The 144,179-nt window shown below is 34.6% G+C and overlaps 1 long non-coding RNA gene across 1 annotated transcript, besides 1 other annotated feature; it reads right to left on the bottom strand.

Annotated features, from left to right (window-relative positions):
* Positions 2,671-3,518: an enhancer, noted in NCBI's record as "OCT4-NANOG hESC enhancer chr13:54515475-54516322 (GRCh37/hg19 assembly coordinates)". NCBI's record gives its function as "activates a minimal SCP1, AML or CMV promoter by ChIP-STARR-seq in naive H9 embryonic stem cells {active_cell/tissue: H9 hESC(naive)}" and the evidence as "EXISTENCE:reporter gene assay evidence [ECO:0000049][PMID:30033119]".
* Positions 68,739-129,439, bottom strand: LINC00558 (long intergenic non-protein coding RNA 558). Its single transcript, NR_047488.1, has 6 exons — positions 129,365-129,439; positions 106,069-106,119; positions 104,048-104,175; positions 100,336-100,513; positions 74,331-74,393; positions 68,739-71,406 (listed from the first exon to the last, which is right to left on the bottom strand). It is a non-coding gene; the product is annotated as a long intergenic non-protein coding RNA 558 (long non-coding RNA).
* Between the last annotated feature and the right edge of the window lie 14,740 nt (positions 129,440-144,179).

The raw sequence follows: 144,179 nt of genomic DNA, 5'->3' as shown, positions 1-144,179 counted from the left end.
TGAAATACCGATGAAGAGCAGAGGAGTACTGGGGGAAAGGAAACTTGGCTTTAATTAAAATGGAGCCTTGGGAGTTAAAATGTAGCCATTTCCGAAAAGACAAATCCAATGGGTGAAGTTTCAATGAGGTATAATCACAAACTTTGGCTGAACAGCACACTAGGCAAATGCTTGAGTAGGCACAGATTTGTGGCTTACAGTTCCCCATCACACACAAAGTATATCAGCATCACATGAATTCCTGGCTTCACTGAAGTAGTCGCTTAAAAAAATGCATGTACTGTATTGACTGTGCTGTTGTTTCCTTTTCTTCTTTGATGAATTGGCCAACTCTGTTGACTATCACAAGCTACTATATAAAAGCATAATTGCTTACAGGTAAGAAGCGTCACTATTAGGATCATTTCAGGTGGGGGGAATCCCAGTGCAATACATGAAAATGGGGGTATTACTTTGCTTAATAAGTTAAAAATTGTAAATCATCTAAATGAATGTTGTGAAAGTCAATCATACAGAAAAGTATCATTAGTATGAGTAAATGACACATTGTACAGGAATAAAGTGGTGCAAGACACTGATACTTTTGAAAAAATGGAAAAATGGAATTTCTTTCACTTTTGATTTGAATGTACTCTTTTCTTGTACAATCAACCACAGCTATGTTTGTTCAGAGCAGTACCAAAAGCATCATGAATTCTAAAATCTCAGTTCACCTCTAGGTCTGCCATTTTCTGGTCCTGCAATAAAAGCTCTCTTAGTTTTAATGTATTCATTGCAAAAATAGAGATCTTCCTCTCTTAAACTTGCTATGAGGATTAAGTAAGAAAATGTGAGTAAAATGGTTTGAATATAAAAAGCCGCTTATTTCTATGTAAAATCCTCATTCACTACATAGAAAAATAGTCATTATAGGTATATTGGTTAAGGGAGGGCTGGCTCTAGAAGCATGTAATCTAAATATTGCAGTAGTATAACATAATATTTATTTCTTACTGATATATTAATCAAGAGTGGGTGCAGAGTTAACAGAACAGCTCTGCTACATACAACTATTCAGGATCCATACTCACAGCAGCTCTACTGTATTCAATTCCTGCTTCACCAGAAATTCAGGCATCCACACTACCTAAAGTGGAAGGAGTTGAAAAGCACAAAGATGCTATTTTGAAGGATATTTAATGGGCTAAGTTACTCTTACCCATTGTGAAGTGGAACACCTTTCGTATACACCTGGGAGTCTGCTGTATGCCCAAAGAAAAGAGGAATATGGTTTTGATGAACAGCTAGTTGTCTGCCACGTCAGAACCTTTCTGTCTACGTGAACCTTTCTGCCCATAAAATGAACATAACCAGTTCCTTCCCAAAGGAGACTAGCCAAAGTTCCATCTAGTACTTGTGTCCATATTCAATTCTAGAGTCTCTGAGTGATTCAGAACCTTCTTCATCAGATCTGTTCATGGTTCCTTTTTGCTTCCCCACCATGCGTAACTGATATGGTTTAGCTGTGTTCCCACCCAAATCTCATCTTGAATTGTAGCTTCCATAGTTCCCACATGTTGTAGGAGGGACCCAGTGGGAGATAACTGAATCATTGGGGTGGTTTCTCCCATACTGTTCTTGTGGTGGTGAATAAGTCTCACGAGATATGATGGTTTTATGAGCAGAAACCCCTTTTGCTTGGTTCTCATTCTCTCGTGCCGCCACCATGTAAGTTGTGGCTTTCACCTTCCTCCATGATTATGAAGCTTCCCCAGCCACGTGGAACTGTGGGTCCATTAAACCTCTTTTTCTTTATAAATTATCCAGTGTTGGCTATGTCTTTATATGCAGCATGAAAATGGGCTAATGCAGTAACATGTGTAAAACAATGGGTGAAATAAAGATAAGAGCAGTAAATACTCTCATTCTGAAAAAAGAAAATCAGGAAAACTTAATAATTAGTGGACACTTAACCACAAATGGACTCTTACAGGATTCACTGTACTGAAGCCCTTTCCTGGCAACAGGGCAGATTCCTTGTTTAGAATCAGTTCTACTTTTTGGTCCATTGGTCTCTCTCTCTCTCTCTTTCTGTCTCTTTTTCTCATTCTCTCTCAATTTATTCAACTATGACTACCCTGAAGTTGTCTGAGGTTTGGGAATGAAAGCAACATGTTTATTATTACTTATTCCTATGCTTGCTACAGAATTCAGTCCCCATTTTAAACTAAGAGTTCTTAAGGCACCTTTGTTCCTGAAAGCATTTTTCACTTTTCTCTCTTAGCATTTGGGGTCTACTAGTCAATGGTTTTCCCAATGATTTATGGCTCTTAGCCTCAAGAATGTTTCATTCTCTTGAATCTCTGAATGAAAACCAGCCAATTCTTGCCCAAATCTACCTTTTTAACAACACCCTGCCAAAAGTTACAAGTTGCCAATATGTGATGTGCACAATAACCTCCTGAGTTTTTCCAGCCTCCTTCCTAGAGTTACACTCTTGAGGAGAAGACTGACTTCCTAGTTATCTCTAGCACAATTTTACCAAGTATTATATTTTGTCACAGCATGATATCAGTCATTAGAATTTCAGCCTGATATCTCTATCTATCTATTATCTATCTATCTATGTACCTACCTACCTATCTATCTAAAATTAGAACTGTACCTTATTTTAAGTTGTCAGTATCATTACAATAGTCAGGGCTTGCTAACTTCTAACCTTCAGTAAACTCCAAAATTTTAGTGTCTTAATAACATTAGAAGTTTATTTCTTTGTACTTAACCGTCCTGGTGGGGATTGGAGGCAATAAGAAGCCTTCCTGGCTGTGTGGAGAGAGACAGAAGCAGTCTGGACTCAGCTTCTCTGAAACAAACAGTGTTTTAAGAACTGGGGCAAGGGAGAGATCACAGGCCATCTGCTTTTGCTAATTGGCTTTACTCAAAGGAAAAGTGAACTTTCTCTTATCTTCATCACAGGAGATAGTTAGTTTTACAACTTGGAGCAAGGTACCCAGCTATTTCTCTGGAAGGACTGGCATTAAGTTCCTATTCTCTCATAGAAACTGAGACAAAGTGGCTCTATTTATTTTGATGATTGCATTTCAAGGGGATGGCCCCCAGGTCCCTGAGAAAAACTGCAAGAAGCTATTAAAAAGATTTACATCTCAAAGGGACAGATAAATAATTTATAAGTTTTCTAAAGTAAATGCTTTAAGAAAAGGGAGGCCAGGAGCCTTAAGTTAAGAAAAAACCTGTATAAAATTTAGTCAAACTGAGGGTAACTTCAAGGCCCTGGTCGATAGCCAGTGAAACAGATTAACAGCCATTCTACCATCTTTAATATAAGACTTCTGAGGTCATCTTGGAAGGTCAACAGAAAAGGCAAACAGCCTTGTGATGAACAGAAAAGATAAAGAGCTCATGTGAGAGTGTTTTGTCATTTCCATTCACATGTTATTGAATACTTATATATCTATTTTTTTCTGTTTTTTTTTTTTCTTTCCAAGTTTAATTTTAGGTCCAGGAGTAAATGTGCAGGTATGTTACATGGATAAATTGTATGTCACGAAGGTTTTGTGTACAGCTAATTTTGTTACCCAGGTAATGAGCATAGTACCTGATAGGTAGTTTTTCAAACCTCACCCTCCACCTTCAAGTAAACTCTAGTATCGACTGTTCCCTCATTTGTGTCCATATATATTTAATGTTTAGCTCCCACTTATAAGTGAGAACATGCAGTATTTGGTTTTCTGTTCCTGAATTAATTTGCATAGGAAAATTGCCTCCAGCTCCATCCATGTTGCTGCAAAGAACATGATTTCATTATATGCATATTTAATTAGAGAGAATTTAGGAACTTCTCACACCTAACTGCAGAAGAGGCTGGAAATGTAGCAATCAAATGGGATTTCGATAGCTTTCTCTGCAACCATAAAGAAAATAATACAACAGTTAAAATGTAGACATATTTTAAAATCTTTCCTCTCTCATATGGAGCAGCAGCCAAGCAGAGGGAGGTAATGAGAATTTAAGCCAGTAAAGACTATTGAGTGAGAGTAAATTTAACCACAATCAACAGGGCATATCAAGACAGCATGAAACTTTATAGGCACTAGACTTCAGGAGGATATTGGAGAAAATCGTACATATTTAAGATTAAGTATTTAGCAAAAGAAACTGAGTTTAGGTAATTTATATATAAAGGGATACTATTTTAAACATATTAGGTAAATCTTTCCATTTATAAAATGTCTTGGAGGATACCCAGTTAGGAACAATTCACCAAATCAAAACAAAACTGGTTTTGGGAAGAAAACTCTTCCAGAGCCAGTGGGCAGAGGCCACAGGTTTCTGCTGCTTCTGCCAATACTGGACACAGAGAGCTACTTCTAGAGCTAATGCCACAACTAACTGTGGGTATTGGATATAGTTGCTGCTGCCTCAACCAAATGAAAATTTCATGTTTGCTTCTTTATGTCACTAATTCACAATTCAAAATGTGGAGTGGATGTACTTAATTGATGGAGAGGATCACAGTTTCATATCTAGAGAAATGATTATCTGGCAATTTTAAATTTCATGGAAGATGAATTCTGCCTGAATGTAAAGGATTTCACAAATATGACAAATGTGTCCAGGGACTGGCTTGTCAAAAAAAAAAAAAAAATTAAAAGAGAGACAGAATGGCAGTATCAGCGCCAGCCCATTAGTCTGGTTACATGATCAGTTAAAGATGGAAAAGCAAACTGTGTTTAGAGAAAATAATTTGTGTTTGATAAAATACTTAAGGAAATTGATGGGAATTTAATTTTTTTTTAAATACAGTTATTTTATTTAAAGGGTCAAACTAATTCAATCATCAAATTGACAATTGCCAATGTTAGTCTTCATTTGTTGAACAAATATGACACAGACACCATTTTAGAAAATCCAAGATGATTTATTTATCTGTAAGATGTAGAAGAATGTCAGCATAATCAAATCAGCAACCTTCTTTGAGTAAGAGAAGGTGTAAGTGTCAGGACTCTTGGAGCCTCTGGAGAGGGCACACAGGAGCACAGGATGACATATGAGTCAGTGAATGCCACCTTAGACTTTCTGGAAGCTCAAATGCTACTTTTCAGGTGTAGACTCCTATCCATAAAGATGGGTCAATTCTGGTCACAGCCTTGCCTGAATAATGGCCGAAGACCTCAGTCCTGTGTAGGTGCACTTCATCAGTCTCAGGGTTATGCAATGCTTGATATAATTACTGGGTACTGTAAACAGAAAATCTCAGCCTGAATAAACTTTCTGTCCATCACTTTCAAGCCCTGTGTTAAAATCAGAAGGGTGAGTTATACAGAACTCCCTGAGAGTCATCAAGTTACAGGAATTATTTCAACCATTTGGGCAGTGGAGGGGAAAGCAAGCTGGTAAGCAAATGAGCAGTTTTGATAAAGCAAGCATTTTAAATAACAAGATAAACCAAGGTAAGTCATGGACAAACTGATAATAAACATCTAAACACTAATAAAAGTAAGAATATTGTGCTTTTACACAGTGATTTATGTTTTTCAAAATATCTTTGCATAGAAAATTCCTACATAAAGCATTTAGTTAAATTGCAGTGCATATTGAGCCTAGAGAGATAAATTGATTTGTCCAAGTTGAAAAAATGAATATATTATTAGAACAAATATCAGAAATTGGGTCTTCTAATTCCTAACCTGGTGCAGAATGCACTATGGTACATGGTACTTGACATAGATTCTGAAAAATATTAGGATCACAAATCTCAGAAGAGTCATTAAAATTGCATTGAATGTATTTACTTTATGGTACAAAAACTGGGAATCCGATGGCCTTCATCTGTTAATTAGGACAGAGTTAGTACTGTATCATCCCCAAAATAACATTTGTTATTAAGTGGGTGGCACATTTAGGTTCAAAAAATGTCATTCATCTGAACAGAGTAGGTAGAAAACATATGCTTGGATGAAATTTAAAATTATATCAATTTGGATAGTTTTTAGCAAATATAAGATATCCTAATGAAAATTCTTTCTTGGTCAAACCACTATCTGGAAATTGACTAAAAAGCAAACCTCCCCCAAACAATTGCTAAGCAATTTTTCAAATATCAAAAAAAGATACTATAAAAAATAAGTTATTGTTCCATAGCTCATGATAATTAAGTTTATCTTGGGGCCCGCCCACTTCTCCATAAGCGCCCTTTCCCCTGCCTCCTAAATTGTAAATATTCTCAAGTAGCTCTAAACTAATCCAGTTTGGTATTGTTAACCCTAAAACATAAAATTCTAAAACATTACCTCTCCAGTAGTACTTGCATTTTAATAATTGGAGGCTATATAATAACTAAACAATGAGTTTCTAAATTTGCAATTTGAGACTAAGTGTCATGAAAAATACTTTTGCTTAATAGGTCATATCTTGCATCCCTCAAATTATATAGTCTAACAGCCACCTGCTACACATAAAGCTGTTTCAAATTTGGAAAACAAAGAGAAAGAGTGACCAAAGGGCAGAAATAGAAAAAGAAGATTTTAAGCTATAAAATACATTTGTAAATTTTTCATTTTGATAGATTTTTACATCTTTATTAAAAACTTTTGCAAAAAGAATACTATTTAATCCTCATATAGACCTGGGAAGGGAATACGAAAAGAAAGAAAACAGACATAATGCTAAGCAGGATATGTGGCAGCATCAGGTAAGAATCTACTTGGGAGGCATTCAAGAAGGAGGAATGGCTTGAACTCAGGAGGCAGAGCTTGCAGTGAGCCGAGATTGTGCCACTGCACTCCAGCCTGGGCGACAGAGCGAGACTCCGTCTCAAAAAAAAAAAAAAAAAAAAGAATCATTTTTCCTGTTTGATAGCTGATAATACTGAAACTCAGATTAATATTCAAGAAGTCCCTACTGGAAATTTATTACATATTTTATATTGAGTACTTTTACATATTTCGTCAGGGTAAACCTTCAGAAGAATATTTAATTTAGGTGTTAGTTTCCCTATTTTATAGCAGCAACAATTGAGGCAAAGGGACAAAGGACTTGATTTAAGAACATACCTGGAGTATTCCTTATTCATTTTCAGTAATCCTCTAGACACCTTCAGATACCATTTCATGGACCCAGAATCATGCAGTTTGCAAATGAGTTAATGAGGATTTTCAAATCTCCTGACACTATGACCAGTTCTCTTTCTATTACACTTTGTCAAAACAATGATAAACATCCGAGTGAAAAAGAGAGATTTAATTAGGCTGCTTGTCTGCAAGAGGCCAAATATCTGGACATTTTAAACCAACTGGATGGCTCAATGATTTTTAAATATTTTCCTTAAATATGGAAAGTGAGTTTATGTCTACTATATATAGAACTGTAACAACAGAACATGTATAACCAGAATAAACAGCAAGGAACCATGTTTATGTTGTTCCAGCTGAGTGCTGAAAAAGATCATATGACTAGGATCTAATATGTGATAATTTTAGCCAACATGTTTAATATGTAAATACACAAACTAAAGGTCACATAAACATGTATTAAGCAAAATTAGAATTAGTAAATAATATTATAAGCTCCAACTCCTACATCATTTGTCTACAATGTAATTTCCACGAAGAATAAAAGAGAAGCTCCTTCCTATGGACTGAGCCACAAGCACAAAGATGAATAAACAAGGGAAATAAGCAGAACTTCAATAAGTAATCCTTCTTAGTTCTCTCAAGGATTATTTTCTCATTTTATTTTAATGAGTCCTTAATCAAGATGTATTAATTTTCCCTGAAATGGTCCAAAAACTCAAGATTGAAATTAAAGCAATTTGAGATCAACTGGAGAATATTTTAAGGGTAGGGAATCTTAATAAATATGATTGATGAAATGATAAATGCTGTAGTAATTGAAGTAAAGTAGAATTTGAGACCAAGTTAAACAAAATATGCATTTAGGGCTTTCAAAAAACAAATCCTCCACACATGCTAAAGTGTAATTTTCAACACTTGGGTTTATGAGGCCTAATCACTGGGACTCTAGAAAGCCCTGCGTTTTCCCAAGGGATGCAATAAAACCCTCAAAGTATTCTTAAGGTTAAATTATTGTTAATAGTTACATAGGTTGCAACAATATGAAACCATAAAAAATTGGTGGTAGAATACAAATTCTATTACTTTGGAACAATACTAAATATATAACTGTCAATATAAATTATTATTGATGAAAAATATATTGGAAGTCCAAAAACTCTTGGGTACATCTAGCCAATATCAGGAATGTTATTTTCCATTTCATTTAGTATTTACAAGAAAACTGTATTGACTATTTAAAAATAATTTGTAGAACAATCTGTTTGCAATATATTATAATGTCAGAGGAAGTAGCTCCATTTTCAGGAAACACACTGCCTGAGAGTGCTAAGCTGCTGGGAAATGAAAGCTCTATTGAACATCACAATTAGGAAGAGTAACCTGGCAGAAAACACACCATAGACGTTCTGGGCTGTGACATCTGACAGACTGGTTGAAAATCCTCGGTATATCTCAGGTCCATAACTTCTTATCTAAAATTTTCCCAATAAAAAAGACAATTTTTTTTTCCAAAACACATTTGGTGAAGAAATGAAATCTGAACTGATGTGAGATTATGTATAGTTCTTACGTACCCCATATACTATAAATATTCATTTATTGATGTATTTAAATACAGAGTGTATCCAGACTATACTGGGAGTGTTCTATATTATAAAGTATATAAATCACATTAGCTTTTTGAAAGCTGAACCATTATGATGTGCTAAACATATTGATCTGCAAGATTTTGTAGTAAAGTCCTTTGAAATAAAGTCCTTTCTCAGTGTTTTTGTATTTATGAACACTCTGGCCTTGGACAAGCAGCTCTGTTTGCATTTGGCCCAGTTTCCCCACGTATAATTGGGACAATATGGGATATTGTAATACAGGATGTCAGGGAGTGGGGTAAAGGAGATTATATTAAGTGCATGAGACACACTATGTCCTCATTACATGGTAACAATTACAACTAATTGAGCACTAGACAGTATAGAGGCCAAGAGTCTTATTTTTTCTTCAAAGACAGAACTTGTTTCCTTGATTGATACAAACTATACTCCTTGAACATCTGAGTAGTTCTTGAACTACTTTAGTTGAAGAAGTAGGCAAGAGGTAAATAAACATTTATACTCTTATTACCATAATTAAATAAGAGAGACCAGTGCTAACATCTTTCTCAGAACTTTACAGTTGGGAATCTGAAACAAACCTGCATAGACCTGACAGGGACAGGAGACTAGAGGGGAAGAGGTCCCATTGATTACAGACCTATAGAAAGGGGGTGAGACAAGTATTTTGCCTTAAAAAACAACTATTATGTATCAGTAAAAAAGGAAAATACGTTACCAGTCACAGCTTGCCTACATCCCTGGACCTCTGATTCAAAATGAAGGAGTTTTAAAATGACACCATATTATCCCTTTCTTACCTATCTTTCTTTTTTGTTTATTAAGGCTCATTCAGTCTATAGGTTTCTGTTCAGAAGAAGTTATTATATGTTAAATACTTTATAAATTATTTTCAATTATGCTATGTGGAAATTGCTAACACAATGAGTAAATAAGAACTATACTTATTTAGAAATATTAAGGTGTCAGTATTAGAGAATACACGAAGTATTCCATTCAATAACTGAAGAAACAACTGTGCTCCTCAGAGATATGACAGATTTTTGCCTTGTGGAAAAAGCTTCAATGTCAAATCACAAAATTAGAGGTGACCCTTATAGATTTCTGGAAGTGTACTTACCAGATTTAACCTGCAATATCTCTAGTGTTACATATATTCAATGTTACTAGGTAGAATTTATAATGGAAAATACTGTTATTCTCTACCAGATTCAAAGTTACATAAGTTGGTGGTATAAAAATGATAAAGAGAGGCAGAACCTTTACATAGACTTGCTTCACTCTCCTTCCTATGCTTGGGAAAAATCTACTCTGCCTTACGATTTTATTTAAATAATTCCTAGATTACATTTTCCCCCATCATATGCAGGAATGTTTCTTATGCTAATTCCCATGCAGAGGTTAGAAAACATATAGACAAGAAAACAAACAAAAACAAGAAACTCAGCGTGTCATGTTGGGGTGACATGAATAGTAAAAGATACAGCTAATGAGAAGCATTGGCCACAAGTTATTATACTAAGGACAGTTACCAAGCTCAGGTGTATAGATTTTTCTCATCTGAAATGGGAAATCAACTAAGGATTTAAAGCAAAGCCATATTGAGTTAGAGCAGTAGTAGTGCAAAAGAGAAAGGCAAAGATTAATTTGGAAGACATTAGGAAAACAGAATCAATAGGAGCAAGGGCTGCCTGTATGCACAGAGGAAAGTTAAGACTTGTTCTAGATTCTAAGGTTGAATGCCTGGAAGAATGTTTATCTTCTTAGAAAACAATGTAGAAATGAAGAGTAGGTTTATTTAAAAATATGTTGTTAGGTTTTTTTTTCTTGTTGGATTTTAAATCATTAGAAATGACTAGGCTTCATTCAGTAGACTTTTAAAAAAATCACAAAGAATAATGGTTTTTAAATGACAGTTGATAAATCAGAAATCTCTAGGGACTACGTGACAAAAATACAGAGTCCTATGCCCCAACTTTGGAGATTCTAGTTTAGACATTAGGTGGGGGCCCTGGAAACTGGTATCAAAAACAAAACACAACAAAACAAATTTTCCAATGATTCTGATACTCAACCAGGTGTGGGAAACACAGCTAGAATGCCCCTGCCTTTGGCTAGTTAAGCATATTAAAATTGTAGAGAAATTTTTAATGAATAAGGATGATGAATGGCAAGAAATAAAATAAAAGCAAAGCTGTGAATGTCAGTAAAAGTTCAGGATGAGAGTATAATTTTGAGAGAAAAATAAATAGATTTATCTTGACACAGAGATCTAATTTAATTTTAAATTAATTTTTTATGTTCAATTTGGAAGAAAATATATTTACTTTTTCCTCTTAATTTTTTTTACTCATAAATGCTTGCTCTGTAAATAAACCTACACTTTTAATTTAAGATTGTGCCAAATAGCTGGAGGTAATTTTTCTTCCTTTCTTTTTTCTTTTTTTTTTTTTTTTTGCTGCTCCATAAACATGTTGGATCATGAAATTGCCATTTTAGTACATTTTATTTAATGTTTACTCAGTATAGTTTGTTAGGTGCTGACACTATAGTCATTTCATAGCAGATATAATATGGTTCTTTCATTTCTTGCCCATGCTCCAATTTAAATTGTCCTCATCCCCACCTTAGTAAGCTAACCAATCCTCCTGTTTGTGTTTATTCTAATTTTTTTCAGGCCTTGTGTTTTATGTATCTTTGCCATAAAAAGCTTTATAATTAATAACTTTACAATTAAAAAATGATATAAAATGGAATAAAACAACTTTTTAATTTCTTGGAACATAGATAAAATGTTAGAGAAAAGAAGGCAATTAGAAAAGTCATTAAGAACAAATTATATTCATTAAATCCCCTGGCATTATTCCAAATGGAAATTCTTTTGATAAGAGAAATCAATGTGATTATTATCCAAGAATGAAGAATATTGGGATTTATCCAAGGGTAGTATTAAGTATCACAATGAGTTTGTGTATAAAGAGCTTTAAGATGAAGAAATATTTTTTATGCCCACTAGCTGCATCCATTTAGATATCCAAATTTACCAATGTCTTTTGTTCTGTAAATTAACTAAGATCCTACCAGGCACCAACGTCATGGGCTGATGCATAAGAGTCTATGGGACAGGGAGCTTGGAAAGGCTCTCAGTTTTCAGTAGAAACTCTGACAGGATCATGACAGAAGCAGTTAAATGCATGAAAGTAGAAAATGACCCATACTCACCTCAGAGCTATTTCAAGCTTCCCAAGTATACATCCAAAATTACATCTATTGATCTTTATTTTCAGGGATTGAAGACACTGGTATTCAGGAACTCTTTAAAATGTCTACATTAACTGTAAACAACATCTGGACAGAAATTTTTTTCTGCATAGAGTTCTTAAAATGGACCACAAGGTCTTTTCACCTCTGACAATATGGGCAAGCAGACAGACACTGTATTACATGGTTGCCACTGGTCATTAGTTTTCCCAGTCAGGATGACCAAGATGACTGAGTCCAGTCTGAAGGCCAGGTCACAGTCAGGTCTAAATTTAGCATTCTCCATGGCTTTCCTATTAACCTCAGATCTGTAAGTTAACCCACAGCAGAGTGCCCAACTGAGCGTATAAGGCAAAGCCATGGCCATTCCCAGACTCAAAGTGAAGGCTTGGAGTCTATTATTTTTTGGCTGAGGGAGGGTCAAGAGTATCCCAAATTGAATCAGGAGAACAGAATAGTATGAGTTCACTAGTTAGACTACAGAATCAGATCTGATACCTGGCGGAGAAGAAAAGGCAAAGGTTCCTGCTGAGGGGAGAGTTTTTATGGTGAGGTGACAGAAAACTGCAGAAGAATGAGTGAGGGGAACATTCTCTTCAATTCTGTGAGGAGTTCGCCCCAGTTATCAGTGAGCTCTCCAAGAACGAGCCTTCTCACAGGAGTTGCATCAGTGGCAGTGGTAAAGGGCAGGGAAATTTTCCAAAAGTGTGAAGACAGCAGACCTGTAAAAGCCACCATAATGGAACAACATGAAGCAAGATTGTGTGTGATCACTTGTAGATCACCCCCAAGGATCTCTAGACAACCAGATAGTTTCGATGGGGTAAAGTGGTCTTACATAGCAAGACTGTTTGGGCATAAAAAATTACTGACATATTTCATTACTACCTACAGCAAATGAGGCCCAGGATCATTCAGATTACAGAATTTTACATATTTCATCTGATAGAATAATAATAATAAAAAATTTTCATGATAATTTTTTAAATACACATTTTGTTTTGAAATATTTTTGGTTTACAGAGATCGTGAAAGGCAGTACAGAGTTCCCACATGCTTGTCACGCAGTTTTCCCTACTGTTTATTTCTTACATAACCGTTATGTTTCTTGAAGAGAATAACAGGGTACATTAATATTAACTACACACTTTATCCAGATTTCATCAATTTTCCACCAACGTCCTTTTATTGTACGAGGAGCCAATCCACAGTAGCATAGTATTTAGCATGATTTTTTAAATTATAAAGTAATTCATTCAATAAACACATATTCTATATCTAAATAGTGTGAAAGACATAATCTATATCTTCAAAGATATTGCAGTTTAATAGGAAAAAAAGGCAACTGAAGTATATTATGATAAATGCTATAAAAGGAGCAGGCACAATGGACCATGGAAGCACACAGATAAAGCTAAGATAGTTGGTGGAGGTGACAGAAGGAGATAAGAGTTAGAAGGCAGTTGACTGAAGGTGGAAGAAACTGCTGTAGGTAGAGGAAACATATTTAGGCAAATAAATCTCTTTTTAAAATTATCAAACTCTGTATATTTACAGTTTTGTAAACCTGCTTTTTAATTTTTTTCATGAAACATCTTTTCCATTCTCTTCTAATTATGAACAATCATGAAATGTGGCATTGTTGGTTCTTGGTAAACTTATAGGCTTTAACATTTTCTAGCATAATTTATCTTATCCATTCTTAGTGTTAATGCAACCCTGTAGTACTGACTCTCAACTTCCTACTTGAATATATGTTTGTCTGTTCTTTTAATGTTAATATTTTATTAGAGCCATTTGGAATTGTGATTGTAAACTCAAGGAGGCAGTAACCTATTAATGTGTATGTCTCCAAGTGACTTAATCCCATATACTGATGGTTCTTTAATAAATGCTAAGTAACTATTTCCCCTTTGTTAGATTTGGAAAACAGGTGATTATTATGTGTGTGTATGTTTAAGGTTTATTTGCCTGGCGGGGGGGGTGGGTGGCAGGTGGGTGGAGAGAGAGAGAAAAAAGTTGTTTCTTCTTTTTCTTTTGAAGAAGTACTGGGCTGAAAATAATAAAATGGAAGATAGAATCTGATTTCCTGGAACTGTAATTGAATGTTGAATAGAACCATGAAATTTTTAGTTCAGTAAGGTGGAAGACTAACAATACCTTAATTTCTTCTAACTTCCTACTAAAATATCAGTGAAGATACACAGGTAATGTTTGTGAAGCTATAAGTTAAATTAGACCTAGAATGATGTAGGTGAACAAAAATACAGACATATAAACTTAGGCATACACTTCATGTCTTCAAATGTAGCCTCAAAATAACAAATCATTTACATGTATTTATTGAAGACTGCTAAGTAAACAGAGACCATAACATTTTTCATTTCTCTTTTCCTTTGCCTTCATATACCACAACTGTTCTAACTACTTTAAGAAATTAATTTTCTTAACCTAAAGAATTTCATTCAACAACTGTAAAGCATCCAATATTTTAACCTACTTGCAAGCTAAGATGTTAGCTTTCACAGTTTCGTGGATGCTGGCAGAGGATGTGAAACTTCCTCTGGATCAAAGATGAAGAATATTTTATTACTCACAGAAGTAACAATAGCCAGAGCATCAACATATTGTGCCAGTTTCCTGAGTTCCGATTCCAGAGAATTGATATGAAAAATGTGAGATTAAAGAAAGAAAACTGGATTATGTCATAAAAGAGGGACAGTTAACCTAGGGAACTAAAATATTTTATATGCAGATCTATTCTTGCTCTGGTTACAGACATTTATCTTTATTGTACTGGACACTAAGCAAACCTTCCTTTTGCTCCAGAGAGAGACAGAGAGAGAGACTATCTTTATCTACCAAGGCTAACCACTATCTAAGTATTATTTCAAAGGTAATCTGAAGCAAAAAAAAAAAAAATACAGTCAGTGACTAATTCACAAGTTCAAAACATGAGACACATGGGGAATGGTCTTCCTAATACATTAATCTTTGCTCTGTATGCCTCTTACTTTTCTCCCCTTCCTTTTTCCTATTAAATTTCAGGCACAGAAGCTCAGTCAGTACTCTATCTGGCAAGCCCAGGTTCTCTATGAAGAGCTCTGAAGATGAAAAAGTGTGAAATGTTCAAAGATATTTCCTTTTGTGAATGCGTATGTGTATGTATTCTGAAATACAAATTATATGTATATTTATGTCTTGGAACTCAACAATCGTAGAAAATTTGTGTCTGAAAAGCATCAAATCTATTAAAAAAGGATAAAATAATTGTGGGTTTTAAATAAATATAAACATCCTTAACTAAAAGTGTAACATAATTGTTTTTATTTAGAACCTCAGTTACATTTTCTCAGTAATTCGAGAGTTATATTTCATACTTTTCTTTTAAGCTTTTTAAGGTGGAAAATTTTAATCATATAGAAAATTACAGTCAGTGATACAATGAACCCACACCCAGCTTGAACAACTATCAATAGGGCCAAACGTGCTTCAGCTATATTCCAAGCTACTTCTTACACCCCAGATTACTTGTAAGAAACTTCAGATATCCTAATTATTTCTTCTCTATATATTTAAACTTGAGAATCACATGTCTATCTTGATCAATCTCTTTTATGAATTGATACACACTCTCATGTCTCTAGCAAGGAATTCAGTACTTAGAAATTTTTATTTCAAAAATAAGGCTTTTGGCGTGTTATTTCTTCATTTGATACTCTCTCTTATAGTTTTTCATTCTAAAATCTTAATTTTTTATTTCCTAATATAGATCTCAGGAAGACAGTAAAGCACACAAAAATATGTAAGAATGGCATTGATATTAACATCTAGTGCAATGAACATACCTTAGAAGAAAATGTAGAACTATCTATTTATGATATAAACACTGTATTTTCCCTACTGATGAAAGTATATTTTAGCAAAAATAAGGTCACATGGAGAATATATGAAAACCGACAAAATTAAAATGACATAATGAGAGTTATGAGTATAGAGTAATAAGGATATTTTGGCCTTGATTTGAGAATGGTTCTGTAGAAAAAAGCCATTTAGGAAATGATGTACAGTGGGTGCTGGGAGAAATAGTCTTTCATAGTCTCTCCCATGAACAAAGGAAAAATAGATTTTATCTATGATACTGTAATGAAAACAGAGAATTTGACATGCAAAGGAGGAAATTCTCAGGAGGACAGAACTAAATAAACATCTGAGAAGTTCAAGGAATTAGGCTATGTACCAAACACGTCTATTCTTGGTGAAAGTAATCTGTCAGGATCCAGGTGTGTAGTTGCGGGAGTGAAGTGAAAATGGAACTAAAAAATGTATTTGCAAATGCCCACCAGAACACATGGCTTCATTTTTAATAATTAAAAAATACTCAGGTCTTTTTAAACTATCACACACACACATAAGCCAATAATTATTCTATTTTGGGGAGGGGTGCTATTTCTATAGAATACAATAGAATATGTTAGGAATCTGTTGATGCCATCAGATGTATGCAGTTAAGTATGATCCTTAGGAGCCATATTGAATGAATTCACTGGCGAAAATACAAAACAAAAGAGAGAAATGCATGAAATGAAAGGAAATAAAACCATCAATGAAATAACTTACATTTCTCTCACCTGAAAGAAGATCAGATGTTGCAAAACTCAACTCCAATGATTGGTGGTACACAACTGGGTAGCTTATCTAGAAGGCAGTGGAACAGATGAAAGGAATGAAAACTGAGAGAGAACAAAAATGGGGACAGTTCTGGTGGACATGTAATGGTGTCTCAGACTACAAAATGTGTGTGTTTCCAAAGGAAAAATAAGAGAAAATGGAGTGTAAACAATTATCATTTATACAATTTAAAAAGGGGGGAAGCGCTCTCTTAAACTGAAATAATTCAAGTTTACAAGATAAAAGATTTTTATATATAAAAGCAAAACAAACAACAAAAATAGCTGGGCATAGAGGTGCATGACTACAATCCCAGCTACTTGGGAGGCTGAGGCTGGAAGATCCCTTGAGCCCAGGAGCTGGAGACCAGCATGGGGGAAAAAAAAAAAAAAAAGTAACCTGTTAAAATACGGCCTTGCATAGAGACATCAAAATCAATAGCAACAAAGCAAAAAATGGCAAATGGGATCTAATTAAACTTAAGAGCTTCTGCATAGCAAAAGAAACTATCAACAGAGTAAACAGACAAACTACAGACTGGGCAAAATTTTTCGCAAACTATTCATCTGACAAAGGTCTAATATCCAGCTTCTATAAGGAACTTAAATTTACAAGAAAAAAAACCTCATTAAAAAGTGGGCAAAGGACATGAACAGACACTTTTTCAAAAGACATACATGCAGCCAACATCACTGATGATTATAGAAATGCAAATCAAAAATACAATGAGATACCATTTCACACCAGTCAGAATGGCTACTATTAAAAAGTCAAAATATAACAAATGCTGATGAGGTTGCAGAGAAAGGGAATATTTATACACTGTTGGTGGGAGTGTAAATTAGTTCAACCATTGTGGAAAGCAGTATAGCAATTCCTCAAAGAGCTAAAAGCAGAACTACCATTTGACCCAACAATCTCATTACTGGTGATATAGATATACCCAGCGGAATGTAAATCATTCTACCGTAAAGACACATGCATGTGAATGTTCATTGCAGCACTATTCGCAATAGCACAGACATGGAATCAACCCAAATGCCTGTCAATGATAGACTGGGAAAAAAAATGTGGTCCATATACACCAGGGAATACCATGCAGTCATAAAAAGGAATGAGATAATGTCCTTTGCACAGACATGGATGGAGATGGAAGCCGTTATCCTTAGCAAACTAATGCAGGGACAGAAATCTGTATATCACATTCTCACTTATAAGTGGGAGCTAAATGATGAGAACTCATGAACACACAGAATGGACACTGGGGTCTACTTGAGGCTGGAGGGTGTGTGGAGGGAGAAGAGCAGAAAAGATAACTGTTGGGTACTGGGCTTAACACCTGTGATGAAATCATCTGTACACCAAACCCCCATGACACAAGTTCACCTATGTAACAAGCCTTTACATGTTCTCTGAAACTAAAACAAAAGTTTAAAAAAAAATAAAAACTCAAAATTTGGAAAAATATGTTCTGATAAAAAAAACAGAAAAATCAAATTAATGTAGGGAGAACTAAAATACTTTGCCCTACAATTATTTCCTATACGTTTTCAGAATTGCTTGATTGTTTTTACACTTTTTTCTTTAAAATATTATCAACATAAGTCATATAAACATATATTAAAAATTTACAGGGCCAGACGCGGTTGCTCACGCCTGTAATCCCAGTACTTTGGGAGGCCAAGGCAGGTGGATCACCTGAGGTCAGGAGTTCGAGACCAGCCTGGACAACATGGTGAAACCCCGTCTCTACTAAAGGTACAAAAATTAGCCGGGCCTGGTGGTGGGCGCCTGTAATCCCAGCTACTCGGGAGGCTGAGGTAGGAGAATTGCTTGAACCCGGGAGGCAGAGTTTGCAGTGAGCCAAGATTACACCATTGCACTCCAGCCTGGGGGACAAGAGCGAGACTTTGTCTCAGGAAAAAAAAAATTACAGTATGCATTAAGGGATAAAATGAAAGCTAATTTCCTGCATGACTACCTGGTCCCCTTATCCCTGACCTGAATGTAACCAATAACCAATAGATAGTTGTGTATCCCTCATTAAAAATTGTACATACCTCTGTATAAGATGATTAGATAGATCGAATTCATACTTTAATAAATGGTAACGTAGCATTTGCTATGCACCAAGCACTGTTCTAAACAGTTTAAAATGATCTCAGAAGCTATTATTTTCTATGGAATATTTAACGTCTTTTAAAAGTAAATTTACAAATGTATGTTATTAATTTGCTTCATATATTAGTCTATGTAGATTCATGTCATTCTTTTAACAGTTGTATAGTATTTCAGGTTCTTAGACTTTTTTCATCAATATTGTAACATAAAGTGCTATTTCTACCCAGCTTATTATCACACATGTAAAATCAAAAGAAAATCTTCTTAAATATGCAACTCAAAAACCCATAAATCACATAAATTCTTAATGAAATTACTAGTCTCCAGCCAAAAATAAGCATCTCAAAATCAAAAATGCAAGAATGCAATATGAAGGCAGCCATATGAACAAGAATAAAAATAGATATTGGGACAAAATACATTAATGGGACAAATTATTATATAAAATGATTACAAATAACTTAATGTTAAAAATTGGTTAAATTAACAAAGACCCCAAATGGACATAGGAATAAATATTCTGAAAAATTATTTATTTCGCAGAGAGGAAGAAATATCTGCTGTTTTAATTTCTGTAACTAATAGTGAAATATAACAATACTATGCTGTTTTGGTGACTATGGCCTTCTAGTCAGGTAATGTGATGCCTCTAGATTTGTTCGTTTTGCTTAGTCTTGCTTTGGCTATGTGAGCTCTTTTTTGATTCCCTATGAATTTCAGGATTGCCTTTTCTAGTTCTGTAAAGAATTATGGTGGTATTTTGATGGGAATTGCATTGAATTTGTAGATTGCTTATGGCAGTATGCTCATTTTCACAATATTGATTCTACCCATCCATGAGCATGGGATGTGTTTCCATTTTTTTGTGTCATCTATGATTTCTTTCAGCAGTGTTTTGTAATTTTCCTTGTAGAGGTCTTTCACCTCCTTGGTTAGATATATCCCTAAGTATTTTATTTTATTTTATTTTTTACAGCTATTGTAAAAGGCGTTCAGTTCTTGATTTGATTCTCAGCTTGATCGCTGTTGGTGGATAGCAGAGCTACTGATTTTTGTACATTAATTTTGTATCCTGAAACTTTGCTGAATTATTTATGAGTTCTAGGAGCTTTCTGGAGGAGTCTTTACAGTTTTCAAAGTAAACAATCATATAATCAGCAAGCAGAGACAGTTTGACTTCCTCTTTACAGATTTGGATGCCCTTTATTTCTTTCTCTTGTCTGATTGCTCTCTAGGACTTCCAGTACTATGTTGAAGAGAAGTGGTGGGAGTGGGCATCCTTGTTTTCTTCCAGTTCTCAGAGCGAATGCTTTCCTCATTCAGTACTATGTTGGCTGTGGGTTTGTCATAGATGGATTTTATTACACTGAGGTATGTCTCTTGTATGCCGATTTTGCTGAGGGTTTTAATCATAAAGGTATGCCATATTTTCTCAAATGCTTTTTCTGAGTCTATTGAGATGATCATGACCAATAATTCAAAAGCAAATGCAACAAAAACAATGATAAATTTGTGGGACTTAATTAAACTGAAAAGCTGCACAGCAAAAGAAACAATCAGCAGAGTAAACAGACAGCCCACAGAGTGGGAGAAAATCTTCACAATCTATACATGTGACAAAGAACTAAAACCAAGAATCTACAAGGAACTCAAACAAATTAGCAAGAAAAAAACAATCCCATCAAAAAGTGGGATAAGGACATGAATGGATAATTCTGAAAAGAAGATATACAAATGGCCAACAAACATATGAAAAAATGCTCAACATCACTAATGATCAGGGAAATGCAAATCCAAACTAGAATGTAATACCACCTTACTCCTGCAAGAATGGCAATAATCAAGAAATAATAGATGTAGGTGGGGATGTGGTAAAAAGGGAACACTTTTACACTGCTGGTAGGAATGTAAACTAGTACAACCACTATAGAAAAGAGTGTGGATATTTCCTTAAACAACGAAAAGTAGAACTATGATTTGATCCAGCAATCCAACTACTGGGTATCTACCCAGAGGAAAAAAAGTTATTATATGAAAAGCACATGCATGTTTATAGCAACACAATTTGCAATTACAAAAATATAGAATGAGCCCAAATGTCCATCAGTCTATGAGTGGATAAAGAAATTGTGGTGTGTGTATGTGTGTGTGTGTATATATATATATATACACACACACACATACACACACACACACACACACACACACATATAAACCATGCAATGCTATTCAGCCACAAAAAGGAATGAAATAATAGCATTCACGGCAAGCTGGATACAACTGGAGACCATTATTCTAAGTGAAGTAACTTAGGAATGGAAAACCAATCATTGTATATTCTCACACGTAAGTGGGAGCTAAGCTATGAGGATTCAGAGGCATAAGAATGATACAATAGACTATGGGGGACTCTAGGGGAAAGGGTGTTGAAGGGGGTGAGGGATAAAAGACTACAAATTGAATTCAGTGTATACTGCTTAGGTGATGAGTGCACCAAAATCTCACAAATCACCACTGAAGAACTTACTCATGTAACCAAACAATACCCATTACCCCAAAACCAATGGAAATAAAAAAGATAAAGAAATACAGTTTTAAGAATTCAGTTGAAATACTTGAAGTTAAAAATGAAGGAATTTTTTAAAAATAAATAAAATACATAACACTAAACCAGAAACACATGTTAAACAGAAAGCAAATGCAGAAGACGGATGTTTAAAAGAAGATGACAATACTAATGTTAAAATATTTTTAAAGGTATAGAAGCTATAATATGAAAGAGTTAATTTCTGTATTAAACTTTTGATCTTCCGAATTAAGCAGAAAAAGCTCATAATTATCATAAGACATGTACAGATACAAAATGATGCAAAAAATATAAAAATTAAAGTATGTACAAATCTACATCAGCCTAGTACAAGTAAAAAGGAAGCGAGAGTAACAATATTAATATCATTACAAAGTAGAATTTAAAATAAAAGTAAATATAAAAAACTTTTCTTAAATATATAATTCAAAGTGAAAATGAAATAATCATAAAATCGTATGACCTGAAAAACACAGTCAAAATGTATATTTAAAAACTATTCAAGCATAGTGACTAGAGTAACTAATAACATATTATATACTTAAAAAATTGCTTAGAGTGTAAATCTTAAATATTCTCACCACAGACACAGGAAGGAAAACCATGTGAGGTGATGGATATTTTAACTAGCTTGATTGTGGTAATCATTTCACAACATATACATATATCAAAATATTACATTGCATGTCATATATATATACATATATACAATTTTTATTTATCAATTATACCTCAATGAAACTGGAGAAAATAAAATAACTAGATAAAATTTTCAAATGTATGCAATGCCAAAAAGTTCACAAACTTAAAAGACAAAAGACTAGAATAATATTTATAATGTATGACAAGACTTCAATCCTCTAATAATAAAGGGCTTCTGTGCATCAATAATAAAATCACTATTTAATTTTTTTGATGATCAAGAACATGACCAAAACATATAAAAAGGGTTGTATTTTCTGTAGTAATTAAAAGAAACACAAATTCAAACAACAATGCAATTCATTTATTGTCTGTCACAAAAAGGTTAAAAAATGATAAAAGCCCAGTTTTTAGCAATAATACAGTGAAATAGACACGTTAATTAATTACCAATGAGTGTTTAAGTTGTTAGAACTTCTCTGAAAGGCAATTTAGGAATATGTATAAAGAGATAATGTTTGTGATTTTAATGAGTAATTCTGCATCTGGAAATTTCCCTTTAAAAATAATCATTCACATGCTCAAGAATATATGTGCATGAATATTCATCGAAGAGTTATTTATAAGAGCAAAAAAACAAGAAAATAAACTAAACATTGAGGATGTAAAAATATATTATATCTATACAATGAAATTTTATATTACCATTAATCCACATATGAATAGACACATTTATTGGTAAGAAAATATTTTATCATAATTTGTTAGGGGAAAAAGCAGGTTATAAAATAGCATGAATGAACTAATTGTTGTGACTACATAAGTATATCTGTGTTTCTAAACCAAAAATAATTGAAAAACATATGCAAAATATTATGCTTAATGAAGAGAAAGACAATCTGATGAAATATTTAATAGAGCACACATTTTCTGAATGAAATGCAGTAAAACTAAGATGTACAATAAACAGCTGACTTAGGCTGAGTGCTTATTGCTGTGTGTGTTCAGGAGCTGTTCTTGGCATACTTTACAAAACAGACAAATTTACCTTGATTATGATGGCAGTGGCCAGCCGTCCAGAGCTGCCACCGCCATCACACTGGCTGCAGTGGGGAGATGCGAGTGGTGGTGCCAAGAGCAGCTGTGGGAGTGGCGGAGTGGCTGTGGCGGCTGTGGGACCCCTGTGCCCCGCATCCCGTGTGCCCTGCGTCCTTGAGGTGGCTGACTGCACTGCTCCCATCCCTGCATGGCTGGGTGGAACCAGGTCCCAGGCCCAGACCCTCCATCACTCTGAACCCTGGCCACATGTTGCCTCTGTCACCCGCTGCCGCTGCAGGGAGGGTGCGGAGAGGAGGCAGACAGACCCGGAGCTACCCACTGTGGGTCTCCTCTGAGCTGTTGTAGCACTCGATAAAGTTCCTCTTCATCTTGCTCACCTGCAGTTGTGTGCATACCTCATTCCTCCTGGTCACAGAACAAAAACTTGGGACCTGCTGAATGGCAAGGATAAAAGAGCTGCAATACAAACAGAGCTGAAACATGCCCCTTGCTTGCCACATTGTGGGCCAAAAGCAAAAAAAGGCTGTGGCCCTTTGGGGAGCCAGGACCTGGGAGCCCCCTGAGCCAAGGTTGTGACTTCCTCTTTGGAACCCTGAAGTTCCTGGTATCTCCAGCTTCCAGGCGCCACTGCATTCCCTGGTGCCGACTGGGGAAGCTGCTTGAGGTGCACCTGGTCCAGCTGCAGCCTTGCAGAGAGTCGGCACCCATGCTGGCACCTGGAGCTGCCCGCCCCACGGCAGCAGCCGTTCTGTCTGACTGCACGGTGGCCAGACCCCATGCTTGCTTACATACCCCTTGTCACTCCACGCCTGACTCGCAGTCTCCCTTGCAGGCATGAGATCAAGGCTGTTAGTGTGAGCCGAGTGCAGCCTACCAGGCTGAATGAGTAGAATCAGCCCAGCAGAGAGGAGCTCTTAGAAAACTTGGGCAAAGGCATCACTGGCCACAGAGGATTCCATAACATTTAGGTGCTAGCAGACTCGTAGGGTAAGACAGACAATGAACAAAATAAGAAAAATACATAGTTTGTTAGATGGAGATTAGAACTACAAAGAAAAATGAAACAGGAAAGAGGAGCAGGGAGATACAGTTCTAAATAGAAAGATCAAAGAAGTTTTCACTGAGAAGATATTTGAAAACAAATATACCTGAAGGAGGTGGACGGTCATTTTAGGCAGCAAGAACGATAAATACATCGTGTTTGGGAAAAATGCAAATTACCAAAAGTAATTCACGCATAGTAAGAAAAATGGAATAAAACACTGATTATGGTAAAAACTGAGAGATCTCAAGAAATCAAGATTTTAAAAGATCTATGTTCAGACAACTAATAGTTAAAAGAAAGCACCAGCGTCATATAATTTTTAGATTTATTGTTAACTCCCAAGGAGCACTCTATACATGAAAAGTATATTTGTTGTTACAATATAAGTATTATAATAAAGGAAGGAGGAGTTATATCTCAGAAATAGTCCACACTGGCTTCCAGAAAAAAAAGCAATATTTTAGCCAAGACATAAAGTGTGGATAGAAGTTTCCAAAGCAGATAAGGTAGTAATGTCCATTCAGACAGAGGGTGTTGAAATGCATGAAGACATGGTGATATGAGAAAGCATGTATGTGTCTAATGTCACATGGCAGACGTTAAATATGGTGGATATCAGGTGAATGTTATTCTACATAACAAAATCTACTCAAGAATGGTAAAGGGGAGTTTTAAGCGAAGAATCATTTTCATGCCAACTATCAGTTTATAGTTTAGGAAGATCTACTGATGTTTGATTGATGAGGAGAGAAAATAAGGAAAAACTGTGAAAGAGGCTGCATAAGAGGCTATATAAGTGACTTTGGTGAGAGATGATAATATGACCTGAAGTAGCAACAAAATGGAAATCTTAGAAAAGGGAACTCTTATACGCTATTGATGAAAATGTAAATTAGTACAGCCATTACAGAAAATAGTATGGAGTTTTCTCAAAAAGCTAAAATTAGAACTATCATGTGATTCAGCAATCCTGCTACTGGGTATTTATCCGAAAGAAAGGAAATCAGTATATCAAACAGATAACTGCACCCCCATATTTATCATGGCACTATTCACAACAGCTAAGATATGGAATCAACATAAGTGTCCATGAACAGATGAATGGAAAAAGAAATATGTAAAAACAGAATAAGCATTCTCAGGTGTGCTTTGGGTTATTAGATATTACTCGTGGTTTATCTTTTCACCCACACTTATCATTTAATGGTCAATCTTTTCAAGAAGGACCAAAGCACTGTCTTCGAGTAATTGATCATGTTGTTCACATTCCCTTCAATCCTGAGCAAACTTGGCCCAGGATGTCCTTACACACTCGTTGGGAGAACATGTTTAAGATGTGTGGAAGCATTCTTCTCCAAATAGGGATATTGTGCAAGAAATGCAAGACTCTAACAAAGGGTAGAAATAGATAATCTCTAATGTCCCTTCCAAGTCTCTGATTATATGATAAGCTATCTGTCCTGTAAAACAATAAAAATTTTACTCTTGGGCATGGTTGAAAATATATCGACATATATCACTGTCATGATTTTACAGGAAATAGCAACTGCACAAGCTGTGACCAACTCAACATGCCAAGGGATTTAATATAATATATGACCAGACTCATCGGACTAGACTACTTTATTGCATTCCCCAATATCAGCGGGCTGGTTGTCAAGAGCTGAGGGTATGTTAAAGCTACTTTAAGCAGAAAGCAGTAAAATAGCAGAAATATGTTAAATATCTTTGTTGAAATGCCCTTTTCCCCTATTTTCCTCCTTTCTGCCCTCTAACATATGCCTGCACTCCCCAATGCTTCCTACCATTACAAGCCTATTTATTTGACCTTAATTTTTTAATACTTGCTAACACCTCTTTTAACTTTACTTTGTTGTAGAAACTTTTACTCCTACAATGCAAGGGTATTTTTTATTTCTTTTAATATAATTTTTGTATTTATCAATGACATTCATCCATGGTTTTAGGAAGTCAAAAGCAATACATGTATTTTACAATAAAATGTAGCAGTTCCTTCTCTTTCTGTTCCCAAGATGATCTACATTCCCCAAGTGTAACCACTTTCAGCTCCTTTGGCTGTTTCTTCTGGCATCTACTTTTATGTTTCTAAATAACATGTTTTTTGAGTTGTTTCTCATCGTTTCCATTTTAGGTATTATCTATTGACTTCCTACTATGGAATATGATGACTTTGCCATTTTTCCCTTCCTCTTCTCCATATACAAATGTCTATAGTTTATCCTTCAATATACTTATATCTGTGTTTATAATATCAGTGCTAGTATTTACTGCTGCCTTTTAAAATAATATTCTGCTTGCGTTGGAGGTACAAATTTTTTCATTATTGCATGTAATTATTTTTTCATATTAATCCCCAAACTCTCAGACATAGGCGTAAATCTTGTCTCAATAAACAGTAAAGCACATCAAGTGCCTCTAAGATTGAGTTCCAAACAGCTCTGTTTTCAGTCCTCTGCACCCTCCCTTTTAAAAATCACTGGTGCTTCTGATTCTTATGTTTTCTGGCATTTAGCAGTGTGAACCAGCTTGCTTTTAAGTCTCCCCTGCTTCCTACCCCATCTTCCACTTACCCAAACTGACTGGCTTTGTTTCTAGCTTCCAAAGTTTTGTTGTTGTCATCTCTCATTTCCTTTTTCCAAGCCCTTCTTGATTTAAGCTTTTTAAAATTCTATTTAAGTGAAAATCTTAAGATTTATGCTTTTTGAGTTTTTCTTTAATTGCAAATTTTCTACCCAGTACAGGGTATGCTTGGTTCATGCAATAATTGGCCATTTTCTCTGACAAGACCATGATTTGGCATCTTTCAATAACCCCCATTTTCTTACAGCAAAATTTCATTTGTTGTTTCTTGATTTTTCATGAGCATAGGCTAGTAGAGTAGGCAAAAACAAAAACCAATTTGTTTTAATGCCCATAATAATTAAAAATTCTGTTTTCAAAAAGATGGATGAAATTCAGCGTCATAAAGTATAGTAATAGCAGGTAACATCACTGAGCACTCTATTTCATGTACTGCTTTATGTGTATTTATTAATTCACTTGATCTTCATAGGAACCCTAAGACCTTAATGTTTTCATTCGCTTGTTTTTTCTGTGTACATAAAAAAAATGATTGTTTAGTATCATTAATAATAGAACTCTAACATAGTATTCACATTTTTCCATTTAATTTCCAACATTCACAATTTTCCTTCCTCTGAGAAGCTGGGGACCTGATTTTTCCTCTACCCTGAACCATTAAATATAGCACCCTAACACTCTGACATTATCCAATCATTGAAAGATTTGGTGCTTAATTTTATTTGCTCACTAGTCTCAAGAGATGAATATGTTAAAATGTCTGATTATCCAATAAATAGATGGTTTATTTAAAATACATTAGTATTAACAAAAATGCACAAACTGTAGATATTGAATATCTTGAATGAGAAACAGTATATTATCTATGCTATTTTAGTTGTTATTATTCTTCTATGTGCTAGTGACAGTAGAGTAAGGTGGTTCAAGTCCCAGCACTACAATTTTTTAGCTTTATAATCTGGAGCAATTTATGTAGGCTCTCTCTTTCAGTTTGCTCATCTGTAATAGAGGGTTAGTAACTCCTATATCATAGTGTTGTTGTAGGGATACAAGAAGCTAATCTCACATGGGTAGCATTTGGAACAGTATTTTCCATACATAGAAAGTGTTAATCATTATGCAACCTATTGACAAGCCTCATATTAACTCTGAAAGGAAGGTATTATGTTGCATTTCTTGCAGATAAAGACACTGGGCCTCAAGGAGAGTATGCACCCTGCCCCAACTCCATAGTTCCTACAGTAATAGTCTTTGGAATACTTCAAAAGTGTCAGATGAATTGAATAAAGACATCAGTTGCAAGAGAAAAATATTTTCTCGTAATGATCCAAGACAAGGAAGGAGTATGAAAATTATGGGCTTTAATGTTTAGCAGCCCCCTAGCCTTTTATATTTTCAGCAGATATTCTGAAAAACATATAGCTCTAGAGAGTAAGAATGATTGATATAAAAATTTTATTATTCAATTTATTTTGCAGCACTGTTCACAATATCCAAGACGTGGAAACAACCTAAATATCTATAAACAGATGAATGCATAAAGCAAATGTGATGTATACATACAATGAAATATTATTCAGACTTAGAAAGAAATTCTGCCATACGGGGCAACATAGATGAGCCTTGAGGACCTCATGCTAAGTGAAATAAGCCAGTCACAAAATGACAAATACTGCATGATTTCACTTAAATTAGGTATCTAAAATAGTCAAATTCATAGAATCAAAGAATGGAATGGTGATTGACAGGGCCTAGTGAAGGGGGAAATGAGAAGTTACTAACCAAAGGGGATAAAGTTTAAGTTAAACAAGATGAATAAAACCTAGCGATCTGCAATACAACATTGTCAGCAGTATGGTCAACAATACTGTCGAATATTGTTGTATTTGGTTGTACACCAAAATATTTGTCAACAGCATAGTCCTCATGTTAGGCATTCTTACCAGAATAAAATAATTTTCAAATATAAATGCTGAAGGGTGTTTTCTGAAATTGAAATACCATTTTTTAGTGATAGCAAGACATTCTTAAACATATATTATGTGACTACAGGTCATGTGTGATCTAGCTTCTCTGGTCTCTCGTAGCCTCATATTTTGACAGTCATTCTTGCACATGTATTCTAGGCACCTAGAACTTTGCATGTTGTGCTAGCTTCTACAGAGCTTTAACACATCCTGCTCCCTAAACTAGAATATCTCCCCTCCTATTCTTAATCTAGCAAATATCTAAAGATCTTACAGAGCCTTCAGGTCTGAATTTTTTTTTTCTAATTTCCTTTGGAAGTGTGAACTGTTAGACTTAGTTAAGCCCCCATCATAAACTCCCATGTTACCTATATATCTGCTTTATAATACTCTGCCGGTTTGTTACTGTTTATTTGCTTATGTATAGGAATTTGCCTTTTTCTGCCAATCCTAATTTCCAAGACTACAGCAAATATCTCTCTCTCCTTTCCCCTATATAATTCTACTTTCAACTCTAATGCTTAATATTGTACATTTCCCCTAAGTAGATAGCAAAAAATGTTTGTTAACTAATGACAAATTACTTTGTAAAATTTGCTCCTTCCAGTGCCTAGCCATTTTCTAAACATGGAAGACCTCTTTTTTCTTTTTTTAAAAAAAAAGAAAATAGGCATGGTGAAGTGAGAGTAATTCAGCAAAAGAAAATTATCTACCTCCACCTGCTCTCCAATATATTTTAATAATAAGTCTCCTGGAAAATTTGCCTGTTATAAATCTAGATTTATGTTTTTCCCTCCACTTACTGTTTTGATTTTACACGAAAAAAATCTTGTTATTAAAGAAGTCAATGTGTTCTTTTTGAAATTATTTTGATCTGCTCTCTAAGATTCTTGAAGTGAAGGAAGAGTAGAGAAAAAAAAATCACATTTTATGTTAACATGGCTGAGAAGAGAGTTGTACCCTGAAAAAGTTCTTCAAAGTTCCAAGTAGTTCTTTTATAACAAAAACCCACTAGGCAAATGATCTCTTTTGCTGTGTGCCGATCTGACTATATAAGAACAAATTTTTTACTTACTAATGCTTAAGGGAAAAAGGCATCCTTACTCGGCTTTCATGGTTAACCAATTGTCACTGTTCTGCAGTCTTGTAAACAAGCAGGTAAGACAACTGGGATTCATTTTAGAGATCATTAGAAAAGAGCTGAGATGGACTTAGTGAAATTTTAAAAGTCAATACTTAATCAAGACAACACATGCCAAAAGATAGACCAGTATTTTCATCTGACAAACAAAACATCAGCTCCAGGATCATTATTGTAAAACAGAGTTGATGCTACAATTCCCAGCACACTCAGATAAAAATTTACCACTAAAGTCTAATTCGATTTCCTTATCAGGCAATTAGTATATTATTAAAAATTCACAGCAGGGTCAATCTCCTGTTGATTTGCATAATTAAGTTACCTTCTCCGTTAAATTAAGGGAGTTTTGTACTCATTTCTAGGGCAGATTTTTTAGGATGAAAAAGATTTTTTTTCACATCATAAATGGAAGTATCCATGGCTATATTCTTTTCTTTTTCCCTTTTAATCTTTCATAAAGTTCAAGCTGTCAGATTCTGGCAAGAGATACCCAGTTCTTTCTATTCTGTTTTCTGTTCTCTCACTCTCTTGTGCTCTCTCAGAAATATCTACAAATAAAATGTTTTTTTAATACATGCTAAAAGCATAGTTAGTGCTTCCCAAAACTGCAATTACTTTTTCACCAACCTTATACTGGGCTGCCTGTCACCAAGGGAAACGAATAATGTTAGTGAAACCTCATGAGGTTTATAAGGCTAGTTTAGATAAGAGGCCAAAAAGTGTTTTCCAATTGTATTTGAAACTTTTGAGTCCATAATGTTTGGCCAAAGCCTTCCTCTTTCAGTTTTTTGTTAATACTTTTATAAGTAAAGAACAGTTTCTTGTGGGAATCTGACACTTCTGATTTGGATCTTAGCCAAACACAGGTAATTCAGAAATATACACCAATATTTTTAAGTTAAATTTAGTGATTATAGAATAGTTTGTTTTAGTTTATTATTTTTGCTTATTATCCAGTATCTACTGAGAGCCAGGCAATATGAAAGATGATGAGGCCAATAAGTTTACTGCCTAGTGAGTGAATAAGATTACATATTTAATGAAGAGTACGTGGGAGCCCAGATGTGCACCTCTTAGGGACAATAAGATGAGATGGTACATTTGCAGGGAATGACTGTTAGTTCTGTGTTACTAGGTAAACCATTTTATCTTTATGTCTGAAATGTCCATGCCACCTTCAATTCACCTCCAGTAAAGAAAATGATACAAGGAAAACAATTAATAACAGTATTCCGTGTTTAACATAATTTCTATTTAAATCTGTAGCTCTGCTAAGCTGTAAGAAAAGAAGTCACATATTTTTAACACTGAGCACAGAGTAGGCATGCAATTGGGAGATAATATATTTTTTATTTCAAAATTAGTCACTTTTTGGGGACTCAAAGTTCTCATATAAATTACTTTTTATTATTTGAAGTGAAAAATGTTTGTTCAATATTAGTCAATAAATGGATAGGGACTTATAGTAAAATCATGGTAGCTTGTTTTTTAATATAACATGCTTCTTTTGTTAGGTAACTAGTTGATTTATCTCCAGAAATATTGTTCTAAAATTAATACCTACTTTCCCAATCAAAGTCTAGTCCCCAATAGCCATCACTAACATGTCTTGTTAGAATGGCTGTAAATGATTATGGCTGATGATTCTCTAGTTTGTTTCAGAAACCCTGTGAACCGAACATTTTTTCAGCATTGCTAAGTAAGAAGATACATGGAGAACTTCTGTTTATTTCTGTTTTTTATATGTGTGCTTCCATGTTTAACTTCAAAGCTGAAAGTTGCTCAATTTGATACAGGCTCTCATGTAAATCAGTAATAACAGACCAAAAATATTAAGACAAAAACCAATAATTATCCAAACTTTACAGAATATTAACAAAGAATTACATATGGAAGAGATAGCAGAGAATAAAAAGGGAGATGACAAGCAATCATGATAGGAATAAATAACAAAGGATTCTAGACATTATTGTTAAAAATGCTTCATTATTACTCAAAATTGGTCATTTCTGTCCTTTCACATTTTCATTACAGGAAAGATTTTCCACAAGATAAAATAAGGACAGAAAGAATTTTCGATGAAAAGTCAGGGCACACACACCTTAAAGGTGCTCTTGGAAGAAGGCTCATTTGAAAAGGCAGAAAGTAAATGATTGACACTCTGCATAAGGGCTTTGAAAGTCAAGGCTTTGACATGTCATTTGTTAGAAACCCTATTATAATAACTGACAGCCATACCCAGCAGATGCACCATAGAAATGTTGTGCCAATTTCTTTTCTAAAAAACATTAAATATTGTGAATTTTAATATGAAATATTCGGCAGCAGAAACCAGTACTGCTGCTTCTTGTTGACAAGGTAAGAACTAAGCATCATGCACAAAATTTTAAAAAGTATAAAGGTTACAAGTGATGAAAATCATATCAAAGAGTTACAAGAGCGCCACAAAGCAAGATGATTTGAAAAGTGGACAGAATGAAAGATTTAAAAGCACAGAGGCTCCTTTTATGTATAAGAACTTCTTTTTGAGGGACAAACCTTGAAATCAGCATTTAGAATTTACATAAGACTACTAACTAATGCAAAATGTTTTTTGACACAAGATCAGGGATGTCTAAGGAATGGACACACGTTAAATATTCCCAATTCACTGCTTAAAATCAGGGATTTACTTATTATTCAGACTCAAGGAGGTAGAAGCCGAGAAAATGTATTTAATCTCTTTCCTACTCGCTGAGGTAAGAAAAATGACCCATGAAGGGATAAGACTAGACTAAATTTTTGGAAAGAATTGGGCACCCACATCGATCACCCCTCCAGTTTGTAAAACTCTATACTTACATAATTTGCATAGCTTTGAAAAGGAAAGATTTGAGAAAACAGTATTTAAGTACTCCTGAGTGCTAATCTTTCCACTGAAGGGGAACATGTGGGCATAGGGACATGAGCAGATGAGTCAGATGAGGGCTGTTATTCTCTCGCATGTACTAGGCACAGCTCTAATGTTAACCCTGTTAGAAAATGCCTGTTGTCCTCTTCCTTGCTATCGGTAGAGTACCAAGAACAGCAATTTGACACCCTGTAAGTGCTCAATAAATTTATGTTAAATGAATATAGTATTTTGTTCAGAAATGATATTACTGCCTTCTATTACATAATTCAGTGATACTTTTATCAATTTGGAAACTGAGTCACATAGTGACTGGATGGGCACTGGAACGCATCAGTATAATGCGCTCTGTAGGACCTTCCATACACTATCTTTTTTACTGTACCTGAAAGGCTTCCCCATCTTATATCTTGGCTTATATATGGGAATGTAAACATCTGATTTAATGTTATTTTCTCTCTGCTAATATCAGTGCATAGAATGAGTATTTGTTAGGTCAAAATCCATTTTCGTTTCCTAAGCCCACACAAATGTCAAAAGTTGGAAAGAATTCTTGTCCATATGAGAGCAGCCAGCAATTTAAAATGATCCCATGGATATTGGGAGGGGGGAGATTTCTAAGGATGACAGCTAGCCTCTGATCTAACTGCAAAGCCTTTTTAAATGCCTCATTGTGGTTTTCACCTAATGGCTTGTTGAAGCCATTATGCCCAGTATAAGAATCCTTCGACTTTGGCACCTGAAATGCAAGCCTAGAAGGCATGTCTGCTATTGATTAATGAATGAATTAATTAATTCAAAGAGCCTCTGTTCTTAACTGAAGATGTGTGTGTCTCAGGCTCAAAGGTGGAGTGGGGGAACAGATTATAAATGTCTAAAAGCATAAGATTAGCAATAAAATCCAACCTTACCTTTTTACTGCAAAATCTAACCTATAAAGACAAAAGATAACCTCTTTGCTTTTAGAAGTGTTAGAGGTGATTTAGAGAACTTTATTAGCAGTCCTTGCGCTCCTCCCATCTGCATGTAACTTCTCGATTAGGGAATTACCTTACAATATCCCTAATTAATGTTAATTTATGCCCGTTTAGTGACCATAAAAATGTGTCACCAAATTTTAATTGCATGGGGAGGGTAGATAGATGAAAGTACTAAAGAATTAGTGTGTCATTTACTAAAGAGACCTTTAGGAACAATAAAGACCATCTGCCCTGTCAATCTTCATACTCTAGAGACAACACTACACCTTAAAATCCAACGATAAATAAAATTTTCCACCATAGCAATGAGGGTAAATGTTGCTCTTCTTCATTATTTGTGTCAAACCAGGATAGGTGGAACTTTCAGAGAGACAACTTGTTGCAAATGCTGACTGTTCGTTTTAAAATTAAGTTTTAGTGGTAGCAAAGCATTTTTATAGAACAAAGGTGACATCTATTATCCACTTAGGTCTCAAGAGTATATTTTTCATAGGTTGTTAATTAAATAGTTCAGAAGGCAGTTTTTGAAATGTATCAGGTGAATTCTTTATTTATGTATGCCCCAGATTCCCAATATTCATGTACTTAAATGAGAATTTCATGTCAGTAGGATTTTGCAGACTGCAGCAATGCTATTTCTAGATATAACCTAAACTTTCCTTTAACACTCCTGCCTTCACTAGCAACTGACTTCAATATATAACAAAGCACACCTGCTGTGCCAAATTTTAAGGAGACTTAGCAGGCAACAAAATGCATCTTTGTTGATTCCTCAGAGCCTGGCACATGACATGGGTTCAATAAATCTTTGTCGAGTGAGTGAATGAATGAATGAATGAATGAATTCAGTCATTTGCCAACATGGTCTCTATTCTTCTAAATAGTTCCTGACATTGTGGTATTTTTTCCTTCCCATTTACCACTATATGCAAGAAGAAAAATCAACGTATTTGTTCAAAATAATGATAACCATGCCCAAGACTCTGGCACAAACTCCTATTGGCTTATATCAGGTTAATAACGTAATTGCAAACATCTTTGGTACTGTCACCCCCAAAGCTTCCCACTCCCCCATTTCAGAAGGATTCCAGGAGATTCAGAGTCTTATCTGACAACAGTTGTGCAGAGGAAACCACCCATGGTGCATAGCCTACTTTGCCCAAGTAGACTGTTCCTAAAGCACCTTTTCAGACCACAGTAACAAGCTGCAGAGACTCCTCAGGGCCCCAGGCTATGGCAGTGAGGCAGTGATCCTTTCCTGAGTAATATCAAGAACAAACAACAAACATCTCTCTCCCCATCCAGGATGACCATAGCCGCTATTAGCAAATCCTTGAGTCCCTAGATCTTGTGATTTAGCCTTGAGATGCAGAAGTGTCCTTCTGATAAGCAGGAAAGCACAGCTCTGAGGCAGTTCTGGTTTGGTTGCATTGAGGTCTAGTTACAGTCTCACAGCAGCTGGTCAGGAAAGAGAAACTCATAGATGCTCGACCAGGCATGAAGACCCAGAGAAAGAGGACAGGGGCCAGGGCAGCAAGGAGACCAAATTTTTCTGATGAGGAGATCTGCCAATAGTGATGCAGAATGATGTAACATTAAAAACATCAGGTTAAAAGAGTACGTATGATATCAGGACCATTTTGTTAAAAATAATATATATGTCTATATTTTCTATTTAAATTATCTGTTTGTATAGATAAATAATACAGTTATATAATTGAATATTAATTTATTTATATAAACATAAATATATCTAAATTAATATGCAAGTATATGAGAAATATTCTTTCTCTCTATTTATGTCATATTTGGCAGAAAAGGAAAAGAAAACCACTTAACCATGTTTTCCTAATAGTGTTAACTTTCAGCAAATACAATTATTTTAAATGATAAAACTAGGAAAACGGATACTAAATTTTACTATGTAGTTGTTTTATATCATTTCCTTTGGATACACCAAAATTTATCACATCAACATCTATATGTATTTACATTTATATTATTTATTACATTCTGCCCTAGTTTGGTTGACTTTCTTCAAAACTTCAAGCAGTGCCTGTATGAACCTATTATTTGGAATGCTATTCATACTGATAACACTACTCAAATGGGAGCATTTGTTGTGAAGACTAAGGTCAAATTCTGCTATTTTCTCCAAGTCTTCAACACCCAATGTTTCTTACTTGAGCTCTTTTACATCTGGGCATTTATAAAATGTTCTCTTTTCCAACCGCTATATTCTATAGGCTGGCACCATTGAATTTGTATAGAAATGTGATTAGAAGTATTTTCTCCTTAATTTATGAAAAGTTTTTTTTCTTAAGAGTTAAAATTACAAAATAGCATAATTTACCCCCAGGAAGTTTAAAACCATTTAGTCCATTTTATTGACTCCTATCCAGAAGTAGGACTGAAACATATGACAGAGGCAGAAAATGAAAACGTTGAAACAAAAAAATACCAAGGTAATCTCAAAAATAGAAAAGGAAAAGAAAACAAAAGAAGGATTTTCTTCCACTTTTTAACCAAATTCCCTTGGGTAGATAGAGTCTTTAATGCTTTGGAAGGTCTTAGGAAGGAAGAAAGTTTATCTTGCTGGCATCAGGAGTGCTATCCTGGGGATTCTATTACAGAGAGAGTGAAAAGGAAGGCTGGATTATCTATCCATCCAGCTCAGGGTCACCTCTGTCTGTGATATTTCTTATGATGGGCCTGAAAGCTAAATATGTGGCACTTCAGACTATTTTCATTAGTTAAGGACACAAATAGACTTTGGACTTAAATCAACTTCATACTTAACTGAGTATCAGGAATATTTAGAGGACATTTCAATGACTGTCCTCTTTCCTAAAAATTATTTTCTTTTTGTCGGTAAAGAAGTGTTTATTTGTATTCTATATGCTTACTTTCATTCTTTTTTTTCCCAGCACAAGGTCAAACAACCTATTGTTTCTCGGGAAAATGAAAGGGTCCTTTTTCATACATGCAGGGTATAATTAAAATATATCAAGATATGTGGCAGTGATCTTTGAGACACTCAAACACTGACTGCCAAGTAACAACTCTAATCAACCTGTGAAGAGACTGCCAAGTAGAATTTTGCAGTTGCTGGCATACAGAGACTGTGCCAAGATACATGTGCGAATATATGCAATAAAGGAGAGATAGGGAATCTGAACTGTGGAGCTGAGATATCCACCAACTTTCAGCTACTTCACTCAAATTTTATATGGCTGTTAAAGGATTATTTAGGCACTTGGTGCCTAGCAGTAACATTGTTTATCACATAGAGTCATTAAGGATATGTTGATAACATTATTGCACAAAATGGCCTGATAAGCACTAGAGATATTTTATTAATAGCTGTAAAAACTCTGGAATGTACTTTTTGGTTTGCTTGGATTGAAAGGAAATACCACTAAGCATATGATGCTGGGGAAATTTGACCTGATATAAGAAAATGTAAGAAAAATAAAATGAAAGGACCTATTCAAGTGTGAGAAATAAAATAAAGGTATACCTATATAAACATAGGCTTTCACCTCGTCATGTATTTCATTCTTTATGGAGCAAAAAATGGATGAAGGAAAATCAGGAGGCAGCACAATAGAAAACTTTAATTGATTAGAATGCCAACAGCAAAAAGAGACTACTGGAAGAATCAGTTAAAGATTAGAGATATGCTATTGCAAGCAAAACAATCTTAAATGATGCGGCACAGGCAGATATTAGAAAATAAAATAGGAAGAGCTGAGAGCCTGTTGTTAAGGGAAGTTTGTTTGGCAAGCTATTCTGTACTTTCTGATAGATCTATTTACTGACAAACTGATTCTGATTTACCCACCAAATTATGATGCTAGAACTCTCAATCTCTCTCTCTCTTCTCTCTCTCTCTCTCTCTCACACACACACACACACACACTCTTACATAGATACAAAACCTAGTCAGAATTAAATACTATTTTGCCCTTCAAGGTATTGTTAGGGAGTAAGGAATGTTATCTCCAGAAAATAACAATGAAGAGAAAGCAGTAAGGTCATAAAAATGTACAATGTCTCTGTCATAGATATTTATAAATAAAACTTTTGAAAGTGTTGGATAATTGATTTAAATGACCATAATAATTTCAATTCTTGAGCATGTCCGTGGTGGACATATGAGATTGTCCAAATGTTAATTTTATCATTAGATTTTAGGATGCATTTGCATTTTTGTCTAAAAAGGAAGAGGTTTCTTGATAATGAATAAATTTCAATAACACAGAACACTTGACTTAGAAGGAGCATGGAAAGTTTTTATTGTTCTTGCCAAAGCTTACAGCAATTTAATGTATATGAGAAAACAAAATACCACCTCTTCTATTACTGTCAAACATCAGCCTAAGAAGCCTGTTTTTCTTTTTGTAATTTTTTTCTTTACTATCTCTTTCTGGAAAAAGTGCTAATATGTTTACATTTCAAATATTTTTTTTTTTTTCCTGCTGGGAGTCAGGCCAGTAAGAGGAAAGCAAAATGTCAGGAGAAGCAAATAGTGATGTAGGCAGAATCAATGACACTGCTAGGAATAAAAACTTTATTTCTCATATGCCTACTAAGTACCATCAGAAGAGATGCAATAATAAAAACACTGTCTAGGCTCTCAAAATCCTAAAATCCAGTAAAAGGAGGAGAAAAGTATATAAATGTGTGTATGTTAAAAATGTAAAATAAACTAAAAAAATATACAGAATGTATCTTGAAAGATAAAATTGATTTTGATAGGTAGAGATTTGAAGAAGAGAATTGTGAGCACAAGGAAAGAATAGGTTGTATGAAGCATGAGAAATTATTAGGTAAGAGTTGGAGGTCTAACTGACTAAAACATTGGAATATATACATATATTTATATATATGGAACAGGAAAAAGAAGATAGAAAGATAGGTTGGAAACTCCTGCACTCTCATGGTAAACATAAATTTTGATTTTCTCATACTCCTCTGACTGACTCTTTCAGTCTTCTTACTGAGTTGTTCTTCTGACGTTCCCTGAGTTTTATCCTTGACCCAACATTCAAGATGTTCTCTATGGTCACGTAGACTAATCTCCTTTATGTGTGATGCCATCAACATACATCCTGATAACTCTCAAATGTGTTTCTCTAGTTTGAATGACTAAACCCGTCTCCTAAGATCTACATCCATGTTTCCAACTACTTAACAGATGTCTCATCTCAAATACCCCCAAATACCCCAAAATTAACATGTTGCAACTTGCTTCTTCTCTAGATTTAGTGATACTATCATTTTTCTGTTATGAAAGTGGGTACCTTATTAAACATACTCTTTGTACAATGAAGGAAATTGATCTAATAAAATATTTATTAAAGCAATTCAATAAGCATAGGAGACCATCTTCTAAGCTTTGCACCCCCCTTCTCTTTTCATAGGGCATGAAACCAGCAGCCACTTGACCCAAGGGCAGCTGGTCTATGTGCTAAGCAGTTGTCTGCAAGGAAGGCTGGTGCAAAACTCTGAGCAAGGGGGAAAAATAATGACCAGGCCAGCGAGATAATATCAGGAAATGAAACTTGAAATATGGAAAAAGTATTGAGCAAATGACTCAGAAGTCAGAGAGAAGTACATTAGCAGAAGTCATTAGCAAAAGTACAAAGAGACAAAGAGTGAAAGGAGAGTGGTAGAGTTGCATAAATAGAGATGTACTGGAGTTGAGTAAAACAATTCCTGTGGCCCACTGTAGATCTCTAAACCTAGCAAATGCCTGATGTTCAGTAGGTACTCCACAGATTTGTGTGGATTTTCTCACTTGGAAAGAGATTATGTGGCCCCTAGAACTTTCTGACTTTTCAAGCATATGACTCTGAGAAAAGAAGGAAATATAGAAGGAACGGATACAGGATAAGACATTAGAAGTAATCGGGTCTAAATTAGTGTAAAAATCAAAAGGATAAACATAACAGAAAAATTTGGAGATAGACTCTTCAATACTTACACAATACAGATAAAGGCAAAATAAAAGATGACTCCAAGTGACTGCACTTGAATAGTCTGAGATAAAGCTACATCTTCGGTAACATTATGGAAGTTTGGAGGAGGAGTTGGTTGGAGATGATGTGGATGAGTTTGGTTTTATAAATAGGGGTTAGAGACAAGATAAGGAATATTTCTCATGAAGGAAAGAAGTATTAGTTGAATATATTAATAGTATTCTTCATAATATTTCATATTAAATACCATACAGAGTACACTAATGAATACTATTAATAAGAAAATATATTTATATTTAAAGATGTATTAAAACTATAAATTTCTTTTCAGATCATTTTCTGTAAGCTGTTGAACAGAATCTGGTACTATTATTTGTGGCATAAATTGAAATATTGCTATAAATTACATCTCATGGTTTTATTTTCTCTGGTAAATGTTGCAGTTTCCTGATTAACTCCTATATTATAATGCCCTATCGGTTAGCTGTAATTTCTTATTGAGAAGACATTATCAATCCTAAGCTCCTTCATCTTAGCCAATTACCAAAATTAGTGGTGCTTATTTTCTGAAATGAATCGTAAAAGTCATTTTATAATTTGCTAAAATAAACACATTAATTTTTAATTAATTTGTTACCATATTAGAAATGTTTCCTATAATCATAATTACTAATCATTCTATCAAGGATTTTCCCCTCTCACACATAACCAAGGGCTTCCTAATTTGACTGCCATTTTTATTAGAGTGTTGTTCATCAGTACTACTACTTGTTGTGATCATCAATATATAATATAATATAATATGATTACATATTTTCATTAGATTTATTATGATAGACAATAACTCTGTTAGGCCATTGGTCCTTTGGCATTGAGCACATTTCTGCAATTAGCCTATTGCCATCACATTTGCAAATTTTTCTTGGTTAGAAATTACGACATATTTTTTCCCTTGGGCCCCAGTTTTGTTGCCTATGTAATAAGGTAGCAGGTCTAGGTGATATTTAAGATCTCTTCACATCTAATGTTGGTTAATTCTTGACTCTTGTCTAAGAGATATAGTGTGTTTTGTCTAATGCCAAGGTTGCAGAATTACTGTATTCTCCTGTCTCATTGTATCACATTTTTGGAATTAATATATTAAATATCAGGGCAGCTTGAGTAAATGACATAGCACTGTGACTTACAGAACATGTTCAAAAACATTTTTCTTACAGGTATTTTCACTTCTTTTTTTTCTCATCTCTGATTTTGACACACATTGAAGGAAATGCAAATAATAAAAAGAGTAGGTAGAAGAGTAGGAGCAGCAGCATTGCTCTCACCCAATAATGCTGTCCCTTATGAAAATGTCATAGACAGACAATATTTCTATTTTTTCTTGCATTTTCATCTATTATTGATTTAAGAGCAAATCATTTAATTTTGCTGTCAACTCTTGCCCTATTGAATGATTAATGTTGTAGAAAGAATGGCCTGCTCTTCATGGGTACTTGGTATATTTGCTGTATTTTTCTTTATGCACCATTGTTAAATAGCTGATTTATACCAGTCGAAATGTCATCATTCACCATCAGAAAATGAGGTTTCAACTATTGTATAAGGTTATTGGGGTTATATCAATAATCCAACTGAGAAAAAAAAACTAACTCAACTCTTTATTTTCAGTCAACATGATAGAATGCTTTTAGATTCATTTAAAAGCTATTGCATAGCCAACCTTTGCCATTTTGTTTCCCTTCCATTTTTCAAAATAATGTATTTTTCATTGGTGTTTGATCCCACCTTTGGGCAAAAAAATAGCATGTTGAAATTTCTATTTAGTAACGACTACTTTTCTGGATTATGGGGTGGGACTAGAACGAAGGAAAATGAGAGAGAAGAGGAAGGTAAGAGAGAGTATTAGAGGTAAGATGAAACTAAGATGAGGCAACAATATTTAAGTAGACTTAAAATGATGTAGATGCTACATCAACAGAGTGAGGTAAAGAAAAAATCAAATTAAAGGTAATTCCAGATATCTGGTTTAAGTGCCCGGATGGTGGTGTCATTCATTCAGATTGACAATATCAAAGGAGATATAAATAATGGCAGTTTTGATACAGTGTAAAGAGTTGAGTGTGAATATAATGGGTTTGTTTATACTTAATAAATATGATGCGCCTATAAGGAAATTGAATGAACATAGCCAGCACAGTGTTTGGGTCCTGTGTTACCCAGCCTCCAAAATGGCCCTCAATGATTCCTGCCTCCTGATATTCACACCCTTTTGTAATCTCCTTTGTAATCTCCTCCCATATTGCATCAACTTTGGTCTGTGTGAATAATAGGCAGGGGCAGAAATGATTATATGCTACTTCAGAGGCTAGATGTAAATAGCATCATAGTTTCCCCTCTTGCTCCATTTTGGATTACTCACCAGAAGAAACTTCAGCCGTATTTGAAGGATACTCAGGCAGCACTGAGGGCAGGTCCATATGGCAGGAAACTGAGGCCTTCTGTCGACAGCCGTTGGAGCCATCATGGAAGTAGATCTTCCAGCTCTGACCAAGTCTTCAGATAACTGAAGCTCCCATCAACAGATTGTCATATTTTGAGAGACACTGAGCCATAATATCTAGTGAAGATGCTCCCTGTTTCTGACTTTCAAAACTGTGTGAGATTACAGACTTTTGCTGTATTAAGCTGCTAAGCATGGGGCAATGTATCATGCAATAGATAACCAATACAGGCCTTAATAAAGAGAACTAGCAGGGCACAGTGGCTCACACCTGTACTCCCGGCACTTTGGGAGGCCCAGGCAGGTGGATCATTTGAGGTCAGGAGTTTGAGACCAGCCAGACCAATGTGGCAAGGCCCTATCTCTACCAAAAACACAAAAATTATCTGGGTGTGGTGGCATGCACCTGTAATCCCAGCTACTTGGTAGGCTAAGGCAGGAGAATTGTTTGTACCTAAGAGATGAGGTTGCAGTGAGCTGAGATTGTGACACTGCACTCCAGCCTGGGAGACAGAGAGACTCTGTCTCAAAACAAATACATACATACATACATACATACATACATACATAAAACATAAGTACATACATACATACATACGTAAAGTGAACTAGAGTAAAGTTGCAAATCTTTGGCCTCAATTTTACAATTTTGATAACTTTAACTTTGATATTGTATAGAGGGAGGAATCTGAAATACAGCAACATTCAAGGGCTAGAATTTAGGGGGAAAAGCTCAGAAGACTAATAGGCATGAGAAAAATCAAAAAGGCCAATATCATAGAAGCCAAGGGAACAAAATATTTTGTGAAAATATTTGGGGGAAGGGTTTACAGAACTGACAAATGCTTTGAGAGGTCAAGCCAAATAAAGATAAATATAGAGATAGGAGGTCATCTGTATTGAAAGCAGTTTCAGAGAAGGGTTGAAAATAGAAACAAACAAAAAAGGTGAACTGAAAATAGACCTTAGATTGTTCTGAGGGCAAATGCCTATTATGATCATGAGCACAACTCAATGCTAAAGTTTGGTACAGCAGCAAGTTTTAATTCTGGAAGTGAATTAAAACTTAGAGTACATCTGAGGTATACTCCACACTCACAGGAGCAACATAATTACCCAAAGACAATTGTTCCCTATTGAAGTCCTCAGATTTCCAAGGGGAATGATGTACCAAATATGAGTGCAAGTGAATGGATCAGCAAATACTGAAGGATACAAATCACCAACAGTGAGCATCAACAGAAAAACACTTCTTGAAAACTTCAAAGATTGACATTTTCCAAAAAGAATGCCAAACGGTTATGTATAAATAAGTAAAAATTAAAATATGGAATTACAAAATGATCGAACACAAAAAGAATTCCAAAGACAAATAGCCACAGTTGAAAAGAAAAAAATCAGAAATCTAAAAACATAATGGAGGCTCAGGCCTGTAATCCCAGCACTTTCGGATGCCCAGGCGGGAAGATCACATGAGGCCACGAGTTTGAAACCAGCCTGGGCAACATGGTGAAACACCGTCACTAAAAAAATACAAAAAAATAACCAGGTATAATGCCTGGTAGTCTCAGCTACTAAGGGGGCTGAGGTGGGAGGATCACCTGATTTCGGGAGGTCAAGGCTGCAGTGAGCCATGATTGTGATTGCACCACTGCACTCCAGCCTGAGTGATAGAGTAAGACCCTGTCTCAAATTGAAGAAAGACAAAAAGAAAAAAGAAAGAGAAAAAAAGAGATAAGAGGAGTGGAATGACACCATGAAACAGAATGAAAAGCATCCGGACCTATACATGAAGGAAAATAATACATGATACAGGTGATTTTGCAGACCTCTTGGGAGACTTTCATAAATGATACTGGGACAAATTATAGTCACATGAGGAAAAATAAAATATTGCTACTTCAAAACTATACCAGATGCATTCAACAAAATCTTACTGAGCAATTACCATGTGCTAGGCACTGCATTTATTAGTAGGCATCCAGCAAAGAGAGGTACAGCCTTCTGAAAGTAGTTTTGTACTACTTTCAGCTCTCTGAACTTGGTGTTCTCATACCCTCTCACCCTTCTGTGCATTTGTCTATGCCACTTTATTTTCCAGAGATGTACCACTACATCTAGCTTTGTCCTTGTGCAGAAATCTTTTCTAAACTTTTTAAGACTCAGTTGAAGTATTGTCTCTTGTGTGAATTAAGCAGAGACAACTTCTTCTCCCTTTTGTTTTTTTATTTTCCAACTTTATTTTAAGTTGATGGGTCCATGTGCAGAATGTGCGGTTTCTTGCATAAATGAACGTGTGTCATGGTGGTTTGGGCACAGATCAACCCATCACCCGGGTATTAAGCCCAGCATCTATTAGCTATTCTTTCTGATACTGTCTCTCCTTCCCCTACCCCACCCTCCAACAGACCCCAGCGTGTGTTGTTTCCTCCCATGTGTCCTGTGTTCTCATTATTCAGCTCCCACTTATAAGAGAGAACATGCAGTATTTGGTTTTCTGTTTCTGTGTTAGTTTGCTAGGGATAATGGCCTCTAGCTCCATCCATGTCCCTGCAAAGGACATGATCTCATTCCTTTTTATGGCTACATAGTATTTAATGGTATATATGTACCATATTTTCTTTATCCCAGTCTATCATTTATGGACATTTAGGTTGAGTCCCTGTCTTTGCTGCTGTGAATAGGGCTGCAATGACATACACGAGCATGTATTTTTATAAGAAAACACAGAGAATCTCAGTAAGATACTCCACAAGAAGATCATCCCTAAGACATTCTTCTTATTGCCACACGGCACTTACTCCTCTCCCTTTCTATACGGCTCTCTTAAAATGTTGATTAACATCTTTTCCTTAGTTTGCTATGTCTCCACCAAAATATAGTTTCATTGAATCTAGAGAATTTTATACTTCCCTAGGATTTAGAATGATTTTACATTCTTAAATGGAATAAAATTTTAAAAAACTAAAAACTCAAAACCCAACACGGACTTAATGTATTGATTCTTTTTATTTTTTTTATTTTTATTTTTTTATATTTTTTTATTATACTTTAAGTTCTAGGGTACATGTGCACAACGTGCAGGTTTGTTACGTATGTATACATGTGCCATGTTGGTGTGCTGCACCCGTTAACTCGTCATTTACATTAAGTATATCTCCTAATGCTATCCCTCCCCCCACCACCCCACGACAGGCCCCGGTGTGTGATGTTCCCCTTCCTGCATCCAAGTGTTCTCATTGTTCAGTTCCCACCTATGAGTGAGAACGTGCAGTGTTTGGTTTTTTGCTCTTGTGATAGTTTGCTGAGAATGATGGTTTCCAGCTTCATCCATGTCCCTACAAAGGACATAAACTCATCCTTTTTTATGGCTGCATAGTATTCCATGATGTATATGTGCCACATTTTCTTAATCCTGTCTATCATTGATGGACATTTGGGTTGGTTCCAAGTCTTTGCTATTGTGAATAGTGCTGCAATAAACATACGTGTGCATGTGACTTTATAGCAGCATAATTTATAATCCTTTGGTATATACCCAGTAATGGAATGGCTGGGTCAAATGGTATTTCTAGTTCTAGATCCCTCAGGAAACACCACACTGTCTTCCACAATGGTTGAACTAGTTTACAGTCCCACCAACAGTGTAAAAGTGTTCCTATTTCTCCCCATCCTCTCCAGCACCTGTTGTTTCCTGACTTTTTAATGATCGCCATTCTAACTGGTGTGAGATGGTATCTCATTGTGGTTTTGATTTGCATTTCTCTGACGGCCAGTGATTATGAGCATTTTTTCATGTGTTTTTTGGCTGCATAAATGTCTTCTTTTGAGAAGTGTCTGTTCATATCGTTTGCCCACTTGTTGATGGGGTTTTTTTTTCTTGTAAATTTGTTGGAGTTCTTTGTAGATTCTGGATATTAGCCCTTTGACAGATGAGTAGATTGCAAAAATTTTCTCCCATTCTGTAGGTTGCCTGTTCACTCTGATGGTAGTTTCTTTTGCTGTGCAGAAGCTCTTTAGTTTAATTAGATCCCATTTGTCAATTTTGGCTTTTGTTGCCATTGCTTTTGGTGTTTTAGACATGAAGTCCTTGCCCATGCCTATGTCCTGAATGGTATTGCCTAGGTTTTCTTCTAGGGTTTTTATGGTTTTAGGTCTAAAATTAAAGTCTTTAATCCATTTTGAATTAATTTTTGTATAAGGTGTAAGGAAGGGATCCAGTTTCAGCTTTCTACATATGGCTAGCCAGTTTTCCCAGCACCATTTGTTAAATAGGGAATCCTTTCCCCATTTCTTGTTTTTGTCAGGTTTGTCAAAGATCAGATGGTTGTAGATGTGTGGTATTATTTCTGAGGGCTCTGTTCTGTTCCATTGTTCTGTATTTCTGTTTTGGTACCAGTACCATGCTGTTTTGGTTACTGTAGCCTTGTATTATAATTTGAAGTCAGGTAGCATGTTTCCTCCAGCTTTGTTCTTTTGGCTTAGGATTGACTTGGCAATGCGGGCTCTTTTTTGGTTCCATATGAACTTTAAAGTAGTTTTTTCCAATTCTGTGAAGAAAGTTATTGGTAGCTTGATGGGAATGGCATTGGATCTATAAATTACCTTGGGCAGTATGGCCATTTTCACAGTATTGATTCTTCCTATCCATGAGCATGGAATGTTCTTCCATTTGTTTGTATTCTCTTTTATTTCACTGGGCAGTGGTTTGTAGTTCTCCTTGAAGAGGTCCTTCACATCCCTTGTAAGTTGGATTCCTAGGTATTTTATTCTCTTTGAAGCAATTGTGAATGGGAGTTCACTCATGATTTGGCTCTCTGTTTGTCTGTTTTTGGTGTATAAGAATGCTTCTTTTTAAATTATTCTAAATTATAGGGAGTTTGGGTTTGTTAAGTAACATTGTATTAGAGAAAATTATTTAATATATGAACAGGAAAGTCCAAAATGCAAGAATAGTAATATGAAACAAATGATGATAATGAAAGGCTTTGACTTTGGTTTCGGTCATGTAATTTGCTTTGGCCAGTAGGATATTAGCACAAAAACCTCAAACAAGGAGATGAGATATACTAGGATGACGAGTGTTGCTTCTTCCATCACTATTAGCATAAAATGGCCTGGTGAGCTCACGTGTATGTTTTTCTTTTTTTTCTTTGCTTGTTTTTGTCCTTTGAAAATGCAAGTTTATACATAACTCCTTGCAGGTAATAAGATTCTGATTAAAAGGCTCTATTGAACTGTGACTTATCTCTCTGCATGGAATTTGCAAATGCTAATGAACTTACAATTTTTCTTATGTGCCTCACAGACATCCAGTTCACTTTGCTCCTACCTGATTTCCAAAAACAAAACAAAACAAAAGCAAACTTCTAGATCCCATGACTGGCCTGAAGTAGGGCTTATTTACTTAGCCAAAAATGTTCACCTCTGACAGTCACACATAAGTCCCAAACCAAAGCCATACCAGTCAAGATTCTAACTCAGGAGTAGCCTATGCCTCTAAGCCTGGCACCAGATTTGCTTTTATTATTAAGCACAGTTCTGTAGCCTGGCAGAGCATTCACTGAAGCCACCAGAATCAGTCTGCAAAAAATTGAAGTTTTGTCTGAATCATAGGTGCAACATAAAGTAAAAGACAGCCCTGGGTGAAAAAAAAATGAGGTCACAGCAAGAAAGGAGTTTCCTCAAGTTACTAAAAAATCTCATATATGATAACAAAGTAAATCAAAGAGCCATAACAGAATTTCTGAAGATATCAGTGCTTTAGTGACATGACAGTTCAGTTTATTAGAACACAGTGATAATGAGGCCATGCTTTAGAGCCCTGATTGTCCTTCTTACTTTGGCTGTGCTCCAAGACCATGGACTTCACCCTTACCCCAAATCAGTAGCCACGAAATATCTGATGTCAGTTACAATGGAACCGGGTGAAAGAGTGTTGATGAAACAGTGAAAATTCATCATTGACCACTGAAAAATGAGGTCAAGGTACAGGCTCTATTGACGGAGCCTGTGAGAGGCTGAATAAACTCATTTCATGATAAGAACACAATGCTACAGAGCTGAGGATTCATCAATTGTCCGTTTTTTTCTCACTGTTCTTTGTTAATGTTATTTCTTTCATAATGTATTTGCTAATAGTGAATATGTCACTATAGGCTTCTCTGTGACCTTAATAACTAGGTTTTCTAAGGAAGGGGAGTCATTCATACTCCATATGCAAAAATTCAAAATGGCTGCTTAGTAGGAAATACTTCATTTTTTTATTCTTAATTTTTTTCTAATTTTATTTTTAATTGACAAATAATTATTGTGTATATTTATGGGGTAAAATGTGATGCTTTGGTACATGTTTACAATGTGGAATGATTAAATCAGGGTAATTAACAAATCTATCACCTCATGTGCTTACCATTTTTTAATGGTGAAAACATTTAAAATCTATTGTTTTAGCAATTTTGAAATACAAAATGACTTATTATAGTCATCATTCTGTGCAGTAATTCACTAAAGCTTATTCCGCCTGACTAAATGAAACTTTTTTCCCTTTGACTAACATCTCCCCCTTTGTCATTCACCCTCTTCCCCCAGTCTCTGGTAACTGTTAGTCTAGTCTCTATTTTATGAGTTCAACTTCTTTAGATTACCCTTAAACATGAGATCATGCAATATTTGCCTTTCTGTGCCTGACTTATTTCACTTAATATCCTACAGCTTCATCCATGTTGTCACAAATGACAGGATTTCCCACCCCATTTTAAGGCTGAATAGTATTCTAATGTGGATATATACCACGTGTTCTTTATCCATTCATCTGATGACGGACACCTAGTTTGCTCCCATAACTTAGCTAGTGTGAACAATTCTGCAGTAAACATGGGAGTGCAGATGTCTCTTTGACATACTGGTTTCCTTTATTTCAGGTAAGTACCCAGAAGTAGGATTGCTGGATCATACAATAATTCTATTTTTAGTTTTTTGAGGAAACTCCATACTGTTTTCCATATGGTTGTCTTAATTTACATTCCCACCATCAGTGCACGAGGGTTCCCTTTTCTCCACAACTTCATCAACACTTGTTATCTTTTATCCTTTTGACAACTGTCATTCTAAAAGGTGTGAGGTGATGGATATCTTATTGTGTCTTTAATTTGTATATCCCTGATAATTAATGATTATGAGCATTTTTAAATATATATCCCTTGGCCACTTGTATGTCTTCTTTTGAGAATTGTCTACTTAAGTCCCTTGCCCTTTTTTGATTTGGTTAATTGTATTCTTGCTATTTAGTTGTAGGAAATACTTTATTATTGGGGATGATATGGTGATAAATTTTTATAATAATGAGATATATTTATTTCATATATCAATTAAATATTTAAACACCAATTCTAAATTCCTTTTTACTTTGCTATTGTATGCATAACTTTATACATAAACTATTACTTGGATAAAAACTTAACCCTTTATTATAACATATGGAGTACCACAAAGTGTGAAATAAAACATGATGTAGCCAAGGTAATATAACTTAGTGACTTTTAAATATGTTGGTTGCTCCTTAAAAAACCAACAAGTCTATGACTGAGACTTTCATGGACAAAACAAAGTTATTCTAGGGATTTATAATTCTATATAGAACCAAAAAAATTAAAAAAGGATACTGAACAAAATAATACTACAATGCAGACTGTGGGGAGAGAGAGAAATTATGAGTTCAAATAGTCATGAGCATAAAAAACTCAAACATTTTTTTCTCAAATAGTCTTCCTCCAAAGTGACACTGGCCGGACAATCACCCAAATCTAGAATAAACCCCCATACCAAGGGAGGATACACACATACTCAAGTGGTCAACACACAATTTTAAACATTCAATAAGCTAAACGCCCACAATAAAAATATGCCATCAAGAGGGAAATGTAATGGATACAAATTATCATTATCAAGTTTCCTAATTGTGTGCAGTTATGAAATAAAAAATTAACTCATGGTTATAAATTAGAAAATGAAGATGAATTCTAGAATGATACAGAAACAAAAAAATGACTATCAAAGAGTGAAGAAAAATTATCTTGAACAACAAATATTTCAGATCATTGAAACTGTTTCAAGAAAACTCTTATGGACATGTTGAGGTCTAAAAAACCTGTATCAGGAAAATAAACGAAAGGGAAATATTAGAAACACATTTAAGTTTCTAATATTTTCTATTTAGAATTTGCCTCATGTTTAGTTAGCCATCTTAATTTGCTTGATTTAGCTGAGAGCAAACTGATGAAAAAAGAACACATAAGTGAAGAAACATTTTCATCACTCTGAAAATGACAATTTCCATGCACCAATTGTAGACATTTAATAAGTGCTGGTTAGAATATATATAATATATGAGCTTAAAAAAGTATTTTTAAAAGTTACTTTTAAAAATAAGGAATTGTAGAAAAGACATTAAAAGTTCTACTCAAGGTTTAAATATAAGAAATGATCAAGTAGACTGAATAGTATAATTGTTTAGGTAATCAGTCCGCATAAACTGATAACTTACTTGAAAAGGAGTTAATGAAAATACCTAAACAAAACTAAGAACACATTCAAAATGATTAGAGAGAGATGAGACAATATAAGAAAAGTGGCTTTTCAGTCAATAAACAATAGTGGTAGAGTTTTAATGTTAAAACACATACAGTATAATATTTATACTGCCAAATAAAAATAATTGGAAATTCCAGAAAAGTGTTTTTGAAGTTAGAGATGGTAACAATAGAAATATAGAATAACTATCTGAAAGGGAAATATGTAGGATAGAATTACAATGTCAATTTCTATGCATGTCTTTAATGGAAAAATTTTACTCACATTTCCAGAACATATTTTCATAAGACTGTAAGAACAGTTCGTTAGAAATTCTGTGAAAGATTTGACAAAGTGAAACTCTATTTTAAAATGGCTTAGCATCTAGTTTGTAGAAAATAACAATATGAATAAGAAAAATAAAAAGGAATAATTTTCAGTATTGTTCTATTCTTTTACTGAGTCATGAGACCAAACAATGACTTGGAAAGAATTTTACCATCTTCTTTACCTTACTTTTTTCATTTCTATAGAAAGAGTTATAGTGTGTTGTGTTAGTCCATTTGCATTGCTATAAAAGATTATCAAGACTGGGTAATTTAACAAAACAAGTTTAATTACTTCATAGTATTGCATGTTGTACAAGAAGCATGGTGCTGGCATCTGCTCCTGGTCAGGCCTCAGGAAGCTTCCAGTCATGGTGGAGGGCAAACGGGGGGCTGGCATGGATAAGAGAACGAGTAAAAGGAAGAGAGGGAGGAGGTGCCAGGCTTTTTTAAACAGCCAGATCTCACATGAACTAATAATGTGAGAACTCACTCATTATTTTGAAGCCAGCACTAAGCCATTCATGAGGGAATCTGTCCCCATGACTCACACACGTCCTGCCAGGCCCCATATCCAATACTGGGGATTACATTTCACCATGAGATTTGAAAGGGAAGAACACCCAAACAATATCCTATGTCGAACTTCTTCACGGGAGTTTTATGTAGACAAAGTTGAAAGCATCGTTTCTTCTAGTTGTGCTCAAAGTTTCTAACAGCACAGTCAGCCCCACACTGTCTCTATGCCCCCTGCCAAGCCTGCTGTCAATGCACAGAAATCCTGACTTAGCTTTTCACCCAGAAGTATCACCCTACAGCTGCACTCACAAAAGAGGACTCAGCATCTCAGAGAGTGTTATGAACCTAGCCACACATTGCTCCATGTAACGGGCTGAACCAAACCATTACAAAGGAGAAAGTTATTCTGGAAGCGTTGACAGTTCAGTCATGGCCAGGCACTCTGTTGACTGAGATCCCCTGACTAAATGTGAAGAGAAGGGTTAAAAACAGACAGATGCTGCTGAAATCAGGTGTGCAAGAGGTGATGCCCATTCAGCAGTTTTAGGATAAAACCTAATCAGCCTAGGGTTGTCATAGCAGCATTTTTAGAATAACATATAGGGGTGTCATAATGTCATTTTTAGAATAATATATCTACATAAATGTAACAAAACTAAATTGTCTGAGTTTATTCTATATGATTTATCTGCAAATTGAGAGAAAGCAACCACTTTGCTTTATTCTACACTGTATAATTCTCCTGCTCACTTTGTCCTTTTGGAGAATATTAAAACACAATTCGCTTTCCTTCAATTTGTGTGGATATGAGACTGGGATAGAAGTGCCACGTAGCTGACAGGTCATACTTTAAATTAAGTTTCCCAAATAAGAATTTAATCTAGTTTCAATAAAAGAGTTATTAACCACTTTTAATTAGGAAAAGCAGGACTGAATCTGGGGTACTTTCTTCAGCCTTCCAACGCAAGAAGTGATCATCAGTCACTGATGATATTAGGGCTTGTCTTCAAAGGGCTGCAATACAGATGCCCACCAAAGGAATCTCAGGAGAAAGGAAAGTGTTGAAATGAACAGCTCTGGGGATATTTCACAGTTCTCAGTTTGACTTAATTTGCAAAGGCACTATCTTGGTATCAATACATGGAGATTCTCTTTCTGAATTGACTAACGCTTTTGGCGTTCACAAAATAAAACCAACTAGGAGAACTCACAGCTAATAAAACTTGTTTACTGTGTATGCCCATGTACATTAGCAGGCTAGACATTTTGCAACCTTTTAATTTTATTTTTGTTGTACCTGCTTAAAATCCAGTAATAAGGAGTTTGCTTTTATTTGTGAGATTATAAATCAATGGCAGAATTAATCATAAATGGGTCATGTAATCACAAGTAATCACTTTTTCCTCAACACCTACCTTCCTCTACAGCCCAGTAAGTGTGACCAATAAAATACAAAAGTGAGAGGAACGTGTATTTGTGCCAAAAATTTAGAAGGGTATCTACCATTCACACTGCATACATCTTGAGACATTTCTGCCAGATTAGGTACAGACTTACACTAAGCAGAGTGTAAGCCTTTGGATTAAAATATTATTTTCTATTGGGGGTGGAAGCAGATAAGTAGGAAAACTCCTGCCACAACTATAGTGCTAGAGTGAAGTAGGGCTGAGACTGGGGTTGGGCCTTCCATGGCGGAAGGAAGTCAGGGGTGGAGGCCAAGTTGCATAAGAGAAGTAAGTAAGTAAGTATAAGAGAGCCAACCTGTTTCACCAAAGAGCTTGGAAATTAAGCAGAAGGAGCCTTGAGAAAGCCTCCCAGCCACTTCTTAAATTGAAAAGGAGAGAGCAGTCCACTAAAGGGTGCCAGTATGATGTCAGGACTTCCTGTTATGGAGGTGGCCTGCAATGAAAAAAAAGGCCACATAGCCAGGCTTCTTCTAACACTGACAGGATACCAGTTCACTAGGGTGTCCTTCAAGTTAGATGGGTAGGAAAAAGTCTGCCTTGTGAGAATGTACTTTGACTGGGGCTATAAGTACATGAAAGGCTTTGGAGTCCCGGAGCTGTTCCAGAATGGGTGGTTGCAGCACAGAGAAATGGGATCATAGAATTCTTTCTAGAGCAAGCCACAGCTACAATAACGAGTGAACACAGCTGGGTTGTTTCCCAAACAAGTGAGCAGAGAAAGTCATCACACCACAGAAAAGTTATACAGTCAAAGGGGCCACTCTGAAGAATTAGAAAAATCAAATAATATGTCACTCTCTGAAACAGAAGTACTGAAGAATGTTCCAGAAATTATCTACTTTAGATGTTCAAACATTCTGCACAGTCACAGTGAAGGACTGATCCAAAATCAGGAAAGAATGTTTAAAGATGAAAATCGTGATTGTGAATTTAACTATATTACAGATGGTGAAACACATGGGAAACTGCAGAATGAAAATAGTGAACTCAGTAACACACTCGAGAAACTCACCCAGAACATAGAAGAGATACATGAACATATGAAAAAAGAGATAGCCAGCCACAACAGACCTAGGATTCCCAATATGCTGATAACTGGAATCCTAGAAAAGGAAAAAGAAAAGCTAAAAACAAAATATATACAAAGAAAATTAAATAAAATACTGGGGCAAAAGACACAAAACTTTTCAGAGCTGAAGAAATAACCAAATTTTAGAACAAATTGAAGGTGTTTACTCAATAGTGAAGAAATTAATTGAGAGATCAGTAAGTATCCAGATTAAAATGTAGACTTTCAGTAATTACAGAAAAACAAACATCTAAAAACATGAAAAGTTGTAAGTGTATCAAAAATTTTCAAAGGACATACGTATTCAAAGTTTTCTACGTGCATAAAGACATTGCAGAAAAATCCACAATAACTTTACGGGAAAAGAACAATCACATTTTTCTCAATAATTCTTCAGCAATAATGTTTTATTTTTAGATTTGACTCCTGAAAATACAGGTAACAAAAACAAAAATAGACAAATGAGATTACATCAAAATAAAAGCTTCTGCACAAGAAAGAAAAAAATTAACTGTCAAGTTACAATACGATCTGGGAGAAAATATTTCCAAGCTTTACATCTGATAAAGGATTAATATCCAAAATACATAAGGAATTCAACTCTACAGAAAGAAAACCAATAATGCAATTAAAAAATAGGCAAGGAACCTCAACAGACACTTCTCAAAAGAAGACATAAAAATGGTTGACAGGTTCATGAAAATATGCTCAACATCACTGATCATTAGGGAAATGCAAATTAAAACCATAATGAGATATCCACTCACCCCTGTCAGAATGGCCTTTATCAGAAAGACTAAAGATAACAAATGTTGGGGAGGATGTGTTGAATAGGGAACTCTTGTCCACTGTTGGTGGGAATGTAAACTAGTACAGCTATTATGGAAAACTGTATGCATGTTCCTAAAAAACCTAAAAATAGAATTACAATATGATCCATCAATTATATGTGTCAGTATTTACTCAAAAGATTTGAAGTAAGTATGTTAAAGAAAGGTTTGCACTCCCATGTTTATTGTAGCAATATGCACAATAACCAAGTTATGGAATCAACCTGTTTTCATCATCAGATGAGTAGATAAAGCAAATGTGGTATATATATACAATGGAGTACCATTCAGCCTTAAAAAAATGGAGACATCCTGTCATTTTTAACAACATGGATGAACCTAGAGGACATTATACTAAGTGAAATAAAGTGAAATAGCTAGGCACATAAAGACAAAACAGCATATTCTCACTTATAACTGGAATCAAAATCAATTGAACTCAAAGAAGCAGAGAGTAGAGTGGTGGTTACAGAGGCTGAGAACTGAAGGAAACAGGGAGATGATGGTCAGAGGATACAAAGTATCAATTAGACAGGAGAAATATCTTAAATAACAATGTATTGTACATTTCAAAATTGCTGACAGTAAATTTTAAATGTTCTCACCACAGAAAAATAAGTATTTGAGGTGATGGATATGTTATTTAATTTACTTGTTCCACTTGTATTCATAAATCATAACATCACTTTGTACCCCATAAACACACAATTTTAATTTGTCAATTTATAATTAAAATATTTTTAAAATACATAAAATATATAAACAAATATGATGTACTTGACTGAAAAATTAATTGACAACTATAAGAATGGGAAAATGTAGCTATTATTTCATTAAAATGGTCAAAAAAAATCCTTGAAACAATATAGTTGTATTTTTGAAAGGATTGCTTTTTGATTTTAAATTAATCAAAATTAAAAATAAAACCTTGACTTAGAATATGGAATGTGCAAGAGTAATAAAATATCATAATAATAGTTTGTGTCTAAATGTAAATTATAGCAGTAAAAAATTATAAATAGTGGGGGGAAGTTTTTAAAAATTATAAAATCTGTTGATGTCTTAGGAGCATAAATAAATGCATTAGTTTATAATTAGAAAATATTGATAAGCTTTTCTAAACATTTGAAGGCACTAGTAGGAAAAAAATGTATACTTACCTTCAAAATCAATAGATTAAAAGGAGGAAAATAATGGGAAATGACAAAAAGCATGATGCAAACTTAGAGGACAAGCATATCTATTTTCCAATAAACTTAAATTAATTTTTAAAGCCACAATAAAAACACGCACTCTCATAATGGAGTAAAAAATCAAAATCCAACAATATACTCTTGATAAAATGCAAACCTAAAGTAAAGTGACAGGGGATGATTTGAAAAACAAATTGTGTGCTTGAATGCTTATCACCATGTAATTGATGACAGCAAAATCCTCAATATAATTTTAATAAATCTAAAGAAACTTGTTAAATAACTTGAGGCATTTATAACCTAAAGGATATTATTTTTAGTACACTATTGAGATGTAAGAATGTTAACAAAAAAGTAAGTTAGAAAAGCAGATTACAAAGTGTGATGGTCAGATTGCTCTTAGCCTTACATATGTGTATACGTCTCCATAGTTTTATCTCAGCGGTAGGGTAAGAATAGGGATCATTTTAATATTTATATTCTAACCTTGCTAAAATATATTTAGAAAATAGCTTATTTAAGAATAAAAATAAGCAAAGGAAAAATTAATACACGAACTTTGCTTATTCCATAAAGTGTGGAAGTTCCTGGCTCAGGTTTCTGTGATAAGTTGTTCTGCATCTATTCCAATGAGAGCAGCTTCAAAGAGAACAAATATTAAGGTTTTATTTATAGTTTTGTAAGTTCCAGTCTCATTTTCTCTCTTTTTCATTAATGTTATATTCAGCCACTAAAGGTGAAAGAAATTGAATAAAGGCAAATTTGAAATATGCAATAGCTCACACAAAATAGTTTAAGAGGAGCCTTAGAAATTGCTTTGCATAAATATAACACCGAACACTTAATTGTCTTCTGCCTCTTAATGTGCAGCTTGCACTATTAAAGCCAATTGCTTCCTATGTACCTTATAAAACAGAAATGCTGCTTTCTCTTCTCCAAAGAATAACCTGATAAAAACTTTCTAACCTCGAAAATCTTGCTTTATACTTTTCTTTAAAAATTCCTCTTCTTAAACCACAGATAGCACTTATTACATAATAGAAATAATAAAAAACAGAACACTAAATCTAAACCAGGTTCATACCTACAAAATTTCTATCTCATATTATTCAAAACACACAGATGATAATGAGATGAGACAATGCAGATAGGGGACATACAGTGATATAATTGAAAAGTCTTTTCTTTACCCTAAGAGAATGCTGGGAATTAACAAGATCATTTTTGTGAATGCTCAGATTAACATAAAACATTCATCAGATGATAATTTTTAAAGGAACGTTCACATTTATATGACAACAATCTTTCACAAAATTCAGAATTGTCAACAGCATTTGTATGGATTTTGAGATTTTCTTTTTCTTTTTGACCTCGTAGGCGGAAGTAACCATTCTCTTCAGTTCTCAGCACATGCTTGCACTTGGCTATGCCATACCCCTCTAATTATTTTATTTTCAGTGTCATTCCCTTTTTTTCCTCCTTAAGAAAAGCTGATCTCAGTGTACTTGAGTTATTTAAATATGCAAGCATTTTTTGTGTGTTGTCCTGTTTTTAATTCACTTTCTGTCTTTATTGAATACTACTTTTTATGTTTACTTGACTTTATTTATATATATATATTTTAAGCTCCAAATTGCTGTAAAGTATGTTTTTGCTTATATATTATGTATGTGATGTATATAATGTATACATACATAAAATTATGTATTGGCATCAATACATATGTACAGTCTTGTGCACATACCCAGAAGAGTAACTGCCAGATCATAAGGAATATACATTTTTCATTTCACTAGATTCTGCCAGATCACTTAGAAGCATGAGAATATTATTTGTGGTCACAGAGAGAGCTACTGAATTTCTTTCTCTCTACTTCCTTGAAAATAAATTCTAAGACCCCCTCTAATTTTCATGGTTCTGATACATATAGGTAATTGTTTAATTTGCATTCTCTCATCATTAGTAAGTCTGAGCATATCTTCTTATATTTTACTAGCATTTGAGTGCTGCTTCTGTGAATTGACTTTTTATATTCCTTTCCATGCTCTACTGGTGTTCTAGTCATTGTATTTTTGGCTCACTAGAGTTCCTTATATATTCTAGATATTAATGTTTTAGACACTGTGAATATTTTATTACAGTATGTCATTCATCTGTAACGTTAGTGAAGCAAAAATTTTTAATTTGAATGTAGCAAAATGCATCATTTTAAAATCTGGTTGTGTTTTCTGAGTCTTCTTAAAGGTAAATCTTTCAACCTTATCTTATAAAGATATTCACTATCATTTTCTTCTATTAGCTTTATTGTTTTACTTTAATCCATTTGAAGTCCACCTTTTCATCTGGTAAAATAGGGATTAAGCTTTCTATATTCTTTATGTAATAATACAGTTTTCCAGACTTCAGCTCCTAAAGAAGCCATCTTCTCTTCAATACTTTGTAGTGTCACCATATTTCAACTTCTTATATGTATATGTCTATATTTTTGAGGCCTATATTCTGTCATACTGGTTAGTTCACCTGTTACTACGCTGATACAATACTAATTTTTGTTGCAGTAACCATATAGAACTGAAAATATGGTCAGAAGCATTTCAGTTGTGGTTTTCTGACCATATTTTCAGTTCCATCATAAACAGAAGTACATAGCAAATATCACTGTCTTATTCCCAGTTAAAAATGTAAATATGCTGAAGTCTCTCAATGAATTATTTTAGCTGTGGGCTTTGGGTATATAATCTTTAATAAGTTAAAAAGCTATGTTTTTAAATTATAATGTATATTTTGAAATTAATTGTGTTTCCTACTTTTATGAGATAATCATGTGATATTTCTCCTTTGACCCATTAGTGTAATGAATTATAATCGTAGCTTTTCTAAAAGTAAACCAACCTTGCATGCATCATGCAACCATAATTGATTAGGACTTATTAATTAGGCAAGTGAATTTTATTAGCTAATTTTATATTTAGAAATGTTTGCATCTAGGTTCACAAGTAAAATATACTTATTTATTTTCTGATGGTATCCTTGTATAATCATATAAAAAGTTAACACTAGAATAAAAACTTTGCTAATTGTGAAGTGGTATCTTACTGTGCTTTCAATTTACACAATATGATAACTAATAATGTTTAGCATCTTATGTAATATATGCCGTCCATATGTTTTCTTTGATGAACTGTCTAAATCTCTTGCTATATTTTAATAATCAGATTGTGTTTTTCTTAATGAACTAGAGGGTAATTTTTGTGTTTTCTGAAAGTGTCTCTCTCTCTCTCTCTCTCTTTGATATAGGTTTTGCAAAGATATTCTCCCAGTCTGTGGCTTAGATGCTCATTTTACTGACCTTTTTTTTCAGATAAGAAGTGTTTACTTAAATTAAATATAATTAACTCATTTTATTTTGTATTGATTGTGCTTTTTCTGTCCTATCTAAAGAAATCTTTGCCTAAAAATTGCATATTTGTAGCTCTCACCTTTATGTCTATAATCCATTTTTAATTAATACATGTACATGTATGAAGCAAGGATGAAACACTATTTCTGTTCATATAAACAGCTATTTATTCCAGCACTATTTGTTGAAAAGATTGTTCTTTTTACATTTGATTACCTTGGCACTATTTTTCAATATTAGTTGCATATATGTGTGGGTCTATTTCTTGACTCTATTCTATTTTCTTGAACAATATACTAACTGTCATGTCAGTACCACATTGTCTTGATTATTGTAGGTTTATAAAAATTATCAAAATAAGGTAATATATATTCTCCACTTTTTCTTTTTCTCTATTATATATTGGATATTCTAGGTCCTTTGCATTTTTATTTGAAATTTAGAATCTATTTTTATTAAAATGCATGCTAAAATTTCCTTGAGATTGCATTGAATATATAGATCAGTTTGTAGAGTCTTGACAACCTGCCAATATTTTAATCCAGTACTATAATCTCTCTGGGATTTTTAAAATAGTATTCAGCATACTACATGCAAAAAAAATGTATAATATTTATACTTACGCATTTAACATTTTAATGCAATTATAAATGCAATTTTAAACTTCCACTTTTCTGTTGATGGGATATAAAAATAAAATTAATTTTGGAATATCGATCTGAAAGCTGCAACTTTGCCAAATACATGTATAAATTCTATTTCTTTTTATTATATTCAATAACATTCTCTGAATAATCATGACATTTTATAAATAAAGATTTTTGTTCTGTATATTTTCTTGTATGACTTTTGTTTATTTTTCTTTTTTTTTTGTACTGATAAGATCTTCCAGTAAAATGTTAAATAGAAATGCTGAGATTAGATATCTTTGCCTTCTTCCAGAATTTAGGGGGAAATATTAACTGTTTTGCTGTCAAGTACAGTATTAGCTGTGAGTTTTTTATAGATGTTTTTTACTAGTTTCAGAAAGTTCCCTTGTCTAATATATTTGCTGAGGAATTTTTACCATGAAGGTGGATGTTCCAACTCAAGGAGAGAGAGAATTTATCTTTTCTACACCTTTTGGTTCTACAGGGCTTCTCAACAAATTAGGTGATACTTATAATGTTGGTGGGAGTGGATCTTCTTTACTAAGTCCACTCATTCAAAACAAATCTCTTTCAGAACCACCCTCATAGACACAACCAGAAATAATGTATTACCAACTATCTGGACATTTATTATCCTAGTGAAATTGACAAATTAACTATCACATGGTATATTACCCATTTAGTTTATCACTAGATTCAATTTGCTCAATTTTTAATAAGAATTTTTGTATCTATGCCAGGTAGTAGATAGATCTATAGTTTTCTTTCTGTGTAATATATTTTTTTGATTTTGTAATCAGGGTAATTCTGGCCTCATTAAATGCGTTGGCACCTATGTCTTTCTCTTCTACTTTCTGGAATAATTTATGAAGAAATGATATTATTTCTTTCTTAAATATATGATAGAAATCACCAATAAAATCTGATTTTTATGTGATTTCAATGGTTTTAATTTGTTTTGTAGTTATAATGTTATTCATGTTACCCATTTACTTCGAAGTGAGCACTGAAAATTTCTATCTCTGAAAGAATTGTCTATTTTATCTAAATTGTTAAATTTTTGGCAAGAAGTTTTTCATAATATTAGCATTTTTTTATTATATAGGTTCTCTATTGATTCTGTCTTTCATTTCTGACATTAGTAATCTGTGCTTTCATTCTCTCATTCTCACTATTGCTTTATTTTTCCAATCAATCCAACTAAAGGTTTTTTAATTATACTGATTATTTCAAAGAACTAGATGATATTTATTTTCTTCATCTTTCTATTTTATAATTTTCTTTTGCTTAATTTGTGTTTAATTTGCTCTTCTACTTCTAGTTTAAGATGCAAGACTAGATTATTGATTTTAAATATTTTCCCATTTCTTATATATTTGATGATACAAATTTCCTTTTAAGAAACTTTTATTTGCATTCCATCAATTTTGTCATGAGTTTTCATTAGCTCTAAATTCAAAAAATCTAATTTCCTTTATTTCTCTAACCCATAGACTATTTAGAATATAACATTCCAGCTATTAGGGCTTTTCCAGTGTGTGTGTGTTTGAGAAAGAGGGAGAGAAAAAGAGACTGAGAGAGATTTCTAATGTTTTTCCTCTGTGTTTAAAGAACATATTATGTCAAATTTTCATCTTTTGAAATTTATTGAGACTTGTTTTATGGCATGGTATAGTATCTATCTTGGTGATAGACACTGTGTATTCCACAATTGTTGGTGTTGAGTCTAGTGATTGAGAGTATCATTCAGATTTTTGATATGTTTATTAAATTTTTGTTGAACCGGTCTGTCAATTACTGAGTGAGATATAATGAAATCTCCAAACATGAGTTTGGATTTATCATCTCTACCATAAGTTCCATCAGTTTTTGTTTCATATATTTTGAATTCTGTCATGTGAACATGTATTTATATCATGTCTAATATTAAAATCATCACACCTATCATAGCGAATACAGCTGTCTTATGCTTAATATACTCATGGTCTATAATTTCTCAGCCATATCTTTGTCTATTTATTTCTGTATTTAAAATAGGCCTCTTGTAGAAAAAATGTAGCTGATTTTTGCTCTTTTTCTTGCTTTTGAAAATAAATCAGGTCTGAAAGCCTCTGCTTTTTGATAGAAATATTCAGATGTTACAATTTGTAATTATTGCCACTGTTTTTATGTCTACCAATTTGCTATTTATTTTTATCACATCCAACTCCATAAATCAAAATTTGTTTAACATGTTCTATTCTTTGTTGATTGCAGATGTTCATTCATTGGTGGCATGCTTTCCTTCAATTCTTTGAACATTTAAAAAAATTCATTAAACATACTTATAAAAGATATCTTGTGAAACCTTTGCTAAATTAAACGTTAAAGCCTTTTTGAGGATCTACTTACTGCATATTTTTCTGAGTGTAGATTATTTTTGATATCTTTCAACTTTTGATTGAATATTAACCATCGTAAATAGCATGTTATATCAATGCTGTATTCTGTTGCATACTTCTGAGGGGTTTTAAAAAATTATTATTCTAGTCAACAGTGATTCAAACTGCAAACATTATCTTGTCCACTGTATGCAGCTGCTGATATTTTTACTCCATTTTCATGGTTTTTCACTGCGACTGTATTAACCTGAGCCCCTCTTGGTCTCCCATGTATCTGCAAAATTTGATGTCAACCGAGGATATGGCAGAGATGGGACACCTTCTCTTTGTGGGTTTCTAACACCTCCCCCAAAAAGTCTAGCTATTTTTCTGGTTTCCATCTCTGGATTTTGACACTTCCGGTTATCAGGCTTCACCTGTCTCCCATTCAGACTGTGCACTGTTGGGGAATATAATCATTTAAGAAAAACACCAAATCCACAGATATGGTTTTGTGTGACTCCGTCTTTCATAAGTCAAATGTTTTCTGGTCCTTCCTGCTTTTTCAGTGTGTCTTTTAGGAGGTCTCCTGCTCATATGTAGTTTAGCTATCAGTCATGGATTTGGGCAATATATGCATTAAATTTGCACCTTATTTTTTTTCAGCTCTCATGCTACCATAATTTCACTTTCAATATCCAGCAGCTTCTCCAGCCCTGATCTCTGAAACTTTAGCTAGTAAGGATGCAGCTTTTGTCAGTGCATGGTAGGTATAGCCATGGAGCTTGGCCAGCATCTTCACCCTCATGTCAGAAAACTGTAATCTTATCCCTTCCTTATTTGAGATTAAACTTTCCTCTGGCTCTGTAAGCTTTTTTTTTTTTTTTAATATTTTCTAGTCTTAAAGCAACATTTTCCCTTAATCCACTTAATCTAGTTTTTACAAATACTCTCTGCACTGAGTTTCTGTAACTACATCACTCCTCTGCTATTTAACAAAGTTCCTTTCTAGTCAAGGTTTTCAGGATCATGTATTTTCTAAAATCCTCGTAGAGCAAGAAAAGGCTAGGACATATGAAGCTGCAAAGGGCTACATGGCAATTGATGTCAATATGAAAATCACGTAATATTACCAACTTATAATCAGATATCTTCTCTCCCAAATTTCTCTTGGAAAAATGGACCTAAACTGCATAATAAACCTAGTCCTGCCTTATAACCAAAGAGGCTATTGTATTTTTTTCACAGAAGATGGTTGGTTGAGGCAGGCATTTCATTGCACAGTGCCATGCGATTCCTCAAATCTTCCTGTTCTTCCAAATACTGCTATTCCAATTATTGAATGCCTCATTTTTTTCTAAAAGAGAAACATTTCAAATTAAAGACACCTGGCATGTCAGTAAATTTAGATTAGACATAGAAGCTGACCGTGAGAATAAAAGGGCTTCCCTGTGGAATTTATATATAAATACTGTTGCCTATATTTGCTTCCAGCCTGGTAACATGAAAGTGAAGTTGAAAAGGAAGGAGTAGGGCAAAAGGCAGGACAGATTTACTCTCCAGAAATTGAATCAAGAAACCAGAAAGTGAAGAACCAAACCCTGTTGTTTCTATCTAATCTCTTTCTCTCTTGCTCATCCTAAGGTATTTCATGTATTTTCTCAATTCTCTTCTTTTCCAAGTCAGATCCACCTTAGGCTCCAAATAAGGCCATCTTAGACTAAATTTTCTATGAAATAGATTCTCTCCGTGATCTCCTCCAAATTAGGGTGAAGTATATGGAAAACAGGGAATTCTCTTCCAGTGCTCTGGAAAGAGAAGATATTTGTTTTACCAGATAAATAGACTGTCTATTCATAGCAAAATACAAAAAATGTCAAAAAGATTGATAAATAGCTAATTGAGTAATGACCTCAAAAATAAGAAATGTATTTTAAAATAAAACATTGATATTTTCTTATTGTGATCACTCTCATTTATAAGAATCTTCTCAACATTGAGAAATTTGAAAGCAGAATTTTTATTCTAATTTAATTGTAAATTTATTCTGAAATATAGGATCATTTCACTTTATTGCTTTCAATTTACTTTAGTAGTCTTTCATTTATAGTTGCATATACCATGCTTTATCTATTGTGTAGGACATTGTAAAACAAAGACATATTATATAAATGTGGGAAGTCATTATCATGCACTTACTATGCAAGACTGTACAATGCCCATAGCAGTAAAGAAAAGGAAATTCTCTGTATAGAGATTTTTTTTTTTGCATGTTGCTGATACATTTCTCAAATCACAATTATTTCCATGGTAACAGACTATGATATCAAAAAGACAGCCCACTGTCTGTTCTAAGATATAGCAGAAAAATAATTTGTCTCTGAATGCAAAAGCCTCTTAGTCCATCACAAATATTGTCAATAATTAGCAATAACAGCAAGGGGAATTCAATTACAGGCAAAGCAAATTGCTTTTTATTTAAATGTTCTGTTTTTAATGCATCCCAGTGTGAAAGTCCCTCTTTAAATTAGTGAAAGCATGTGTAATCTCAATACCTCCATTGGGGGTTGTAGGAATATATGTAGTCTCACTGTTTGGTTGAGTGTTTAGAAGCGTAGGATAAAATTATACTGCTGTAGGTACTTTGGAATGACAGATATCAATAACAATTTAGATAATGAAGTGTATTCCAGCTTTATTTCAATTTTCTCCAGCTGTAAAATTCTTGTATGCTAGCTTAATATATTCATGTTTATGTAAATTTAAATACAACCATTACTGTTTTATAGTAATTATAAAACAGGTTGGGTCATCTTTATTTCATTTTTTGATGCTTTTCAATCTTATGGAAAGGTTGAACTAATGTTCTCCTAGAAAAGAGCAAAGAGGGATTATCTCATTTTGGTTCCTGTCAGTTGGGTTTAATTTTTGCAGTAGTTGTCATTTTTGTAGAAATAGTAGATAAGAAATGTGAAAAATTTATGAAGAAGAACCATGGCATCTGGAGTAAGAACCCAAGATGTCCACCCTTCAGTGACCTCATTACAGAGATGAGAATAAAATAATTTAATTTGGACATCCTGGGTAAACATGCCTTGAGGTCAAAGTTTATCAACTAGTAAGAACTCCTCATTATATACCCCTTTGCTTCTCTTGTCTAAAGAGAAGTCATATTCCTAAAATCATCTATTCTGCCCACTGATTTGTAACTTGGCAAAGAAACATAGGCCATGCAAATTAGATCACTAGCAGAGCTGAGAAATTCAACATATGGGAAGCTACAAACTATAAGCAACTTTCTCTTCTGAAGTATAAACTCCACTATTTTTATTCCATTCATTTCAGAGTAACATATTTCCAGTTGATTTAGTCTACGTGAATACTAAAAATTGGCTTAGAGACACAATACAGGCAATTTTCAGTGATGTTATGTAGGGAAAGCATTTAGATGATTTTCATATATTTACCTTTATTTTTGCTTTTTTATATGTTGTGTTTACCTCAAAAATTATAATATGATTTCTTCAAGGCTAGATACTGTTGCTAAAATTAATGTTATCTAATTTAGAGTGTATTACATACAGCAAAAGATGAATATAATAGATTAAAGATGGTTAAAATACTTTGATACTTCTTCCATTGAGAAGTGGAATCTAATATTCCTTTTTTGCCCCCTTGAATCTGGGCTTGAATTTGTGACTTACTTAATTCATGACATAAGTGATGTTCTGGGACTTGGGAAAGTAACTCATAAGAAATACCATTCAACCCAGCAATTACAATACTGGGTATATACCCAAAGGAATATAAATCATTTTGTTTTAAAGACACATGCATGCGTATGTCCATTGTGGCACAATTCACAATAACAAAGACATGGAATCAATCTAAATGCCCATCAATGATAGACTAGCTAAAGAAAATGTGGTACATGTGCACCATGGAATACTATGCAGTCATAAGAAAGAATGAGATCATGTCCTTTGCAGGGATATGGATGAAGCTGGAGGCCATTGTCCTTAGCAGAGTAACACAGGAACAGAAAACCAAATAACATGTGTTCTCACTTATAAGTGGTAGCTAAGTGATAAGAACACATGGACACATAAAGGGGAACAACACACACTGGGGTCTATCAGAAGGTGGAGGATGGGAGGAGGCAGAGAATCAGGAAAAATAACTAATGTATATTAAGATTAGTACCTGGGTGATGAATTAATCTGTAAAAAAAAAAAAAAAACCCATTACACAAGTTTACCTATGTAATAAACCTGAACCTGTACTTCTGAACTTAAAATAAAAGTTAAAAAAAAGAAGCCTTGCAGCTTCTGCCTATGTCTCTTAAAACACCATCTCTGGGAACTCTGAACTTCCAGGTTAGAAGTTAGACTTAATCTGAAATTAGTATGAGGATGGCCATTTGTAAGATCAACAGTTGACCATTCCAGCTAAGACCAGCCTTAAAACTATTTCTGCTAGGGTGTCAGATATGTGAGTGAAGCCACACTGGACTCTGCAGAAGGGTCTACACACCAGAGGAATATGATTAAGGAACCCTGGTTGGTGCCGCATGGAATAATAAAATCTGCCACTTGACCCCTGACCAAATTACTAAACCACAAAATCTCTATGTATAATGAAATAGTTGATGTTCCAAGGCTCTGAATTTTGGAGTGGCTGGGTTGTACAGCAATAGATAAACTAAGATGAAAAAACAATGTGTGAATATTTTTTGAGATGGCAAAATGTTCTACTGACCAGCTAGAAATCTATATATCTGTTCCTTTTTTGCTATTGTATATAAAGGTAAATTTTATCTTTCTAATAATTTCCCACTTTTTTCCCTTTTCAGTACTGTAGCTATCATTGACATTCTATAGTCTTTTTTAAAGTCATATTCAGATAAAGTTAGCAATATTTTTTCTTGAACAAATGAAAATGTTTTGAAAGCACACAAAGGTACCCTACTTATATCTTTGAAAGTCTTATCAAATACTAGAATTACATATCATATTATAAATTTGTTTAAAGAATTTATGGAAATGAATCTTTTTATAGTTGTATAGCAGGCTCAGTTTTGTTGAGACCACACATTATTATAAATTATCAGAAACATAAAAATGTGCTATAATTTACAATTGAAATCAAGGAAAGAAAAGTTGGAAATCATTAAACAATTATCAATCGAATAAAAACAAAATGTCTAACTGCAAGCTGGCAGCCTCTACTTAAGGAAATGGAAATGCTTGAGGAGTACTTTAGTTACCCCATAGCGTCTGACACATCATATGTATTTGCTGAATTAATGAATTAGAGGATAAAGGATTTCTAGACACAAGGGAAAATACTTTTAATGAACGATAATAAAAAAATTTTAAGAGGCATGGGGATTACATTTGGTATTAAGAGAGTTGGAAAATAAGAGAATATACACAGAAAACAAACACAAGCAGAAGAAATTTAACATACTCTATTGCCTTGCCAATAGATAAACAGCTCTTCCCAGGGAAGAGATATAGATACTATCTGAAGAAGCAGCATCCTATATACCATGTAATAAAAAATAAGATGAGCATAGGCACAAAGGCACGAGAAATTCTTTTGAGATCCTGATAGAATAAAATTGCAGTGGTGCATGTAGATATGTCTCTAAGGCAGCCAGGGAGCAATAGAAACAACACAAAACTTGAAGTCAAACAGATTCACATTCAAATCCTAGTCTTACCACTTGCTATATGCATGACTTTCAGCAAGTTATTTAACTTTTCTGACATTCCATTCTACTAATTTTATATCTCCAAATGAAGATAACATCTCTTTTATTAACTAATTACCTAGTATCTGCCTGAGATAATATTAGATAGGTACCCAAGAAGTGTTAGTTCCTTTCTTTTTCTTTTAAAGGGTATGGAAACCACTTCTAACCATATATCATGTTAATGTAAATGCAAACTTTGTTTTTTTGTTTGTTTGTTTACAGTGGAGAGGTTAAATTGAAAATTGTATCTAACTTTTTAACCGACACCCAATTATCTTTTTATGTTTATTCATGTATTAAAAAAAGAAAAATAACAGCCCATCTCTGGTATGCATTCCTGTCTTAAGAGTTTAGTGGGAGTACGTTTTATCTCTGTTTTCAATAAAAGACTATGACTTTGGGAAATAATAGAAAATAGGCTAAGTAATTATATCAATCAATCAATCTTTCAAATGAATAAAATATTCCAGGAAAACAGCTTTTATTAAACAATAGAAATAAGAAAGAAGATTTTGAGATAGTGGAATATATAGATACAGTGTAAATTAAGACATAACTGAGATCAACAGATATGATTTAGAAAGAAGGATAATTGAAGTATTGCTCAGTAATTCTTAGGCTGAAAACAATGAAATGCAAATAATATTTATGGCTTTAGATATCTCAGTACCATTGAGTAGAAACAATTGTAGCTAATATTGATTGAACATCTACAAATATGCAGTTACTACTTAAATGTTGTACTCGCTGTTTTTAAATTATCTGCTTCTAAAAGCAACAATAGAAAGGAATACTATTGTTATCTCAGTTTTCCATATGAGCAAGCTATATTACTCAGAGTAACCAGTGAAATGTTGTAAAACTAATGAAAGGTTTAGATACAAACGAACTTGAAAATTTAACATGAGAAAGTAAAAACGTCCTATGCATGTTATCTGTTTTTCATGAAATAGAATATTATACAAATATGTGCCAGTAGATAATTCAAAACAATCAGATTACAAGGTACCAGTGGAAAAGAAAGCTGTTTTCTGATCAAGCCTATGCTTCAAGTTTTTAATGAACCTATTTGATTGCCCATCCCATTTCAACAATTATACTTTTAAGTACTGTTGGAGTCACACACCAATTATAGACTGCTAGATGCTGGCTATGGTAATTACTAATGTATTCCACCAACCCCGTAGTTGACATTCATGAGTTGTCTGTTTAGAATCAAACTCCCCCAACTTCATCCAGAGCGCTCAGGTTTTCCTTTGCAAAATTACCCACCAACTATTCTCAGTTGTGTAACAGTTAGGTAAGAGTAACCAAATATTTGTCATAGATTAGTTTAGCAACTGATACATGGTACAATTCTAGCTAACTTGAATGAAGCAGCTGTTTGCTGGCAGATTCTGAGAAAGGTAACAATCTGGAAGTATAGTTATTGTTGGTGCTACCATGAAGGAGATAACTTGAGAATCTAGATCACAGAGTAACCAACACAACTGCAAAGAAGTGCAGGAGGAATATATAAAACGTTGCAACTCTCTTGAATTTTGCAAATCTCTAGATCATGCCTGAAATCAGATTTAACTGTATTTTTCTGTTATGTGAGTCGTTAAAGTCACTTTTAAATTTAAGCTAGACTTCATAAGATACAATCACATAGAAGAGGATTTCTTAATGCCAGCACTATTTACATTGGCTCAGGTAAATCTTTGTTGTGGGGATGGGTGCTGTCCTGTGCATTGTAGGATGTTTAGCAGAATCCCTAGCCTTTGCCCTCTACATGCTTGTAGATGCCTCCAGTGACTACAATTAAAACTGCTTCCAGACATTGCCAAGTGTTTCCTGTAGTAAAACATCACTCTCTATTGAGAACCACTACCACAGAGTGCTAAAAGACATCACGTGTGCCTTCTCACCAAACATTCTCTTTTTAACTACAATGATTTTCATTCACGGATCCACATATTCTTTGTTTGATGCCTAAACTAAGCCACATGACTTTACTCTTTGACCATAGATTTGTTAGGAGACTGATAAATGATGAAATTTGGGCTGATAAATTTTATGAAAAGTTTGTGTTTACATCTAGAGAAACAACAGTTCCTTTATCTTCTGAAAATAGGTAATTCAATTAGATTTGTGGGATTATGCATTCCAGGGAATCACAGGCAACCACCTTATGACAATGTTGAAAGACAGCCCTTAGACCAAAGTTTACACAAATCAGAACTGGAAGACAAGCAAATAATATATTCTTAGCAATTCTATTATACAGTTGAATCAAACCAACTCTGAAGCCTTCCAGTTTCACGAGTGAATATATCCCCTTAATTGATAAGCTTGTTTGAATTATGTTATCTGTTACTTACAATATATGCATACTATCTATCTGATTCAAAGAATTTTCTTTGACCTGTAATATGAAAAACCTTCCAGGCAAATGAACAGAGATTAACCTCTGATGTCTGACAGAAGTTTCTGTAAAGATGGTAATGTTCTATATCTCTGTTACCCAACATGGTACTCATAGCCACATGTGACTACTGAGCACTTGAAAGTTGGTTAGGGTTACCGAGTTTAAATTTAAATTAATTCTCTCAAGGGGAAACTAGGTAGGAGAATAGGGAACTGGGGTGAGCAGGGGTTAAAGCATGAGCAGGAGAACAGCAGGTGCAGCCAGTTCGCAGAAGCAAGAGAACAGCAGGTGAAGCCAGTTCGCATAAGCAAAAGAACAGCAGGTGCAGCCAGGTCGTATAGGCAGGAGAGCAGCAAGTGCAGCAAATAGGCCTCGTCCTCGCTCCCAAGATAACAAGCCACTTCAGCCTCTGATTGACTGCGGGCGGGGTCTCCACTTCAGCCTCTGATTGGTCACAGGTCAGTCCTTCATGGGTGTGGCCAATTGGAGGCCTCGGGGTGGGGGGGCGGGGGGGCAGGCGGGAACCGAAGGGTGTCGCCGGGTTCTTTACAGCTTAATAAAAACCCTGATTAAGGAGGCTTTTGAGCCGCTTGCTCGAACTCACTCCTGCTCTGTGAATTGTGTTCGGTGGATCTGTGCTTTATTACTCTGTTCTTCTGTTGCTTTGTCTTTCATTGATTTTTTTTATTGTTACTTTGTGCGTTTTGTTCTTTCTTCAAATTCTAGAACAAATTAGAAAAGATAACCATGCAGTTGGAGCTTTGGTTGGCAGCAATTCTCAGCATCTAGAGATGGTTAGTGGAGATGGGGCTCTTAGCAAAATCAACAAGTAAGAACATGAAACCTGATATTGAATTGTGAGATGGATGAGGCAAAGAAACAGCGAAATTAGGCAACTATCAACATTCCAGAGAGGATCAAAGCTGGCAAGTTGCTCTGAAAGCCAACTAAAGTAGATATGAAATTTTAATTTGGACAAATCCATAGCACAGCCTACTCAGTCTTATATTTGGCAGCAAGAGCCGTGAGCATACGGTTGGAAGATCTTACTTAGGTCAGGGGCTTACCACAGGCCCAGTCAACTATGGCCAGGGTGAGGAATCACATAAGTACATGTTCATGACAACATTTGTCTGCATGTCCTCAGTGGGCGTTCAAGGCACTAATACTTTTTTTTTTTTAATTTGTATTTCTCCTCAGCCACACAAGATGTGTGGTGTTACCCTAGCTTTACTAGTGAATAAACTCAGCAACAAAACTCTTAAGTGTCCTTGCTACTGCATCAAGGCAGCCTTTATAGACTACAGATAAGTTTCTGGGAATTATTTCACAACCTCAAAACTCCTCCGCTTTCTCTCTTCCCCTCCTTTGTCTCTTCAGGAAACAATTCTAGAAATGCTTAGCTCAATCTCAAAATGCCATGCTTACTACATTAACTGTGGCCCTCTGTGGGGCAAGTCCCCTGAGAGGAATGCAGCTTGTATCTGTGCAGGTACCCAAGAGCCAAATCACTCTTTTTTTCCAAAATCTGAAGTACCTTCCTGAAATTAAAATGCCAGCTGCCCCTGAAATCCACAAGCAACACCTTGCCTGTGTGTCCTTAGAGTGAAAGTTTGGTTATGTACTTGAATTGCAAAATAGCAAAAAAACTGTGGAATAGAGGCTTTCTTATCTTTCCAAAGTCAAAACTGCTTCAAAAGCTCAAACCAAAGGGATCAGTGGGTGGGTGCTGCTTGGTGTGTTTTCAGCTATCTGCAAGAGCCTCAGTATCATGGCGTTTTACCTGCAAATCTGAACAGTAAACCCAACGGGAAGAAAACCAGGTGGGGGGAATTACCAACAGGTGCACCATGGTATAAACGATAAAATTCAATGCTTTTAGAAAAGAGTTGCAAAACCAAAGAGGTGTCAGAATCCTGTAAGCTCCATATACCAGGCCCTGCAGTGCTTTTCCCTGGTACTTTTCTGCCCCTGGCATAACTCACATAAAATCTGAAAAGTCAAAAATCTGCAGTTTTTAAAACAAACTGCTAACTGAATGAGTGGCAGTATTTGTGGGCTCATATTAAGCGTTCCTCCTTCTTCGGAGAAAGAGGAGGAGTTAAAGCAAACGTGAAATGAGGCTTGCCACAAACTGGATTTATAATCTACCATGCCTTTGGTGCCTTACTAAATGGGTGCTACAATAAACTTCAACAAAATGGCCAAAAGAAATATTAATATTGCTGCTGAGAGAAGTATTTTACTTTGCCCACCATTGTTTGAACATTTGGAGAGATCATGAGCAAATATTTAGGTTAGGGAGACATCTGCCAAGGTAAAGGTTTTCCAGTGAAAAGGGCATTTGAAACTTCTGTCTGGAATGTAATACTTCGCCAAATGAAAGCATCAAAAGGGAGAATAAAACATATAAAAAGATATATATAATTGGTTTTGGGAGGATGAGGAGTAAAACTAAAGGAGAGGAAAATAAGTGTTTAAGCATGCAGATGTAAATAAAATTTTTAAAAATCAGGCCTTTGTAACATTATTCATCTTACCAAATATAAGTATATAAAATGAATGAATTTAATAGGGAGAGACAAGAGGATATATGAGCTGCCCAGAGAGGTAAATTCCAAGTTTCAGCTAAGTTCTTTCCAGACTATTCTCTTTGGAAGTATTTTCTGCCAAAAGTATGCTTCTAGGCTCACCTCAGGTGATGCACTAACATTCTGAAAGCTTTTACCTAAACCAATAAGTGAAATTCCCTGATTAGCTACAAGCCCTGTAGACTTGGTAACTTTGCCCATTAATTAACAAAGGGACAAGTGAAAGGAAAGAAGACAGAGCAGAGAAGTGTAGGGCAGGAAGTCTTGCCATTTCTATTAAGCCCTAGGATAACAACAACAACAATGAAAATGATGTATATTTGCTCTTTTCTTGGCAATTTGTTAAAATAGCTAGGATTTGGTTTTAAATAACATAAACTAGCTGATAAGTGATCTCTGTATGTATGAACTTCCTTGTGTGTGTGTAAATGCACACATGAGCACGTGTAGTTTCACATATATATCCTCAGAATAACAAGTATAAATATGATGCATTTGTAAGTTCTGTTTAAGGAAATTTTATGCGTACTTCACTTCAGAAATTGTGATGCTGGGACTTTTAAAACATTGCAAATATATTTCCAAATAAAAATCAGGTACACATGTGTTACGACAAAGAGGCACTATGACTTTCCCTTCCTCTCAGAAATTAAAGTGGTGACTGCATTTTAAAGATACAGAGGGTATGTGGCAATAAAATGTTTATTAACTCAACTAGAAATATCAGACACAGGTAATTTTTCCTTTATAAACAACTGATCTATTTGGATAGGAAAATGTCACATTGAAACACAGAAGCACCTGGAGTGGGGATAGAGAGAAGATTGGTTGCAGGAATTCCAGATGAATTTCAAAGTAACACATCAGCCCCTGACAAGAACAGCACTGAAGAGTTTGATAACATAAATATGTAGAGGTTATGCTCCAGCCTGGAGAAGGTGTAGAAACCAACACTATCTAAATCTAATGTGATTTCAATATAAACCATATCTTTGCCTTCTGTATATCTCTATGGAATTACGGAATTTAAAACGGCAAATTCCATCTACACTAACCTGATCATTTTTTCCCCAGACGCTTGCAAATGATACTTCTTCAGAATTGTTAAACTCACTTCCCTAGGGATAAGAAATTAAAATATGCTTACTTCTGATTCTAATATAAATTATCAAAATTTACATAATCTTTAAGGAATGATATCTAGGTAAATATTCAGTGAATATATGCAAATTTAAGAATAATTCATTATATATTTGTTTATTAAAATTTGACTCAAATCAAGATATGTATAATAGTAGCATGAAAAATAACATTTTTTGATAGAGCATTTTCAATCTATTAATGAATAATCTCCAAGGTGGATTACTCTATAAACTCATGTTAATTATGTAGGTGACTTAGGAGATTTCACAGAATTGTGAAAGGATATCAGTTTTTAAGATGTTTCCTATTAGAAGACCAAGCTATATGATAAACATGTGAAACTTACTATAAAGACAAAGTTGTTAAAGAATAAACCTAAATGGGCTGGTAATGACAAGTACTTCATGAAAGTAATAGAATTTGAGCATACCTGAAAACATAGGAGTTCTATATCAAGTACTTAAGTGTTTCAATGGTAGGATATCAAAAATATTGAATACAGAGAGATAATGAACTTCTGAGCATTAATCTTTAAGATACAAATCTAGAAATCACAATAAGATTAAATGATTCTCACTAAACCAAAATGTGTTTGAATTCATCAATATATCTAAAGGTTTCATTTTATTTAGCAGGGGCATATATTTCTAAGGAATTGTGTAACAATATCAGAGGAAAAGGGCTGTTCCCATACCTTTTGCTTCCCAGGGAGAGAAGCGAAGGTGTTCAGAGGCTATTAAACCCATGATACATTCAACCTACCTTAGTCCAATTCCCTCATCTCTATGTAGATTTGCAGCTTCATGTTTCTTTCCTTCCAAGAGAATGGGATGAATACTAAAAATCAGTTTATTACAGAAGTTATGTTGCCTCTGAAGACAGTTATCTGTACTCATAACCTGGCTCTACCACTTACTACCTGTGTGACTTGTATAAGTTACTTACCTCCTTGTGACTGTTTCCAGTTCTGTAAAATGGGCCTAATACTAATGGCTACCTCATAGAATTTTGGGGGAGAATTAAGCAGATACAACACAATTAGAGAAATGCCAGGCATTTAGATAGTGCTCAAAACTATTTATAAATTACTATAATAAGCAATTTACATGGCCCCTGTGACAGTGGTTCCCATAAAAAAATGAGATTCTTTTATAGTATATGTAGCTTCAAGCCACACACATGGCAGAGAATGACTGCCCTGAAATGCTACATTTTAGCATATGTGACTGAGTTCCTACTGCCAATAAATGGGAATTTTGTTGCCATTTCTGTGCCATATATATTTCATTAATAAGATTTTATTTCCTGAAGACTTCATCCTTGGGCTTGAGTAAAATTTATACATCAAGACCATTATATGAGGACATATTCTGTCAGACTTCCTCTAAACCAACATTTTGCAAAGTTGCAGTTCCATGAAATACTAGTTTTATGACATGGACAAAAACAAAAGATTCCCTTGTCCAAAAAGTTTGGGAAATGCTACATATTACTCCTCTAAACTTTCATAGAAATTCAATTTCTATTCCTATCCACTAGAATAGGACTAGCTCTTCATTTATTCCTTTCTGCAAGGATGCCACTTCAAAAACTGGACTTACTGCTGGGTATGGTGGCATCTTTAGTCTCAGCTACTCCTGAGGCTGAGGCAAGAGGATAGCTTGAGCCCAGGAGTTCCTGAGCAACATAAAGGGATCCTGTTTCTAAAAAATTAAACAAATAGAAGTACAAACTAGACATGTTACTTTATGGTTTATTTCCTTCTAAGTATAGTCAGTGATGAATTATAAAATGAATTGGCGGCTGGGCGCGGTGGCTCACGCCTGTAATCCCAGCACTTTGGGAGGCCAAGGTGGGCGGATCACGAGGTCAGGAAATCGAAGCCATCCTGGCTAACACGGTGAAACACCGTCTCTACTAAAAATACAAAAAATTAGCTGGGCGTGGTGGTGGGCACCTGTAGTCCCAGCTATTCGGGAGGCTGAGGCAGAAGAATGGCATGAACTCGGGAGGTGGAGCTTACAGTGAGCCGAGATCGCACCACTGCACTCCAGCCAGGGTGACAGAGCAAGACTCTGTCTCAAAAAAAAAAAAAAAAAAAAAAAAAAGTGGCCGGGTGTGGTGGTTCACATCTGTAATTCCAGCGCTTGGAAGGCTCAGTCAGGAGAATCGCTTGAGCCTTGGAGGTCAAGGCTGCAGTGAGCCATGATCATACCACTGCACTCCAGCCTGGATGACAATGTGAGACCCTGTCTCAACAACAACAACAAAAAATAATAATAATTTAAAAAAATCAAAGTTTGGGAAAATCAATGTGTTTTCTTCTTTATGATACCTTAATTCAGGACTTTCATAATTGTTGCTGTTGACTATTGCCTTCTAAGTAGTTTGTTTCTATTTTAACCTTTCATCTAATTCATGTTCCATACTATAGTAAGTCACCTCTCAGTTTAAAATTGCCTATTTAAGAAATGGTAAATAATTTCCAACTTACATGTTATGGGCTGAATGTGTCACCCCTGAATTCATATGTTGAAATCTTAAACCCTAGTGTTTCTATACTTGGGGATAGAACCACTAAGGAAATAATTAAGGTTAAATGAGGTAATAAAGGCAGGACCCTGATTCTACAGGATCAGTGTCTTTAAAAGAGGCAACAGAGTGCTCAGTCTCTCTGTTCCCCTTCTCCCACCCAAACCCAAGGAAAGGTCATATGAGGCCACAATAAGAAGGCAGCTGTCTGCAAGTCAGGAAGAGAGCCCTCACCAGAAATAAAATCCCCCGGCATCTTAGCCTCCAGACTGTGAGAAAATGTTTCTCTTTAAGTCATCCAACCTATGGGATTTTGCTATTGCAGCATGACCTGGCTAATATATATGCCAATGAAGATTGATTTTGTTTGTGGATGCCTAATACAGAGTAAGACCTCACTTAACATCAATAATTGGTTCTGTGAAATTGTGACTTTAAGCAAAACAGCATATAATGGAATCAGTTTTTTTTTCTTATTCCCATTGTAACCAAACAGTGAACTAAACAATTATTCAAGGACCTGCAGTATACTGTTTCACTTAAAGTTTCAGTTTCCAAGAACCTATTGATGGCATTAAGTAAGGACTTACTGTACTGCATTATAAAAGCCTATTAGGACATGGTGCAATGAACTATGAGCAAAATTTGGGAATGGTCATGTGTGTATCATGTGGCTGGCTTAGGGCTTCCAGTATATATTTAAAATTCCTTAGTATAGTTATTCATGGCCTGGCCCTTCATGGCTTGACCCCAACATACTGTGGACTGAGGAACAGCCCAAAGGAAACAGTCTCAAAGAGTGGATCAGTTTCTTTATTAAAAAAAAAAAAATTATTCCAAGCCTAGAGGTACAGACTACTGGCTGGCAGCCTTCTAGAGTTTTCCCCAATGTCTTTCAACCTGAGCCTTCTCTCCTTTCAAATTTCTGAATGTCCCTCCCCTATCTTCCTCTTTCTCACTTTCAGCTGATGACCTTGCTGCGTGTATGCCATCCTGCAGCTATAGCCATTTTCTCACCTGACCAAATTGTGACAAAATCCTTATTCCTAAACAAAACCTGTCCTGCAGAAAATTCAAAACTACTCTACTTCAACAGACAGAATTTATTTCTTTTAGTGAATCAGTTACATAGGTGTTGGAGGGACTGAGGAGCCAAAAGTAAATACACAAGTAAAGATGATAGGAGGCAACGTCTCTAGAGTTGAAGAACAAAAGAAAGAGGTTGAGGTTATTAGAACCTGGAAGAAAAGCCTTGGGAAGCTGAAAACTGGCTCACTGAGGAGGGGACACTTCCCAGCTGTTGAGCTCCAAGAAAAGTTTCTACCTCTGAGGGTTGCAGTGGGGTTGGTTCTCAGGGTATGGCAAGAAGCTAGAAATTGGAACCAGGGGATGCTGGAATGACATTGAAGGAAGTAACAAGCAAACACAAAGAAGAAAATTTCTTATTTCTTCTTTTCTACTTCTAGGCTCCCTCTGAAGCCTTCACCTTGTAGAAACTGGCAGGAAACCAGCAGGCAGATGAGAAGTATAGTTTGCTGTGTGCTTATCCTCCATCACAGAGCAGAACAGAGAAGAATAGGTTTGAAATTGAGAGACAAAATATTTATAACTAGAATATTCTGCTACCTTCTTTCTCTCTTGCACTTTAAGTTTCCTTCCCCTATGATATATTTCCATCAGCATTCAAACATTTTCCTGAATCTTCCATGAAACCCTCACTGGACATCACATTCCTCTCTATAGCTACTGTCCTACATCAAAATTCTCAAAAGAGATATTTAGAAAGTCTATTTTCACTCAAGTAACTACCATGATTAACCATTTACAATGTTAAACTACTTCCATTTGGCCTTTACCCCCATTTGTTAGCATAATTCCATAAATATTAAGTCATACCAGTTTTTGCAATATGAAGGATCCTGCTTTAGGCTCATCTTACTCAACCTTAGAGTGCATTCAACCCAGGTAGCTACTCTGTCCTGGAAATATTCTCCTTTGTGGATTTCCATGAATTTTGGTTCTCTTAACTGGCCACTCTTTCAGGCTCTGATATTTGCAGCTCTTATTCCACTCTTCTTCTAAATGTTAATGTGTCACAGGTTTCAATGCTGGTTCATGACATTTCTGTAGCTTCACTGACTCTGTAAAGAATCTAATGTAGGTGTAAGTTTTGAATAGCATGTATTTATATGCTGATAAAGTCCAAATTTACATATCCAAATACTTTTTCGTTTTTAAACTTCAGGTATCCAATATTCAGATATTCCTCTTCATTGTTATAAAAGCATCTCAAACATAATATGGCCAAGATGATACTGTCGATTATTTTTTTAAAACCTCTTTCTACTTTAGTCTCCTCCAAGTCAGGACCTAGAATTGATTCCTACCTTTTGCTTACATTAAAATCTAAGAAATAATCCTTGATAATTCTATGTCTTTCTCATCCACATCTAATTCATCAGCATCTTTTTACTTCCTAATGTACCTGAAATTCATGCAGTTCTTGCTATATTCACTTTTAGCATTAATGATCCAAGCCACCATCACCATATAGACTACTGTTACAGCTTCTACACTAGTTATCCTGCTTCTAAGTTTTCTCATTCTAATTCAATTTCTCCATAGTTGCCAGAATGATCTTAAAAAAAAATCAAATCTTTTGACTTCTCTTTGGAAATAATTTATTTCCTTACTGCACTTAGGATAAGTTCCAAATAATATACTATGATCTAAAGAGCCCTACCTATTTATCTCACATCACCTTGCACAAGTCTCCCATATACAAATCACTATATCCAACAACACTGATTTTTTTTGTTTCTTAAATTTTTGAGCATTTATTTGCTACAATTAGGCTAAGCAGACTCCAGATCCTCCTGAGTATAGAGTCTAATAGAACATGCAAAAATTATATATATATATATACATATACAATTATAGATTTTAATATTGTGGGAAATAAACATGAGAATTCAGGATAGAAATTAGCATCATGGTTGATAGAGCTAAACTGAAACCCCAAAAATGAGTGTAATTAGCCACATAAAGGATGAGGAGGAAAAAAAATGTCCAAGAAGAACACCATGTGGATAGCTGGAGTTTAGTAAATGAAAGGGAAATAGGCTAGGGATATGGTTGAAGGAATAGCCTGACCAATTGGGTTATCAGGTGTTTCTTAACCTGGGCTATTGGGTCAGAAAGTCTTTGTTGTGGGTGGCTGACCCTGGGCACTGCAGGGTGCTTAGCAGAATTTCTAGCCACTATATGCAAGCAGCACGTGCCCCTAGTTTTGACAACTAAAACTGTCTCCATGTATTGCCAAATTTGCCTTGAGGAACAAAATCACCCTACAGCTGAGAACCACTGGACCTGGAATAAGAAGTTAGAATTATATTTTAAATATGAATCATGGAATCTGTGTTCTATAGTTCATCTAATAATTCATTCACTTATTCAGTATATAGTTACTGAGCACCTAATATGGGTCAGACACTATGGCAAGTACTTGGGATTAAAAAAAAATGAACAAGACAAATTCTTCCCATTTTGGACCATGTAATTGAGTGCAGAAGAAAGCTTCTAAATAAATAATACGACTAACTACATTTGTGAAAAGTACTATGAAGAAAAAGTGCATTTTTCAGTTAGTACAGTACAATTGAAAATAAAGGCAGGAAGATTTGGTCAATAAGCATCCCTTTACATATCAAAATCTTCGTTGTCTAATGTTCAGCTCCATCTTCAGTTGAGTTTGTTGGTATATTGTCCTTAATTTTGAGATGATTTAACATCTTACAAGATGGCATGTGTGTACTTTATATTAAATTATCCACAGTGACTGTGCACATTTTATGTAAAAAGAATGAGGCATACAGAGTTTGATAGTGATGTCCCAGTGAGATGAACATTCAATTTTCATAAATGAAAGCAGATATTATATATTGATATGTGTGATGTGACAAAGCGATGAAATAAAAAATGATTTTAACCTATAAACAGAACAATAAACATATGTGACTTTTAATGGAAACAATATACCCAATGGAGTGAAGGAGACAAAATTTTCTGAGTCATATGGAATTAATGGATATTCACAAAGGCCATTTTAAGGGAGGCTCAGAGGTCAGTGGAAATATATAATCATGACAGATCATTATCACCTTCATCATTCTAGACACTTCGCATATGCTTAATTGCACAAGCTGCTAGGCTGAATGTAGTACAAAGCAAGCTAAAAATTGTTGCCTGTCTTCCATATAAGGCAGATTATAACAAGCAAGTATAGTGTTAGTGCTTTCATAAGCCCAGCTTAACTGAGTTTGATTTTTGTCTTTAAGACAAAACTAATTTTGAACCTTTTCTACAAGACCATCTAAGAGGCCATAATAAAAATAAATGAAAATTTATAAGTTTATTGTGCATACAGGCTGGTCTCTGGGCATGGTTAGCAGGATTTCTCACACTTACTAAGCAAACATGTGTTTGGCTTCAGGGCTAAAAGCAAGCATTTCTAGTTTTAAATATTGTACAGAAAAGCCACCATTTCATTTAGGAAGCTACCTTTTGGCTCTCAGGGTATATCCAAATAAATGGTTGTTTACTGACTACTGACATAGACATATCTCATTAAAAATGTTGCCAAATGAGAATGACTGCCAGAAACAAGGATCACTAGATAGTGTATGTGGTTTTGGTTATTACCACCCATTTCAATCCACGTGCTGCTGTGGATAAATAACTGTTTTAGAATTAATTCAATTTGATTGACAATATCAGAACAACCTAGCTGTGTTAAACAGAAACAAAACTAACAAAATAATTTGCTTTATAATTCACAAAAAAGTTATAAGGCATTAAATTGTCCGTTATGGATTAAATTGTGTTCTACTGAACTTCACATGTTGACTCCTTAATCTGTAATGTGTATTTGAAGATACAGCCTTTAAAAGGGCAATTGAGGTTAAATAAAGCCATAAGGGCACAGCCCTAATTCAACAGGACTGGTGTCAAAAGGAGAGAGATGACAGGGATATGCAACGTAGGAAAGACCATGTAAAGACACAGCAAGAAGGTGGCCATCTGCAAGCCAAGAAAAGAGGCCTCAGGAGAAATCAACCAGCCAGCATCTTGATCATGGACTTCTAGGCACTGGAATTGTGAAAAAATATATTTCTGTTTAAGTCACCCAGTCTGTGGTATTTTGTTATGGGAGCCCTAGCAAACTAATTATTGTTCCACATTGGCAATATTACTCTAAGTTTGTTATTGTTATTCTTAGTTAATATATGGAAATAAAGATAATGAAGGTAAATTATTTGCTCTAAATTACAGAACTAGAGGATAAACTAGTACTCATTACAGATCATCTATGCCATAAACAATAAAACATCCTGACTGACCAAAGACAAGTTGTTCTGTCCATAAACCAAAACATTACAATTCAGTGACAAAAGAATGCTGGCACTTATAGAAAACATAAACTTTAACATATTGTTATTCAAAAAGAGGATAGGAAATACAGGTGAACTAGGAAAAAAAATCCTAAATGAAATTTCTTTAGAGTATTGCTTCTTTTAGATCTCTTCATAGGAATAGTTTTATTTATATTTAGTGGTTATGTTACACAGTTTTAAAATTTCTTAGTTACATCACAAAAATTTATTTCTTATATTTTCAAGTACTTTTAAAATCTGAAACACTGAAGAATTTAGAAGGTCCTTATTTATATATGTCTACATATGTGCATTTTACATGTCTCCTGATAAACCGGCATTTATACAATGTGTTAAGAGGCTGAACTTGTTACAAGGAAATAAAAAATATGACGCTGGAATTTTTATATACACTCGTGATTGGAGATATCTCTATGGTAGTTAATAACTAAGACTATCTCAAGGTGTCTTTTATTTCCTGAGTTCTTTTTCTCAATGAGAATTTTTTTTTCTCTCATAATAGATGGGGTCATTTTTATAACAGAAAAGTACAAGAAAGATCATGCAGGCTTGACCTTGATGTTTCAAATTTGTTAGCATTTTTAGACACCGGTTACTAGGTGTTCAAAGTGATAGAAAAATTGAATGTTGAGATTTGAACACTTTCACGTTCCACATTGTACTTCTTCAAAGCTATAACTTAGCAAAATCTTTGTCACATAGTCAATGATGCTACCATTTTAAAACATTTCATTCAAATTGAATCTATAGTTGTCAACTTTGAGAAAAAGCAAGTTGTAATATGCATTACTCTAGAATTTTTTTTATCTCTTGCCATTGTCTAAGAAAGCAAATTATTCAAAAGATCTTCAGTGTGTATGAAACACCTTTGTTGACTGCAAGGTGTGTTAAACGTTCTTTACCTGGTCCCGTTAACTGTGAGAGATTGTTTTAAGACATAGATCCTGTATACATAGTGCTAGAGAAATTCAAAACAGTTTCTCTACACTGCAAGATAATCCAAACTTAGTGATGTGGTTGGAATTACAAGATTAAATTCTTTCCCTTTATAACTTACTGGAAGTTGCAAGCTTATCTCTGAGGATAAATGAAAGCAATAGCTATATGTTTGTATATTTGAATACCTTGGTTCTTCTGGATTTTTTCAATGGACTTGGTATAGACAAGTTATATCTTTGAGATTTGAGTTTCTAACAGTCTCTTTATGCTTGAATGAAGGCATACAATCCATCACATGAAATACCTGATCTACACAGTAGCTCCTCCTTTTGATCAGGTCCAGCTTCCTATACTCAGTGATTAATTTTTATTATATTCATCTATACAAGCCAAAAATAGATTTTATGATGAAGGGTGCCAACTATTAACCAGAACTCATTTCGTTTTATTCCTGGCCTCTCGCCTAGGCTATATTCCTTAACTCCTTTGCAATAGTGTGTAGTCACATGAGCTGCATTCTAATCAATGGGATGTGAGTGGACATATGTGCCACTTCAAGGTCTACAGTTTTTCTACATCCACTAATTGAGGCACTTCCTCCTTGCAAGTTTCCATAGGAAGGACTGTAGAAGCAACCTTAGCACCACTGTTGAACAAGACAGAACTTCCTTCAGTGGGGAGTCCTGAATGAATGTATGGAAAAGATGCAGCCTCCTGCCCAGGACAAACACATAAACAAGAAATCAGCTTTACTCCATTTCAGCCAATATATATTTTGGGAGTACTTCTGATATTGCACTAACTTAGGGGTTATTTGCAGGAAATTTTATGACTTGGCCAAAAGGAAATTTTTATTTGGTGGTTATGAGATCATTGATTTTGGGTGTATTTCTACTATGAAATCTTCACTAATAAACATTAACTGGTGGTTTCATGAGTTGGACAAAAACACCAGAACAATAAAAATGAACATTCTACATGCTATTTCGAGTTGTAATTTCCAAAATGTTTGTTCTTTCTTCATTATAAATAATATACAAATTCATAATTACATGCATATACTACTATGATTAGCTAATATCTCAATGTTTAATATGCACATTAGGCAAGGGTCATACAATAGTGAATATAAATTCATGTTTTCAAAAGCATTCTTGATCATTTTAAATTTCAAAATTTAGGCCAGTTATCAGCTCTGAGAAAATTATTTCATTTATCTTGAAATACGACTTACAAAGAAATCATACTAAAACTAAAGTATTTCTGCCATTTTCTCATTGGTTTCTTATGCTTGTATGATTAATATCATTTCAATTGGAAATTTTCTTTGCAGGAACATTTGTAAGATGAATTTATTAAAATGAAATATAATTTATAAATCCACTCATATGGTCACATGTAAATTTCAATGGGTAGCAATACAATGAGTGAATAAATAAGTGTAATGATGTCAATCACTCTTCATTGTAAAACCTCTCCACTTCCAACAAGATCCCTCAGGTACTATGTGGGACAGTTGACTGGTTGTCTAAGAACTTTTGAGGATACTAGGATTAACATTAAATAGTATTAAAGTTTTATTTCATATTTATATGAAAAATGAATATAAATAGATATTTTAATATTTCCTTTCTGGGAAAGTTTAGATGTCATTAAAAAAATTCAAAGGTTTCAAGACACTTTTAGTCCAGGTTTATAGTTTCTTTAGCAACATGGTACCTCAAAAAACAAACCATGCTAGGCACAGTTGCTCACGCCTGCAATCTCAGCACTTTGGGAGGCAGAAGTGGGAAGATTTCCTAAGGCCAGGAGTTTGATTGAGACCAGCTTGGACAACATAGTATGAGACCCCATCTCTACAACGTTTTCTTAGTCAGGCATGGTAGCACACACTTGTAAGTCCCAGCTACTCTGGAGACTGAGGCAGAAGGATCACTTGAGCCTAGTAGGTTGAGGCTGCAGTAAGCCTGGATCACACTACTGCACTCCAGCCTGGGCAACAGAGTGTGACTCTCTCTAAAAAGAAATAAAAAAAAACAAACAAAAAAAGCCCACATTCTTATCTATTTAATTCCTATCAGTTTCACGTACTAGTAACCACCCAAAGTTCTTTGCCAGACATAGTTCTAAATTCTATTTTATTTCTTTGTTCTTAATCACTCCCCTCCCCATCATGCCTTCTACTTTCTCAACTCAGTGTCAGAGACCTTGAAATCATCTAGAACAATTGGCATTGATAGGATGATAACATCTTTTATCTGATCTTTGCTGCAAGTTTGGATCTTGGTTCAACTGAGAAATCTTAGTGGGTGTTTGTCTCTCAAAGCTGCTTCTAATCTTATCTCTCACTCTTTTAACTTCAGAGCAACAGCTTTGCCACCCCTGTCAGGCCTTTGATATCTGAAATCCCCTGGGTACTCTCACCCCTATTTCTTCCTGAAACTACCCAATTCTTGCTTGTGCTTATCTCTTTAAGTACACTGGCAAAAAGGAGCCAATCATAGCCAACATAACCTAACACTTTGGTTTTTCTAATTATTTCTAATCATTTCCATCTAATCATTTCCAGGGCTACAGACTTGGAGGTATTTAGTTTACCTTGCAAGTATCTCATGAGAGTTTTGCCAAATATTTTATAACTGCATAACATGAACCATAAGCTTCTCAGTCTCTGATATCAGTCTCTGTGCCATCTGTCTCCTAATTGCTAAACCAATTCTATGTATTTAGCAGAACTCCACTTCAATGCATTAGAGTAATACTAACTACTGTAATAGATAAAGCCCAAATTTGAGTGGATAAATTCAATGTTTGTTTTCTACTCATTTTTTTTCTTACTTATCTTAATTTAAATAGGTAGTAGGGCAAGTTTGAGGAAGTGAAATTATCAGCTCCACACGGTCATCAAGAAATCCATGGCCGGGTGTGGTGGCTCCCACCTGTAATCCCAGCACTTTCGGAGGCAAGGCGGGTGGATCACGAGGTTAAGAGATAGAGAGAATCCTGGCCAACATGGTGAAACCCTGTCTCTACTAAAAATACAAAAATTAGCCCACGTGCCTGTAGTCCTAGCTACTCCAAGGGTGGGGAGGGGTGGGGGAGGCTGAGGCAGGAGAATCACTTGAACTCGGGAGGCGGAGGTTGCAGTGAGCCAGGATTGCACCACTGCACTCCAGCCTGGTGACGGAGTGAGACTCCATCTCAAAAGAAAAAAAAATAAATAAATGGAAAAAAAAATCCACGTTCCTTGTATCTGGCAGTTCTAACTTGGCATCCTCTCCATTCAATTGGCACCTGAAGAAGAAAGTGATTAATTGCATATATATGGACCATACAAAACCTTGGTATGTTACTTTTCTTCCTGTTTCATGGTAACATTTCTCAGTGTCCCTTGCAGTTAATCTGCATGTCCAGAAAAACTGAGGAAAATTTTGGAAAATAATTATTCAGCTTCTTCAATGCATATATGATTGAGATAGTCTCCAAACTTGTTCCCTGCTTTTACTTTTTCCTTCTTGTAATTCTATTCTAAAAAACAAGAAGCCAGGCATAATGCCTTGCACTTGCTATCCCAGCAATTCTGGTGGCTGAGGCAGGAGGAATGCTTGAAGTCAAGAGTTTGAGGATTAGGGTGAGTGACAGAGTGAGAACCTGTCTCTTAAAAACAATGCTAACAGTTTTCTTTAAAGATAAGTCAGATTGTCTCATGCTGCTGCTCAAAACCCCAAAATAATACCCCATTTTATTTGGGGCAAAGACAAGGTCATCACAATGGCCTGCAGTGCCTTACATGTTCTGACCCCATTACATCACTTTGCTCATCTCTACAAAACTCCCGTCTCACCCAATCTGCTCTAGCCACACTGGCTTTGTAAATGTTCCTCAAACAGGACAGCACAGCCTGGCCTTAGGATACTTGTACTGTCTATTCACTCTACCTTGAGCACTCTTCTTCCAAACATCTGCATGGCTAAATTCATTATTTCCTTTAATATGTTGCTCAACTCTCGCCATTCCAATGAGACCTACCTTCTCCAGCTCCCCACAGCTAATAATCGCTGAACTTCGGAATCCTATATGCTTCCTGTGGTCTTCTGAATAGTTCCTGTTCTCCCCACTGCAAGACAATCAATAGGATTGTACTTTCTCATTGGCCCTCTTGTTTGGTTGAAACTACAAGAGGAGTCCTTGCCATATTTTGTATGATAATATTTGTAAATCTTTATTTTAGATGAATTTGGTGCAAGTTATTTTTTCTTGAGTACAACAGGGTATGGTTAACTTTTTTTCTAAAAATGTATACCTTCATTTATTTCCTGAACTCTGTCTGTAATGATTTGCATTCTTTTGTCCCTGCTGTTAGTTGACATCTACCGTAATATAGTCATGTCTCTCTAGTTTTGTTGTATTTCTTTTCTTACCTCCTCTTAATTACCCCTTTTGTACCTCTAGTCTCTAGTCTCTGTCTCTAATACATAGAGGTACCAATTTTACAACCCCCAAGGCTTGTCAGGTTAAAGATTAATGAGCAGACTATGCCCAAAGGCTTTGGAAAGGTTAAGCATAATTACAAATGGGTATTTTATGCAATGCTGGAGATGTGCAAGCTGTTTTTCAAAAAAGGGCAAGATAAAAGGTAATGAAACTTATGGGATTCATGTCAACTATTGTATTTCAGAAAAAAAGGTTTCTTTAAAATGATAAATTAACATGCTAACTGGAAGAGGTTGTTAGATCCTGCCCTGTTTTATTCATGATTATAACACATGCACACACACACACATTAACATATAACTGAGGACAATCACAGGTCTGTACTATCATTGACTTTTATTTTTTTTCTTTGTAAGAAAAAGCAACTTTTTCGTATTTAGAGTAAAAAGAAAAGTTATAGTTTGAAATAAATACATTAGCTGAGTATTGCTGTTGGAAAAATTAAACAGCATTCAGAGAAGAAATACGTAGTTTCCACTTGAAATTTTATAGCTTACCATGAAAAGAACTACTTTCCATGGAAAAATAAAGATTCTTTAGAGATTTAGTTACACAATTACTGTGAAATATAAGATGAACATCTGGCCATCCCAGCACCATGAGGATGGTAGTAGGATTATAGTAATTAAAAGAAATCCAGTCAGTGTGCTTTACTAATTATAAAGTGTTACCAGGGTTAAAACAGTCGTGTTTAGAAATCAGAAAGCAAAGCTTGTTGACCTGATTGGAGGTGGTTTTCTCCAAAATGTTTCAGAACAGGGGACTATGCTGGAATTAACTTTGCTAAAGAAAAAAAAAAAAAGAATATTGATCTGCAAATGCTGAGTTAAAAAGTGATATTTTTGCTGAAAAAAGATTAAAGATTCAAAGTTAATTCATTTCCTTTAAAGTGTTATTTATGCTCTGCCTAAGGGCAGCTCCCTCCCTTTGTCCACTACCTTCCTTCACTTGCTTCATTCAATGTCTTTGCAATTACCTCTCATGCTTACAGCAACATTTTTCTCTCTGTACAGAATCATTTCCATCAACTTAAGAACATGAAAGCTTTTATCTCATTTGAAAACGTGAGAGCGACAGGAGGCAGCCAAATGCTTAGGCGGATGGGGAAGGGTCCCCAGTGAAACTCCACCTCCAAGCCAAGGACAGTTTAAAGCCTGAAAGGCCAAGCTACAAGTTAAATCCTTAGACTGGATTGAGAATCTGTTTCTCCATTTGACATGTTTTCTCTGATTAGTCCCCAGCCTTCCCCTATTTCTCATATACCTACCCTTTCCTAATTGACTTTCTACACTGCTGTGCCCACGTTTTAAGAGTTGTCTTCACTGTAACCTTTTTGGCGTACTCAAAAATAAATCAACACACACTCTCCATTCTGAGTCCAAAGGCCCCCACCCAGCAACAAAGAGGGCATTCCTGCCTTCCGGTAGGCAGACCAACCCCACATGCCTCTCTGCTGAAAGCTGTTTCATTGCTCAATAAAGTTATTCTCTGTCCTCTTCACACTTCAATGTCCATCATATCCTCATTCTTCTTGGGCATGGCACAAGAGCTCCAGAACCACTGAACATGGGTACAAGCTATAACAGGTGAGCTGGGGAACACCAGTGTGGCCGATGAGGGCCCAGGTAGGGTGTCGCTGGCTGGGAAGTCCCAGGCTTGCAAAGTGACAAGAAAAATCCTACATGTAAAGGAAAAAATAAAGCACCTCAATCATGACTCCGTTATTCCTTTATACATAACCCCATTTTACTCATTTTCTTAATAGTAAAATTTCTTGAAGTACTTGTCAAGTTTTTCCTCTTTCTAACTTCTTGCTTCCCAATTTCTTTTAAGCTCACTACAATTAGGCTTTGAAATCACTCCAAATAACTGAAAAAAGCTATGGTCAAGGTAGCCAATGATCTTCTGAAATCCAATATTCCATTCCAGTTCTTAATCTTTGGCCTATCATGAGCATTTGGCATATAATTTCTTCTTTCTAAATACATTTCCTTCCCTTGGCATCCAGGACACCCACAAGTAACTGGTTTTACACATATCTCCCTGGTTGTTCCATTATATTATTCTTGATAGCTCTTATTCTTTCCGAGCTCTTAACGCTGTTTAGGAATGCCCCAAGACAGTCCTTGAACCTTTTCTCTCCTCTATCAAAACTCTTCCTTGATAAATTAATCCAGCTTCATGTCCTTAAGTATCACTTATGTGCAGATGACTGATATGGCAATGATTTCTACTGTTGATCAAATACCAATGTTCTCCCTCACATAATCCAGATCCTTTGTGGTGCAGTAAGTCCATTTCATTGGACTGGCTATCACTAATGCGTGATGTCAATCTCTCCTAGGCCAAAGTGAAAGCTTTATATTGAGAAAGTACAGTCCTGAGATGGAATCAACTTAGACATCTGAGTCAAGAGCTTAGAGGTGAGCTGCTTTAGGGAGAATGTTTGGATAGTAGACCTTGGATGAACAAAAAATAAAACTTTTATCCTTTAAGTGCAGAGTCAGCAATTTTTTCTATAAAATGACAGATGATTCATATTTTAAACTTACAGGCTATATGGTCTCTATTGCAACTACTCAGCTCTGCCATTATAGTAAGAAAGTAGCCATAGACAGAGAGTAAATGAATGAGAGCGGCTGTGTGCCGATAAAGTTCTATTTACTAAAACAAGTGCTGCGCTGGATTTTGCCTATGGACTGTTGTTTGCCAACACTTACTTTAAGCCACTGAGATATTGGGGTTTCTTTGTTATCACAGCATGTAGCCTAGTCTATACTTATTAATAAAACTTTCAAACTTATGTTTTTATTTCAGGCCTCCAGGGACAGGGAAGTCAGAAAATTTGAGAGGGTACCTAGGATGTGATTTTTTTATGACCCATAATTTTATTGGTCACATCCAGACTTCATGGCCACAATTAATACATGTGTTTATATTGTTCATATAAATCAAATATATATATTGATTTTGTTTTCTTTTTTGGCAGTGTAATGTTTGTATAGATTAGGTAGCTACATAGACTGAAGGCTCAACGTTGAATAACAAATTATTACAGAAAAGTAATGCTAAAAGTACAGGAAAGAATATTGTGTATTTAGAATCTGACCTGTGGAAAAATCTAACACTTGAAAACTAACCTGTGCCACCTCCTCTACAAAGGCTAAAGGGTGAATTGTGAGGGTGCAATCAGATAGATAATGAATAAAATATTTCTATTACCAGCCACTCAGAGGATAGATAATCATCAATGACAACTATCTGCTCTCCCAGAGAAAGTTGGGATTCTGCCCTTATAGCCACAGTATTGGAAGTAAAGCTGAGCAATGATTAATATTGAATTTTTCAAAGGTGAACATAGTCTAGAACAATAGAACAAGTTCCTTCCTTTACTTTTCTGGAGGGTATGCTATTAAAGCTGCTTTCAAAGATATGTCTGCTCCACTTCGTCCCACAGAATAAAAGTCTGCTTTTGCATTTCAAATTACCATGTAGGGCTACCACTACTAACTCAATTCAGACACAACCCTGGATACAGGACCATGATTTTGTGATGGCTGAAGATGACAGGTTCTCCTCAAACATGTTAAGTCCAAAGCAGGAGTTCTCCAACTTTCAAAATCCATGCCTATTTAATAAACATTTTAACCTCCTCTACTCCTAAATTAAAAATATACTATTTTAGGGATATGTTAAGGATTTTTCCCCATGTCTTTAAATCATCCTTGGTAATGACCACTCTACTGTTGACACAGAAATTCTAAACTTAAACCTGCAACCTGTTTTACAAGACTAACTAAACTAGACATTCAATGATATTGGGGATCAAAAGGAGAACTTTATACAATTTAGCTCTATTTTGAATAGTTTGGCAAGTGCAGTTATTAGGTGTTCATGACACTATCTCATAACTTCAATATTATGAAATTGAATTGGGAAATATCATCTATTTTTTGAAGATCAAAACTATTTAGAAACAAAACTAAGAACTTCTACTTTCATCTGTAGTTAATAGTTTCTTTTCATGTGCTTATTAAGAAATGTTGAGACCATAATTCCTTTATTAGTAATTTTGTTTCATTATTCAAGCAATACCATGATAAAGAGAAAACGCTATTAAAATAGATAAGGAGAAATTGTTTGGAAACTTTTTGACCACCTTATATCCAGGTGAGAATGCATTTACTGAGACTTTCTTACTGAGTAGACTTCAACACAAATTATGTCTACAAAATTACAAATATTGGAGAAGTCAGTTAAGAAACTAATATTTTAACAGCTTGCATAGTTCTTGTCCCTAAACTAAAATTTTTCTTTCCTGCTTGAGTATTTTGCTGGTGTTTTCCTAAGAATATTTCTACTAACTAAAAGATTTTTCAATTTAATAGTCTTTAATGGTACAGCAAGATGTTGTTCATTAAAGGGAGTTTATTTTCCTATTAATATAAGACAGATTAATGACTAAAAATGACAAAATCAAAATAAGAATAGAGAATAGGTGTATACAAAAAAATAAGAAAGCCTGAAGAGGTGGGTTATAACGATTACTACAGCTTGGGTAAATACAATACCTTGGAAGGCCACATTCAAGCTACAGGATAGAAGAAAAGGGCACATGCCAGTATTTATGCAATTCACAATGTTATCTCATGTGGCCTTCCCAACAATCTGATCAGTATTATTTTTTCCTCCTACAGAGAAACTAAGGTTCAGAAAGTTTAGGAAATTTTGTCCAAATTCTTTACATCGATAGTTGAACTTGTCAGTGACATAGAATCCCGTATGGCAGTACTACAAATCTAAATGCTGTAATTCATTCTCATAAATTTCAAGTTTAGTGCTTGGTCTGTGATTTTCATAAAGTCTCCACAATTTACCCAAAGTTTGAGAAATACTGTAGACAGCAAGTAGCAATGGCAGGGTTCCAAATAAATTTTTCTGTGTCCATATAAGAACTGTCTAGGTCTCAACCAAAACTAGCATTAGACAGAAAATAAAATTGATGTAATTTATAATCTGCTCATTTGAGCATTAGCATTGGACATGATGTTAATTAACCTTGGACATTAGACCTATCTCCTACCCCCTATTTTTTTTTTTTTTTTTTTTTTTTTTTTTTTTTGAGACACGGTCTTGCTCTGTCATGCAGGGTGGAGTTCAGTGGCACCACCACGGCTCACTGCAGTGTTGAACTAACTCCAGGGCTCAAGCCATCCTCCTGCCACAGCCCCCTGAGTAACTACAAACATGTACCACCACACCCAACTAACTTTTTTTAAAAAGTTTTTGTAGAGATGGGGGTCTCACTGTATTGCCCAGGCTGATCTCAATCTCCTGGCCTCAAGCGATCCTTCTGCCTGGGCTTCCCAAATTGTTGATATTACAAGCATGAGTCACTGCACCCAGCCTGTCTTCACTCAAGTGAAAGGGAAAGTATTCCCTGAGGTCCAGCACTTATTGTAGGTTTCCATTTTACACAGACACCATCTATACTAATTCATTTCATTACTACTTTGCTATACATTTAAATTTAAGTAGTTCCAAAGTTTTGTTTGGTTGCAATATTGGAGATAAATAGAAAATGTGGCTTCTGTTTTGTCCAGGGAAGCTCGAACTGCCATTGATATGATTGCTTGCACCAAGGAGGCTTACAGAAGCTGAAGCTTTGAGGTTTTATGGTTTTACCTATTCCCCCATTGCACATATTGAATTCATTAGCACATAGATTTAGAACCCCGGCTAATCATCAAAGGTAATGCATTGATGCTCTGTGGTCAAGTAAATTCTGCTAACAGAGGTTTTTATTTTTTCAGTAATTATTTATTGAATTACTGAATTTATCGAATTGTAATACCTTATATTTTTCAAATGAGAAAGTGGGCATGCATTTTTCCAAACAAAACCACTTTATACGCTTCATGATTCCAAAATTGTTCAAGCAAAATTTGCAATTTTAAGTATACTAGGTCTGGTAAAGATAAACCAATAAATAAAATAAGAATATATTTATATCTGTGCTTTCCATACCTTGCAAAAAAAATTTACTTTCTTTTTTTAAAGAAAAGTAATAGTTTGTTTTAGTCTTCCTTTAAATTTATAAATCAAAGCCCTCATGATCATAGAGTTCAGCCTTGGATTTATTTCCCAATTCAACAAGCACTTACTGGACACTACTGTTTGCACATTTCACTATTAGGTATTTTGGGTCTTTCAAAGGTAGACAAGAAGCGTTTCCTGACCTCAGAAAATGTATAATTCACTCTCTTAGGTCAATTTAGTGGAAAAGTAGTAGCCAAATAACTTTTTAAAATTCCAAAAACTGTCTGATAAATATTTATAATATGGATCTAAGGAATATTCATAGTATGGATCTAAGACAATTGATACATCCATTTCACCATCAGAGATCAGAGCTGGAACTGTTCACAGTATTAGATCAGGAAAGATCAGAGATGGTGAAGGAGTAGCAGCAGACAAAGGGGCAAGCATGGAGACCAGACCTTAAACAACAGACAGGGAGGGTTGCAGACAGAAGCCAGAGCCAGGGACACAGGAAAATGGTGGGCAAGGAATTAGTATGTGAGTACAAAATGCAGAAAAGAATAACATGCATAAGGAAAAGGGAACCTAATTTTACATAAGTGATAAAACAGCTTACTTCTAAAAGGCTAACATATGAGAGATTAATGTTCAGAAAAGCTCTACTGACAAATCCTCAAAGAAAAAATTAAAAATCTGCCACATTATTTAGGAAAGTGATCATTCGATGAAGCGCTCATTTGCTGTTGCTTGTTGTGAACTGGTCTGTTTTCACAATATAATACGACAACTGGGAAGAGCCGTTTTCAGGAGAGCTGAGTTCCAGTTCCCTCTTGTCGGTAGATTTCAGACATATGTGTCATAACTCCTGTGAGTTTTAATTTTCTCCCCTCTAAAATAGTTCCAGGCAAAGGACAGTTTGGGTGTAGAGTGAGATGAGAGATTTTAGTTCCAAGATTCCATAACATAGCAACATATAAACAATAGCACAGGATCAGATAGGAGAAGAAAGTGGAAAATAAGATAAAGGCATTGTGCATATGTGCACAGGCCATAGACCAGACAAGGAGAGAAAGTTATTACATGATATGCCATGGAAGAAGCAAGATTTAATCTGGTAACAAGACTTTTAATTGTTTAGGGGGAAATGTAAAGGGAAAGGTATGAGAAGAAACAAAGATACAAAATGTGTTTTGGCAATTGCAGTGGTTCAATGTGGCTTAAGAAAAGAGAACTTACAGGGGAAGAAAAGCTAATCAAAATTCAAAGACTAGGGATGGGATTCATGTGTTATGGTCGAGGACTATTTTTCTTTTCTAACATGACCATATCTATGATTTGGGGTGGAATCTCATGTATGTGGTGCTAGTGTCACCTCTTCTAGTCCAGACCTGTTGTCTCCAGCCAATCAATCATGGCTCTCTCCCACCCAACCTCTCAAAAGCCATCTCAACACAGGCAGCTGTTACCAATGCAAGAATATGTGCAGAGAAGCCAAAACCTATTTTCTATTTTTACATTTGAGAAACTGAGTGGATAGCTGAGGTAAAATGGAGCCAGAATTTTATCATTGGACTGGGAATCTGAGGAATGTAAGGAAGCAAAAGATGAGACCGCTATGGATGCTTTGCCACCTGCAATATGAGACACATAAGGAAATAGGACTGTAAGGCATCATCCTGGAACATTGGAATACTGGTAGTGCCCATATGAGGAAAGAGAAAGTTCAGGATGCAGATGAGAGGGGGGGATTTTATTCGGGCTCCTTGAATTCAGGTGCAAGCAGGGCATATTCACTGGGACTGGACCTTATGGCATGAGAAGAATTTGAGTGAACTGGAAAAGGAGTAAAAACATTTTAGTAGGAGTAAAAATATAATCAGAGTGGGAAATCACTGTAGTATCTACAAGAGTAGATAGTAAACTCAGAGCACACTCTTCCTGATAGTAATGTGGGGAAAATGAGGCTCCTAACCAGGTGGGGTTGATAATGGGATGCCCCCTAGTCTCCTCCTATTCTCCCAGGGCTTGACCATCTTCCCTTTTCATCAACATATTGAGAGTGGCCAGGGAAGCAGGAGTTCTTGTTTAAGCAGCGTGACAAATAAAGACACAAAAGAGTCAGTGTAAGTCAAGAAAAGAAGAATGCATATATGGGAAAGGCCCATGCATAATCTCAGCCTGCCTAATTCCCTAGCCTTAGTCGAGGGGTTAGTTTATGGCATTTGCCTTTGATATGCATAATGCCTGCTAAGTTATACTTCAGTAAAATATTCCACATTGTACAAATAAAACAGGCATTGTGTAGGATCCAAGGGCATTTTTCTGAGCAGTAGTGTTTTGTCCTGGTTTTGTATTTAATCCTCACAATGTGGAATAAACCTGTGGGCCTCTCAGAATCAGGGCCCGTCATTACTGTAATTGGAGACATCTGTTAAACTCAGTGACTCATCTCTTTTCGTCCTCAATTTACAGAAAGGAAAAGAGGGCTTTCCCATGTATGTCCGAGGGCTCATTAACCAAAAGTGTTCACGTATTGAAGGTGCAGAAGCAGCCTCGTTCTTCACCTGAATCAAGCCCTCAATCCACAGTGAGGCCACCTCTAGGTAATTTTGCAACATTAAACCCCAGAAAAGGTACATCTGGTGCTATACTTTCTAATTAATTGTAATATCCATATTTGAGGGTTTTTTTGTCATTGTTAGGTCATGAAATGAAAGTACAGAAGCAAATAGAAACAATAATTGATGTGCAATCAGTAGCTAAGGTGGCTACATGTGAAGTTAAATGGCACTGTAGTAAACTTATTTTTATCTTATGCCTTTGTTTGGAAAATAGGGTGAGTAAAAACAAAAGCACCCGACCTGTGGGGTAGATCGTTATGGTTGTACCTGTATTTCAAACATGGGTGAGCATGCGTCAAAAGCCTTATAATAACAGACACGAAGCAAGCTGCCCTGATGCTGATCATCCCTATGGGAGACAAACTTATAACTGGTCTCCTCAGGGTAGAAAAAGAATAAATGGGCTTAAATGCTATTTGCTGAGGCAAGGTCACCACGGCTGAATAGTAATTGAAGATGCATAACAGTCAACAGAGACATTTGGTCCTTCGTTGTCTGTAAATTAAGGTATTAAATTTGTAAGATACTGTTCTTAATTCACAGTTTTAATATAATTGTGTTTACTCAATCAGAGTTGTTCGACATTGTAATTTCTAAGTTCTAATCTGTTTATTTTAAAAAAGGCAGAGCAAGCATTGATTGTCCTCATTAAAGTTTGAACAGCAGCTATAAAAGCAGCATGGATGGAACTGAACATCAGCTTAGTGGGAAAAAAATAGGAAGTAATGGAACCAGGCAATGGAACAGGAAGTTTTTACACCTGTTCTAAGTCACTGTCTTAGTCTGTTTTGTGCTGCTATGAAAGGATACCTGACACTGGGTAATTTATACAAAACAAATTTATTTCTCATAATTCTGGAGGCTGGGAAGTCTGACACCGGCCTTCTTGCTGCATCATCCCATGTTGAAAGGTGGAAGGGCAGGAGAGCATGTGCAAGGAAAGGGGTCCAAACTCATCCTTTTATGAGGAACCCAGTGAAAACTAAGCCTCTTCCATGATAGTGACATTAATTTATTCATGAGGGTAAAGTCCTCATTACCTCATTATTCCTTAAAGGTCCCACTTCTCAACACATTGCACTGGAGATTAGGTTTCTAACATGAATTTTAGAGACAAATTCAAATCATAATAGTCACCTCTTAGGTTATTTGCATAAAAGGTTCAGCAAAATGTGTGTGTGACCAGGTGGTAGACGTCAAAGTTGCTTACAGCTAGAAGGATTTATCATAAATGGCTCAAAGGCAGCAGTAGGGAGAGCAGAAATTCCTAAAAGTCTGCAAGCTGGAGAAGTACTAGGGTAAGCATGTAGGAAAAGTGCCACAAACGTTTAGAAAACTAGAAGAAAAGCAAGAAAGAAAAATAAGTGTGGCAGTTGGCCTATAAAACCAGTTTTAAGTTAAATGCTTTTTTTTTTTTTCTTAAGAGTCTTGCTCTGTCACCCAGGCTGGAGTGCAGTGGCGCAATCTTGGCTTATTGCAGCCTCCGCCTCATGGGCTCCAGCGATTCTCCTGCCTCAGCTCCCGAGTAGCTGGGATTACAGGTGCTCACTACCACACCAGCTAATTGTTTTGTATTTTTAGTAGAGATGGGGTTTCACCACATTGGCTAAGCTGGTCTTGAACCCCTGACCTCAAGTGATCCACTTGCCTCAGCCTCCCAAAGTACTGGGATTACAGGCGTGAGCCATCATGCCCAGCTGCTTTTCTTTACCTTTCTCTCAAAACATTCTTTTAAAAAATCATTTTATTATGACCTGGCAATTTGATATTCAACTTAAACCAATCTAATCTCTGAATTAGTAAATAAAATAACTGTTGTGACCTATTGTGTTACTATGAAATTAGACGTGTGATCAGTCAACAGTCCAGGATGAATGGAATGTTACAGTTCATAATAACTTTATGTTATCATGGACAGTTAATGGCCTTTGAAAAGAAACACTACTCAAGCTTCAAATTCCAGCTGAACTCTGCATGGCATAAGGGCAGGAGAACTTCGACCAGATGAGTTCCTTTCACAAGCACATGTCACGCTGTGTGGATCCGGCTGTGGAAACAGTTTGCCAACCTTATCTTCAGAAACACATAGTCAGTGTTCAGACAAAGAATGTCAAAATAATGCTTAGTTTTTCTTTGGGTGATTCAAAGTGCTCTGGCCAGAAAATAGGCATAATAACCTTTCTGGCATGTTTCTCACTAATTGTCCTTCAAACCGAGAGAGGTATTTTCAGAAGATTGTTTGCTTGTGCTGAAAGATCAGGGAGCAGTGAACAGTGTGAAAGGTACAGATTTGGACAAAATCATGAGTGATATACTACATGAATGAAAACAAATCCATGCCTGGCACTGGTATCTGCAAAAAGCTCCGTATATCTATTATGTTATAGTAGAAAACTGTTATGGCATTCTGAGCATCCATGTGCAAAATCAAGATTTACATATAATGAAGTATATCTGTTTCCTATTTCTCCCTCTATCCAGTTAAACTTCCAGCGCTAACTTGAAACCAAGAAGATAAAAGCTTCAAAAATCCAGGACCAGAAAAGGGGGGATAGAAAATGTGACAATCCTTGTATGGATATATGGAAGGAATACAAAAAGAAGGGTCGCATATGAAAGAGAGTAAGGTGGCAAATACAGCTCCAATCCCTGTATTGCCTGCATCTCCTACCTCCCTTCTAGACAAAACAAAATTACTGGCAAAGTGATAATTGTAACAAAATATCTCATCAAGGGAAGTAGATGTGGGCTCTAGAGATGAAACACCACTTTGTATCCTGAAAAATGAGAGTGAGTAATGATTGGTAGGCAAACTCGTAGTGAAATAAGCATGGTAGAGAAAGACTAGCCTCTGCAAGCTGGGGTGAGGCAGAACTGAGGCAATAAGAAAATGACTTAGCAAAGTCTATTTTTCCCAAACTTCCTCTGCAGGGTTCATTTATTAAAAACAAAAAACAAAACTGTCAGTGGAGCAAAAACAAAAGTATTCTGGAGAAGGATACAGTGATTCCTCTGGTTTCTTTACTTCAAAAGTACTTAAAGATTATTTTTCTATCAATCTTAATATTCTTCTTTCTCCTTTAGTACTGAGATTTTGTTATTTATAGTGATTGTAGTAGGTTTTGGTTTGACTGTAAGTCTTTTTTTTTTTTTTTTTTTTTTTTTTTTTTTGGAAATGACCTCAAACCCTCTTTGGGAATTGACAAGCATTTTAAAACAAAGTCCAATCTTGGTACTTTTTAGATTTAAACTACGAGAATAGAGATGAAAATAAATATACATACTCATTTACTTAATTTATATTATACATCCCTGTGTATAAAAATACATACTTTATATTAAATATTTGCATATATATCTTATGACAGAAAGAGGGTGAATGTCTGACTCATCAAAAATAGTACATAAGTCAACTATTTGTTTAAGGTTAGCGACTTCTTTCACAGGAAGCTTAAGGGAGCTTAAGGGAATAAGTATAATGCTTCTAGCAGAAACAAAAATTAGAATGGTATTTACAACGATTCAGATTCTCCGAAAGTGTGAAGAACAATAATGCAAAATGTTTAGAACTGAAAGAAAATAAAGATTTTAAGATAAAAGCTGTCTTCATGTCAGTGAAATAAAGCCATGTGTGCTAAATTTTTTTCTGATTATGTACATTCTTCAGAGGCCTCTGGGGCAAAACAGGTGTCTGTAGTATAGAAACTATGTAGAGGAAACTGTGCTTCACTTTGCCAAAGCAGACACATAAATATGGAAAAGACAACTGTGTGAAAAAATAGTGATAGAAAATAGAATAAACCTGCTACAGCACTGCTAACTCTTAGGAATCTTACCATAAGCCAAGCCCTTTTTACGAGCTTCATAGGCGTTTGCTCCTAAAATGTCCTGACTGCCTTGTGACAGGCTCTGAGAGGTGGTGTGGTTTGTCCCAGGGCATGTACCTTATCAGTTGTGGAGCCAGCATTCAAATTGCAGTACCTGATTCTAGAGTTCATCTTCACCACAAAATACCTAAAAGAATGAGCAGAAATAGAAACAGGGTGAAATGGAGAGAGAGAACAGTCTCCCCTTTCCAACAGCGTTCATGAATGGAAATGCTTATGAAGGAAACATGTTAAGGAGATTATGAATGAAATATGTAGCTGTACTTCTCGACCCACTAATAATTTAACCAATATTAATTGAATATCTAGTAACTTCAATCAAGACACAATGTTAGCTGTTGAAGATACAAGAAATGTTTCTATTTGTTTGACTTCATATCTTTCCATAAAGATCCTTCAGGGTCTCCCTGGTACTTCGGGGAAAAAAAAAGTGGTTGGGGGAAAGCATTAGGGAAAAGAGCTAATGCATGCTAGGCTTAATACCTAGGTGATGGGTTGATAGGTGCAGCAAACCACCATGGCACACGTTTACCTGTGTAAAAAAACTATACATCCTGCACATGTACCCCGGAACTTAGAATAAAATTTAAATTAAAAATTTAGAAAAAATAATCCTTAGTTTGACGTTAAGGCCCTTCATCATCTAGCCTTATTTCCCGATAGTGCTCTTGTAGCCTGTTCTCAAGCCATTCTGAAATAGTCAAAGACCACCCCTGATGTTTTGGTAAATTTCTTTCTTTCTTTTTTGTTTTTGAGACAGAGTTTCACTCTTATTGCCCAGGCTGGAGTGCAATGGTGCTATCTCGGCTCACCGCAACCTCCGTCTCCCGGGTTCAAATGATTCTCCTGCCTCAGCCTCCTGAGTAGCTTATAGGCATGTGCCACCATGCCCAACTAATTTTGTATTTTTGGTAGAGGCAGGATTTCTCCATGTTTGTCAAGCTGGTCTTGAACTCCCGACCTCAGGTGACCTGCCCGCCTCGACCTCCCAAAGCGTTGGGATTACAGGCGTGAGCCACCACGCCCTGCCGTTGTGGTAAATTTCTATAGGCTCTTCTCTCTGGCAATATCCCTCCCCTACATACCGCTCCTATTACCTTTTGACCTGGCTAATGCAAACCCTTCAAAATTCAATTGAAACATATCTTGTAAAGTCTTGTCTGACAAATACAAGTCTGAGATAGGCATCCTTCCTTTCTGTTCACACAGCCCCTCACATTATTATTTTCAGTTTATTTTTCTCCACCAGTAACATGGAAAGTCTTTTCAAGCAGGCACTGTCTTTTACCTTTTATGCTCAGAACTAAGCCCGGCCATAGGAGCCATACAAATATATTTGTATTAACTTATATTTGTATTAACTTATATATGAAGGACATATTTTAAATAGCTACTACATAAAACACATAATTTATCAACTTTAAATAAAATAGAAAATGAGAATACAAATAAAAGTATTTGACTTGTTCTTCAAGTACCCTTTTATATTTCACAAAGGATTTGAGGCATTTTACAAAAATACATTAATAAAAAGATATATAGTTAAGAGTCAGTATAAAGAGAAAATAGTCAACTCTGGCATTGAATATGTAGGTAAAAATGCATGACATATTGTATTATAGAAGAGTGGTGGGGGATGGTAGTCTATGTATATGGTTCCTGGTGACCAAAGAATGATCTGAATATGAAGTCATATCAGTTCTTCAGAAGAAGCAAAGCTATTCTTGATTGGTTTGTACACTAAAGGGAAATTTCTTATTTGGTTTCTCATAAAGGGGATTCTTTATGTAATAAAGAGCTCAATGTTTCCCTATGCTTCTTTATACTGCATATAATAACACTTTTCACGTTGCCCTTTCAGATGAAGTCTTTCAATGTGGTTAAATAACCTAGTACTAAATCATAATTCAGTAAAAGTAAGCTTAAGAGGGTGTTGAAATAATCCTGGCCAATACAGTATATAGACCCTTGTGATTATACTTGATTCAAAGGTAACACTCAGGACACCTAGAAGAACATATGCTGTGTGGCCTTCAGGAAATATTTCAAAAATGTGATATCTCAAAATGAGCATTTAATAATCAAACATCAAGAAATTTGAGTTTATATTTGACAAGAACCTGGAAAAAGAAACTTCTGTTCTTCGGATTAAAGCACATTTCTTACATTCACTAACAATCAATCGAGAAGGATAAGCATAAAATAAGTCTAATGAAGATTTTTGCCTGAATGTATGGCTAGTAAACGATATTTAAAAAGTATGCTTGGTGAAGTTTTTAGTTTTTTTTTCCTTTAGAAATTAGTCTTAGGTCTACTCCAGCAAATAGAAAGTTGGAAAATTGACAAAAAATGTTTCTAGGACAAAGCATAATCAATGTTACCTCATTATGAATGTTTCTTAATGTTTTAATCTTAAAGAAAAATTATACACATACATGTTCACATGAAATAAAGTTCAGATGGAATTTCTAATGCCAAACAATCTTCCTGTTATATACTCCAAGATGAATGAGCTGCAAACTAAAATTCCATTAGTCAATATGCTTAAAAAGTGTATCTGTAAAATGACAAAATTTTTATTTTAAAATATCTGAATTTGTGCTCTAGTATTAATAAGGGTATAGAAAGTCCTGAAAGGCTTTCTCTGCAACACTAAGAATATTGTGGGTGTGCAGTTCTCTCATCTTTCAGGAAAACAGTGTTCCAGTGGCCAAGTCCAGACTTCTGGTGCTAGTTATAAGATCAGCTTTTAGAAGTGCAGCACGCTTACACTAGTGAATGTGCACGATCTGAAAGAATTTCTGCTGAAACCCACATGGTTGGTAACTGGTGCTACTGGGACCAGAACTCAAGTGCAGTGTGTTACCTTCTCAGTGTCTAGTTTCTCTTTCCCCTACCTAAGAGGACTCCCTTTCTGGACTACACAGATGAGATGAGCCATAATTGCTCAAAGTCAATTATTACATCCCATTTCTCTGGCAACAGTGATTGATGCAGTATCGTCACCCCTCAGTATACATAAAGGACTGGTTCCAGGCTTCCTAAGATACCAAAATCTGCAGATACTTTAGTGTCCATGCAACCCACATATAGAAAAAATGGGCCTCACTATATTCAAGTTTGGCATCCTGTGAATACTGTTGGATGTGGAACCCATGAATACAGAAGGTTGCTGTATACATTAAAAATAACTTGCATATAAGTGGACTTGCACAGTTCCAAGCATGTCATCCAAGGGTCAACTATGATGAAAACAATGAGCTACATGGAAGTAACCTTGCCATGTTTGGCAGAATTACAAAATGGCCCCCATGATTTCTATCTTTTAGTGTTACTCCAGGCTTGTTAAATTACATAGCAGTAGGGATTTTGCCAATGTAATTAAGGCTACTAATCAGATTAAGATACAAAGATTATCTGGATTGACCTAACTTAATCACACAAGCCCTTTATAAGCAAAACATTTTCTCAAGCTGGTAGGAGAGAAAGAAATCAGAGGCATGGAAGGGATTTGTCATGTAACTGGCTTAAAAATGGAGGGGGTTACATGGTAAAGAATGTGGGTAGACTCTAAGGGATGAGAACATCTGACATGTAGCAAGAAAATGGCAGCCTCAGTCCTACATCACAAGGAACTGAATTCTTCAACAATGAGAATTACCTTGGACAATAACTTTTCTTCAGAGTTTACAAATTAGAACTTGGTCTGGCTCACATCTCGAATTCACTCTCCTAAAACCCAGAGCAAAGAACCCAGAAACTCCTTGCTGGATGTCTGACCTACAGAAACTGAAAGAATAAATTTGCATTGTTTAATCTGTAGGTCTGTGGCAACTTGTTACACAGCAATAGAAAACTAATTGAATTTCTAGAGGTAAATGAGAGAACCCCAGATGCTTCTGGCAGTCATTTGTTAACATGAGGGAACAGTCTGCCAAGAATTGCATCAACACCACAGAAGAGGAAGGAAATAGAATGTGAAAGAGTGGAAATTTGGTGCCTATATAATCTGATCAAACTTTTCCTCATACCTGAATACTTTTGGATATTTTTAGTACACGAGTAAATGAGTTCTATTTGTTGTTTATACAGTTGAAGTTTGGTTTTCTGTTACTTTTACCCAAAAATACTCCAACAGATTCAGCAAATTTCTTGATTTCTAAATCACAATTACTTTCTCCACAATGACATTGGCTAGAAAATGGTAGCTCTTTTTCCTGGGTTTCAGCTTCTATAAACCTCTGACTTAATGCAATCACTATTATAAACATGTGAAATTAAGTACAATAAGAATATATCTATACAATTTAGGATATGGAGTACCTCAGAGGAGATATGTAAACTAAAAAAATACAAGTTAAAATTTTAATTTTGATAAATAAAATATCTGAAATGTTGAATATATTGATAGCTTAATAGCATACAGTTTGAAGCAAAAACATAATTTCACCAAAAGGTCAAATAGACATCATCCAAATTGAAAAAGAGAAGAAACCACTAATGTATATTAATAAACAGAACACAGTTTCAGAATGACACTATCAAACAATCTAATAAGTGTACATATATAGTCCCAGAATGAGAGGAGAGAGAAAATTACTAAAAAAAGATTGAAAATATACAACTGAAATTTTCAATTTTTAATAAGTAGCATCAATCCACATATTCAAGAAGTTTAGCAGATCCTAAGTAGGTCCAAATTTTTAAGAAGACTATATCTACAAACATTAGAGTAAAATTGTTAAATACTGATAAAACATAGAAAAGCTTAAGACATCCAAAACATGCAGGAAAACAGCAAGAATGACAGTTGACTTGTCAGGAGAAAAATGGAAAGTAGAAAATTATGGAATATGTTTTCTGTGTGGAAAGGGAAAAAGTCTCCTTTTTCATTTGTGATGTATTTGAGGCATAACTATTTTCCTTAGTCTTGTGAAGGGTTTTAAAATTTCATCTTTTAAAAGATCAGTTTTGGTGATTTTTCTATTCTCTATTTGATTCATTCCTGTTCTGATCTTTATTATTTCCTTCTTCTAATTTTGGGCTTAATTTGTTCTTTTACTCATCCATTGAGTTATAATGTTAGACTGTTTGAGATCATTCTGACTGTTTGAGATCATTCTTTTTAAATGCAGTTTTTTATCACCATAAATCCTCCTGATACTAATGCTTTTGCTGATTCCATAAGTTTTAGTAAGCTATGTATTTGTTTCATTTGTCTAGAGATATTTTTAAATTCTCTTTTGATTCCTCTTTGACCAAATGATTGTTCAGTAATGTGTCATTTAGTTTCCCTGTGTTTATGAATTAGCCCATTTTCTTGCTGTTATTGATTTCTAGTTTCATTCAACATGTTACAGTATGATTTCAAATCTTCCTAATTTTGTTAAGACTTGTAACCTAATGTGATTTATGCTGTAGAACATTTCGGGTACACTTGAAAAGAATGTACACCCTTTTGCCATTGGGTCTAAATTTCTGTATATTTTGTTACATTTACTTGGTCTACAGTATTGTTCAAATCCACTGTTCTTTATTCATTTTCTGTTTGAATATTCTATCCATTATTTAAAGTAGGCTATTGACACCTCGTACTTGCCTCCTGTTATTGTATTGTATTGTATTGTATTGTTTTATATAATGTAAGTAAGTAGAGCCACTCTTGCTTTTTTGGTTAGTTACCTTTGTGTGGAGACTCTTTTTTCCATCCTTTTACTTCCAGCCTATGTAAGTCTAAAGTAAAATAAAAATAAATGAAGACATTACAAGGGATGTCTCAGAAATAAAAAAGGACATAAACAACTGTATGTAAACAAATTGGATAATGCAGAAGAAATGGATACATTCCTAGAAACATGCAACCTACCAAGACTGAAGTAAGATCCAGTACAATAACTATCAAAATCCCAATAGCATTTTCTCACAGATATTTAAAAAATCCTAAAACTTTTCTTGAACCACAAAGGTTCTGAATAGCCAAAACATTCTGAAGAAAAAACAACAAAATTGAAGTTATCACACATCTTTATTTCAAATTATACTGCAAAATAATAGTAATTAAAACAGCATGTTACTGGCAGTAAAAACCATGATACATGTAGACCAATAAGACAGAATAGGGAGCCCAGCAATCAACCAGCGCATATTTCATCAACTAATTTTGGCAAGGGCACCAAGAATACATAATAAGGAAAAGAGAGGCTCTTCAATAAAAGATGTTGGGAAAACTGGATATCCACATGCAAAAGAGCAAAATTTGAACTTTATCTTACACTATACACAAAAATTAACTTGAAATGGGTGACCTAAATGTAGGATCTGAAAACATTAAAATTTAGAAAAAAAAAAAAAAACAACGTAAGTTACAATCTGGTATTGGGCTTGGTAATTAATTTTTGGATCTGGCACCAAAACTACAGGCAACAAAAGCAAAAGTAAACACATGGGAATGCATTAACCTAAAAAGCTTCTACACAGCACAAGAAACAATCAATAAAATGAAAGCACAGCCTACAGAATGGGAGAAAATATTTTCAAACCGTATATCTGATAATGGGTTAATATCCACAATACATAAATAATACATAATAACAATATAAGTCAATAACAACAACCCAAATAATGTTAACATAAAAATGGGCGAACGACTTGAATAGACACTTTTCCAGATAAGACATACAGATAGCGAATAGGTATATGAAGAAGTGAGTATTATCACTAATCATCAGGAAAATCCTAATCAAAACTACAACAAGATATCATCTCATACCTGCTAGGATGGCTGTTATCAAACAGACAAAATGATAACAAATATTGGTGAGGATATGAAGAAAAGGGAATTTGTATACACTACTGGTGGGACTGTAAATTGCTACAGCCATGATGGAAATCAGTATGAAAGTTTCTCAAAAAATTAAAAACTGTATAAACCAGAAATCCCTCTTCTGGGTACATATCCAAATGATATAAGATTAGTATTTTGAAGAGATACCTATACTCCCAAGTTCACTGCAGCATTATCCACAGTAGGCAAGATATGGAAACAGTCTCTGTCCATCAGTGGATGAATGGGGTGTGTGTGTGTGTGTATGTGTGTTTAAAAACATACATACATGAATATATACATACAATGCCATGTTATTTAGCCTTTAAAAGTAGAAAACCTGTCATTTGTGACAACATAGATAAATCTTGAGAAAATATGATAAGTAAAATAAGCCAGATACAAAAAAATTCATAGTATTACTTATATGTGGAATCCTAAAAGTTGAATTTACAAAAACAGATAGTAGAATGGTGGTTACCAGAGGAAAAGGCAAGGAGAAATGGGGAGATGTCAGTTAAAGCGTACAAAGTTTCAGTTATGTAAAATGAATAACCTCTAGCAATGTGAAGGACAGCATGAAGACTACAATTACTAATATTGTATTGTGTATGTAAAATTTACTGAGAGTAGAGCCTAAGTGTTCTCACCACAAACACACAAAAGTTAACCATGTGAAGACATGGATATTGTTAGTTTGACTATAATAATCTGTTCACTGTGTATATGTATAAGAAAATATCAAACTTTACATATTAAATTGATATATTGGAAAATATTTGACATTTTACTTAAAATTTAAAAATACATTATGTGACCTACCAGTTCCATTCTTATGCATATAACTAGGGAAATGAACACATAAGTTTACCCCAACATTTTCACATGAATTTTCATAGCAGCACTATTCAAAATAACCAACAAATAGAAATGACTCAGATGTCAATCATTAATTAATGATAAATTAATATTTAAGAAACTTGTATACCCATAGAATAAAATATTATTGAGTAATAAACAGCAGTTAAATACTGATATGTTACTCATGAAATAAATTTATAAAGATTTATGCTATATGCAGACATAAAATAGTATATTGCTTGATTACATTTGTATGAAGTGTCTAATATAGGCAAACTTATAGAAACAAAATAGATTAGTGGTTGCCTGGAACTGGGTTTGGGAAGAAAGATTAGCTGTAAATTGGCATGAGGGATTTTTATCAAAGTGAAAATAGACTATGAGAATGTTACACAATCCTGTAAATTTATTAAAATTTATTGAAGTGTATAATTAAAATAAGGGAATGTAATGGCATCTATATAAACCATATCTCAAGAAGTATTTAGAAAATAACAGCCAAATAGAGACATTTTCAGACAAAAGATGAAGAAAACTTATTACCAGCAGATCTGTACTTTAAAAAATGCTAAGGCAAATTTCATGCTATAGAAAAATTATAGAAGACGAAGGCCCAGATATGCCAGAAGAAATAAAAAGTACTTGAAAAGATAAATATAGGAGTAAATACATAATGGTCTTTTGAAAAAAGACTATTGGTTATTTAAAGCAAGCATAACAACATTTTTGTGGCTCAAAAATATATGTAGAAGTAAAATATATGATAACAATATTACAGAGACTGGAATGACAGGGTAAATGAAATTATACTATTATATAATTCTTTTATAGTTCAGGAATTTTTATATTAATTCAATATAAACTAAACTCTAGTATAACCACTGAATATTAAAAAAGGATTTGTAACTAAAAAGTCAATAAAGATAATGAATTAGAATGCTGAAAAAAATTCACTTTATCAAAGAATATTAGGAAAGAACAAAGGACTAATGAAAAGATGAAGGAAATAAAATCAAAGTACAAGATAATAGACAAAATTATCAGCAATTACATTAAATGCAAATGAATTCACTCAAAAGATAGAGATTATTAGATTGACATAAAAAATAAGCTAAACAACTATAGTTGACCCTTGAGCAACACACAGTAGTTAGGGAGGTCTTCATCCTCATTGTCCTCATGTTGAGTAGGTCAAGAAAGAGGAGGAAGAGGAGGGGTTGATCTTATTGTCTCAGGGGTAGCAGAGGTGGAGGAGGTGGAAGGGGGTACAGAAGAGGCAGGCACACTCAGTGTAACTTTTATTGAAAAAAGTGTGTGTATCTTTGACCCACAAAGTTCAAACACTTGTTCAATGGTCAAATGTACATGCTTTTCACAAATGGCATCTTAAATATAAAAATATGAATGTGTATACAATAAAAAAGGAAAAGAAAGCAGATGTGGCTATACTAATATCAGAACAAATAGATTTTAAGACAATAAGTATTACTAGAAACAGATGGACATAGTGTAATGACAAAAGTATCATTTCCTGAAGATATTACAGTCCTAAATGTGTATGTTCCTATGTGTATGCATCTAATGACATAGCTTCAAAGGTATGAAAAAAAGTGAGAGAACTAAAAGTAGAAGTAGATACAGTCATAACTGGAGATTTTTAACACCACTTTCTCAATAGTAAGTAAAATAAGCAAGTGAAAATAAGTTTACAGGAGGTTTAAATAATTCCAATAACTGACTTGAATGAATAGATATTCATAAAGCATTATGCAAATAACTACTTAATACACATTCTTTTAAAGTGCACATGGAGTATCCACCCCCCTAAAAAACCATATATTAGCCATTGTTTTAGTCCGTTTTCTGTTGCTATAGCAGGATACCACAGGCTAGCCCATAAACAATAGAAGTTAATCAGGTTCATGGTTCTGGAGTCTGGGAAGTCAAAAACCATGGAATGGGCATCTGTTAAGGGCCTTCCTGTTGCATCATAAACAGCAGAGGTCATCATAGGGGGAGAGGGCAAAAGCTTGCCAGCTCAGAATTCTTTTGCTCTTCTTATAAAGCCACAAGTCTGATCATGGAAGCACCACCCCAATGATCTTATCTCATTCTAATTACCTCTCAAAGGTCTCACCTGTAAATATCATCAACATCTGAATTTAAGTTTTCAACATATGAAATTTGGTGGATATAGTCAAACTGTAGCAGTCATGAAGCAAGAATCGAATACTTTCAAAGACTTTGAATCATATAGAATGTTTTCTCTTCACAACAGAAAAAATTATAAATCAATAACAAGAAGATATCTGGGATATTTTCAGGTATTTGAAAATTAATTAAATTATTGGTATTCAGTGGGTCTAGGAAGACATTACAATAGAAATTCGAAGTATTTTGAATTGCATAAAAATAAAAATGCAACTGGTAAAGAGTTAGCAATGGATCTATGACATTTTCCACACTGGGAAATATTCTAGGAAATTATTAACTTTGACCAGACCTATTTGGGATCATGTTAATAATGGTATTTACTAAAAGCAAGATACAGAAAAAAAATTATTTTAGGGGAATAAGAGATTCCTTAGTAAGATATATCTGATCTTTCCAAATCACTTATTGTCAAAAAGAAAATCACCTGGAATTTACAATTTACAATTTATGGAATGGCTGGGTAGAGAAAGAAAGTCACACAAACATTTTCAATCTACATAGTAATGGAGAAAACTTAGAAGCACCAAAAGAAAACAGTTTCTTTTAATAACAATGTCCCATCTCATGTACATTATGTTCTACCAAGCTATTCTGAATATAAAATGCCTCCTAGTGGGAAATAAATTGTCAAATTAGAAAGCTATCTACAGGATAAGGTCACTGCAATATTTTATATATGAATGACATATATATACATATATGTACATATACCCATGTGTGCATATATAAACACTTGTCAAAGCACTTTTACTTAGACTATATGTAATAAAATTTCTAAAAATCCAACTAATCAATAATGAAAATGCAAACAGTCCAATAAAATGGCAAATCTTGAACATTTTTACAAAATATCCATATGGCTAATGTGCATATGAAAAGTATTAATTATCAGATAAATGCAAAATTAAAACTGTGATAAAATATGATATGTACAACAAATGCATAAAGTTTTAAAATTTGACAATATTTAAATGGTAAAGTGTGGAACAACTAAAAATTTTTATATATTGCTGATGGGAGTCCAAAATGACACTGTTATTACTGTTAGGTTCTTTCTGACAAAGTCTGACACACACCTACCTTATAAGCCACTGCCATATTCAAAAGAAATAAGTGCATATGTCCACATGAAGTATTTTACTAGAATATTTACAGTAGCTTTATTCATAGTGTCCCCAAAGTGTAAACAATCCAAATGTCCATAAATAGTAGATTAATTAAATCATAGAATTCTTACTCATAAGAAGGAACAAGCCACAAAGTGTGATAATGTGAATAAACTTCAAACCATTATGTTGAGTAAAAGTCAAATAAGAAAGAGTGCATACTGTGTGTTTCCTTTTACATCATGTTTAAGAACAGATAGGATGAAAATCATTGTTATAGCTATCAGAACAGTGAACACCTCAGGGAAAGGGTATTGAAAAGATATCCCCCTGGATAGAAGAGATTTCTTAACAGTTGTAAACATATGTCAAAATCCATTGTGCCTTATATTTAAGATTTGAGTATTTTATTGTGTGTAAATCATAAATTAATTGTACCTCAATAAAGTACTTTTAATATAAAAGGGAAAACAAATTAGCAGACAGACCCAACTATTTGTTGGAAACAGGACAATAAAACAATGTTCACCAGCTCAGGAAAGATTACCTGCCTTAATAGTCTCTATATAACCATCTCATTCAACATCAATTTCAAATAACTAAGATGTATGTTGAAGAAAAACTAAGACAGAAAGATGTATTTTTTAAAAAATAGAATAGTGGTCAAACTATGTTCTGTTTTCAAAGATAGACTTTAATATCATAATTCTGAAAGTTCTACTGGATTCAGTTTTCATATAAACTTTAGCTTGTATAGACAGTCTTAATATTTAGAAGTCAATAATGGCTTTTTAAAGACTGGCATACAACTAGTTCTTTTTACTATGTCAAAATCCATACATTTATAAATAAAGGTAGGATATTAAATTTGAAAGTACAGAAATAAATTAATCATATATACTAATATGTTAAGCAATAAACTATAATATGTGTCACCAATGGGAAAAAAGGGAGAAGTAAACATCTACATATTTCTGAATTTCAAAAAGAATCGAAAACATTCGAGATTGTCAGAAGAAGCAAAGTTCATCTTAGCACTGACTCAACAGGAAATTTCTCAAGTGGAATTTTACATCAGGATGCTGTGTGATATAAAATAAACAATGGTGTCAATAATATTCTGCAATAAATGCAGTAAGAATGTATTTTCTGTCATGTTCTCTGATAAAAGCTGAAAATATGCCATTATCAAACACACCCCCAGTAGCAATTCTACAAAATTTAAAATAAATATCATCCAAAAATATATGCTTTCTCACCTCGAGGTAAAACTTAAATTATCTAGAGGGGTGGAAACCAGCATATCAATTTTACCTGCACACAGAAATGCTGGCAAATGGAAAGGAATGATACTCTATTTCTATAGATGTCACTTTAAGATGGCACCATAACTCATAACTCAGAACTCAGAAGAAATTGTAGGGTAGTTGTTATTTATAATTGGGATGTATTTATATGCAAAGTACCCAGTTCTAGAACTGGACAAAAATTTTAATATGGCTGCTAAAATAAATGGCATAAACTGTGTTCTCATCTCTTCTACAAAAACATACATTTTCCATTTCTGGATCCTGCAGTTCCTTGAACTATCTTCCAACCAGCAGGTAGTTATCCCAGTCTAGAAAATGTAACATTTGCAAATTGCTAAGCCTCTCAAAGTATAAAATAAATTCTAGGCTCAGTTTTTTCATCAGAAATTCTGCCCTTACTATATCAATAGTATTAATTTCAGAAATGAGCAAAATGATCTGTTTATATCAAAAAAAGATTTGATGGTGTCAGGCAGGAGAGATGTTTCCTGTCATGCCTTATTTACATCATAATATGATGTCTTAGAATTGAGCTTATACAATGGAGTCTGTGCTTGTGGACCTGTAGGTTATATGTTATCTCTCTAATAGACTGCCTGTAATTTCAGATGACAAATATTTTCTCACATTATCCAAAATAAGGAAATAGATGCTGCTACATATATGGGCAGAAAATCTTGAGAATCTACTTATGTATTGCAGCACAGCTGAGAATGAAACTTGTCAGCTCAGTGGCTTTAGGCATCTCTGTGTATCTGTGCCTATGTGAGAATAAGTTGGTATGTTTGGTTTCTTGCTCTGGTAGTTATGAGTGTAAAACCACTATAGAATGTTAGCTGGTATCCATAGCTCATACACACATTAATAAGTGATATATTAGTTTGTGAAGGAAATAAAGTTTTATTCTAAATATGTAATCCTTTTATCAATTTTCCTGTTGTAGTGCAAGTGCTAAAGTCTCTCCCCTATGCAGTTTTACTCAGAAGATACGTGTACCTTTGACAATTGCAGCCCTCTCTCAATAAAGGTTGAGAATAATACAGAATATCTATAAAAATATACCAGCATAATTTTCTATCCAAACATAAAATATGTCTAAGTTTGATAATTAGTATATAACTTTACATATGTTCCTTTTTGAAAGAAGACTCAACATTTCACTAAACTAATAAAATGCCATTAAATTTGCTTGAAATATTAATTAGTCAAATCACAAAAGGAACCTTTATGCCTTCTCCTCTCCAAAGCATGGTTAGCAGTTCAGCTGTTACAGTTCCCTCTTCTAATCTCTATCAGAAGACAGTTAAACAGCACAACAGACATTACATGCAGTAGGCTGTAGGAATACAAATATTGGTACCATGGAAGGCATAATTGCATGGTTTTAGTCTATTTTATGAAGCTCCACCAATAGATGTAGATTTTCAACTAGAAAACTCTCTGGAAATAAGGTACTGTTGCTACACTTTATGTTCATGTAAAGTCATGTTAGACATATCATGAGAATAAATTGAAACTAATTATCTTTTAAAATCTATGGTTACCATGAAAAATAATAAAAGCATTCATACTGTGGATATCATTAAATAAAACAATGAAAATTTGTTAAAAATTTTATCAGTGATTATTTTAACCGTAAATACTAAGACAATAGAAACAAACTATTAGGCAATCGTTTATGGTAAGAAGAAAAGTTAAGACTTGTGTCATTAATCATTTACAACAATGCATCAAGGATAAAACAAACCACAAAAACAAATTAATCGAGTGTATATCTCTTCATAAAATATAGTTCCAGTGACTTGTGATTTTGTTAAAAATTTTTATTCTATTTCAAAGTGTTTTAAGAAGCACCTAATTAAAACATAGTTCCAGTGACTTGTAATTTTGTTAAAAAATTATGTTTCAAAATGCTTTAAGAAGCATCTAATTAAAATATGGTAATGGAATATTTTTGTACAGGCAAACAAATTGCTACCCACAGTCATGTAACAAACCTGCACATTCTGCACATGTATCCCATTTTTTAGAAGAAATTAAAATAATTTACAAATTGTAGGACTGCAAACATTTGATATGTTTATAATTACAGCTGCAATAGTGTATGTAATGGCTTTGTTTGATACCAGCCTGGCCAAGGTGGCGAAACCCCGTCTCTACTAAAAATACAAAAATTAGCAGGCTGTGGTGGCAGGTGCCTGTAATCTAGCTACTTAGAAGGCTGAGGCCTTAGAATCCCTTGAAACCCAGGAGGTTGAGGCTGCTGTGAGCCAAGATCATGTCACTGCATAACAGCCTGGGTGACAGAGGGAGACTGTCTCAAAAAAGAGAGTATTAGATATACAATAAAGTGCACATATTTATAGTTTATTATTTGCTAAGATTGATATATGTATACTCTGTGTATACCCTGTGAAACCACCCCTATAGTCAATTATGAACATATCTACTACCCAGAAAAGTTTCCTCATGTCCTTATGTAATAACACCCTCATGCCACTCCCTAGGCAAGCTAATGTGCCACTATAGATTAGTTCGCATATTCTAGCATTTTATGTAAATAAAATAAAACACTATTCTTATTTGTGTGGCTTCATTCTAGAAAAACTATTTCAGGATTCATCTTTGTTGTTGCTTCTATAGTTTTTGGTTTGTTTTGGTTTTTGCTATGTAATATTGCATTGTATGGAGGTACCAGAACTTGTTTATCCATTAATCTATTGTGAATATTTGGATTGTTTTCAATTTCTGGTTACTGCAAGTAAAGCTGCTATGAAGTTGTGGACAAATCTTTGTATGGACATAAGTTTTCAATTCTCTTGGATAAACAACAAGGAGAAGAATATTTCAGTTAAATGGAAGGTTATTTTTAACATCTTATGAAACTGTCAAACTGTTTTCCAAAGTGGTTGTACGATTTTGCCTTCTTACCAGCAGTATATGAGAGTTCTGACTCTTCTACACCCTCACCAACAAATCTGTAATTCTTTAAAAAGCCTGGCCTTAGCAAATGTTGCCAAGGATGAAGAAAAGCCATGAGCTTTGATATTGTGTCCATTTCATCTAAGTTGACAAATATTTAGCATAAAATTGTTGTGAAGATACTGATACCCTTATTTCCCCTTTGGTATTTGTAAAATCTGTGATACAATCACTCTTCTCATTTCTTATCCTGATAATTTGTGACATCTACTTTGTTTCACCTTCTTGCTTTTCCAAATCTTTTGCGAGAATTTATCAGTTTTATTGACCTTTTTGATAGTCAGCCTTTGGTTTCATTGATATTTTCTTATTTGTGTTTCTATTTCAATATCTTTATCTTTATGCGATGTTTATATATTTATATCAATATTTCCTATGAAATCTACATTATTTAATATTAATATAGTTTCTCCAGCCTTCTTTTAGTGTGAAAATGGTATATCATTTAAAACTCTTTTTCACTATTTGTATGTATATAGAGAAAGTATGCTGTTGAAGATAGTTTTTAATTCAGTTTGACAACTTCTTTTAACTGGAGCTTTTAACTTACAACCTTTTTTTATTACCTTTTCCATTTCTGTCTGCCTTCATTTAAACTGAGCATTTTTTATAACTATTTTCTTTATGTTGGCTTGTTAACTATAATTCTTTGTTTTGTTATTTTATTTATAGCTTTAGTGTTTATAGATTACACTTTTACTTTATCACAATCTATCTTCAAGTATTATACCACTATTTCCAATTTCTCAAAATCCAAATTACAAAACAAAACAAACAAAAAAACCCTTTCAAGTTATTTAGTTCTTTATTCTATTTTAGTTGCCTGCTATCCTGAAAACTTACTTAAACTGGAGTGGCTATATAATAAGTCCAGCTCTATTCTAAGTGTTTCTTTGCCAAACATTCACTTGATATAAGTACAATACAAATTAATATTTCTTTGGTCTTAAAAATATTTTGGATTTTTTTTAAATAAATCACCAGTCATTCTCATATTTATTGTTTAAGGACACATATTATGAGGACACATAGTAAGAATTATTTTACTGCGTTATGGAAAAAAAAGTAGGAGTTGAGGGGAAGATGGATAAGCAGACAACATTCCCAAAAAGAGAGTTATCATAGCAAAATCATGACTGACGTCCTGAGATGCAGTGTGTAATTATGAGAAGAGTATGTGGCTTTGCATGAAAATCTATTATTTATTATCCTAATATTTTATTTCATGTTCTTCAAATTTACTTTCAGCTTGAAGCAGTCACCAACTAAACTTATTGAATGTTTACTCTGTGCCAGGCACAACACTCATCATTTATAAGCTTTACTAACTCAATTGATCCCCACAATCCTATGAGTTAGGAATAATCAAGTCTATTTTTATAGAAGCATGCCAAATGTATGGTTCTCATCCCTCCAGACTGCAATGCCAGATTATGAAGACATTAGAAAAGATCTTTATGATGCACAACCTCATCATAAAAAAGTTCCAGATGCCTCCTGACATAATAAAAAAATCAGATAGAACAAGGAAGCAAATTAAATGAATGAAATTTTTTCCCTTATATCTGAAAATTTGTCCTTATCCAGGCCACTGGAAATGCATGTTTTATAATTTAAAGGTAAATGGCAGTGGCTTACTAGCATTATTTACAAGTTTTCTTCATTGTTCCAATAAAAGTCAATGAACCTGAAGACTTGTAGGTATTTTTCTTTTTAAAAACCTTTATCTTTTATTCCTTTATGTTTTGTTAAATTATTAAGATTACTATAAAAACTCAAACAGTATAGGAAACTGAAAAGTAAAAATGGGAAAGCCCCCTTCATTTACTTCCCAGTGTTATTCCCTGCTAACAACTTCCAGTTTCTTTGGAAACTTTCAAAATAGAAAACAGCTAATGCCAAAACAACTTAGATATATTTACTGGTATAGATACCTCTTTCTAGGGACTATGGTAAATCCTTTATTAAGAAAAGATATATGTAAGGAGGCAATGATCAAAATGTTTCTTGTTTTTCAAATTTGTTAGTGATGAATAAGAAAAAGATGAGACTATTACTATGTTCTCAAGTCTATCACTTTGTTTTTTTATCACCCAGGATAGGTTAACCTTCAAGCCATATTGTTCAGGCAAGAGAAACTGTATTCTCAGTTTGCTGTCAGACATAGTCCATCCCACCACCATGGTGGTTAGTTCATTGTAAATATATGACTCATTTACACCAAAGCGGGTCAGGTCTAGGACTTCTGTCTGACAATTGTCAGAATTACTCAAGCTACCAAATATATTCAGATTTATGACAGAATTTGCCACTCTGCCTAGTGTTGATTTAAAATTATTCTCACACGCTGCCTTTTGGGTAGTTGCATTTAACTCCACAATTTTGGCTTATGCTTCTGCACCCAAATACCAAACTCCCTGGGCAGTATTTTGGATAAGATACGTTAACAATATTATATTTCTAAGTTAATGTTTTGAGCATGAACCAAAATTGTACTTCATAATTTTCTCCCAGAATCCCATATTAAGACACTAGAAAAATGTTGACACATATGGAAAAACCACAAAATGAATGACAGTAATTGATATAATAAATAACAATGGGCTGGGCACGGTGGCTCACACCGTAACCCCAGCACTTCGGGAGCCCGAGGCGGGAAGATCACCTGAGGTCAGGAGTTCCAAACTAGCCTGGCCAACATGACAAAACCATGTCTGTACTAAAAAATACAAAAATTAGGTGGGTGTGGTGGCAAGCACCTGTAATCCCAGCTACTCAGGAGCCTGAGGTAGGGAGAATTGCTTGAACTTGGGAGGTGGAGTTTGCAGTTAGCCGAGATCGCACAACTGCACTCCAGCCTGGGTGACAGAGCGAGACTCGGTCTCAAAACAATAATAACAATAATAATGGATAAAGACTTACATTTTATAACAAACACCAAATATCTAAAGTGAAGTAGGAGTATAACTAAACCATGAAGTTATGTCAGATAAATATATTAAGATTGTGTTTAAATGTATGGTGTCAGAGTAATATTTTATAGATAAATAATAAAAATTCACTGACCATGATGACTAGCAATATATACATGAACCAAACTCAAATGTGTAGCCATGTGCATGGACAAAATCAAGATATTATCATTTCCACATAATTTTCTTTTTCATCATCTAATGACTATATGTTACAAGAGAGATTTCTGAATCTTGTGAACCATTTTCAAATTTTAAAACCATAGTGTTTCCCATCAAGTGACAGAGCCATTTGCATTCATGGCAGCTAAGAGATTTTTTCTGTTTTGCGCACATGGTCTTATAGCTGAGCTTCTATTATTTCTCTTCCAGAAGAATGCAATAAATATGTCTAGAGACAAGGGACAAAGTTAATAAAAGGCTGTCCTTTCCTTTGACTAAGACCCTGGTTTAAAATGAGCTATTTTCCCTGAACACCATATATTAATTGGATGGTTTCAGCTTCAGCCACAGACAAAAGCAGTCCAGATCATGATTATTTGCAGTATAATTCTTCTTGATATAGTAAGCAGCCACAGAGCATTGATATTAAATAGTAGATTTCTTCCCTGGTAAGGAAATTATTCTAGAATGTTACCTCTTGGTGGGTCAATTAACGGGCTGCCACTATTATTCCTTGAATTGTGTGTATTCCTAAGATTCATATGTGTCTTATCATAAAGTTTTTGTAACTGTTTGATTTGTAGTCAGCTCAATTTTTTAAAAAATCAGTTGTTTCAATAATAAGTATTCTGTGTTTATTTTTAATATACATTCAGAATCCTCCTATTATGATTTTTGGTAGGTGTGGGAACCTTGTAGAGGATAGACAATGTATAATAGAAAGGACACTCTCTGGAGATATTTGTCCATTTAAACTAAAGTCAAGTAAGTTTGCCACATCTAAAACACCAACCTACTTTTTCATATCATATGAAGGTGGTATTCTCGGGCCCTTTGCCTCAATTACCAAAATTAGGTTCTGAGTCTAAATTAGACACATCTCAAGTCTTTATTCCTAGATAGGTTCTGAAATCTGGGCCTCGTACTGATCCAAAGAAAGATTGAAAATGACTAAGGTTGCATAGTCCCTTACCAACTCTTGTTCTGGGAGTCATTTTAATCTCCCAAATATTTAGTTGTGAGGTCATCAGTGTAGATAATCATTGATAGATTATCAGATTACCAGATGTAGCAACATAATTCCTCCTCACACTTCCTCTCTTTATTTACTTTTATTTTGGGAGAGCCAAATCCATAGGTCTGTGGTTCTCCACTAGAAGTGTGTTGCTCTCCAGGGAGCATTTGGCAATGTCTAGAGACAGTTTTAATTATAATAGGAGACTGAGTACTAATGTATATAGGTTAGAGATGCTTTAAACCTCCTACCATGCTCAGAATAGTTCTGGACAACAAAGAATTAACTGGTCCAGAATGTCAGCAGTGCTAAGGTGGAGAAACCCTAACGTAGATGAGCAAAAGTCAGGGAGATGTTATAGACTTGAGCTATATTACATTGCCAAACTCTACTCAACAAACTTAAAATAGTTGTTTATCTCACTTTCTACTTGTCTTAAATAGCCCTAATTACAAATATTCATACATGCATTCAAACATTCATCCTCTTATTCATTGTCTTATTCAACAACAACAACAATGTATAGGGGCTTATAAAATTCCAATTCAAAAAATTATATTGAAATTCTTCACGTATTAAGGACAAATAAGAGCAGTTGTATATAAAGTCATATCAAAACATTATAAATGCACAAATAAGGCTGTAGAAGGTAGTTTTCTGATAATTGCATCCCTTATTGAAGTTGAAGAGTTCCTATAAGGTAAGTACAGAGGCAGAGTCCAAATCGGATGTTGTTGTAATGGTCCAGACAAAGGAATTTGATGGCTTGGAATAGAACAGGAGAAAAGGGCTAATTATAGAAGACATTTAGGAGGTAGAATTGGATATAACGACATTATTAAGGAGCTATGAAATCGTGAAGATGAAGAACAGTCAAAGATTATACCTGAATTTCTTTTGGCTTAAACAATGTGAAAACATTGGTATCATAGAGGTAGAACATAGCAGAAGGATGAGTGGGAGCTACAACGTGAAGATAATAATCTCTGTTTTTAATATCTTAAACTCAAACTATGTAATGTCTTTGAAAATGTCCTCGGCCAGTTGGTTAGGTGAGATAAAAAATTCTAGTCTGAAATATGTGCTAGAAACAGAATCATTCAAGAAGTTATCAAGGTGGTAGGAATTTGTTTTGGCTAGGCTTCATGGGTATCCAGAAGTCACCAAAGAGGAAGGCCTGAGTGTCAGAGAAATTTGTTCAATTAAATTCAGTTAATTCCTCAGGTAAAATTAGGGTAGAGTTCACTTCCTTGGTCAAGAAAATATAATGAAAAAACCAGTGTTTCAAAGAGATTTCTGTCTATAATACAAACCCCTTCTGATAAGATTTTTTTTAAACTATACAAATTTGGGCTCCTGAAATTGTGAATTATAGTGTAGTTAATATTAAAACAAACTTGCATAATTTTTTAAAATTTATAAAATGCTTCCATGGAAATCATATTACTTAATTTAAACAACCTGAGTTTGGAAGGACAGGTATTGTAATTGTTTCGATTCTGTAGATATAGTTTCTGAGGCAATAAGAGGTTAAATGGTATTTCTCAGTATCATGCAAGAATATAAATTCCATCATTGAGCTGTAAGTCAAGTTTTCTCATTCTAAACTTCCTGTATTTTTCAGCATTTTTCAAAATGCACACATGCACACAAGTCTTTATGCATAAATAAAAATTAAGAATGAATGTTGTTTAGGAAATAGTTTTTCTTCTCTGTAAAGGTGACTTATATGGACTAAAAATAAATCTAGGCTATTTCAAGAGACTGTAGCATAATACTAAATTTATTTCTGTATAATTTATATTACCTAAGAAGTTAAATATTTTAAAGTTTTGTAATGAACACATGATGTTACTAAAGTAGATTGTTGCTCTCAATAGTAATTGGTCACACGTAGCCTCCATCGAATTTTAGTATGTTTCCATGACAGATAATTTTACAGATTATTGCTAAATGTATATTTCAAGTGAACTTGGATGTCAAATTTGAATGGCCAAGGTTTCTTGGAGCAGGAAATTCAGAGATAAAGGAATTTTAACACGTGCTCTGGTTTCAATGGTGCACTATCTCGAATAAAAATTGATAATGACTCCAGGACTGCAAACGCTTTATCAGTCCCAGAGGCTTAGTCGCCTCACACCAGATGCGGGAAGTTGACTGTATTCATTAATATCCTTCAGTGAGGTCACAGGTAGGGAAAGAAGGAGCTCCAAGGAGGAGAGCTAGTGAAATAAAAGCCTAAGTATATTGAGTTTGTGCAGTAAAGGAAGGATGTGGGTTTGTAAAGTTCTCATTGTCTTAAGCATGTAAGGAAATTGAAAGTCAAGTCTGCTAACAAGAACACTTTGTTGCTTGTGACTTCCACCCTCCTATTCCACTAAGCGTAGATAGCACCTGTTCCGAGTAACTGTTGCTTTTTATTTCTTTCTCCCTAGTCTATCTTCTTAAATTACAAAAATAAATTATTTTTTCTTGCTTTGTCAATTTGTTATTTAGTTTTCATTTGGTGAAAATTAGAATTGAAATGTGGTATTCTTTTATGACACTTTCGCAGTCAGTGTGTTTCTGAGTTGAGCTTAACTGATTCAAGTGAATCTGTGTGCTGAAGTGACTCCTGAGGGAAAATACAAATCCTTTCAAAGGCTGGCTACACAGCTTCAGCAGCAAGCACTGAGACCTCCTTATTCAGCCTAACCCTGCTTACATATTTCAGAACTGAACCCCAATCTTCATCTCCGCACAGCATTCCCCTGGTGATTTGAGCAAGCCTTGTTAACAGTTTCATCTAACAGGCTCAGCAGGTTCAACATTTGATTATCTTTCCCTCAGGTTCACGATCAAGTCTTTTTCCTTCGTTATGCGCTGACAGGACCACTGTGCTTGGGTTCTGTGTGCGGGTAGATTCACATACTGAACGTGCAAAAAATGCAGATGACAATCTGGATAAATCTCACATTCAAGAAATTTAATTGTATTGAAATTCAAGGCTGTGCCCCTGAGACATTGATCCGGTATTTTCAGTTTCAAATCCTGGATGCACTAGCAGCATGATGATGTGTTCATGGAATTTGCAATTGAGATAATGAGGAATCAAAGCTTACGTCTGGATCACTAACTGACAGAAAACAGGGGAACCAACGCGAATCAATACGGCCCGGCCCAACGGAGTCCGCCTGGCAGCAAGAAATCTTGGCAAAGCTTCTCAGGTTCCAATTTAAGAACAGGGCTCAGGACTTCGGAGACGGGCACAGTTGGATGTGCAGACTGGGGTGATGCTTTTGCTTTCCAAGGCACAGAGAATGTTTGCTCATAAGCTTTTATTGCCAAAGGCAAGAAGCTCTGGCTTCAGCAGCCAAATAAAACAAAGGAAGATTGGAACAAAACAGTGGAATACAAAATATGTATAAAAAAAAAAGAAGACTTGTGACAAATGGTTGCTTTTTGCTCTGCAAGAAGTTGGATGTGATCTGCTCTGTTGGGGGATTCTTAAACAATTTAAAAGGAAGTGAAGGCCCCAACTGTTACAAGGAGGATACATTTTAATCATCGAGTTGGCTTTTTCCAAACTTTTGTTTACTTCAGAGCTAAATAGGAAAAGCCGATTTTCATTTCAGAGTGATAAGAGCAAGTTTGAGGTGTTTCTTAGGCTAAAGCAAACTGGACTATTAGCTCATATACTCCCTTTTAATTGGGTAACTCATTCTCCTCTCACTCTCAGCCTGCAGGTACCCTGGGAAGTCTGAGCTATAATAGCAAAATCAGAGGAAAGGGATTAAATGGGATAAATATTTCAAGCCAAGTTTTATATCTCATTCTTGCACATTTGCTCAAATGGGTAATTATTAAATTACATGGAAGTTCCTTGCCCCAGCAAAACAGAGGGTTGGGGCACATGTCTAATTTTGAAACAGCCTTGATTTAGGCTTGTTTGGGCACAGTTATGAAAAGCACTCTTTTAATCTCAGGATATATTCGGTTGGATGATAAATTACATGGTAAAATATGGTCACTCTGAAAACCTTAAAAGACTCCTCAATTCAAAATGAAGAATTTTCGTTTTACCAGATACCGTTTAATGTACCATACGATGCCACTTAAATGTAGCTTGATGACTAATTTGGAAAACAATATGTGTTACTCCCTCAGTTTTCTCCGAAGTTAAAGAACAAATGTCATCTAAATGACTTTAAGATTTAATAAAACAAAACATTTTAGTTTAGCTGGATTTTACTGGTACCTACCTAAATTACTTTGTAGAGGACTTAAGTGTTTTATGAGGTATAAGCACACACTTTCAAAAGACCAGTAAACTTCATCACTGCCTGAGAACTGCTGGGCTGCTCTGTAGCTCTAGGAGTAAACTTTCCTTAATTACAGGCTCACAACATTCAAACTGCTGTAGTTTATGATTAAACACCAAGAACACTAGTTAAATAGAGAGATTGCCTTAAATTATCCAGAACTAGGCTTTTAGGTCAATTATCCTGAAGTATATTCAAACTCTTTTTGATAAAAATAAAATATTTCTGAAATATATGGAAACTCCCAGACCTGGTGATCAGAGTATCCTTGAATAAAGTTACAGTTATGTAAATATTAGAAAGGAATTGGCACTGATACCAAGAAATATTTTGGCACTCAAATTCATAATTTGATCTCACATTCGTTTGACATGGTCACTAACATGTTTTGTGGTGGTGGTGGTGGTGGTGGTGGTGGTGGTGGTGATGGTTTTCATTAAGAAGATTAAAAACTATGGCAAAGGCTGATTGTACTGGTACATAACACAAGTGCAATTGTATAAAAGTGACCATTCAATGAAGACTAAAGCAGGTTTATTTCAATTGTTTCTTGCCCATATATAATTATTTATGGAGTTCTAACACAAGCTCTTGGGGCTTCTTTTTTAAGGCAATATTCTTTCTTTTCAGCCTTTTAAACTCCATCAACCAGAAACATATTTGACTCACTTTCAAAAGCATTTCTACTAACTTCAATAAAGAAAGCAATACATTTTATAAAACTTCAGAATACTGGTACCAGAGATCATTATAACCAATTTCCCTTTAAAACTTACCAAAGTAAAGATTCACCTTATCTTCATTTCTATCTATAACAGCCAAATTCCATTCCTCTGGAGCAGGAAAATTGAGATATTTTAAAATTTGGTAACTTTCTTTAACACACTTATGAATCTGATAATTGGACACGCAAGGAACTTTAATTGTACCTTACATTGGGAGGAAAAAATACACTAAATTTTAATCCAATGTAGGATTTAATTGACTCATCTATTTACTCATAAATAATTGCTCATTGCTTACTGCTTGCTAGACACTTAGGAACACATGGGGGAGCATAGGAGGAATATAATAGAGATATTCCTCCTCTTATTTTCATTAGATTTATCTTATTTGTGAGGCTAAATATGCAGGCAAAGGAAAGGCAAAATGATTCTAATTCCTTTCTTCTACCCCCGACAGCACCTCTGCTCTGCCATCCTGAATATAAGTCTTTAAAACTTTAAGAAATGTGTATTCTTTATATATATACTTCTGGAGTTTTCTACTGAATATTATTCCAAAAAAATCAGCACAGATGCAATGCAAAGTTTCCAGGCAGTCGATAAAACCAAAAAAACAAAACCTCATCAGCCCCCTTGTTTTGCTTTTAAGTCTATTTTTTAAATTCTCGACCAATCATTGTTCAATATTCATTCTGCTATGAGGAAATGATTATCCCATTGCACAAATTACCCTCACTCCAAAATGACATGATTAGAAATTTTCAGCTAATCCATAAGTGGCCTGTAGTTTGATTCCCATTTCATCAGTGCTGTAAAAGGGGAGGATGTCATGGAAAAAGGCACAGTGCTTTATCAAGCATTCTTTATTAAGAAATGGATAGTGAAACTGATTAATAATTGAGAAAAGGATTAAAATTCTTTTCTTTCAGCCATATTATAGAGAAGAGATTGTTATAGTTAATGGCAATTATGTGAAATATTCTGGGTAATGAAGCAACTTAAATAAACTTTGCAGTCCCCACTCATATCACAAACAGAAAAAAAATGCCAATTTAAATTTAATATCACAATTTGCATTTGAGATCATGAGGAAATTCATTGCTTGAATTAACTCAGCCTATTAGGTAATAATAATTTCAATAATTCTAAGTGTTACTATGATTAGTAATAATCATAATAATGCGCTCTGCTTAATTTCCTTTAGTTAGACTAGCATAGTTTACAAATATTTTCCGATAGGCTAAAAGTGTACCCCAAACCCTTTTTTGAGTTTAAGAGGGTGCAGATATCATGGTGGTAGGGGTTAAGCCATTAATGCTACAGAATGTTTTAACTATATTATCTTATTTGTTCAATTTATCAATTTGTTTACCAATTTGTATTATATGACATGAATTGTGTATAGTAATTAATTTACTGGATTTCTACTATTGAGCATATAGTCTCTGGTGCTTTATTCATACAATATAGTTCTTACGATCATGGCACATTTAACTCTTTTCTCCAAGTATGTATTTCCTAAATTATCATATATCTAATCAAAAGCCTGCACTGTAGCTTCTGGTTTTCTCTGGAAGAAGTGGGCCAGGTGGGAATAAGGAGCTCATGCTCATGTGAGGCTTCCCAAAGACCACTGATGGCATCTTTTGTTCAGACAATATTGGAAAATTTTGATAAAACTTTAAAATGTCAAATAATTGGATGTCCATAAAGTCGATATTGGTGTACCAGTTGTCAATTATTTCAGAGGTAGTAGGTCACCACTTAACTAAAATAACCAGACTTGCAAAAAAAAGTTTTACTCAATATATGCAATCTCAGGATAAATGATCAGCACTGTGAGCAAATATACACATAGAGGAAAAACAAATGTACCTGAAAGTCTAAAGGATATTTTTTCTCTAAGTGACCCAACTGTGTATTTCCAAATTTCTCTATAATTAGTAAAAATTTTTATCACAGCAAAGTAATATTTGTAGAAATGATTTATTACAATTGTATTTTTAAAATTTAGTAGTCCATTTTTAGAAGTCTGAAACAATTTTTAGGAACATTTGCTAAGCAGTCAAGTACTGAATTGTTCCAGCAGTCAAGGTCTTGTGCATTTTCTATCTCAAACAGATATTTATTTCAACTACAAAATGGGAAGGAGAGAGAGAATCTCTAACACTTTCTGTGAGTTATTAAAATCTTTTTGGATATTGGCCCAAGGTGTATATCAACAGTTTTATAAAAAAATTTGATTCTTTCCCCTACAACTCATTAAACTATGACAAGGCAAAGTTGACATTCTGTGAAAAATTCCCAAACATGACTTTCTTTTTTTAAAAAAGAATCATTGCCAGTTCAGGACAGACTTCAGTCTTCCCAGTGTTTTTCAAAGTATTTCATTATTTTTGTACTTGTATTTAGTTTTTAGAATCCCTGATTTCTTCACATCTAGCTTCCCTAGGGTTAATCTGAGGGGAGAAAAACAGCAGCCTGCACTTGTTTTGTCATTTGGGTAGTCAAGTAAAACAGATTTTGCATGCAACACTAAGCTATTAAGTTCCAGTTAAAACCTTTGCATCTATTTCTAATACTGTTCTCTTACATTAGCAAAATGAGAATTGTTATGGGTTGTTGCCTAAAGGAATGAGAATAAAAAACACACAAGAATATATTTCATGTAGTTATATAACAGGTTAATTGACAAGATATTATACTATATATAAGTAGTTTGATTAGTTAGATATGGTATATTAATGGGTACTTTATTAGAGAAGATCACAATATATCTACAGAAATGTCCAAAAAATTAAGGGCATATAAACACAAATATAAAACTTCCAAGAACTCTTACCTATAGATAATTCCAGCTTGTAAAAATAAGAAGATTAAATATAATTCTGACTTTTTTAAATGTTTGAAATTCCTGTCCAGGTAAATTAACAATCTTTAAAGGCATTGATTCTACAGTAATTTTGAAGCAATATGCAGAAATTATGAAGTAATCATTATTCTGCTTTATAATTCTACTTCAAAAACAACTTGATTTGGTCCATTTCCCTTCATTTTTCTTGCCTCCAGCCTAGTCCAAGTAACTATCCTCTATCACCTGGCTCCCTGCAGTGGGTTCCTCACTAAGCTCTCTACTCACCTATTGTATTTGAACTTTCATCTTAACTGGCTCTTTCCCTTTAGTATATAAGAATTTCAAAGTCCTTTCCAACAGATTATTTGTGACCCTCTATCCAGCTCTCTATGTTCCCAGTCAGGCTTCCCCAAACACTACTTTGTACCTTTTGTCTGCCCTTCTTCAATTCTTTCCTATTCTTAATTCACAGTAATATGACTTCTCTAACACTCAGTTGAAAACTTTCCGAGGTTATCAAGAACCTCCTAATTGTCAGATCTAAATTGATTTTTCTGCAACATTTGGCATTATTGAACATTCCTATGGAGTTCCTATGGAAATTCTTTTACCTTTGTCTTTTATGACACATTTCTCCTTTACTAGAATTTTCATAGCTGCTTGTGCGTCAGGCAGTGAGTGTCATGGCAGGAAACAGGTCATGCCCTCAAATTGGATAATTGGAGGAGATTTTAGTATAGTGACTATTTACAAAAGTGTGAGCAAGGAAGGTGAAGAAGGATAGCGCAGTTGCCTAGGTTTAATAGCTGTGAGCTTCACCAATTTTAGGCAAACAGAGGAAGGGGTTACCAAAATTTGGCTGAGCCCTGTGGGAAAAGTGGCCTTCACTCATGGGACATAGATAATACTTAGAGAACTCACAAGAATGAATGGGGAGGAATAAAAGCCTTCTTCCTTCTGTGTCTGTTTTGTTTGTTTTGTCTTGTTTTCACAAGTTCTCCCCTCACCAATCAGGTTAACAGTACATAAAGCTAGAGGGCAAGTAAATCATTTTATGTGATCCAAACACGTTGGCCTCCCCAGACACAGAGGAGGGTGCCAAAGAATAGATGGGAGATCTGAAAGGGCTGGCAGAAGACATCTTGCCCAGCCTCTATTTCTAAGCAGTGGTTTTCTCCAGGGTTCCTCTTGCCTTCACACTCTTTAGACATCCTTTTGATTTGGTGCATTTTTATCTTCAATCTTGGCTTATATTATTATTTACATTTGGTGACTTTCTAATCTCTAATTCCATCATAAATGTCTTATTTTCTTAGGTGAGTATGATGCATCCAACTACTTCAAGGGTGCCTCTTTTTTGAACTCTACATCACAAAATCTGAACTCATTTTCTTCACATCAAATTTACTTTCTCCATATTCTCTCAAGCTGAATGGCACTCTACCCACCAATCAACAAAGCAGAAAACTCATAATGATCCTCGACTCACTTTTACTATCTAGGTATAGTCAATTAATAACAATGCTGTATAGATAATCTCCTAGTGAATTTTTAATTCATCCTCTCCTGTGCATTGTCACCATCACTAATGTAACGAGTGTGACGAAAAATTCATCCTAGGAATTATGGAAACTGATTACATGAAGAGCTTACCTAGAATGGGGGACAGAGTAAGTTCTTCCAGATGAAAGTGTGTGTTAGCGGAGTACTGAAGGATGAATAACACGTACTTGGGCAAATGGTGGGAAAGTGTTAGACTCAAAAGAAACACCATGTGCAAAGTGTCCTAGGGGAAAGAATAAATTTTATATTTGAAAAATTAAAACCAAACAAGTATAACTGAGATGTAAGGAGTGGAGACAGGATGCTATCTTAAAATATTTTCAGTTGAAGCTGGAGAAGTAGGAAGCCAGAAGACTGCAAAGGGCTTTAGATGTCATAATGTGAATTTGTGACATAATGCTTATAGTACTCAAGTTGATGGCATCAATAAAGAAGGAATGGATCCCAATAGCATTATCTGTATTTAAGCCTGAAAAGTTCTCATAGTCTTAATCTGTAAAGTAGGAGAGCATATCATCCAGGTGAGAAGACATGTGACCAAAGGGAACTAATAAAGCAATCATTCAGGAAGAACACGCTTTGTTTACTCTCAATTGAATCTCTAAACACAACTCATCTTTGTGCCCCACACACCTGTGTATATTCAAGAATTTTCAGACTGCATTATGAGGCAGGACTTCTCTTTGTAAAGGACCTCCTTGTATTTATTTGCACCAAATTTGCACCAAAACTCTTGGAAGTTATTGTATGACGGTTGTCCCATCATAATTTCCTTCCAAAATGCGAGATGGGAAGTTCATTTATCTAAGAGATGTAAGTCTTAAATGGCATGTTATTATCTTTTTAATTAATCATGACCTTTCATAGTGCTAATAACTAGGGTAGGTCACCTAAACCCCATGTTTTGATTTAGTCTCTTCTAAAATAAGAGTTGAAGGAGATACACATGAAGAGCCTTTCAAGGTCTGAAATTCTGCAAACAGAATGAGAATGAGCATGAGAATGCTCAAGCATTCTCATCATCTCAAGCATGAGAATGGATGGAAGGATCCCTTTAAGATTACTTCCAGCTCTCTAAGTTTTATAATATCTTAAATAAAATGGACAATCATGAAAAATCATGACTACATTTTCCCAAGTGAATCAATATTTGTTCACACAGAATAACAGCATGTAATCCATAATGTTTGGCATCAGATCCAGATAGGCCATCTACCATGGTACTTATTTGACTGCTGAAATTTCATCTCTAGAAAAGTGTTAGTAATTAGATAGCAGATATGTTCCAAGATAATGCACTGAGGCAATTCATCCGGCTCCTGTAAAAATCTACATAAAACACTTGCAAGCACATGTGTATATACATACACACAAGCAAAAAACACTTGTTAGAAGCTAGACTATAGATGTTTTCATAGACGAATGAGAATAGAAACATCAACTATGATGGGGAAAATGAATAATGGAAAAAGAAGTGCATTGTCCTTTCTCATTTTTACGTCTTAAACTATTTTAAATAATAATTTCTGACTTTACTCTTTTAATTTTATTTTATCACCTCTTAACTTAAACTTAACACTGTCCAGTGGAGAATTACTCATCTCCTAAAGGATCCTAAGGCTTAATTAATAGAGGAGCCAGCCAAAGAAATAAAGCTAGAGATATCGGAAGTAATTACAATTTAATGAAACAAGGATGAACAAATTACCACAAAGCCCAGTAGCCTAGTAAGTGACCTGAAATGAAAATTTGGTCATCAAACTGATAACCTCTCTTTTTACTCACCTCTCACTCTAAAATACCATTTCCTTATACTCTTTCTTATTCTATTCTTTTCTCATTTTGGAGAATGTGTGAGGTGATCATAGCTTTGATTACAAGTATAAATAATAAAAATGTCCTTGTGCCCCTCATCCTCAACACAAGTGCACATATTCAACAGGTAACCATGGCACATAGTCTGCAGGATGAAATTAAAATTCAACTTTAGGCCGGGTGCAGTGGCTCACGCCTGTAATCCCAGCACTTTGGGAGGCTGAGGCGGGCAGATCATGAGGTCAGGAGCTTGAGACCAGACTGACCAACATGGCAAAACACTGTCTCTACTAAAAATACCAAAATTAGCAGGGCATGGTGGTGCATGCCTGTAATCCCAGCTACTTGGGAGGCTGAGGCGGGAGAATCGCTCGAACCCGGGAGGCAGAGGTTGCAGTGAGCCAAGATCTCCCCACTGCACTCCAGCCTGGGTGACAGAGTGAGACTCTGTCTCAAAAAAAAAAAAAAAATCAACTTTAATAAAGTAGTTTACCAGCAAAACTAACTAAAGGACCATTCACGTGGAAGTTAACTTTTATTGCAGATATACTATGAGCTTTTTTGAATATTTACCATATTTTGAGGCCACATGGAACACATTACTGTTTCCCAAACCGTTTCTAGGGTGGTCTTCAGCTCACAAATTCACTGCAGCAGATCTTAGCTACAGAAATTTAGCCTCAGAAAATGTCTGAAATAGAGGGAATGTTTAGAGTCCTGTGCTGTTTTGACAAACACAATCTCTTTTTACACTGTAGGAGGGAAAGAAGACTCTCAAAAAAATGAATTATCGTTTTAAGTCAGTTACTATCAAATGTTAAGAACTGAAAAGGGAAAATTAACTACCCTCCCTCTCCTGAAAAGAAGCAGCAGGATGAAATTAACTGGGAAGGCAGTCACTGTCCTATTCATACTTCTGCTGGGGCTAGAATGAATGCCTATTCCAGAGTCCATCTCAAGCCCCACTCCCAAGGATATACCGTCTCGCTGGCACCACTCAAGATGTTTGACTGTATTGTGTGCTACAAAGCATTTCAATTTTGATGGGGAGAAGGGAGTGGGTGAACAAAATCTAGCTTATAGGAAAAACATTATCCAGTATATGCCACGACATTCTTTATTAAGATACTGAATATCAGTAAGTAAATTATTTCTATCTTTCAACAAGCACCATCCCAATTTAAACTTGCATTTTCATATGTCTAACAGTTCATTGCCTCTGTGGATATACTTGCTTTCACAGGTAAGGAAATTGAGGCAATTAACTGAGGGTTTACATTTTACTTCAAATTTCTCAACTGTCCAGTGACTTATAGTCTAAGAAACTAATTTAAGTCAGTATCTCTAAATGAAGAAAGTTGTCTAGTTATACAGTAATACTTTTTCTGAAGGTAGCGAGTTTTAGAGATATATTGAATGTAGTCTTATCCAATCCCATTCTCGAAGAATTATATTCATTAGATAAATAAATGATGCTAGACTTGGCAGGTTTGGTAACATCAGGGAAGGAAATTAGGTATAATCAAGTCAGAAGGGTGTTCAATAAGCACAATAAATAAAATACAAAAATAACAAAATAAAAATACATTTGTGCAGCTATTTGTTATGACTAGGAAGAAAACTGCTGTGATTCTGAAAAACAAAGGCAATTAAATTAGTTTACTAATAACCTCTGTAATTACATAAGATTATTTAACATTGAATATTCACTTAAAGAAAATATGAGACATCCAGAAGAAATTAATAGATACTGCTTCCAGAACATATGAGAAAGATTTACAGCAATTAAGGATCATTCTGAAGTATTATATTTTATATATATATACACACATATATATATATTTCTGTGGGTATATATGCATATAAATGTAGCTTATATTTTAGCAAGAATTTGTAATGAATAAATTGTTTATGGGTAATCCCTGTACAACTACACATTAAGATATGGTTTCAAATTTTATGCTAAATCATCCTTGCTGTGCAGGCATAAGGCCAGATGGAAGCTTATGGCTGCTGTGTCAATACCTACAGAACATTGATGTCTTCTTAGCTAGTCCAAATAGAGCCATTCCATCTGCCATAAACACTAGGCCCAAAGGCCACATTTATAGATTGCACTAAAGAAATTAAAATTATTTTTACAGTGAAGGCATTTTTATAGGTTCTGGGAAAAGGGAACTCAATGTGTGTTCCAAAATACTTATTCTCGGGTGATTTTGAGTGCATTTTCATGTATGCATGCATAGGGAAATAATAAAATAACCCTAATAGCGTATTTTTATGAATGCTAGCACTAAATTAAGTATTGTGCTATTATTGTTTCCCTGGGGGTGAGATCTAACTGATTCTGTTTAGCTTCTACATCTTCAATCTTCCCTCTACTATGATTGGTTTTATGTCTTTTTCTTCCAACCACTTGAAGGATTCCTTTCCCAAATGGGAGATACAGGGCACATCTTTGTCGTCCTGCCATAAGTTAAACAAAAACACAATGGGACAGATCAAATTGAGCACATATTTTTAATTTGTTTCCTTTCAAAGTAAGATTTTCACAGTGCCTAAAAATGCTGAGAAAATCTCCCCCCAGATTTTAGGATCTGATAAAAATCTAAGGTTTCCAAAGCCGAAAGATGACTATTGGCTAGTAACTAACTGCCCTGAATCCTACTGTGTTTTAATTCCCCCAGCCTTTAGAAGAGAGTAGGTACCATGGCCCTGAGCACTTGCCATTTGAGGGAAAGCCATTGCTAATACATACCATGGAGCTAACATCTATCTGTATAACAGAACATCACAGAAGAAAACCTCTTTCAGATTTGGATAAGTAGGAGTCATAGATCTTTGCTCATATTTCCTGAGCAAAATTTTCTAATTTAATAGTAATGAAAAGTATCAGGCACATTCATTGACTTTGAGTTTTGTAAAAAGACAGATAAAGATGCATATTTAAAGTGAAGGGAAAAGAATAAACGAAGAGGATTTCTGGAGGTCCCTGTATTATAAAAAGGCACCACATACAGATAATGTGTTTGGAGAAACATGAAGGACTCCTCTAGATGATTAAGGAAGGAAACTCACTCTTGTCTTTCCCTACACCTAAATTTAATGTGTTGGTCATTGATTCTTGGTGGGTTTGTTTGTAAGAATTAAATTTATTAATCCATTTGAAGTAATTAGAAAGCCCCAAATAGTACATAATAATAAGCTGGATGGGGAACAATTTTAAATATTACGTGTACCATATGAATGTAAGTTATTCATAAGTATTCCCGCTGTAGTCAGTATGAAATGGTGGCCAGAGGAGATAAGGAAACTGCCTGGCCAGATAAGTCAGCTGAATAAGTTCTAGAGAAGATTAAGTGAGTGGAAAAAACATGCCAGACCTGGGACAAGTTCTGTAGTAGACATGTTGATTCATCTTCTAACCTCCCATATTCTCAAAGAAAAGTTGTCACCCAAATCTGCTAGAACAAACAGCCTAGGTATCAAATGGCCTCAACCAGCTTGACTAAAGCTATTTGGTGTGGACCTGTGATCACACTCAAAAGATCTCAAGTAGATAATCTCTTCTAAAAATGTGGAATTAGGTTACTGAAAAAAACCAAGTCTTTCTATAATGGTATATCCTTAACTAAATAGTCTTGCCATCATAGCCAAAGTGAGAGCCATGGTCAGCCAATGCCATGTACAAGCTACAGTTCTGGGGAACTTTAGTGAAAAATCTAACTGCAGAGAGATGGGAGAGGGAAAAAGAAACCAACAGAGTACGAAAGAGCCTGGACATGTGACTCCATGAGACAGAGAATATATAGCTTTCTACTTCCAGCCTTACTGAAGCATCACTGTGCTTTATTCTCTGCTTTGGAATTAAATGATTCCTTACAATAGCACGGTTTTTGTAAGCATTTAAAATGATCTATTTTGAACACAAATATGCCATGTCTATAACACATGCACATCCTTCTCTAATGCTTTTCGCACACATAATCTACACCACACTACTGTGTGTGTGCAAATTCCTACAATCTGGCTCTTTCATGTCTGTTCACTTTGGTTTTAAGCTTTTTTTTAAGATAAAAAAAATATATGTTCTATATTTGCACATATGCTACAGACACTAGCATGCTTCCAGGCAAACCATTGCCATAAGAAACAGATTCATTTGACCACCGACTCCTTGTTAAACTCTTTTCAGTCAATGATGGTTGCTAACTATGTGGAAAATATACCAGCAAAAACATTTTCTCATTTTCAATTTATTCTAAAAGATAAACTATACTTGGGACTGGATAAATTTGGAAGACCTGTTAGCTAGTACTGATTATTCCATGCCATCAGCATCTTTATACATACACATAATAAACAAGAATTTCATTAGGCAAGAGCCTATGTGTTACTTGGAAAAATAGCAAAGGAAGAAGCTGATTTGATGAATTCTAACCTTAGGAATAAAATATTTAATCAAAGGAAGTAAGTCTAATGGTATAGATAAATTCATTTCGGAAGCTTTCTGAAAGTTTTTTTAACTTAGCCATATTTATTTTTTTGAATTGCTTACTTTTTCTTCATAAAAATTAAAGGGAAATTCTTAAAAGCGGAAGTATCTACATGCTTTCTTTCATTTCTTCCTGGAATTGTATGAGCATTATATGTTTGAAATGTATAAGATTTCATTTTCAAGCCCATCAGTGATTGATTCATGTGCTTCAAAATATAAAGAAAAATGTGTATTAAATTAATATGTATACTGATGAAAAATAGGTATTAAATTCAAGTTGTAAATAATAAAAACACAAATGCCCCTATTTACATATACAGCATTGAGCATTTTTTATGCTGCCGTCACAGGAACAACCGAGTCTGGAAAAAAGCTAGAAGCAATGGCTACACTATGGGTAAAAACCACCTCACTTCACAGAAGGCTGGATGTTGAGAGAATGTATTAGATTTCCCAAAATATACTCTACTGTAAACATCCATACATACAAAAGATTTTACACTGTACATTTATTATATAATACAATTGCCCAACATTAATTTACGAAAATCTTTCTGAAACAAGTTTTTGTTAAAGGGAAATACTCTGCTTGAAACCTTTTTTTGTTGTTTCCTTGAAATGATGTTCGTTAACCACTCCCGCCTTCCAATCTAACTTCCTGTTCCGCCCCAGAGGTTGTGTGAGGGGTTAATTGGTGGGAGGTGATAGATATTGGTTCTTGCTTCTCTTCTGGGAAAAGAAGCTGTCAAAATTCCTGAGCCTAGAGATTTCCTTTTATTCTTTTCCTCTACACTTGGTTCAAGGAGATGTAATAACATGGAATGGTGCTTCTGTTCTGTAAACTCAAATTTGTCTTTTGAAGGTCTATGCCAACTAGCACAGTGGAGGAAAGAGGATGTGGCAGGTTCATGATGGCTCTCACCCTAATGTTCTTCAACCTTCCCTTTATTGGCAGTTACTGTGAAGTTTGGGTGATCCATTTTACGACTTGTTTTTCTTATTTATCAAATTTTCTGCAAATTCACCAGGAAAGTATGCTCTCTTTTTCGATCCTGCAGACAGTCTGACAGTAAACAGTGTATAAAGCAAGGTGTATTTTTATATGAATCTGAAAAGGCAATTTTAGATTACAAATTAAATTCTAGGAAATACACTTACAAATCTATAGAAAGAAATAAATTACTGATTACCCATTGAGAACACTAACTAGTCCAGCTAACATGTTTCCAAAATTATTGAAAGAAACAACATAAATTTATGCATAATTACTTGAGATTAAGAAATGGATACTCCATAATATTTGGTGCAGTCAAATACAAAGCCATATTTAAGTACAAAATTATGATTTCAATTAATAATTAAAAGATTACGCTCATTGGGAAGGTATATCTAAAGCAGTAAATGGCTTTTCAGGTGATTAAACATCTAAATGATGCTTCACACCAAAGAAAAAAGGTTTATTGTGACTATATTCCTTAGCCTGAATAATATTCGTCCAATACAGTAAGAACATAATTCAATGAAACTAAAATAGCAGAAGAGGAATGAAGTTCTTTTTGCTCATGAAGCTCTGAATGGCTGGCCTGACTGCTTTCTTCACGTTACCAGGGATATCACAGCAACAGCAAGTAAGAGATTAGGTGAGGAATGAAGTGAGGGCAGATATGAAAATGAAATCATTATGAGAGGCGGGATTAAACAAGTGAATAATCTTCACTCAAAATGATCTGTACAGAAAGGCAGTGATATAATTAGACATTTTAAAGCTAATAAGAATTTCAGGGTCATTTGTAAGTGGGAGAATGTTTGAATTTTATAAGCTAGCATTGGCTAAACCCTTCTCTTGACATAGTACAGCAATTATTCTCCCATAAGCCTTCACAGGATACAAATTGGACAGTGTACAAGTAATTACTGATGAATGTGAATATGCTGCTTGGTGATGAAATGTTTTCATAGAAACAGAATGAAATAAATGGAAAAGGCATTCTTATCAACTGTGAATAGATATATCCAAAGATAATGTGCATACTACAAAAGGTTTGAAAAGGGGTGTTTCAGTAATGTAATCATAAAGGGTCATTTACAGTGGATTTTTTTAAAAAGGTCTTTTTATTGTGACATGTAAGGGGATTGTATAGAAGAAACATTAAACACGCATTACAGCTATTCACAGCAGTATGGATGCCAAATAAATACATTCTGTTAATTTTAAGACTTTACTTTTTAAAAATCCATGCAGCTGGAAATGTATAGCTCCGTTAATAGAGACCTTCTTATATCTAATAAAACTAAACACTGAATTTCTTCACATTTCAACAATAGTCTTTTTAAAATCTGTGTTTAATTTTTTTTTTTGAAAAATACCTACAAACTCTTAGAAAAATTAATACAGATACATAGTTTTAAAAATATTGCTATTTGGCCATATTTGGTCCAGCATCCTTGCTTTACCATTGTTCCTTAATCCTTGGTGCATTCTCTTCTCACAGCTAGTTGAACCTGTAATTTCACAATTCTCATGTGCTGTGGCTCCAAGGAGCACTGCCACGCTTAGTGCAAGAAAAGGGTCCTGTATTTTGGAAACTTTCTGACAGAATGACAAGACATGTTCAAGAATTAAAATGAGTTTTCTGCATTCACCCAAACTCTGTGCACTCTTCAAAGAAATACAAATAAAAATCAGTGTCTAGAAGACTGAACATTTTCTACATTCAAGGTTTACATCACAAAATAATTATTATTTGGTATACCTCTTTAGTAATGCATTCTATCAACTTCAGAAATATGTCCCAACTCCAGCCACTCTCTTTATCAGAGGTTTGCTTATTACCTCAGTTGAGAGGATAATGTTATCAGTTGAAAAGGGATGGAACCTCCAGAAATATCACCAATACATGAAAACTCTTATCAGGGTAGACCAGCAGGTAAAAGCTTGGTCTCTCCAATCAGACAAACCTACAATTCTTGACTCTACCCCTTTCAAGATGAATGGCCTTTGGGAATTTAAGCTTTCTTGGCCTGTGGGAGTTGTTGTGGGAATTAAATGAGATGTCAATAAATATTTAATCAGAATGCACAGCTACTCCCCTTAGCTTTCAGCTCCTCTCCTAGAAGCTGTGGGGATGCTAGACTCAATATTAAAGAGTGGCTAATCAATTGCTATGGCTGTATTCACAATTATCTCTTATTCTGTTGTCAGGTATGTCTTGTGCAATTTGGTCCTAATGATGACGTATCTAAGCTTGTAAATGATTTTATTTTTCATAACAAATTGTAGAAGTCTCGAGGTATAGATGTATGAAAGTCACTTTCAAAATGCTAATTCGAGAATGAAAGGGGTTGAGTTACAGCTACTGCACTGGGAGCTGCACACAATCCTGTTCCTCCAAGGGCAAGCCTCTCACAATAGATATAAATATCATCTCATTTTGTGTATTGGATTCAAAAGATCAAAAAATTCTCCTCCAAAGGATTGTCCTTAAACTTCTGAGTGAGTTTTTTTAAATTATGAAAAATATGAGGAAACTATTTCTGCAGAGGAATTGAAACAGAAAATCCAACACTAGGCTTAAGAACAATTATTTGGAAGTCCAGAAAGTAAATTAACTCTATTAGTTGCCTTTTATGGTTTTTACCTGAATCTGTATTTGGAAATATTTTGGAGCACAGGAGGAAGTTTAAGGAAATTGAATATATGAGGTTATATGGTGCCCTAGAGAAGTAGCATATGTTCATTCAACAAATATTTATTAATTTCCTTCTATGTGCTAGGTACTTTCTATTCCAGATGCTAGTGTAGAACATAAACAAAACAGACAAACCTCTCTCTGCCCTTGTAGCATATATGTGGGTGTGTGTGTATACTTATGTGATAGAAGAGGTAGCATTTGAAATGACTGAGAAAAGATAAACTATGCAGCAAATGACACCAGAAAAAACTGAACAGCAAATTAGAATAGAATAAATTTGAATTGAAACCTCATATCTTACAAACACAAACATCAAGCAAATAAACACACACGTACAAATCCAGAGGGAGCAAAGATGTAAGTGTATAAAATAAAATGGAACCAGGCTAGAAAAAATTCTGGGAGAAAATTGTAATGGTTTTAGAACAAGACAGTCTTCTATAAGTATGAAATAGTACGCAGAAGTCATAAAGCTAAAGATTATTTACTCTACATAAAAATTAAAAAAAAAAACCTTTGCATTGGAAAACCCATCATAATCAGTGAAAAGGTAAAGGAAATGTCTAGTTTTCTTAATACATAAAATTCACTTTGAAATAAATAGGAATAAGATCAACCCCTCAGAGAAAAATAGCACAAGGAACAGATTCTATGTAGTTTATTGATATATGGAAAAAGTTATCAGAACTGTTGGAGTAGAAACTATCAAAGAATCACTGAAAATATTTTTTTACTCTATATTTGGATTTTTATAGTCTTATGTTGCCTTTATTCTTTAATAAAAAGGTATCTAATAAAAGGAAATATTGATTAAATAGTATTGAGGATTTTGTGCCCTGGATAAATCATAAATAATTTTTTGATTTAGTTAAAATGATAAACAATGTGCCCATTAAACATAGAATAAATATCTAATATGGCTTTATTTTTCAAATAATGCTTTTTTAAGGAAAATTTTATATCCACAAACTATTGGATTAAATAGCTAAACAATAATAATAAGGAAAATCTTTATTGTTGGAACATATTAATACCCTCTTCCTCAGTTATAAATTGTAACCATAGCACATATTCATTTTTCTTTATATGAAAATACCAAGATTACGTGAAGCAATTTTTTAGTGGTCTCCTGGCTCCTAGTCAAATCCAAAAGGAGCATTTCATGTGGTTGTATCACATTTCAAATAATTGTGATCAGTAGAGTACTTTGTTGCAAAGACAACAAAATGGCATTAGTGATTAGTATTTCTTCATTCATTTTTCTATTTTACATTTTATTTATCGAATTAACTTTAAAAACTTAAGTGAGAATTTCAGTTATTGTCATCATCAATTTTATAGTTTTTTTGTGTAAATGTAGTCTCCAAAATTACTTGACCAAAAAGTTTGTAATTGAAACATACACTAAGCAATACCTCAAACACCAAGGATACAAATAGTTCTTTATAAAAAACTTCAAATCAGATTTTATGAGTCATTAAACAAAATTTGAAAGAAATACTATGCACTGCAAAATTTCAAAAGTGAAAACCCAAAGACTTACCAAAATCTTTAGATCTTTGACCTGCACTTTATTATATTTTTCATAATGCTTTACATAAGCAACTTGGAGCTCATATTCTGCAATTCTACCAGCCTCAGGGAATATTCAGGATTCTTCCTACTGCAAATGACAAAAGCCCAATTCGAACTATCTTAAGAAAAAAATGAAAAAGAATTCAATTAGCATAATGGCTTCAGAAAGGGTTGGATCCAGGAGCTAATAAAACTATATTATTAGTATTTAATTTAGCTCTCTTTATATGATAATTTGGCAGACGTTTTCTATACTCTGGCCTTCAGCATCTCCACATTCTATTCTACCAGCTTTCAACTTCCAGGCCAGGAATAAGAAAGAAGAAAATTTTAGGGAGTGAGTATTGTTACTAGTCCATCCCAGTTTAATTCATGATATATCAGGCATGAGTTACATGCTGACCTTCACAGCCAAACTGAACCTTGTCCACTGTGACAGGGGAAGGATTGGCTTCTTATGAGTAATTTGAGCTAGTGCTTTCAGAAGAAAAACAAATGAATGTGGTACTGGAAAAATTTTCCCTTTATATCTATATAATTCCCATAAATATACTGATTCATTCTTCCTATTTTGTATTGATTTTCCCTCCTGAAACTCACTTATTCTCTGTGATCCCTAGATAATATCACATTTCTTTCCTAAATTATTGGGAAAGATGCTTAACTGCTCTTTTTGACTTGCTTTCTCAACCTTGCTTTCCCTTACATACAATTTCCTCAGTATACCTAGAGTGACCAATTTAAAGTGTAGAACTACCCATGTCACTATCTATTCAAACTCAGTAGATGTCCATCCTTATGACTCAAACCATTGATACCTTCATTCTCCTAATTACTCTAATACTCAATTTCACAAGGTCATGTTTCCTCATGACATAAGAACAAAATATAAAAGATTAAATTACTTGTGAAATTATCTTCTCTAAAACCAATTGATACGGTTAGGCTTTGTGTCCACACCAAAATCTTATCTTGAATTGTAATCCCCATAATTCACATAATCCCCACATGTCAAGGGAGAGACAAGGTGGAGGTAATTGGATGATGGGGAGGTTCCTCCATGCTGTTCTCATGATATGAGTGAGTAGATCTGATGGTTTTATAAGGAGCTCTTCCCCCTTTGCTCAACACTTCTCCTTCCTGCCGCCTTGTGAAGAAGATGCCTTGCTTCCCATTCGCCTTCTGTCATGATTGTAAGTTTCATGAGGCCTCTCCAGCCATGATAAATTGTGTGTCAATTAAACCTCTTTCCTTTATAAATTACCCAGTCTCAGGTAGTTCTTTATAGCAGTATGAAAATGGACTAAAACACTAATTTAATGAAAGTATAAGTGGAGCTGAATCATTTTTTCCTCCTGAAAAAGTACTTCCAGTACAACTGAGTTGAATATTTGCACAAACTTTAATTCACAGGTATATTAGAATAAGATACTTTATAGGACTCATAATAAACCAAATTCTCCAAAGGGCAGCCTTGAATGCTGATTTTCTGCTTATAGTGTGCAAGCAGTTTGAAGTTTTTTGTTGTTACAAATGAGATTAAGCTATTATAATTTTCTATATCTGCCACCATATTTTCTATTTATACAAAAAAATCTGTGCTACTATTGCTTAATAAGGTTGGCTTATGGCCTTGAGAACATTTTTTTCACAAAATAAAACTATAATATTATACTGCATTGGGCAATTTTGAATTTTTTTAAATGCTTAAAGAATTATAATCATGCTTTTCTTTTTGACCTAGAAACACAAAGGCAGCAACTAGTAATAAGTTCATTTAAAAACTGAACTTGATGAATGTCTAGTGATGTTGGGCAATATTACTGTTTTTTTACTAAGATGGTTCAGTGGGTACCTGATCTGTCAGCACACACCAATGAGATAAAATATATATATATAACTATGGTCAATTAGATTATTCAGTGCCACATTACCACATATCAGTTTATCTAAATTTTATTTTACTTTTAAAAAGTAAATATGAAATATCCATAATGCCTGGTAAACTTTGAATTTGGAGTAATAGAATACACAACAAAAAGATAGGTTTAGGGAACTTGTAACACAAATTCTTTAGTGCTTTCACCTCTATAGACATATTGATAAAAATTATTGGGTTTTTCTTTTTCCATCTTGATTTTTTTACATCTTTATTATTAGCATGCAGTTTGCAGTAATAATTAAGAGCATGACTTTTGAAATAGCTGGTTTCAGACACTACCTACTACTAGCTTCATGCTCTAAAAATTACTTAAATTTTCTGTGCCTCAATTTTTACATTGGTAGAATAGGAATAATAACTACCTACTCTATAGGGTTATCAGCAAGTTTATGTGGCATAATAACAGGAAAATACTTAGACAGAATTGCACACACGGTACACACTCTATACAGACTAAATACCATTTTATTTATGCAGCTCACCTGATAAGGGAAGAGAGTTCTCAAACTCCAGATAACAACAATATCAACCAGATCTAGTAATAAAGGCAGAGATACAGTCTCCATTTAAGCTGGTACATTCCATTAGACTCAAAGTAATATGGAACACAGTAAGATGCATTGAGAAATGAAACAACATATGAGTGTTGGTTATCTAAGGGACAGCCCATTGAAATGAGAATTTATAGAACACCTTAGATACACATATTTCAATATATTCTTCCACTGTGTTCTGGATCTCCATTGCAGCTCTCAGAAGAGGGATAAAGGGATTGACCTTAGATAGGAAGTTACACATGTCCTCTCTCACAGAAAGAGTTACAGAGCAAGGATGTGTGCAGCTGTGTGTAACCCTCAGGTTCAGTGATAAGAAATTGATGAAGTTTTATCTGTTAGCTCAGTTCAGTGGTAAACTTTTCAAGAGCCAAGTGTGGGCTATGTCTTCCATATCATTCTCCTTTCCCAACAATGACAGTTATTTAATTATGCAATTTGAACACTCAACAAATAACCTGTGGTTTTCTGAAATTTTCATGACTCTGGGTCATAGAATGAGAAACCAATAACTAAAAATTAATGAGACATTTCTTTTTTTTTTTTGAGACGGAGTCTAATGAGACATTTATATAGTTCATAAATGTCTTCCACTCTGATGGAGCTTCTAAAAAAGAACAGAATATATTTCTCTAACTCATTACCAAAACAGGTGGACTCAGCTCAATTTGGGGAAAAAATTCACTTTTTGGTAGATGTCAGCAACAGATATTTTTGTTTTCAGTAGGAAGATCGATGTAGCAGCAACTCATAAATTAGAATAACATTTGAAAGTTATTTGAATTCACTATTCTTTTGAATGAATTCTTGATTTTTATTCTTCTCTATT

This window comes from Homo sapiens, chromosome 13, assembly GCF_000001405.40.
Source record: "Homo sapiens chromosome 13, GRCh38.p14 Primary Assembly".
Classification (NCBI taxonomy): domain Eukaryota; kingdom Metazoa; phylum Chordata; class Mammalia; order Primates; family Hominidae; genus Homo; species Homo sapiens.
The sequence above is the reverse complement of the archived record's forward strand: the minus strand, read 5'-3'. Positions and strand labels throughout refer to the sequence as shown.